General features: G+C 44.5%; 4 protein-coding genes and 1 pseudogene across 10 annotated transcripts in view; 1 reads left to right on the top strand and 4 right to left on the bottom strand.

Annotated features, from left to right (window-relative positions):
- Window positions 1-6,201: 6,201 nt before the first annotated feature.
- Window positions 6,202-15,616, bottom strand: CHCHD5 (coiled-coil-helix-coiled-coil-helix domain containing 5). Of its 4 annotated transcripts, none has more exons than XM_082743435.1 (4): window positions 15,378-15,573; window positions 14,198-14,338; window positions 13,911-14,109; window positions 6,202-6,420 (listed from the first exon to the last, which is right to left on the bottom strand). In XM_082743435.1, coding segments are annotated over exons 1-4 (348 nt in total). In that variant the 5' UTR covers window positions 15,380-15,573; the 3' UTR covers window positions 6,202-6,414. The 4 variants fall into 4 exon arrangements, with proteins under 4 accessions (XP_082599561.1, XP_082599563.1, XP_082599560.1 ...); XM_082743437.1 differs by having other exon boundaries at window positions 13,977-14,109; XM_082743434.1 differs by lacking the exon at window positions 6,202-6,420 and adding an exon at window positions 11,090-11,266 and having other exon boundaries at window positions 15,378-15,616.
- Window positions 15,617-23,645: 8,029 nt separating this feature from the next.
- POLR1B (RNA polymerase I subunit B) lies at window positions 23,646-54,436 on the bottom strand. The gene is made up of 15 exons (XM_082743415.1): window positions 54,138-54,436; window positions 49,349-49,516; window positions 48,957-49,103; window positions 47,092-47,224; window positions 45,639-45,775; window positions 44,535-44,758; window positions 43,362-43,533; window positions 40,345-40,516; window positions 38,883-39,164; window positions 37,889-38,022; window positions 32,782-32,952; window positions 31,676-31,832; window positions 27,080-27,276; window positions 26,023-26,276; window positions 23,646-24,966 (listed from the first exon to the last, which is right to left on the bottom strand). The coding sequence occupies exons 1-15, from the start codon at window positions 54,348-54,350 to the stop codon at window positions 24,084-24,086; spliced, it is 3,444 nt and encodes a 1,147-aa protein (XP_082599541.1). The 5' UTR covers window positions 54,351-54,436; the 3' UTR covers window positions 23,646-24,083.
- On the bottom strand, window positions 51,719-52,320 carry LOC309870864 (NADH dehydrogenase [ubiquinone] 1 beta subcomplex subunit 8, mitochondrial pseudogene; annotated as a pseudogene). Its single transcript has one exon. The product of its transcript is annotated as an NADH dehydrogenase [ubiquinone] 1 beta subcomplex subunit 8, mitochondrial pseudogene (transcript).
- Window positions 54,437-58,791: 4,355 nt separating the features above from the next.
- On the bottom strand, window positions 58,792-89,146 carry TTL (tubulin tyrosine ligase). Of its 3 annotated transcripts, none has more exons than XR_014315617.1 (7): window positions 88,794-89,136; window positions 86,144-86,222; window positions 77,041-77,273; window positions 70,407-70,542; window positions 69,188-69,457; window positions 64,703-64,922; window positions 58,792-62,343 (listed from the first exon to the last, which is right to left on the bottom strand). XR_014315617.1 is itself a non-coding variant. In XM_082745553.1 (7 exons), exons 1-7 carry the CDS (start codon window positions 88,948-88,950, stop codon window positions 62,229-62,231), a joined length of 1,134 nt encoding a protein of 377 aa, XP_082601679.1. In that variant the 5' UTR covers window positions 88,951-89,146; the 3' UTR covers window positions 58,792-62,228. The 3 variants fall into 3 exon arrangements, 2 of the variants coding, with proteins under 2 accessions (XP_082601679.1, XP_082601680.1); XM_082745553.1 differs by having other exon boundaries at window positions 64,779-64,922; window positions 88,794-89,146; XM_082745554.1 differs by lacking the exons at window positions 58,792-62,343; window positions 64,703-64,922 and adding an exon at window positions 65,416-65,665.
- A 9,194-nt stretch (window positions 89,147-98,340) lies between these two features.
- The window catches only part of LOC309870854 (uncharacterized protein), a 28,595-nt gene continuing 7,963 nt past the window's right edge, over window positions 98,341-118,972 (top strand). Inside the window, exons 1-4 of the mRNA XM_082743414.1 lie at window positions 98,341-98,503; window positions 99,602-99,817; window positions 111,273-111,456; window positions 112,888-116,145. Coding sequence (XP_082599540.1) covers window positions 99,612-99,817; window positions 111,273-111,456; window positions 112,888-116,145 — 3,648 coding nt within the window. The 5' untranslated portion in view covers window positions 98,341-98,503; window positions 99,602-99,611. The remainder of the gene's footprint in view (window positions 98,504-99,601; window positions 99,818-111,272; window positions 111,457-112,887; window positions 116,146-118,972) is intronic.

Raw genomic sequence — 118,972 nt, 5'->3', positions numbered from 1 at the left:
AGTTGTCCTTGCGCTGCACAGGCATTCATCATTCTAGCCTATTTTTGTACTTATTTTAAATTCTGTGTAATGAGGGGTGCCTGGGTGGCTCAGTAGATTAAGCATCCAACTCTTTTTTTTTTTTTTTTAAAGATTTTATTTATTTATTTGAAAGACGGAGATCACAAGTAGGCAGAGAGGCAGGCAGAGAGAGAGAGAGAGGGAAGCAGGCTTCCTGCGGAGCAGGGAGCCCGATGCGGGGCTCGATCCCAGGACCCTGAGATCATGACCCGAGCCAAAGGCAGCAGCCCAAACCACTGAGCCACCCAGGCGCCCCAGCATCCAACTCTTGATTTTAGCTCAGGTCATGATCTCCAGGTTGTGAGGTCAAGCCCCACATCAGGCTTCACACTGGGCTTGGACAGAGCTTAAGATTCTCTCTCCCCCTCTCCCTCTCCTCCTCCCCTGTCTAAAAAAGTAAAATAAATTATCTGTAATGAAAAATGTAATTAAATGAAGAGATCTAAGGAACCAGAATTCTGTGTAATCTTTCTTTTTCTATTTCTTTTTTTTTGAAAGAGGGGAGGGGCAAAGCAAGAGAAGGGTAAGAGATAATCTTCAAGCAGGCTCCACACCCAGCACAGAGCCAGACAAGCAGAGCTTGATCTCACAACGGTGAGATCAGGATCTGAGCCAAAGAACAAAATTCTGGGGCACCTGGGTGGCTCAGTCGTTAAGTGCCTGCCTTTGGCTCAGTTCACGATCTCAGGGTCCTAGGATAGACCCCAATATTGGGCTCCCTGCTCAGTGGGGAGCCTGCTTCTCCCTCTCCCACTTTTCCTGCTTGTGTTCTCTGTGTGTGTGTGTCTCTCTCTGTCAAATAAATAAATAAAATCTTTAAAAAAAAAAGGTTCCAACGCTTAATCAACTGTGCCCCCACCCCCCACCTTTTTAAAAAGATTTTATTTATTTATTTGATAGCCAGAGATCACAAGTAGACAGAGAGGCAGGCAGAGAGAGAGGAGGAAGCAGAGAGCCCGACTCAGGGCTCCATCCCAGGACCCTGGGATCATGACCTGAGCCGAAGGCAGAGGCTTTAACCCACTGAGTCACCCAGGCACCCTACTCCCCCCCATTTTTAAAAGAGTTAGAAGTTTATCAAATATACCACAAGGGAGCAGTGGGCAGGACAGCAGAGGAGAGGCTGTCAGCCTAGATATATATATATATTTTTTTTGAGATAGTGTGTTTGTGTGCATGGGACGTGAAGTGCAGAAGGAGAGGGAGAAAGAATCCCAAACAGACTCCATGCCAAGCACAGAGCCTGCCTGACACAGGGCTCAATCTCACGACCTAAACTGAAACCAAGAGTCGGACCACTTAACCGATTAAGCCACCCAGGTGCCCTTTGACTAACTAGAACTTAAATAACAACTTGAAACATTAAAAAACAAATTAATTAATTTTACAAAAAGAAAAAGCAGAAACAAAGGAAGAAACCCTGTGCTCATGAGCACTGACTCCCTGTTCCTCCCTCTCCCTAGTCCCTGACAACCCACGAATCCACTTTCTTGTCTCTGGATTTGTTAGTCCTGGCCATTTTATATAAAGGGAATCATAGAGCATATAGTCCTTTGTGACTGTCTCTTTTTACTCAACATAATGTTTTAAAGGTTCATCCATGCTGTAGCATATACAGTACGTCACCCCTTCTTACAGCTGAATAATATTCCATTGTATGGAGTTAGTACATCCTGTTCATTCCTCAGTTGATAAATATGATTTCTGCTGTTGGGCTATTCTGAATAATGTTGCTGTGAGCATTATTGTGAAAATTTTTGTGTGAATATGTGTTTTCAACTTTCTTGGGTGGAAGACACCTCGGAGGGGAATTACTGGGTCATATGGTAACTCCATGTTTAACTGGCACCATTTTACATTCCCACCAGAAATGTATGACATCATGAATACCACCGGTTCTTGCGTAATGACAAATTTCATATTTCACGGTAGTGAAAAGCACTCACTGAGCACCCACTTTCTTGCTTCTTCTCAAATTAAATAAAAATCTTGATTTTTAATAAGTGACTTTGTGGAAATAAAGCAACAAAATTTAATGTAATAAATATTTAGTAATTCTGAATTCTGCTTGTCTTTATTTTATTACTCACCCAACCATCACCAATTACCCAGACATGAGCAATAAATATTAAGTGTAGTCACCTTTAAAATGTTTTCAACTGGGGCACCTGGGTGGATCAGTGGGTTAAAGCCTCTGCCTTCAACTCAGGTCATGATCCCAGGTTCCTAGGATCGAGACCCATATTAGGCTCTCTGCTCTGTGGGGAGCTTGCTTCCTCTTCTCTCTCTGCCTGCCTCTCTGCCTACTTGTGATCATTGTCTGTCAAATAAATAAATAAAATCTTTAAAAAATAAAAATAAAATGTTTTCAACCTTCAGGTGCCTGGGTGGATTAGTTGGTTAAGCATCTGCGTTAATGATCCCAGGGTCCTGGGAGCGAGTCCCGCATCGTGCTCCCTGCTCAGCGGGGAGCCTGCTTCTCTCTCTGCCTATGCCCCTCCCCCCTGCTCAAGCACTCTTTTTCTCTCTCAATAAATAAATAAAATATTTTTTTAAATGTTGCCAAATTTTATCATCTCTAGCCATAGCTTTATACATTTTTTTTGTTTTGTTAATGTAAATATATATGTTTATCATGAGAGGAAGATAGAATAATGAATAATTTAGCATTTTGTCAGTTTGACTTTGTTAAAAGAAATTAGTATATGAATATTCTTTCTGAGATAATATTATAATTTGCATTTTGTTAGACACATATGACAATATAAGGAGAAAGAGCTTCATTTTCAGATCATTGTATGCATGCCATTTTATAGACAAACCATTACTTCCAACTGTTCATTATTCTAAACTCTACAGCAGGGTGTATCCTGTCGATTCCTGTCCATACATACGTTTCTGTAGCGTAAAAGCCAACAGAGGGAATGAGATTGTTCCACACTGCCTTCCGGAAAGGCTGTGCTAGGCCACACATCTCTACCCACAGCAGTGTTTGCCTGTTGCTCTGTGCATTTTACACTGGGTCTTCACCCCAAATTGTGCAAGATCTCTAGTGCGTCAGAGACGATGCCCTGCTCACTCACGTTTCCTCCGGAGCACACAGGTAGGCCCACATTTCCCGGCACCCTTTGCGCTTAGGTAGGGCTGAGTTGTGGCTGTTGGCAGTAGTGCCAAATACATTTGAGGGATCTGGCTGTCTTCCGCAGTTGGCGGATACTTGTATTCCCCATGAACCTTTCTCCCCAGACAGTGGTGCCACCTTCATCAGCCTGGCTAGAGCCTCTTAGTGGGGGAGGTAAGAGGAAGCAGCAGCCGACCCCTGGGCCTCTGACCTCAGCCCACCACTCACCATCATTCTGGGGACCCCGTACCTCAAGACAGCTACAGCCATACTTCCCAGGCTGTAACCTGAACGCGGCATGTGACCACCTCCGTCACTCCTTCTAAACTATTTACTGAGTACCTACTATGTACTAGACACTATTCTCAATGCATTGAATATATCAGGGAACAAATGAAACAAAAATCCTTGCCCCATTCTGGTGGGCGAGACAGATAATAAACAAAAAACCTGATAAATAAGTACCTTACATGAAAAGAAAGGATAGGGTAGGGAACAGGTCACCAGAAGTGAAAGGTAAGGAGTAGGTGGCTGTGCAAGGAAGGCGGAAAGAAGGTGGCCTTTGAGAAAAGACCTAGAGGTGACAGTCGCATGTTTATCTGGGAGAAGAAGTTTTCTAGCAAAACAGTTATGCAAAGGCCCTGAGGCAGGGCCAAGCCTGGGGCATTCAAAGGGCAGGAAGAAGGCCGTCTAGCTGGGAACGTGGAAGGAAATGAGGTCAGAGAAGTAGCAATGAGGAGGGTGTCCAGATCACACAGGGCTTCGGAGGGGACTTTGACTTTTGCTCTGAGTGAGATGATGTGCCCGTGCACAGTTTTAGACAGAGAAGTGACATGTGTTCTGACTTATGTATTACAAGGGATCCCTTTGGCTGTTGTACTGAGAACCCACCCAGGGGTAGGAGGGAAGTGGAAACCGGGAGATTGGGGAGTGACAGTGGCTTGTGCTGGATTTGGTGATAGGAGGTATGGATCTATTTTGAAGATGGAGCCAAAAGGATCTCCCAGTGCACCGGGTCCTGAGGAAACAGGGGTCTAGGAGGCTCCGAGGTCTTTGGGTGGAACAGTGGGAAGAATGGAACCATCTGAGTTAGGGAAGACTGAAGGTGGAGGGCGTGGTTCCGGGAGCAGGATCAGGGGCTCAGGTCTGAGCCTGGGAAGACTGAGACATTTCAAGACATCAAAATGGAGATGTTGGGTAGGCAGCTGATTGCAAGTCTGGAGTTTGGGAAAGAGGTCTGAGTGGAGATTAAACTTCCTGAAGTTGGGGTGCCTGGGTGGCTCAGTTGGTTAAGTGTCCGCCTTCTGCTCAGGTCATGATCCCAGGGTTCTGACATTGAGCCCTGCAATGGGCTCCCTGCTCAGCAGGGAGTCTGCTTCTCCCTCTGTCCCTTCCCCCCATGCTTGGTCGGTGCTCTCTCTCTGAAATAAATAGAATCTTAAAAAACAAAACAAAACAAAACAAAACAAAACCTTTCAGAAGTTGACTATCTTCTGTAGCTGATTTTGCTGTTCTGCTTCCCCACCCCTCCACCACCCGGGTCTACACTGTGTGATTCAGAATAATGAAACATGCCTGGCCACGTTATCCTGAATGATGTGACTTATGTGTGCCGCTTAAGAACATTGTAGTGTGTTAACAATCTGTCTTCGAATGTGGATTAACTGTTGTGCTCTGTAGGGAGACAATCCTAGTCTAATTTTTATAAAAGATTTATGTATTTGGGGGGTTGGGAAGGGGCAGGAGAGGGAGACAGAATCTGAAGCAGACTCTGAGCTGAGCATGGAGCCCATGGTGGGGCTTGATCCCACCACCCTGAGATCATTACCTGAGCAGAAATTAAGAGTCGGAGGCTTAACCAACTGCAGCACCCAGACGCTCCTCTAATTTTTAACATTGTGAGTATCATGACTATATTTTCTAGGCATCTGGATAACTCCAATGAGAATGGTTACAATGCCAGCATGACCCAGACTTCACTGGAAACACAGACTAAATGATCAATGTAGTTTCATCACATGGGAGGACACGTGTAACTGGAGTGCGGTAGTAACCGGAAGAGATCACACCGCACATTGCGCAGAAAGGAATGTCTGCTTGCACATGTGCAGAGAGGTACAGGCAAGCACACAGGGAGACGGAAGCTCACAAGTTCAAGATAAGACAGGCGAGTACTTCAATACTTCTAAATCTACCAATAATGCAGGGGGTTTTGTCTCCCTGAAAGACACCAATGTTCAGTAGAAACTAGCAGCCACTGAACTGGCTTGGGCGCACCACTTCAATACGCAGACCTCAGAGAGACATTCTTTCCTCTGTTCAGCTGACCCAACACTCCATGCATCCCATAATTTCTCGACCATCAAAGAAGGAAAGGATTCGAATTATTTGGGTCTGACCTTGTCTCAATGTCACCACCTCACTGGTAAATATTTATTGAGTTAAAAAAGATCTGTGAAACCGAGCACCTTCCATTTCCCGGTTGAGATACTGCAACTCAAATGTCCAGAGGGCTAACCGAAGGGGAAATCCTGATTACAGAAGGGTTGGCCCCTTAAGGCACAAACCCGATTCTATCAGATCTTCCTATAGTTATTCGTGCTAGTGTTCTTCATCCTGTAGTCAACTGCAGCAAGGCTGCAATGCGAAATGTGTCCCCTAGCTCTTAGGTACTTTGGTTTGAAAAATGGAGTTTCAATCATCTTAATTTCTATGACTGTAATGAAATCACAGAAAACATAAAAGATTGCTGATCTTTTATCCAAAGACAAACTATGTTTTTCTTATTTATTTGCATATTTGGCAGGCAGTGCAAATGTAAATTTCGGCCCATCCCGCTCAGTCTGTTTCTTACCAAGAAAAACGAAAAGATGTTACGTGTTAGGTGTCCTGGACATCTAACGTACAACCCTGCTAATACAGAGTTGTGATTTACTTACCTATGATACGGAGGCATTCATAATGTGCATTTTAGTCACGTTTCCATTTCCTCAAAATGTACAGGAGCATTTAATGAGATATTTTACTTGCTCTCTTTTATTTCATTACATAAAATTTGCTTTGACTTTCAGCTCAGCAAGCCAACATCTGATTCCTGGGGTCAGTCTGATGTGACGCCATCAAGCTCACTACCCTCTTGACAAAGTCATGGACCGTGGAAGAAAGGATTTTCAGTTTTACCACCACCTAAGAGAAGAGAAGGGCATCCTCAAGAATGCGGGCAGTTTGGAGAATTATTCCTGGAACAGGAAATAGAAAAAGCAAAACTCAGAATGCCTGGGTGGCTCCGTTGGTTAAGCATCTCATCTGCCTTCATTCAGTTCAGGTCATGATCCCAGGGTCCTGGGATCAAGTCCCATGTCAGGTTCCTTGCTCACCAGGGAACCTGCTTTTCCTTCTGCCTGCTGCTCCCCCTGCTTGTGCTCTCTCTCTGACAAATAAATAAATAAAATCCTTAAAAAAAAAAAAAAAGAAAAGAAAAAGAAAAACTCTTACTGTGTTAGACAGAAAAAGTAAGAAGTAAGTAGTTGTTTTTATTCAAAAGAGGTAATTTGCTTTTTAATTAGTACTCCTGGGTTTACATTCTGCTTTTTAAAAGTCTTACACTTATGTAGCTTAATATACATGCTTGCCTGGACCCAGTTCCCTGGGGCTGGTGCCCTGCTGGGGCTGGATGCCTTGGGGTCGTTCTGCTTCTTCATTTTTCTGATCTGCATGTCTCTCTTTTCTTCACCAGTCCCTTGTACTGCTGCACCACAGTCATGGTGTTATCCCCAGTGGCTTATCCTGGGAAGCATGAGATCTGCCCATCTGCCCACGCTCTGTAGCAAAGGCAGCTCCAGGGACCGTGTCCAGGCATCTGCCCTTGAGAACCTCGGGAGTGCAGGTCCTTTCGTTACACACACTTGTCTGTGTCCTTGGCAATTTTCCTGCTTCTTAATGCTTTTCAGAGAGACATTCTTTCCTTTGTTCAGCTGACCCAACACTCCATGCATCCCATAATTTCTCGACCATCAAAGAAGGAAAGCATTCGAATTATTTGGGTCTGACCTTGTCTCAATGTCACCACCTCACTGGTAAATGTTTATTGAGTTAAAAAAGAAATACTATTGTGACACACACCGACTCCCTGGACTCTGAAACCTCTGTTAACGTCACGAGCTTCAAAGTAGTTTCCAAAACTTTCAAACCTTAGTTCCAAGTGTGTTAATATTATAGAAGACAATCAAAATTGAGAAATTCCACTAGGACAGTGGTTCTCAGCCTTGTCTGCATACTGAAATAGATTTTTAAATCAGATATATATATATATATATATATATATATATATAGTTTATATATATATATAGTTTTTCAGATTTTAGATTTTTTTTTAAGATTTTATCTATTTATTTGACAGAGAGAGATCACAAGTAGGCAGAGAGGCAGGCAGAGAGAGAGGGAGAAGCAGTCTCCCTGCTGAGCAGAAAGCCCGATGTGGGGCTCGATCCCAGGACCCTGAGATCATGACCCTAGCTGAAGGCAGTGGCTTAACCCACTGAACCACCCAGATGCCCTAGATTTTAGATTTTAAAGTAAGCTCTGTACCCAACTTAGGGCTCGAACTCACAGCCATGAGATCAAGAGTCACATGCTCTACTCACTGAGCCAGCCATGTGCCCTGCCAGCTTATTTCAGGATAATGAATTTCCTTAGAGAATCTGGCTTCTGTTTGTATAGATTCTGTCCAAAAGATTTTCATAGCATAAACCAGGTGCTTACCTACTCAAGGGAGTGCTGTCTGAAATATTTAGCATCCTTATTCTGATTATCTTTATCAACAAAGTCAGTATATTCAATGGGAAGCACAAATTCTCAGTTCAACCACCACAGGTGAAATGGAGACTCTCGATGACATACTCTGCTTTCAGGTTAATATACCCTACCTCCTCACCTCTGCACTCCCTTGACAGGCATATTCTGCCTTCTCAGAATCCTGAGGGTCATCAGCTCACTCGATCACTTCAACATCTGCACACGTTCCCCCTACACTGAGCCCTGTCCCCTCCCCATACTGTTCTCAATACTCCCTCAGCCTTCATGCCCACCACTTCCAGTTGACCACTTTGGTTGAAGGCAGCCATCCTTTGTGAACAGAGCCAAGCATTTTGAAAGCACTTGTGTTATTGTAAAACCTCCACCAATGGTAGTTGTGGTGTGATGCAGGCATGGGAGGCAGCAGTGACGGGCACCAAAGGGATTTGAGATGATGGGAGCTACTGTGAGGCTGCCATGACAGGCTGCGACAATGGTGGTGGTGGTGGCCGTGGGTCACGTTGCAATGAATGGCCTCAGGGTGGCTACCACTGAGTGAACCACTCTGAAGCTGCTGCTCTTCTCTTTGCTGGAGTTTTCTCTCCACCAGAGCCCACTTTTGCCTGTGTGTCTGGCACACAGGAAGGAGCAGGGAAAATGACTGGTGGGGGTTAGTTAGATCCCCCTTGAGTGGGAAGTATATGTTCTCCACTGTTTCCCAGAGTTCCCCAAAGAGTTAAGCTGTTGGCCAGTGGTAACTTGCTTGATAATGCGGCCTTGATGTGCTGCTTTCCCTTCCTGTCTCACTTCCCTCTGCCCTACCAGTGCTTTCTGGGGCCATCTTCCAAAGCGCTGCCTCAAAATCTGTTTCTGGGGGAACCCGACCTAAGATAGTGCATCATGAACCTAGGATTAGGATTCAAGCGCAGATGGCACATTAACAAAAGCCAACCCTATGCCAAGCTGTGAAAGTCTCAACATATTTCTAAAGACTGAAACCACAGAAAATGTGTTCCTAGTCCAATTGCAATTAGGCAAGATAATGAGAAAAATCCCCATATGTTCAGAAATTTTAAAATACAGTTTTAAACTTCTAAATAATCTGGGGTCAATGAAAAATGCAAAATAGAAAGGCTTGCTTTGTGGGAAATTTAAGTGTGTACATTAGAAAAGAAAAAAGGCTAAGAATCATTGAGCTAAACACTCATTTCAAAAAGAAAAAAAAAAATAAATCCAAAAAGGTAAAAAAGATAAATTAAAAACAAATATGCAAAGAACACTAGTAAAGCCAAAAGTAAATTCTGTGAAAAGAGAGGCACCTGGGTGCTCAGCTGGTTGGGCGACTGCCTTCAGCTCAAGTCATGATCCTGGAATCCTGGGATCAAGTCCCGCGTTGGGCTCCCAGCTCCATGGAGTCTGCTTCTTTCACTGACCTCCTCCCTTCTCATGCTCTCTCTTACCCGCTCTCTCAAATAAATAAATAAAATCTTCCCCAAAAAATTCTGTGAAAAGATTAATCAACCTGTTTTGTTTGTTCTTATCACTTCTTTTCTTTTTTATTTAATTGAGAGAGAGAAGGGGGAGGGGCAGAGGGAGAGGGAGAGGGAGAATTTCAAGCAGAATCCCCACTGAACATTGAGCCTGGCATGGGGCTTGATCCCATGACCCAGATGATGATGACCTAAGCCAAACTCAAGGGTCTGGCGCTTAACCAACTGAGCCACCCAGGCGCCCCCTTGTTACCCTCCTTATAATTACATGGAGCAGAACCCTACTCAAGCAAAGTGGGTTTGGCTGAAAACATACAAAAAGTTCTGAGGACTCAATCCATAGCCCAAGGAAACTAAAGCTGGGGACAGAAAGCCATCAGGACCCAAGCAGCCCAATCAGGAACCACAAGAACAATCACATTCCCTTCTCTACCTGGGTTTTCTCTGGTTTGCACCACATGGCTTTTGGCAGCTCTGGCAACCCTGACTGCTCCCAAGCAAACTGATGACTTCGTCTTAAAGATCAAATCCCCAGGAGACACCCTGGCTCATTTTTCCAAGCCAGAGCACAAGCCTTGGGCTTCCAGTGGCCAATCTATCAGCACTGGCCAGTCACTTCTAATTTCTGGAAGTTTGGAGTCACCTCCAGGGGGAGGTGGCTTGTCTGAATGGTGAATCTGGGTGCAGGCACTGGGCACACTCAGCGGGGCACACTGGGCTCTCTCCCCCATCAGTCCTGTCTGCCCTCTGCCCTTTAGGACCTGCTCCCGCTGGGGAGCTCGTGTTCATCCAGCTGAGCTCACAGAACATGTACTTCTGAGGAGAAACTGAGAAGCTGCAGCAGCCCCTGTTGGTCCCTGCCCAGATCCACTCAGCCCTCTTCTGGGCGCTGAACGCTGCTCACTTGATTCCTGGTTACTCTCCACTCAGGGCCAGTTTGATGGCAGGGCACAGGACCACACAGGGCAGGAAGGAGTGCAAGACCATCAGTGCCCATGACACCTGCCCCCGATGACAGACGGGCAGTTGGTGATCTGTACCCCAATCCCCTTGCCCCTTAGGTTGAGTCCATTGTCCACTGTGGTAACTGGCTTGATAGCGCACCTTTTGTCGGCTGCCTTCTCTCCATCTCACCTCTCCACTCACCTCCAGATGTTTCTGGAATCACATTCTAAATATACTAACTGCACTCTAATTCTTAGGGTTGAATTCTGGAAGGACACAAACCAAGACAGAACAGAAGCCCAGGACAGCACACACTAAGCCATACCCCTTGGTTTCACTGTTCTCAATAATAAAGCCAGTATTTTCATTCCCACTGTGTAGTGCCCCTGTCTATCACACAATTGCTTCAAAACACAGGAGGAAAAGAAGTGTGATATTACTGCCTCCTAAACTTCAAGGAAATGCTCCATAAAGACTGGGTAAACACTGGAGTGGGTGGGAGAAGAGCCTTTCCCACATCTGTGCAGCAGAAGACTGGAAGTGGCTGTTGGCAGAGTTAACGAGGGAAGAGGGGTCATCTTAACTCTGGTGACCAGGCCCTTTCTTGGCACACGGTGCAAAGCTGGGGAACAGAGGAGCAGGGTTTCCCCCTCAGCTGCTGAAGGCAGAAGGCAAAGCCTGGTATACAGAGTCTTTATTTATTGTGAGTCCTGCTGTCCAGAGAAGCCAGACTCAGGTCCAGGCCCCTCAGGACTCCACCTGGCCACTCTTCAGGGCTGGGGGCATCAAGGAGCCAGTCACTCATGTCCAGTTTTTCCATGGTTCAGAGTCCTCAGGAGGCAGGAAGTGGCTTTGCCTGTGGAAAAAAGACATGACCATCTACTAGCACCTCTTTTGTGCCTGGTCCTGGGGCCACCACTGGGGAGATTATGTAGACACAGCAGAGGCTGCCTTTGCCAAGTCCAGCGTCTGGAGGGAGAAGGTATCAGGTGATGACCTTGGCCATCTGTCATGTGAACACATCTGACACTGAACTGTCACTGGGAGCAGAGAAGTCACCATTTGCTATATTTACTGAGCATCTGCTGTGTCCTGGCATTGTTACAGGGCAATAGAGGAAGCAGGTGTGGTAGTAATCACTCTGAGTGCACTCAGGAACCACACAGGCTGTAAAGGAAGAGATATGATCTCATTTCCATTTTTACAAGGTCCTCTGGCTGCCAGAGGAGAGCTGATTTAGGGGCAGGATGGCCAGAGGAAGACCAGGGAGAGGCTGATTGCTTAACCAGGACAGGAATGACGAACCATGCCTACTCTGCCTACTTGTGATCTCTCTCTCTCATTGTGTCAAATAAATAAATAAAATCTTTTTTTTTTTTTAGGATTTTATTTATTTATTTGACAGAGAGGTAGAGAGAGATCACAAGAAGGTAGAGAGGCAGGCAGAGAGAGAAGGGAAAACAGACTCCCTGCTGAGCAGAAAGCCCGATTCGGGGCTCAATCCCAGGACCCTGAGATCATGACCTGAGCCTAAGGAAGAGGCTTAACCCACTGAGCTAGCCAGGTACCCCAATAAATAAAATCTCAAAAAATAATTAAAAGTCTTTCCTGCTGGTGTCCACTCCTAGGGCCTGAACCTTTTACTTATTACTGCCTTATTAAAACAAAACAAGGACTACAGGGCCTGGTAGAAGGGCATCTCCCCCATATTTAGCCAAGAACCCCTCTGAGACAGCCAATGGTAATGAAGCAGAGGTTGGTTCAACTTCAAGGCAGTGAGATACAAGCCATGATGGAGGGAGCTCAGACACCCTGGGAGGCTGGAGATGGGGATGTGCCTGCTGGGGATGTTTTCAGAGGCAGCGTTATATAAGCCAGAATAGCAAGTAGCCAAGTGGCCCAGGAAGGACAGTCCAGGCAGAAGGAAATAGCTGGATAAAAGCCTGCCAGCAGGAGAGACATGCACCTGAGTAACTGCAGGCTCACTATGGCTGGAACAGAGTATGATGTAGAAAGTAGGGAGCGGGGTGGGGGGGGGGCCCTATAGGCTGTGCTGGAATTCAGATTTGACGGATGGAGGTGAGAAGCTACGAAAAGCTTTGTTTTTGTTTTAAAGATCTTATTTATTTGACAGAGAGAGAGCACACAAGCAGGGGGAGCAGCAGGCAGAGGGAGAAGCAGGCTCCTCACCCAGCAGGGACACTGACCTGGGGCTCAATCCCAGGATCCTGAGATTGGGCCCCTTGAGCTGAAAGCAGACACTTAACTGAAAGGTTTTCAAGTGAAACAGGACATGGGGTGTCTGGGTGGCTCAGTTGATCAAGCATGCACCAACTCTTGATTTGGGCTCAGGTCATGATCTCAGGGTTTTGAGAACGAGCCCCGAGTCAGTGTGGAGCCTGCTTAGGATTCCCTCTCTTTCGCTCTCTCTACCCGTCTCCCATTCGCACTTTCTCTCTCAAAAAAATAAAATAAAATAAAATATATAAGTGAAGCAGAATATGATCAGATTTCCTCTGGGACTGCTCTGGGACCATCACAGAGAATGGACTGAAAGCAGTAATACAGAACATAGAGGCTCAAATAAGAGAACGTTAAGAGGGAGTTGGTTCAAGATGTGACTTTTGCCTTAGGAGGGCACAGTCCAGTGAGGGGAGGTGGTTAACTTCTAAAGGGGCATTTCTCAATTTCATTTTTATTACAGCTCCCCAAGGGGTCTTTAATGACATCTTTTTTTTTTTAAAGATCTTATTTATTCATTCGTGACACACACACACACAGAGGCAGAGGGGGAAGCAGGCTCCCCACCGAGCAGGGAACCCAACGCGGGACTCGATCCCAGGGGATCATGACCAGAGCTGAAGGCAGATGCCCAAACATCTGAGCCATCACCCAGGCAGCCTCCCCAAGCAATCTTTTAAGACAGCTTTTAAAAATTGCAGCCATCCATGAAATCTTAATACCATCGTTATACTGCATATCTGTTTATGTACGTACACATCATTAAAGAGAGTAAGACTCATTTGCTCACTCCTCATCCCCTCACCGAGTACAGCAGAGGGGTAGTGAGAAAGGGAACAAGAGAGCAGGTAAGGAAGGAGGTGGATGAGGTCAGCCCGGGGAAGAACACAGAGAATCAGCAAGGACCTGGATTTTGTTCTCAGAGCGAATGGGAAGCTATTGAAGAGATCTAAGCAAATATGTACCAGGATGAGTTTTCAGTTTCTAAATGCTCTCTCTGGCCACTGTGGGGAGGGCAAGTGAGAGGGGATTCAGAGAGTCAGGGAAAAGGCTGGGGCAGGGATTCTGGAGGTGGAGAGGTCAGAGAGGGGTCTGAACTGAAGGGGCTATGGGAAGGGGCAAGAGGTGATCATGTTCTGTATCCCAGATGCTCACACAGGCCTATGGCAGGGCGGCTGAGGATAACTCCCAGGTCTTTATTTTGATCAACTACCAAGACAAAGGGGGTAAGTAGTGACAAGTCCCTGCTCCTGCCTCACCTCCACAGTTGAGGGTGATTGTGGCGGCTTCACCTCCACGGATGAGGGTGAGCGCGGTGGCTGCACCTGCTCAGCACACTGCAGGAAGCGGCGCATGTGCTCTGCACAGTTGCCCACAGCTGCCTCATTCTGTCGAAGGCACTCCTCAAAGGCCTCAAAAGGTTCAGCACAGGCCTGGCGGATATGACGGATGATTGGGCTGTGGAGGAAGGACATTTCAAGCATTCACACTTCCACTCCACTGCCCGCCCCCGCCCCCACCCCGTCCAATTCTTGCCCACACTCACTGGGAGGATGTGCATTGAGCAATACTCATCTTAAGGTGGTAACAGTCCCGCTGCCATGACTCAGGCTTGGCCGCCACACACTGGCCATACTGCTCCAGCTCCCGGCCACAGTAGCGAGCCGTGACCTCCAGGGCCGCCTGCCTGTGGGACATGGTGGGCTGAGGGTAATTTCAGGCAACAGACCAGGAAGGGAGTTCTGATCTCAGTAGGGGGATGGAGCGGGGAACAACACTAGGTATCCTGGGCAGATCTAGGAGTCTGAAGGTATCCTGGGATAGAGCCAGGGAGATGGACAGGGAAGGAAAGCATGAGCCCTGGGGATTGTGGAACAGGGTGGGGGCTTCTGGGAAGATGATGGAGAACTTTTCCAAAAAAAAAGTCTAATCATTCAAAGGCAAGCCTTGGGGTCCTTCAGGCATCCCTCGATAGGGCCTTAGAAGTAAGATCTTGAGTTCTAGGAGAAAATCTGGGAGCCATAAAGGGGTTCGGAAGTCCTAAAAAGAGGTTCAGAAGTCCAAGTGGTAAGGTCTTGGGTCCTGGGGAAGGGTCCATTGACCAGAGTCTTAACGATTAAGTCTGAGGACAGAGGTACTGGAGGTGAGACTTGAAGCTCTGGGGTGGGCCTCAGAGTTCTAGGGGCATGATGTGGAAGCACTGGGTGAGGCTGGAGCTCTGGGATAGACCTGGATGTTCCTACAAGTAAGCTCTTGAGAAAAAGATCTGGAAATCTAGAGCGGCACGGGTGGTCTGGGAACAAGTCTGTGGGCATTACAGTTGAGGTCTGCGATGATGCGCTGATCCAAAGGTTCAGAAGGTATAGTTTGGTGATCTAGGGGGATGAACCCGGAGCTCTAAGAACGGGTCTAAGAATCGCAGAGGTGCCGTGACAATTCTGCAGTCCTAGAGTTGCAAAGTGGTTGGACACGACTGGGTGGGTGTTAAGGGTGGACCCGACAAGTTCCCAGTTACCAGAAGTAGAGGGGCGGAGTCTAAACGCTCAGGGGGCGGGGCCTAGACACGCGGAGGGACGAGACTTGTAATGCACTGCGCTGAATCCTAAGGGTCGGATCTTCGAGGAACAAAGACGCCAACCCTTCCTCCCGGAGTGCTGGCCTAGGTCCAGATCACGGAAGAGAGGGGGTGCGGCGGCAGATCCAGGGTAGGCGCTCCCGCTACTCACATCTCCAGGCCGGTGCGGGTAGGAAATCAGTCCGGGAGGAGAGCTCCGCCTTTTCCGGTCAGGTTGTCATGGCGGCGCCCAACTCGGCTGTCCTTGCCTCGTTTTTTCCGGTCGCAGAGCCGGCAAGTGGCCCATTCTGTTCCCTTTAGGCCCAACCTGTCATGGCGGCGCTCTGTCTCTCCTTCCGGCCCCACCTGTATTGGCGGCGCCTGCGCAGCCGTCGCGGGCCGCTCTGCCGCTCGGTGGCTCTGCGCTTCCTACATCCGGCTGGCCGTGGCCGCGCCGGAAATACGGGAGAGGCCGCGTGCGCGTTCCTCTCCTAGCCACCCGCCGGGAGCTGGGCGCGAGCGGCTGCTCTGCCCACTCGATGTGGTGCTGTTGGTGGCCAGGTTGGGCTCCGTGGCTGCGGGCTCCTGGGCGCGGGGACCGGGACCCTGACGCCTACCGCCGCAGTGCCACCTTCCGTCTTGCGCAGGCGCTCCGGGTCCTCTCCGGATGCTGGTGCGCGCGCGGAGCCGCGGGAAGGGGGTCACCGCAAGAGTGGGACCAGCCGGCCTGGAGCTGCCATCGGCTCAGCCTGGGGGACTCAGACCAGGCCCCTTTCTTCTTGGCATAAGCCCTGGGTCCAGGCTGGACTTGAGTGTTAATATTGGCTCCATGCGATTATGGGCATGTGTAATTCTAAGTCCTCCTGGAGGGGTATCATTTCCACCTATTGGTCTGTCCTCCAGTGTGAGACCCGGGGGTACGTTTTCCCACCTGTGAGGGTGGGTGCGAGTATCCCGAGATCAGAGGGAGACTAAGCATCAGCGCAGCCATCAAATATGTGGATGTCTTCCCCAGACTCCAGCCAAAATGAACATAAAATGCTCTTCATCATAGTGTCGAGGAGCAAGAGCTATTTGTGAGCAAGTGACAGCTACTTGGGAGTATGGGTTTGCTCATCTGTAAATGGGGAGGATGACGGTGAGGTCCTTTACACAGGGCATAGTGCATGTGAACAGTTAGGGCAGAGCCTGGACCCTCAGAATTTCTGGATAAGTGAGCGCTGTTACTGGAGACTGTTACTGTGAGCTGCCCTGGTTGGCCCTGGACACATGATTGTCCCACTGACCATCCGAACCTGCCTTGGATGATAGGAGTAGGTTTGGAGCTGTGTGCACCGCAGGAAAGCTTTTTACCCAAGGCCTCCTATCCTTTCTTGCAAAAACTTCCAAGTGCATTTTTGATGGGAGAAGAGGGGAAGGAACACCCTCAGTGGCAGAGAACACTTTGGATGCAAATGTGGACTGAATCCTCATATTTTTCTCTCCTGGGAAAGTGAAATCTTAACCTGTCCCTTGCCACTTCATGAGTCTTACCTCAAAGTCCCTGTAACGTGCTCCTTCAAGGGAAGGGGTTCAAACATGTGAGCTCATTAGTAGGTATGATGAAGACCCCAAGAGGAGACACACACCCCCTCCCCTCGGGAAGTGTGACACTTGTGCTTCCAAGCTTCTAGGTTGTTTTTGGCCTGTAGCTCAAGAGTCTGACTAACTTCCTCTTAGGGATCAAAAGCAAGGTAGGCTTATGGAGTGAAGCCTACCTGGGCTTGAATCCGGGATCTTGGACAGAATCTGCTCTCTGGGTTTCAGTTTCCTCCATAACGGCTGCTTAAGGATGCCCTTGTGAGCAGAGACTGAAATGACACCTGCTGAGCACATGGTGTTGAGCACTGTGTACTTTCCCTTTCTAGCCTTATCAGAATTTGTTACTGTATTTTTTTGCATATGTTCTGCCTACTTCAAGACCCACAAGGGAAGGGGCCTTGTATCTGTCTCATATCACCGCTGGATCCCCTCCATAGCATGGGGTCTGGCAGAGTAATAATGGAATGAATAAACCCATCTGCTTGCAGGATTGCATGAGGATAAAATGAGCCACTCGTTGACTTGTATGATACTTATTAAGTGCTGTCTGTGTGCCAGGAACTGTTTCCCCAGCAGGTAGTAAAAGACCGAAATTCATTCTGCTAAAAAAGGGTATACATAGATATTGTGAAATGATTACCACAGTAATATCCGTCAGTTCACATAGTTAACATTTTTTTTAAAGATTTTATTTATTTATTTGACAGAGAGAAAGAGACCACAAGTAGGCAGAGCAGCAGGCAGAGAGAGGAAGGGAAGCAGGCTCCCTGCTGAGCAGAGAGCCCGATGCGGGCCTCCATCCCAGGACCCTGAGATCATGACCTGAGCCGAAGGCAGCGGCTTAACCCACTGAGCCACCCAGGCGCCCTCACATAGTTAACATTTTTAATGTGTGATGAGGACATTTGAGATCCAGTCTCTTAGCAAATGTCAAGTATACAATATGTTAGTATTAACTAATGCTATACATTAGGTCTCCAGAACTTACTTAATAGAGTTTATACCCTTTGACCAACATCTCCCCATTTCCCCCACACCCCAGGCCTGCCAACCACCATTCTGTTTCCACGAGTCCAGCTTAGATTCCACATATGTGAGGTCATGTGATATTTGTCCGTGTGCTTCACGGAGCATATAGTTTCCTCCAGGTGGGGCATGTCAGATCTGATGAAGGGCAGGGAGTGTGACGGGGCCGGGAGGGGGACGGGGGGTTGGGTGGGAGGGTGCACTTGTAGAATGGGATCCGGAGGGAGTCGTCCAGTGCTTCAATCCCTGGCCAGACTGAGAGCTGCCACAAATGGCAACACAAACACAACTTTGACCAGATGATTTGTGAGGTACAACATGAGTCCTGACCCTTGATCCCCTGAAGGAGCCCTGTGGCAGGAAGGGATGGTGCCTGGCTGTGTCGGTGATTTCCTAATGGTATTATGAGAAGAGCACTATTGACGAGGACAGGGTCTCCTGGAGTCCTGAGGGCTCCTCTCCCCTCAGGTGGCTTCATTGCCACCTTCATCTCCTGGGTTTTTCTTTTCTAGAAGTGCTCCCTCTTGGTCTTAAGTTTATAGGATATGATGGGTGGGAGGCAAATCCTGACAAGCTCAATACATATAAAATCTCCAAGCTGAGGACAGCAGTGAACATGCTTTTCCTGCCACATTCCATCTGTTGTCACTAGCCGGGGGCTAGTGATCTAGAGCTTCAGGACCACCCCTCCTCTGGAAACAGTGGCACAGAAAATTGTTAAGAGGAAAACATATACTGTAACTTGGAGGGGGTCTCCCAGCTCTTATTTGTTTCTCCTTATTAAGCTCCTTAGTTTAAAAAAAAAAAAAAAGACTGAGTAAAATGAACACTTTGCTCAAAGCTTAACTTCCATTTTCTCACTGGGGTCTCCTGGATCCTTTGCCTCCCAGATCTGTTCCCCAAGATCTCAAAGCCTTAGGATTCCTTGGGAACTGTAGTGCACCGTCCCTGCCTCCTGCTTCTGGATTCCAGCCGTTTGTTAGTCTAGGCAGGGGTGAGTGAGGCTTGGCAAAGGATCCACATGTTGGTTCCTGCCATGCTATCCACACAGGCCTGGATTAAGTGTGCTTCCCTATGGTGCTGGGCGTGGGAGGGCTTGGGAGGTCAAGGCCATGGCTCTGTCCTAGAGAAACTGACAAACACCAGCTTCACAATCTTCCTACGTGATGATGGGTGTGAGGCAGCAGAACCGAGGGTGTGCCCTTGTGGTGAGGTCTGCTCAGCTCTGTTCTGCCCCCTGGGAACGGGTCTTGGGCAAGACCTTGACCACTCACCCAGGGCAATTCCTTTCCTCCTCACTGGGCGGCTGCCTGGGGCTGGGGTTCCAGTGGGCCTGGCTACCTCCTCGGCACTGCACGTACCTTCCTCATCCACTCTAGGTTCACGGGATTTGAGGTGTAAGAGATGCAGATTCAGATGCTGCCGCTGATGAGCGGGTCCCAGTGCTGATCTCTTCCAGGTACTTGGAGGCTGCGGGCCACAGGCTGAAAGGGAGGTGTGCAGAAACTGGTCCCAGATAGAGGACAATGCCTCACTTCTTGGCTTTGCCTCCAAGAAGTGGTATTTGATGTTTCAGCTAGAATGCAGCTCTCCTTGAGAAGGAAAAGGAAGTGTGGGAAAGGTTAATTAAGTGGTTTGTTTCCCTTACAGCCAGTCTGGGCCTCCTCACCAATCTCAGTATTACTTTCTGTCCACACGGAGGCATCGCTCATTTAGAACCCACACAAGTATGTGTTCCGTAGGGAGCTGAGCCTCAGTGGGATTTGCTTCCTGAGGTTGCTGTAACAAACTGCCACAGGCTGGGTAGCTTAAAAGAACAGACATGCATTTTCACTGTTCAGGAAGCAGGAAGTCCAAAATCAAGGTGCTGGCAGCAGATTCCTGCTGGAGGCTCTGAAGGAGAATCCGTTCCATGCCTGTTCCCCAGCTTGCGGTGGTTACAGGCAGTCCTTGGCATTCCTTGGCTGGTAGACACATTACTCCTATCTCTGCCTCCACTCACATCACCTTCTCTGTGTGCTCTCCTCTTACAAGGACACCAACGCCAAAACTCCAGGGGACGCTTCTGCCTACATCCCTTTGCCCCAGGCTGTACCATACACCATCGTAACGCCTGCAGTTGAAAAGGCTTACTGGGACTAGCAGGTCAGAGGGGGAGGGCAGTGTGGACAGCCTGCAGGAAGCCTGCTCAGACCAGCTCTTCCATCAGTGCTGTAGGCTCTTCCCCACAGCCTGTGCTGTCTCCCTTACATGGCAGTGCGGGGCTGGGGTGCCTGCTGGGTCTCACAGAGGTACTCGGCCTGTTGGCACCATCCTCACTGTGGATCTGCCTCACTGTGGATCACTGTGGGAACACTTCTTCCCATCGAAAGAAGGACCACACATACTTGAAACATCTGTTCTTATAATACAGCTTGCAGTACCTGTTACAACCACTTGGGTGTATGGAGTGTCCATTAAATAAAACCGGTTCATTTCAAGGACCACAGTGGGGCAATTCATTTTCGTTGTATCAGCATTCTTAACAGAGACAACTTATTTATTCCATCTTGTGTATAGTTCTGTTCTTTCATTAGGAAACTCGCTTTTATAAATACAGAAGCTGACAGCTCTATTCTACTGCAGTTTTATATCTACCCATATGCTATTTGGATAATTAACCCATCATTCAATTTTGTATTTATTTCCTTAAAATATTAATGTTATCCAATATTCCATTCATAGACATAAGTAACATTCAGTTTTACATACAGCTCCATCCTTTCCTTGGAGACATTTGTTTCACAACAACAATTCCATTTGTATAAATATGTATCTTGTCTACACCTGTATCCATTTACTGCATACACTAATTTGTGTTATACCAACACAGCAAAGAGATACATAATATATCCAGTCCTCTGGCAAAAACAAAACAAAACAAACAAACAAACAAAAAAACAAGAGGAATATTGAGCTGAACCTCACACCTTATAGAAAAATTACTCAAGGGGCCCCTGGGTGGTTAAGTCAGTTGGTGGCATCCAACTCTTGATTTCGGCTCAGGTGGTGATCTCAGGGTTCTGCAACTGATTCCTGTGTTGTCGGGCTCCCCGCCAGCAAGATTCTGTCTGCCTGTCCCCACCCGCTCCACTCACACACTCTAATAAATGGGCAAATCTTAAAAAAAAAACTCAAAAGGGATACATGGATCCTAGATTTAAGTGTACAGCATAAAATTATAAACGCTTAGAATATATAAAATCTTTGGGCTTGAAGAGTTTTTTGTTTTTTTTTTTTTTTAAGATTTATTTATTTATTTGACAGACAGAGATCCCGAGTAGGCAGAGAGGCAGGCAGAGAGAGAGATGGGGAGGCAGGCTCCCTGCTGAGCAGAGAGCCCGATGTGGGGCTCAATACCAGGACCCTGAGATCATTATCTGAGCTGAAGGCTTTAGCCCACTGAACCACACAGGCGCCCCTGGGCTTGAGGAGTTCTTAAGACATGACACCAAAAGCATGATCTACCAAAAACCAAACCCAAATGATAAAGTAAAAACTGCACCCTCTCATGGAGTGCTGAGTGGAATAAGTTACTGACACATGCAAGAACCTGAGTGAATCTCAGGGGAACTGCAGAGTGGAAAAGGCCGATTTCAAAAGGTCACTACTATATGATTCCATTTATATAATATTCTTGAAATAACAAGATTATAGAGATGGAGAATAGATTAGTGGTTGCCAGGGGTTAAAGATGGGGGATAGGGTTGGGGACAGCTATGAAGGGAAAAAAGCATGGCTGAGCCTTGTGGTGTGGAATAGTTGTGTGTCTTTTTTTTTTTTTCCATATAAATTCAGTTAACATATGGTATATTATTACTTTCAGAGGCAGAGATCAGTGATTCATCAGTCTTATATAATACCTAGTGTTCATTGTATCACTTTTCCTCCTTAATGTCTATCACCCACTTACTCCATTCCCCTCCAGCAATCTCATGTTTGTTTCCTATGATAACATCACTTATGGTTTGTAGTCCTGTGTCTTGATTATGGTTGTTACATCAGTCTACACGTGGTATGACTGATCCGAACAATACACACACACACAAAGGAGTGCATGTAAAACCGGTGAAACAGGACTAAACTCTGGGAATTGTCCCAATGTCAATTTTGTGAATCTATAAATTTAAAAAAGATAAGCCAATAAGAGATAAGACATATGATGTCACTCTGTGGAATTTAAGAAATAAAACAGATCAACACAGCGAGGGAACAGGACGAAGAGAGGCAAACCATCAAAGACTCTTAACTCTAGAAAACAAACAGGATTGCTGGAAGGGAGGCAGCCAGGGGGGAGGGTAAGTGAGTGAAGGGGGTTAAGGAGGACACTGATGATGAGCACTGCATGGTATACGGAAGTGATGAATCTCTAAATTCTACTCCTAAAACTAGTATTACACTATATATTAACTGGAATTTAAATAAAAAACAAAAGATAAAACAAACTTTATTTGTTACCATTTTTAGTGCTCCTAAAAAAAATTGGGAGACTTGGAACCACAGACCTCAGCTATGGGCTTGTGAGAGAGACAGAGACTGGAATGGGGTGGTCAAGTTCATCTGGGAGTCTACTAACAGTAATGCAAGTATCAGCCAACAGATTTGAGGCATTTTTCCTTATTTCTTTTTCCCAACAGTTTAATGAAGCAAAGCCAGGATATACTAGTTTTCTCAGTCTAGCTCCATCTGCCTTATCATTACTAAGAGACACCTAAAGCCAGACTCAAGAATTATCTTAGTAAAGTTTAACATCAAAGAGCATGTATTCACAAGTGAATACAAGGTCATCTACTACCAGCACCATTTATAGTGCCCAAAGAATGAAACTGCCCAAATACGCCCCAGCAGGGAACAATACGTCCAAACAATGAAATACTGTACACAGAAAAACAGCCACTGGATTTTAGAGGTTAGTATGGAAAAAGAATGTAAACTATCTCCATAAATTATATTTATTACACGTGGAAATGGCATTTTGGCTTTATTACATTGAATAAAATATAGCATATGAACATTATTTCTAAGATATGGAAGCAACCTAAATCTCCATCAAGAGAGGAACAAAGAGGGGCGCCTGCATGGCTCAGTCAGCTGAGTGTCTGCCTTCAGGTCAGGTCATGATCCTGAGGTCCAGAATCGAGTCCCATATTGGGCTCCCTGTTTGGCAGAGAGCCTGCTTCTCCCCCACCCCCAACTCCCCATTGCTGGTGCTTTCTCTCACTCTCTCAAATAAATAAGTAAAATCTTAAAAAAAAGATGAATAAAGAAAACATGCCATACATACAATGGAATATTATTCAGCTCTAAAAAAGGAAATCCTGCCATGTGCAACATGGATAAACCTCAAGGCCATTACACTAAGTAAAATAAGCCTGTCACAGAACCACAAATACTGCATGATCCCACTTATATGAGGGATCTGAAAGAGTCAGACTAGAATGATGGCTACCAGGAGCTGGTGGGGGGGAAACAGGGAGTTGGTGTCGAGTGGGTGTACAGCTCCATCACTCCAAAATGAGTGAGCTCTGCCTCTAGTTAACAATATTCTACTGTACACCTAAACATGTGTTAAGAGGGTAGATGTCAAATTCAGTGTTTTTTAACCAAGCGTGCGCGCGCACACGTGCACCCACACACACACACAAACCCAAAGGGCACAAGGAATCTTTTGGAGGTGGGGTTTCTTACCTCGATTGCGGTGATCATTTCACAGGTGTATGCATATGCTCAAACCCGTCTAATTGTACACGTTAAACATGCACAGTTTTGTTTAACAATTACACTTCAATAGAAGTACCTTTGGTTTTTACTTTAATGTGGATATAAGCAAATACAAAATGAAATATATGGCTTGCAATAGTATTTGTATTGGGTTGCTTTGTTCTAGATGGAGAAACATTTGATGGTCACTGCCCAGAGAAAGTAGGGTACAGGGACTCTGGGGTTGGAAAGACTTCCCTGTATACCCTTCGACTTATCCGTGTATCATTTTTTTTTCCGTGTATCATTTTTAAAGATGCTTGTGGAACTTTTGAACAAATATACTGCAAATCAGCTTCAGTAGTTATCCTGATGAGACTCAGAAATCCTGAATTCTTAGTTGCCCGGTCTTAGTGGAAAACCCGAACACCCCTGAGAAAAACTCCCGAGGAACTGAGTCATCTCTTTACTGAACCCAAGTTAGAGTTTGTTTTAATCCGATCGTTCTCCTAACCCGAAAGGTGCCATCAAGTTAAATGACATCCAGTTTCACCTTAATGTTCATGGCTGCCAGTTCAGCTACAAAATACCGGAAAACGTAAGGCACAGAAACAGTGTCGATGGTGTCACTTCGATCACATAACGTACAGTTGTATTTTCTGTTGCGCGTGGCGGACCAGGAAGGGGGTGGCTTCTCCAGCAGCGGAGATAGTAAACTGCCACACTTAACACACACGTGTGCTACCGAGCGATCCGAACAGTTGAAGAGGCGGTCATGCAGGAGAAAAGATGTACCATGAGCTAAAAGAGCATCCCGCTCCATTTCCCCAAAACGGATTCCACCCTGGACATTCCTTCCCCCAATAGGCTGATTGGTGACTTTGTCTCTGGCTCCCGTGGTCCTAACCTGGAACTTGTCTGAGACCATGTGGCGCAAACGCTGGTAATAAACCACACCTATGAAAATGTCTGCTTCTAGTTCTAGTCCACTGATGCCGCTGTACAACCTCTCGGTGCCATAGAAGTTGTAGCCACCGGCTTTTAACAGCTCCCCGAAGTACTCCAAGGCCGAGTTCTCCTCTGAAAAGGTAAAGGGTGTCGCATCATGGCAGAGACCGTGCAGGGCAGCGGACTTCCCTGCCATACTTTCAATTAACATCCCGATGGTCATGCGGGATGGAAAACCGTGAGGATTGAACAGAATGTCTGGAACCATCCCACTCTCGGTGAACGGCATGTCCTCTACTGGCCACAGCCTGCTCAGGATGCCCTTCTGCCCGTGGCGACTGGCGAATTTGTCTCCAATTGTCGGGTTCCGAGGGACTCTCATCGTAATGCAGATACACTTGAACTTCCCATTGCCGGTGTCATTACTACACACTTTGATGTTATCCACGATGCAATTTTCTTTACTCCTGGGAAAAAAAGCAGACGGAAGTCTAACTATTCTCTTTACGCTGACAAAGACACCTCTAAGTTGTTTTTTTTTTTTTTTAAAGATTTTATTTATTTATTTGACAGAGATCACAAGTAGGCAGAGAGGCAGTCAGAGAGAGAGGAGGAAGCAGGCTCCCTGCTGAGCAGAGAGCCCGATGCGGGGCTCAATCCCAGGACCCTGGGATCATGACCTGAGTCGAAGGCAGAGGCTTTAACCCACTGAGCCACCCAGGCGCCCCAAGACACCTCTAAGTTTTAATTGACATAATTAGTGCTTCATAAAGGATATCTGCACAACTTATTCTCACATCTCTTCTCCAGCACAAAGAGAGCTGGTATCCCTAAAAACACTTGTGAACAGGGCTGCTGATTCCGTTCGCTACGGAACTCTGCTCACCCGAAAGAACAGCAACAGAGACTACCTACAAAGACCTACAGCTGAAACCATTTCATAGATGTAAAATAAGCTAAACATTTTTAATTTTAGCAAGAGGCATCATGAACTTGACATTTTTAGCTAGGAAAATCCCTAACTACATCCCGAGAGAGATGATTATGTTTGAATAGCCTATTTTTAAAAGAAGTCGCAGGCAACTTGTCAAATCCTAACACACTGGCAAGAGAAGCAGAAAAACAAAGGCCGAATAGCACACACCAAACTTTATCTCATTTAAGAAATGCCAATTCAGGGGCGCCTGGGTGGCTCAGTGGGTTAAAGCCTCTGCCTTTGGCTCAGTTCATGATCTCAGGGTCCTGGGATTGAGACCCGCATCAGGCTCTCTGCTCAGTGGAGAGCCTGCCTCCCCCTCCCCCTCTGCCTACTTGTGATCTCTCTCTCTCTCCCCCCGTCAAATAAATAAATAAATAAATCTTTAAAAAAAAAAAAAGAAAGAAAGAAAGAAAGAAAGAAAGAAAAGAAATGCCAATTCAGTTATCTTCTCCAAAATTCACCTCTTACAAGGTAAATTTCACTGACCTCAGCAACTTCAGGGAGAAACAGCCTTTTAAAAATAGCACTGGGTACCCAAACTTACTTATAGTACATCACAAAGCTTTCTCCGGTGTTGAGGTTCAGGTAGCCATAATACGGGTCTCCATACTGTAGCTGGGCTCCGATGAACGGCAAGCCATCGTCATCTAACTTTTGCAGAATCCGCGGGTCACCAGGTTTGACTCCAAACACCAGACTATCATCTCCTTGTTTAATTTTCTCAGATAGATCTATGAATTCAGACTTGTAGACACTTCCATGGGCAAAGCCTCGTTCCCAGGAGGCCTTATTCACGATCTATGAGATCAAAGAATTGTTAATTTAAGACACTGAGGCCAAATGGGGATTTTACAATAAAAATGGTTAGAATGAAAATACATGGTTTAGGATAACTGGCATTCTATTTAAAAAACTCCAGGGATGCCTGGGTGGCTCAATCAGTTAAGCGTCTGCTTTTGGCTCAGGTCATGATCCCAGGGTCCTGGGATCAAGTCCTGCATCAGGCTCCTTACTCAGTAGGGAGACTGCTTCTCTCTCTGCCTCTGCCTGCTACTCTGCCTGCTTGTGTGCTCTCTCTTTCTCTCTGACAAATAAATAAATATTAAAAAAATAAAATAAAATAAAAACTCCAGATTTTCTGGAACACCTATGTGGCTCAGTCAGTTAAGTATCTGCCTTCGGCTCAGGCGTGATCCCAGGGTCCTGGGATCAAGCCCCACATCGGGCAGGGAGCCTGCTTCTCCCTCTCCCTTTGCCCCTCCCCCTGCTTGTGCCCTCTCGCTCAAATAAATAAAATCTTAAACAAAACAAAACACATTTTCCAAGCCACCTACACTATGGCTTAAAACCTAATCATGCATAAATATAAAAGGTTGATATTCCCAAGACTATACTCATTCAACACCTTATACTATGTACTCAAATATGCACCATGCATGCATATCTGAATATTTAGTGAATATCCCTTAGGGCTTGCCACTTTCATGGAGACTAGCAATTCATCATTTAACAGAACACTCATGCACCAGGATGTAGAAACACAGTAAACAAAAAAGTTAAAAAATAAAAGGAATGGAATGACATCTCCTGGGAGAACTTACCATGGCATCTTCCATATCGTAGCCAGTGTAAGAAATAACAGCAACGATGGCATTTGTCCCAATTGGATAGTTATCCATGTCATAATAATCATACATGTATGGTCTCACTAAAGGGCTTTGTGGAGTCTGAAGACGATACAGTTTATTATCTGATCGAGCTTGGTAAGTGAGAAGTGGAAAGCCCATGGTTTGCTTCCCTACAAAGGGGGGGAAAAAACTTTAGCATCTTTTTTCCCCCTGATTATAAAGGTCATATATAAAATTAGAGGGGTGCCTGGGTGGCTCAGTCAGTTAAGCATCTGCCTTCAGCTCAGGTCATGATCTCGGGAATCCTGGGATCAAGCCCTGCGTCAGACTCTCTGCTCAGTGGGGTGTCTGCTTCTCTCTCTGCCTCTCACTCCACTCTTGTTCTCTGCCTCACTCTCTCGCTCAAACAAATAAAATATTTTAAAAAATAAAATAAAACAGGAAACAACAAAACATTCATCATGGGGGAATGAATAAATTAATCGTGGTGGTTCTGCTCACTATAGACTAACACACAGCATGAAAATGAAGCAGAACCACATGTAGCTGCATAACCAGACCATGAAGACAACACTGAGGGGGAAAAAGCACAGAATGACAGTTAATATTATAGGATTTATGTATATTTGTAACACATCCCAGACGATTCCATACCTAGTTTATGAATACATGTATGATGAAGAAAAGCATAAAAAGGGATAATAAAGGATATATATAATATAAGGTATTACTAGTGGGGGAAGAGAAGGGGTGAAAACGGTATAGTAACTTATCTGCTTTCTTACACAGAGCAAAATGTCAGTATTTGTTAATTATTTCATAATTATATTTTTAATTATAATTATAATTATTTATAATTACATTATAAGTCAGTATTTGTTAATTCCCAGGTAGGAAAGTAAGACTTCTTTCTACTTTATATTATAGAGAATCAATTTGAAACAATAAGATTTTTAAGACTATATGACACTTTCTCTGTCTCTCTCTCTCTTTGGAATTTTAAAATACAGAAAAGGAGACTTCTGGCTTCCAGTAATAGAAGGGTACTCCTACAAGACCACCCTCCACATATAAGATCCAGAACAATACAAAACAAAAACACCATACGGGCACACACACACACACACACACACACACACACACACAACCTGAAAGCACTGGAGAGTAACCAGAAGCAGTGAGGAACTGGAAAAGAATATACACTCGGATGAAAAAAATGGGACTGAGTAAACTACTAACGTTTTTCAGGTTTTAATGTTTTTGTTTTGGCCTGGCTGTCCAGTCACCAAAGCGGCTATAACCCAAAGAGAAACCTACCGTTTTACTGGCTTAAAGAGCCAAGGAATAGAGTTCAGAATACAATGGCAACTGGAAAGTCAGGGGGGAAGTTTTAGAAAGGGAAGAAACATAAAGGGAGGGCCTTAGACTCTATGTATAAACTGAGTCCAGATCTCAGTGGGCTGAGCTGTGCATGCATGGGACAGATCTAAGAAGCCCACCTAAGGCTAGAAGAACATACAACTGCTATGTTCAGCTATCTATCAGTTAAATCTAAAAACCAATCCTCTTCAAAGGAATGTAATAGAACCCAGTCTTTTTTTTTTCTTTTTTTTAAAGATTTTAACTACCTATTTGACAGACAGTGATCACAAGTAGGCAGAGAGGCAGGCAGAGAGAGAGGAAGAAGCAGGCTCCCGGCTGAGCAGAGGGCCCAATGTGGGGCTCGATCCTAGGACCCTGAGATCATGACCCGAGCCAAAGGCAGAGGCCTTAACCACTGAGCCACCAAGGCACCCCTAGAACCCATCATTTACAACATTCCCGATATGATCTGATAGTTCTAGAAATATAAAGAAACAGGAAAACAGAACCCATGGCTCAAGAAAAAAAAAAATGTAATCAATGGAGAGTGATCCCGAGGTGACCCAATGTTGGAATTAGCGGGGCACCTGGGTGGCTCTGGTCATGATCCCGAGGTCCTGGGATCGAGCCTCAATCAGGCTCCCTGCAGCAGGGCATCTGCTTCTCCCTCTCCCTAAAAAATACAATAATAAATCTTAAAAAGAAAAAAAAAAAGGATGTTGTAGTTAGCAGATAATGATTTTTAAAGACTTGTTACAACTATGCTCAAAAACAAAGGAAAACAATTCACAAAGAAAACAATCTCTGAGAAAACAGAAACTATAAAAAATAAATGGAAACAAAGGGCTGAAACATTAAATATCCGAAATAGAATAAAAAGTCAGTGAGGATAATGATAGATCAGTAAAAATGATCCAATCTGGGGGCGCCTGGGTTGCTCAGTTGGTTAAGCGTCTGTCTTTGGCTCAGGTCATGATCCCAGGGTCCTGGGATCAAGCCCCGCTTCGGGCTCCTTGCTCAACAGGGAGCCTGCTTCTAGCTCTCCCTCTGTTGTTCTCCCTGCTCGTATTCTCTCTCTGTCAAATAAATAAATAAAATCTTTAAAAAAAAAAAAAAAAATCCAGTCTGAAGATAAAGAAAAAAAAAAAGACTGGGGGAAAAAAAAAGAAAAGAACATGGGGCGCCTGAGTGGCTCAGCGGGTTGAAGCCTCTGCTTTCGGCTCAGGTCATGATCCCAGGGTCCTGGGATGGAGCCTCACATCGGGCTCTCTGCTCAGCAGGGAGCCTGCTTCCTCCTCTCTCTCTGCCTGCCTCGCTGTCTACTTGTGATCTCTGTCAAATAAATAAATAAATAAACTCTTTAAAAAAAAGAAAAGAACAGAGACCCCATGGCTTATAGGGCAATATCAAAAGGTTTAACATAGATGACACATATACTGAAATCTCAGAGGAGGTGTGAGAGAATAGGGCAGAAGCAGGGTTTCTAGAAATAATGGCAGAAAAGTACAAATTTGATGACATCTTTTATTTTTATTTTTTTTTTTTAAAGATTTTATTTATTTATTTGTCAGAGAGAGAGCAAGCGAGAGCGAGCACAGGCAGACAGAGTGGAAGGCAGAGTCAGAGGGAGAAGCAGGCTCCCTGCGGAGCAAGGAGCCCGATGTGGGACTCGATCCCAGGACGCTGGGATCATGACCTGAGCTGAAGGCAGCTACTTAACCAACTGAGCCACCCAGGCGTCCCTGATGACATCTTTTAAAACAGATTTTAGAAGACCAGTAAACCCCAAGCACAAAGACCATCATATATGGGCATATCACAATCAGCTACCAATGAGATATGAAGAGAAAATCTTACAGACAGGAGAAAAGAACACATTACATACAAGCAAACAATGACACGTACAACCACTGACTTCTAACACAAATGACAAAGACCAAGAAGAGACCCAGTAAAATCTCTTAAGTGCTGAAAAACTGTAACTGTTCAACCAGAATTGTACATCCAGTTCCAGGTAAAGATCAAATATAGACATTTCCAGAGGAACAAAAACTAAGAGGATTTGTAGCCAGCAACCTAACCTACAAAAATAAGCACTAAAGGACGGCTTCCAGGCTCAAGGGATACGACACTCAGTGGAAACCGGAATCACTGGGTGGGCAGGCAGGGCGTTGGCAGTGGTGAGATATGGGAAAAACGACGGCTTGGGTTCTTCAAAAATCCAATCACAGGATCTCAGACAAATCCAAATCGACAAACATTCCACAAAATGACCTTTCTGTTCAAAAACATCAGTGTCAGAGATGACAAAGGCTAAGGATCTAATTTAAATGACTAAAGAGGGGCGCCTGGGTGGCTCAGTTGGTTAAGCGACTGCCTTCGGCTCAGGTCATGATCCTGGAGTCCTGGGATCAAGTCCCACATCAGACTCCCTGCTCAGTAGGGAGTCTGCTTCTCCTGCTGATCTCTCTCCTCTCGTGCTTGCTCTCTCTCTCTCAAATAAATAAATAAATAATCATTTAAAAATAAATAAATAAATAAATGATTAAAGAGATTCAACAACTAGGGGGGTGCCTGGGTGGCTCAGTGGGTTAAAGCCCCTGCCTTTGGCTCAGGTCATGATCCCGGGGTCCTGGGATCGAGTCCCGCATCGGGCTCTCTGCTCAGCAGTAAGCCTGCTTCCTCCTCTCTCTCTGTGCCTGCCTCTCTGCCTGCTTGTGATCTCTCTCTGTCAACTAAATAAATAAAATCTTAAAAAAAATAAAAATAAAAAAAATTTAAAAAAAGAGATTCAACAACTAAATGCTACGTGTGATTGAGGACTAGTGCTACATAGAAAAAAATCTGCCATAAACCATGTTTTTGGGAAGATACGTCAAAATCTGAGTAAAGACTATAAAGCAGTATAATGACATCAATGGTACACTTCCTGATGTTAATCTTTGCCCCGTAATACGCAAGGGGACATCCTTACTGATAGGAAATGCACAATGAAATTCTTCAGAGTGAAGGGGCATCGGTCTGCAGCTTACCTCCAAATGGAAAACGGTACACATGGGACAACATGTTAACAGAATCTACATAAAGGGCTTATGGGAGTTCTTTGTGCCGTGCTTGCAACACTTCGCTGAGTTTGAAATGGTTTCACAATGAAAAAGTTACAAGCGCCTTTCTTTGTGAATACCACCACTCTCCACTCCATCTTACCCATCTGGCACTGGTACATGTTCCGGGGACTCTGGTTGTGATCGGAGAAAGGGATGAAGTTGGCGATCACACTCAGCAGGCTGTGGGGGAAGAGCTCCTGGTGAGTGGTAACACCCGCCAAAACCTCATCCTCAAAGATGGCAATGTTCATGAAGATCTGGAAAAGAGGAAGGACAAGGAAGTTCAAGGCAGAGTACCTGACGGCTAACCTATTAACTCTCCCTCTCTCTCAGAGTGTGGCACTCAAACACTGGAATCGAAAACCTTCCCCACTGAGCATCATGAACACTGATGGGATCCACTGGGAAGCATAGGGAAGCTTCGGGTCAGAAAAACTGTTTGCCTGACACTTTTCATTCTAAATCCGCCCTGGTCCAACTGTAAAGGAGGAGAACAAAGATACTTTGAAGCAGCACAAAGCTCACAGTTTTGCAACTGCAAAGGTGTAGGTAAATACTTTAAGTCTGATGGAATGTTCCCACCTCAGCACCTGAGGCAGAGCCAGGTGCCAAGGAGCGGGGCAGGATGGGCAGGCAGGTGATGTGACCACTAATCCTCTCTCACAATGAGAGGTCACAAAGGAGGCAGAAGGTAAGTTCTGGTTTTCTTGCAAATGCCCAATCATTACTAAACAATGACAGCACTTTATAAAAAGTTTTGTTTTTGTTGTTTTTTTTTTTGTTGTTGTTATTTTGAGAGAGAGAGAGAGAGCACACAAGCAGGGGGAGGGGCAGAGAGAGAGAGAATCTGAAGCTGACTTCCATTGAACATGGAAGCCTGACATAGGGGTCGATCCCAAGACCTGATCAAGAGTGGGACTGAGCCACCCAAGAGCCCTGATAACACTTTTAATAAAATAGTGGTTAGGGGCGCCTTCGCTCAGGTCATGATTTCATGGTCTTGAGATTGAGCCCCATGTCGGGCTCCCTGCTCAGTGGAAAGCCTGCTTCTCCCTCTCCCTCTGCTGCTCCCCATGCTTGTGTTCTCTCTCAAATAAATAAATAAAATCTTCATAAAAAATTAAAAAAAAAACACAGTGGTTATTGTTTCCTGAAGTTGTACACTACACGAGCACATACAGGTACCAATCACAATGTTCTACGTACCTGCTCCATAGTTCCAATTAGTTCTTCTTTGCCTAATTCCAAGTTCTGCACGGGACGCACCAGTCTACAAGGAGTGGTAAACAGGAACAATCCTGGGTACAGACTTGGTTTTCCTGTCATGGGGATAAGGGCCACTTCCATCCAGGGAGGAATTCTTTTTTCTCTCAACACCTGTTTTCAACAAAAACAAAGTTCAATTAAGGAGCGACGTGTTTTATACTATCTCCTGCCACCCAGGAGGTGGGCAGAATGGGGAATGAGGTCAAATATAAACAGCAGTATGAGGAAATTAGTTATGCCAGTAACTTCCTAGTGCCCTGCCAGTCTCATCACCGCACAGAATGCCACTCACCCAGTATCCAGAGCTGGCAAAAGCCCTACTTTCGGGGGTGGGGGTGGGGCGCAGCCTTACTATGTGACAAACTGGTAATGGGGAAGACTCAGGGAAAGGTAAACCAAGAAGGTGTGTGTGAACGAACACACTAAGCAAAAGTTTGTCCTCTGATGTCCAGAGTATAGTACGTTACTGGTTTTATTTTAAACCTGTTATTCAATGGGGGTGCCTGGGCGGCTCAGTCTCAGGGTCCTGGGATCAAGCCCTGCATCACGCTGCCTGCTCAGCGGGGAGCCTGCTTCTCCCTCTCCCACTCCCCTTGCCTTGTGTTCCCTCTCTCGCTGTATCTCTTTCTGTCAAATAAATAAAATCTTTAAAACAAAACAAAACAAAAACCTATAAACTGTACTCAATGAAAAGGCCCTTCTACCTGGAATTTAAAAAACAACAAAACTTTCACTGATCAACTCCTGGGTAAATATGAACCCACATTACAGAAATGTGAAAAAATAATGAAACCTATATATCAGAACTTAAGGGCGGTCACAGCTAATTAAGTCATCAAAAAAAAATAGATGGGTTAAAATCTTAATGCAAAAGCTAAAAAAAAAAGCCAACAGAGACACACAAAAACACACAAACTCCCTACAAGTTAACAAAGATAGAACCTGCAATTAATGAGGTATAGCATGAAAAAGATTCAAAACAACAAATCAAAATTCTTGGTTCTTAAAAAGAAAAAAAAAAAAAAACCCTCACTTAAACTAAACAAGAAGAAAAGGGGACACAAACACACAAATGTGCTGAGTAGGAAATATCAACAGGAAAAAAACATTAAAACTAAATTTTAAAATCATGGGTATACTCTGCATACCTATAAGAAATCAAGATGAAATGGATAAAATGCAATTTACCAAAACAGACCTCAAGAGAGGTAGAAAACCTTTTAAAAGATGATCAATTTCCATATTAGAAATAAAGGTATCCAGAAACTACCCCCAAAGAAAGCACTTGCCAGACGGTTTCAGAGGGGAATTCTAGCAGACTTAGACCCAGATAACCCAATGCTCCACAAACTGTTCCAGGGCACTGAAAACAAAGGAAAACTTTTTTTTTTTTTAAGATTTTATTTATTCATTTGACAGACAGAGATCACAAGTAGGCAGAGAGGCAGGCAGAGAGAGAGAGAGAGGAGGAAACAGGCTCCCTGCTGAGCAGAGAGCCCGATGCGGGACTCGATCCCAGGACCCTGAGATCATGACCCGAGCCGAAGGCAGCGGCTTAACCCACTGAGCTACCCAGGCGCCCCAAAGGAAAACTTTCTAATTCTTTTTATAAAGCAGATACTCATGTCAATGAAGAAAAAAATCCACCAAGACCAAGTGAGATTTATTCCAGGAATTTAGGATTCATTATTCATCACTATGACTAGAGAATGATGATTATTAGGGAATAAATTAATATAATACACCCAGTACACACCTAAGGGAAAATATTAGATTTGTCCCCAAACAGACCCAAGAACGAAGCACGGAATTACCGTATGATCCAATGGTTCCGATGGGAGGCAGACACCCAAAAGTTCTAAAAGCAAGGATTTGAAAAGGTACTTGGACACCCGGGTTCACAGCGGCTGTATTCACAACAGCCAAACAGTGGAAGCAACCCAAGCGTCCACCAATGAATGAATGGCTCAACAAAATGTGGTATATACAACGGGATACTCTTCTGTTTAAAAAAGGAATGTGGGGGTGCCTGGGTGGCTCAGTCATTAAGCTTCTGCCTTCGGCTCAGGTCAAGATCCTAGGATCCTGGGATTGAGCCTCACATCAGGCTCCCTGCTCATCGGGGAGACTGCTTCTCCCTCTCCCACTCCCCTTGCTTGTGCTCCCTCTCTCACTGTGTCTTCTCTATCAAATAAATAAATAAAATCTTAAAAAAAAAAAGAAAAGAAAAGGCTTAGAGAAGCTTCTACTTTAAAAAAAATAAATAAATAAAATAAAATAGGAATGCGATTCTGACCCATGCTACAACATGGATGAACTTGGAAAACATTATGCCAAGTGCAATAAGCCAGACACGAAGGGACAAATATTGTATGATTCCACTAACATGAGGTACCTAGTAAAGTCAAAGTTCACGAAGAAAAGTGGAAGAGCGGTCCCAGGAATCAGGGAAGGGGGAAATGGCGAGTTCCTGTGGAACGGACAGGGTTTCAGTCTGGGATGACGAAAACCTTCCGGAGATGGACAGGGTGATGGTTGCACAATAGTATGAATGTGCTTAATGGCACAGAACTTAAAATGGTTATAATGGTAAATTTTATTATGTAAATTTATAAACAAAACCAAAGGACAGGGACTTCTGGAGAGGGTGGAAACGGATCCAGTTTGAGCATCAAAATGAGCAGCAGCAATGGAATACTCATGAAATGAAACAAGCATCTTATAAATCAATGCTGATGTGAATAAATAAATAAATGGAGAAGGGAAAACTCTGCTTACAGAACAGCAACTCATAAATGCCGAAGGAACAATAGAGTTAAGAAACCATCTGGCAGCCATCACAGTAGTAACAAACTCAGCAAAGAATTCTCAATAGAAGAGTAGTTTTTTTGTTTTTTTGTTTTAAGATTTTATTCACTCACTTGACAGAGAGACAGCAAAAGAGGGAACACAAGCAGGGGGAGTGGGAGAGGAAGAAGCAGGTCCCTCGCGGAGCAGGGAGCCCGACATGGGGCTCGATCCCAGGACCCAGGGATCATAACCCAAGACGAAGGCAGACACTTAATTGACTGAGCCACCCAGATGCCCCAGAATAGTAATAATTCTGCAAAGAAGTCACCAGTTCGTGGGGGAGACTCTAATGAGGGCATGGGCTTTCATGTAGCTTCCAAATCTCTCTCCACAAGTTACTAATTACACAGAAACTGGTAACGATGCAGCGGGTCAACCTAGAGACTACAACCTGAGAGTGATCATAATTAACATAGCTTCGGGACAGGCCAGCCTCATGTGCCTCTTGAAAGCATATCCTGAATCACATCATCAGAAAGTTCCATGCCCACATAAATTAAAGAATATCGAATAACTGGCCTGTAGGTTTTGTTTTGTTTTTTTAAAGTTAAGACCTGAAATGCTGAGGGACTGTTCCAGAGTAAAGGAGATGAAAGCAACATGGTAACTATATGTAATACATGCTGCCCGGGGCCCAGCCCAGGATGGCGAAAACAACACCATAAAGGACCTGACTGAGACAACTGGGATCATCTGAGTTTCAGGGGCACATTCCACTACCCTGATGCTAAAAAGTGTACAGTGGGGCGCCTGGGCGGCTCAGTGGGCTTAGTGTCTGCCTTTGGCTCAGGTCATGATCTCAGGGTCCTGGGATCGAGCCCCGCGTTGGGCTCTCTGCTCAGTGCGGAGCCTGCTTCCCTCTCTCTGCCTGCCTCTCTCTGCCTCCTTGATCTCTCTGTCAAATAAATAAATAAAATCTTTTTTAAAAAATGCGTGCTATGATTAGTAAGGAGAGAAACTCCTTGTTCTGAGAAAGAATGCTCTGCAATTTTTGTGGAAAAGGCGTCTTATCTGTCTACCACCCTCAAATGGTTCAGAAGAAAAAACTATGTACCTGTTTATAAAGAGCGTACAAATGGATAAACCACGTAAAACATAACAACTGGTGGAACCAGGGAATGGGTACATGGGAGCTCTTCCTGCTGTTCAAACATCTTTACATTTACAATTATACCAAAGTAAAACAATTTTAAAAACTAAAAAACCAAAACTAAACCAAATAGACCAGAGCACAAACTACAACCCATTCTGTTGCCAAAGAACAATTCTTTAATGCTCATCATCTCGTAACAATACTCTCGTTAGGAACATTCCAAGTAAGTTAGTTAAAAGATGTCATTCTGGGACACCTGGTGGCTCAGTTGGTTAAGCAGCTGCCTTCGGCTCAGGTCATGATCCCAGCGTCCTGGGATCGAGTCCCACATCGGGCTCCTTGCTCAGCAGGGAGCCTGCTTCTCCCTCTGCCTCTGCCTGCCATTCTGTCTGCCTGTGCTCACTCTCTCCCTCTCTCTCTGTGATAAATAAATAAAATCTTTAAAAAAAAATATTAAAAAAAAAAAATAATAATAAAAAAAAAAAGATGTCATTCTATTTGATTTTTTAAAAATATACTTTCAAGATCCAGAAGCCAACAGGACATGACTTGTATCTTGCCTATCTTTAATATTACTTGAAATACAAAGAAGCTACTTTGAGGCCCCCTATAGGCCACTAGTATTTATAAAACAAGAAAAGTTAAAATTTGTTAGAGTAGGGCCTCAAGGAAACTACCAAAAAAAATGCTTTCAGGTCAAAGTATCTGTCACTGACCCCAACCTACGAGGCCAGCACAAGACAAGACTCTGTGACTACAGGGGATGTACGGGCACCTTTGTATCATTTTTTTTTTAAGATTTTTATTTATTTGTTTGACACAGAGAGAGAGAGATCACAAGTAGGCAGAAAGAGAGGGGAAGCAGGCTCCCCGCCGAGCAGAGAGCCCGATGCCGGACTCGATCCCAGGACCCTGAGATCATGACCATGACTGGAGCCTAAAGCAAAGGCTTAACCCACTGAGCCACCCAGGCATTTTAGGAATTAGCTTCTGATCTCCAGACCCTCTGACCACTCTGGACAGTCCTGCGGCTACCTCAACAATGAGAAAAAGACTGACAATGAAGATCAAGACATAGAATAATTCACCAAGAGGCAAGATCACCTTATAATGTCGGAGCGAATCTGCAATGCTAGGAGCGAGTTCCTTATCCACCCAGCCGAGCATGACGCCATCCAGCAGGACAGGGTAGCACTCGCTGTACGGTCGGTGTGGAGTTCCGTCAACTGGAGTGACCCCTGGTGAAACAAACACACAGAATGCTCACGTCAGAATGCTTTTTTCCTACAGCCAGAAGTCCCTCCAGGTGGGCTCAGCAACCGCTTCATCATTTTAGACAGCTAGTCATCTTGTCTCTAAACCACATTTTTTTATTGCTTTAGTGTTTCTAAGTCACTGCAGCAAGGACACATGAGCAGCTAGTGACTCTGTCTGGGGGGAGAGCAGCTGGGGGACAAGGGTGTATGTATACCTTCTATATTTTGAGCTGAACCATGGAAACAGATGAACTTTTCCCCCAAAGCCTAATTGACCCTCATTATTTGTGGATTCCACACTTGTGAATTTGTCTACTTGTTAAAATGTATTTGCTTTGTGGGCGTTCCAGGACATTCAGCCAAAGCAGAGAGAGCAGCCAGAGGATCCCCGGGAACAAAGACTATGTCTCTGATGGTACAGACTAGATTACTCCTTTTCAACTGTCTTCCTGAAAAATGACAGGGTTCCATACTTAGAGATGTAGTGGTCAAGAAATCAGATGCACAGAGAGTGACCCAAAACCTTATTTCTGATATTCAATACTGAATGCTGCTTTATTTCAAATGCTTTGACATCTTTTTTTGGTTGGGGGTTGGGGAGGGGTGTGTGTGTGTGTGTGTGTGTGTGTGAGAGAGAGAGAGAACAAAACCATATTTAATTCCTCCTTCACTCATTTAAAACAAAAAAAATGTACCTGTCCTACAAAGAGCCAAGAGATCAGACCAACTCCAGCATAGAAGAAGAAACAATTCTTACAGGAATTCTCTGCTCAGCCTCCAAAGAAGCAAACCTTAAAACCCACATACCCAAACGAGACGGCTTCTGGCCACACCCCACATACCCAAGCTGCACAGCAGAGCGGGAACAGATGCCGTATACGCAAACTGTGTAACGACCTCGCACACAGCAGTCAAGTGGTTCATGAGGCCGCAGGGCTCCCCGTCTGGGGTGTGCACAGGACACAGGAAGCCCCAGGACTCCGGCAGCAGCCTGCGTACCGTGGTGGTCCTCATCTTGGCAAAATCGGCCCCTCTGTGCACACAGCGGAAATGGGAGAGATAGCGTACGAAGTTCAGCTTATCAGCCACAACACAAAGGCCAGAATCTTGCAGGAAGCCAAGACCTTCATAAAACAAAAATCATTCAGAAACAGGCTCAACTTAAAAACACAAGTCTTGGGGCACCTGGGTGGCTCAGTGGGTTAAAAAGCCTCTGCCTTCAGCTCAGATCATGATCCCAGAGTCCTGGGTTCGAACCCCGCATCAGGCTCTCTGCTCAGTGGGGAGCCTGCTTCCTGCTTTCCTTCCTCTCTCTCTGCATGCCTCTCTGCCTACTTGTGATCTCTGTCTGTCAAATAAACAAAAAAACTAAAAAAGAAATTAAATTAAATTAAAATAAAATAAAAACACAAGTCTCTTTTGATTTGAGGCTCTGAGGACAAGCACCTCAGGGCACGGTATAAATTACACGGTGAGTTATTAGATAGTTTATTAGCTCTCCTGAATGGGAGGAGTTTACAAAAAAAGGCAGTAAAACCCCCCAGACTTCCAAATTATATCAGTCTCCTGGTTCTCTCTCTCCTCTATGACTACCTCCTTAGGGGGAAATGTTAAATGAATATGAAATAGCAAGTAACTAAATGGGACCCATCATTGAGGCCGGGAGAATGTGTAAGAAGTTGTTATCCTTAAGAACAATCTGCACTGGGGGTGCCTAGGTGGCTCAGTGGGTTAAAGCCTCTGCCTTCGGCTCAGGTCATGATCTCAGGGTCCTGGGATCGAGCCCCACATCAGGCTCTCTGCTCAGCGGGGACGCTGCTTCCCTCTTTCCCTCTGCCTGCCTCTCTGTCAAATAAATAAATAAAATCTTCAAAAAAAAAAAAAAAAACCTGCATTAGTAAAAAAAAACAACCCACAAAAAACAAAACCAGCATATTTCTGGGTTCTCAATGACCACATAAGTCTTCCAGACCTTTCTAAAGCACCTGGTTTAGGGACAGGAACACATCTACAACCCTCTCAGACTATCTGTCCTGGTGACTGCTCCTCACAGATCTACGCTGTCTTTAGTATTCTGGAAAGAGCCACAGAGATGCACGTTACAGCGAGAAGTAGATTTAAGCTTCACGGATGCCTTGTCTCAAGTCCTTCAGACCGAAACACATTTGTCAAATTTACAACATGAAATCGGTCTTTACTGAAAGGGACAAGATCACTTTCAAAAAGAACCTCTCTTAGCAATATATAAATCTACACTGAGCAAACGCAGTGCAACTAAAACAAAGCCAATCCATTTAGTTTTACCTGTTTTAGAACGCAGATTTCCAGTAGCAAGAAGATACTCAAACGGCTTTGTAAGGTCTGTTCCCAGATTAAAAATCTTCATCAAATTTTCAGTGTTTATGGACACATTTGTCTTCTGAGCCCTCTTGTCTAGAGCTATTTTAATAGATACTAACCAAGATTCCATTTTTTCCTGAAATAAAATTTAAGCCATTACATTCAAATTATTCACGTTTTTTATTTACTCCCATGTAATCTGTACGTTTGCAACAAAGGCCCACTAATTTATACATTTGGCATGGAAAATGGCCTATAAACCTGAAAACCATGCACTATTATAGGTCAGGCATTCTTTTTTTTTTTTTTTTTTAAGATTTTATATATTTATTTGACAGAGAGAGAGAAATCACAAGTAGGCAGAGAGGCAGGCAGAGAGAGAGGAGGAAGAAGGCTCTCTGATGAGCAGAGAGCCTGATGCAGGGGTTGATCGATCCCAGGACCCTGAGACCATGACCTGAGCTGAAGGCAGAGGCTTAACCCGCTGAGCCACCCAGGCGTCCCAGGTCAGGCATTATTAAGATAGAATCTACAAACGCCTGTAGATGAGAGTTTCTCCACCTCAGCACTACTGACATTTTGGCCGGATAGTTCTTCATGGTGAGGGGCCCAGCATGCGTGTAGGATGTCCAGCAGCGTCCCTGGCCCTAACCCACTGGAGGCCTGTAGCATCATCTCCCAAGCCGTGACAACCAAAACTGTCTCTGGGCATCGTAAAATGTCCCCTGGAGTGGGGCAAAACTGCCAGTCAACACTCTCGACACTAGTGGTTTGCTCTGGCGTTAGAGTGTTTTTATTAAGATGCTTTTATCGGGGGCGCCTGGGTGGCTCCGTCAAATAAATAAAATTTAAAAAAAAAAAAAAACTTTAAAAAAAAGAAAAAAAGATGCTCTTATCGGAGGCGCCTGGGTGACTCATTAAATGTCTGCCTTCAGCTCAGGTCATGATCCCAGGGTCCTGGGATCAAGCCCCACATCGGACTCCCTACTCAGCAGGAAGCTCCTTCTTCTCTCCCACTCCACTGTTTGTGTTCCCTCTCTCGCTGTGTCTCTGTCAAATAAGTAAATAAAATATTTAAACAACCAAAAAAAAGGGCTTTTATCAAGCGGTGAGAACAGCTTCGACAGGGAAAAACAGGCAACAAAAACAAAGCTTTAAGACCAAGTAGCAGCCTGTTGTCCTACCAATTAAAACAACTAAAAGGAGGTCAAAGTCTCCAAATGACACCCAAAATACAAGATGGCTGACAAACTAGTAGGAAAGACTGTTTCTTCTCCCAGAAATCTGAAACACAATGGAAAATAGAAAAGAAAGAAAAGAGAGGAGAAAGGCAAGCGAGGATCAAGAGACATGGGGAGCAGCTCTGCAACCCAAGACAGGAGGAGACGGGGGGAATGAGGAGCTAACCTCGCTCCCTAGTCACACATTTGCTTCCTGTCACTTTGTCGTTAACTTGCTAAGTGAGCAAGCAGCATTTCTTGGGCACGTACTGTATGCTGGCCCTTGGCATATTTACTTAAGCCTCACAACAAACTTTTCCTCAAGAAGCAGTGCATCACAAGACCACTTGGGCCAAACGTATTTCAGTATTAAGAATTTTCCAGACTCTAGGGCACCTGGGTGGCTCAGTGGGTTAAACCTCTGCCTTCGGCTCAGGTCATGATCTCAGGGTCCTGGGATCAAGCCCTGCATTGGGCTCTCTGCTCAGCAGGGAGCCTGCTTCCCTCTCTCTGTGCCTGCCTCTCTGCCCACTTATGATCTCTGTCAAACAAATAAATAAAATCTTAAAAAAAAAAAAAAAAAAAAAAGAATATTCCAGACTCTAGAAAGGTAGCAGGCGCACAAACCTAACACCTCTGATAAAGACTGAGGCACTGAATTGTAATCAAACACAGTTCTACAGTAAAGCATACAAACTGTCACACTAAGTAGAATCAGTAAAAATTATAAATAGCCCCCTGCACTGCAGGTCAGTTTTTCCTGCCAAATTGCATTCTTTTAGGTTCTCGCACTTTTTGGGACTAGGTGTGAGTCCCCAGCTGACTGGGGACTTATATGTAAAGGCTGCACACGACAGAGCAAGAGAAGGCCAGAGAGGCCTCTCGGGAGCCTTCCTCAGAGGTCCACCAGCCTTCCTGCTAAAAGGTTGAGGCGTATGAGGCTGAGCAGACGGTGCTAAGGGCAGGGAAGGGAGACATCACAGAAGGTGAGGCACGGCGCCCACCTGATCTGTTCTCAAGTTCAGCAAGGGCAGCCCGGCACTCGCTCTTGCTCCCTCACAGTTGAGAAGCCCTAGCCCTCAGAACCAAGCACAGAAATGACAGACACTTCAATCTCTGCAGCAACACTCAGTGAAATGGCCAATGCAAGACTGTGATTCAGATTAGGTCACTGTCCTGTACCTTCCTGAAGATTCTTATTGTGTCCCACGTTCAGAGGTTTAGAAGCTTAAAACAAAAATGATGCAAAAGGAAATGATACATGGTTAGGCCAGTCACTCGGGGTCATTAATGTTACAACCAAGATCTGCTACTGTCTTCACTTAGCCACTAAGAAACATGAAGGACTTTTTTTTTTTAAAGATTTTATTTATTTATTTGACACAGAGAGAGACAGATCACAAGCAGGCAGAGAGGCAGGCAGAAAAGGCAGAGAGAGAGCAAGGAAGCAGGCTCCCCGCCGAGCAGAGAGCCCGATGGGAGACTCGATCCCAGGACCCTGAGACTATGACCTGAGCCGAAGGCAGAGGACTAACCCACTGAGCCACCCAGGCGCCCCATGAAGGACATTTCTGAATTTGGTATAAACTAAGATCTTTGATCAAGTCCCTTACTGCTCAGTAAACACAGAAAAAGAAAAGGCAGACTATGTAACACACCCAAACTAGAAATCATAACCACGCAGGAAACAATACTGCCGGAAACTGCCACAGTATTCCACGAGAAGGGCAGCTGGCCGGGGCGAGAGCAGCAGGCACTTACCTTCAGAAACATGAGGAAGAGCTGACCGGGCGTCAGGACTTCCTGATTCACTAAACTATCCGGACTGTCCTCCATGCACTCTCCTTTGGCTAATGCAAAGAGCTTCCGGGTCATGAGACAAAGCATATAAAACTTTTCCGTATTGGATTTCAGGTGGATACAGACGCACTGGCTGTCAAAAGAGAAAGCAAAGCTTTTTAAAAAACCATTTTGTTACTACTTGTTCTTGATGATCTACTGACCAAGGGGCCTGATTCCTCTTTACCTAGAAGAGCTTACTCGTTTTCAAAAAATTGTTTTTCATCTTCACTGGCAACATAAGCAAAAGGACAGCACATCATCACAAGGTCCAGAGCTGTGCTGGACAACACGGTGTGTAAATGGCCACTGGCCATTTACATTTAAATTAATTAAAATTATTTTTTAAATGATTTTATTTATTTATTTGACAGAGATCACAAGTAGGCAGAGAGGCAGGAAGGGGCGGGGGGGAAGCAGACTCCTTGCTGAGCAGAGAGCCCAATGTGGGGCTCAATCCCAGGACCCTGAGATCATGACCTGAGCTGAAGGTAGAGGCTTTAACCCACTGAGCCACCCCTGTGCCCCAAATTAATTAAAATTATTAAATAAACTTAAGAATTCAGTTTCTCAGTTGCACTGGCCAATCAAGAGCTCCTGATGGGTCTTGTGGCTACATACTGGATGGTGCTAAGAACTAGACAGTGGTTACAGAACCCAGAGTCCCTGCCTTGGGGAAACAAAGGGACGTCCTGCCTACAACTTTCAAATGTTGCACAAAGGAACAGGTTTGTCACATGCAGAGAAATTACGAAAGCAAATGTAGTCAAAATGATACCAAATAGTGAATGGAAGTGTCCACCATACTATTTTTGCAGCGATTCCAGAAATCCCAAGTTGTTTCAAAGTAAAAGTGTAAAAGTACAATAAAATAAAATGAAACTACCATAAAAGAAAAGGTGAGGATGGCCATGGAAACACAGGGCTAGCCCCTACTTCCTTAGACCAGAATCCTACCTGCAGGTTCATTATGAGTCCCAGATGACGCACCAGCATTAACTACAACCAATAAAAAGAACCACTGACACCTTCTGCCCCACGGAAAAAAAAAAAAAAAAAAAAAAAAAAACGCAGTTTAAGCAAAACCACACATACTTAAACAGAAACTCTGCAGCTTGTTCATTTGGACACCAGTCAGGAAGACTGAGCTTGACTCTGAAGCGTTCACCTAGATAGTTAAGAACCTGCTTTTGTGTGGAACAACCCTCTTCCATGACGATCCTTAACATCTGAGAAACGGAGTTCCTAAAGAAAGAGTCCTCCTCTTTGCCTTTCATGAGCTCCTGAAAAATCTGGTAATCGGAAAAGCTGACAAGCGCCTAGAAAAAAAAAAAAAGAAAAAAAAGAAAAGTTTTCTTTTGAATTACTCATAATAACTAAACCATTTTACCCGTTTAGTAACAATTCTCTATTTTTCTAATATCCAAGAAAAATTAACACTCCACTATGGGTGAATGGAAATGAACTCTCCGAGATAAGATTTTAAGTTGTTTCGGCATTAAACAGAGATTGATAAGACATTCTGCATCAGTGACGCAAAAGAATAAATGCCTAGACATTGTGACTTGCTGAGATGCTGTTATTCTAGATACAGCAGATAGGGCTCTCATTAGAGGCTATATGATAAGACGGCAAGAGGGCCCCAGTGAGCCTCGCCTTCTGGTATTCACAGCCTTATGCAGCCTCCTCCCAAACTAAGTCAGCAGTGGCCCGTGGGACCAAGACAATACAGTGGAAAGGTGGATGTGTGACTCTTAAGGACAGGTAGTAGAAGGGACTGCAGGTATAGCCTTGCTAACTCAGCCAGTCCAAAGGCCCATGCGGAGGAACTGGGACCTCCCACCAATAGCCCATAATGATGGGCCAGCTGTGAGCCACCACCCTGGATGTGGACCCTTTGCTCCTAGTCAAGCCTTTTAAATGACCACAGCCCCTACATTTCACTGCAACCTCCTGACATCCCAAGGCAGACGTGTCCCCCAGTCCCAGCCACTTCCAAGCTCCCGGCCACAGAAATAGTAAGAGGGAAATGTTTACAGATGGTTTAAGCCACCAAATTTTGGAGAATTTGTTATTGAGCAGTGCACAGCTGGTACAGCATGAATACCGCTAAGGAGACCCTATCCATCCATTCTGCACAGAACGTGACCCCCCAGTGAAGGTCTTCATAGCAAAAGAAATATATTCATGAAGTCACACCTTAAGTGCAAATCCCAAAGGAAGAAAAAATAGTTCTTTCCGATAAATAAAGTTCAACATAACCGTGCCATTTTCCAAGTAGTGAAGGTTCATATTGACTGCAGAATGTTCCTCCCTCACACAGTGCATTGAGACTCCTATTGAAATAAAGCAAGAAGTCAAAAACTCAGTAATATTGTAACTGCTTCTGTCGTTTTTTCTTCTGAATAATGTTTACCCTCTTAAATAAAATTTTTTGAAGATTTTATTTATTTATTTATTTGAGAGAGAGAAAGAGACCACAAGTAGGCAGAGCAGCAGGCAGAGAGAGGAGGGAAAGCAGGTTCCCTACTGAGCAGAGAGCCCGATGTGGGGATCGATCCCGGGACCTTGAGATCATGATCTGAGCCAAAGGCAGAGGCTTAACCCACTGAGCCACCCAGGCGCCCCTATCTACCCTCTTAAAAATAGAGCCAAATCATGAAGGTTGGCAAAGACTGGCAACCAAAAACGTCTCCATTGCCGAATGTCCACTAGGGTGCAAAACCTCCCTGGTTGAAAACCTCTTAGTAACCGAAGCTACAGAAATTTAATCCAACTCCAAAGTTTCTTTCCAGAGCAGGGTCCGTGTCTTATAACACGTTGTATCACTGGCACCCTGTGAAGCCTGATCACATAGCACTTTATATCCCTTATACCCTGTGGAATCCAATCAAGAGATGATGGCTTGATCAAAGAGTTCAAATGGAGAAAAGCAGAATTTTAGATTTTAAGTTTGTTTGCGTTAAGCAAAGATCACTGAGACACTCTGCATCAGTGATGCAAAAGGATAAATGACTAGACATTGTGACTTGCAGAGCTGCTGTTATTCTAGACCCAGTACGTCGGGCTATCATTAGAGGCTGATTTTTAGCTCAATTATTTAACTGCAGGGCTGCCCAAGAATGTAAAATGTTGTCTTAGAAGCCAGGCCTGGTCACAGAGAGTGCTCAGAGTCCAGGTGGCTGTCTGCCAGGGACCCCAAGAGGAATGCCATGGCAGCCTGCTCCAGGAGACTTCTGAGACCCATACTAACCTCTGGTAAAGTCAGGCCAACCTCCATCTTTGTAAGCAATACCATAAATACATGTGCTCTTTCAATGTGAAAAAAAGAACACATAATAGAAAGTAGGGTTTTTCACTATAAATTCTTAGCACAGAAATGCATACTAGAAAAACAAAACTTCTCCTTTTTTTTTTTTTTTAAGATTTTATTTATTTAACAGAGAGAGAGATCACAAGTAGGCAGAGAGGCAGGTAGAGAGAGGAGGAAGCAGGCTCCCCACCAAGCAGAGAGCCTGATGTGGGGCTTGATCCCAGGACCCCAAGATCATGATCTGAGCCAAAGGCAGAGGCCCAACCCACTGAGCCACCCAGACGCCCCAGAAAAACAAAACTTTTCTAAAAGAACATTCCAAAAGTCACTACAACTTACCATACTGAGTATAGCCAGGCCCTCTGGTTTTCCATTTTGGTCTGATCATTGCAATGGGGAAATTCCTCCGAGGCATAATCAACATTCGGATGACTTTTTCAATGCCATTTATTATAAAATAGCCTCCCATTTCCTGCCGAAGAGATGAATTATAATTTGTTAAACAAAGATACATTAATCGTAATGGACACTGGGAAGGGTATGCCCTATAGTGAGAGCTGTGAGTTGTGTAAAACTGATGATTCACAGACCTGTACCCCTGAAACAAGTAATACATTTTATGTTAATTTAAAAAAATAAGATACATTAGTTATAAACATGAAACTACCTGCCAGATATAGTGCCAGGTACACATGGAGGCGAAAGGGTCTACAGATCCCTTGGAAACTGTATGGAATCTGTTAGTGTGTGAACCAACAGTCTTCTCAAGTACATTAAAAAAAGGTTCTGGGGGGGCGCCTGGGTGGCTCAGTGGGTTAAGCCGCTGCCTTCGGCTCAGGTCATGATCTCAGGGTCCTGGGATCGAGTCCCGCATCGGGCTTTCTGCTCGGCAGGGAGCCTGCTTCCCTCTCTCTCTCTCTGCCTGCTTCTCTGTCTGCTGTGATCTCTGTCTGTCAAATAAACAAATACAATCTTTAAAAAAAAAAAAAAAAGGTTCTGGGGACCTGGGAGAAAAGTACGGAAGAAAATCAGGGTACTTTCTTCCACTGGACAGGCTCGACCTAACTTGCCCTTTTGTCCCCTAAAATGATTTGTCTTCATATGATATTTAAAAAACAAAACAAAAACAAAAAAACCTTACTGTAAAGAGATGAAAACAATAGCCATTTGCTTCCAGGCAAATAAGGTTTCCCAAATAAGTTTAAAAAAAAAACTTTGTACAAAAACTCTGGATGGGGCACCTGGGTGGCTCAGTTAAGCCTCTGCCTTCAGCTCAGGTCATGATCCCAGGGTCCTGGGATGGAGCCCTGAGTGGGGCTCTCTGCTCAGCAGGGAGCCTGCTTCCTCCTCTCTCTCTGCCTGCCTCTCTGCCTACTTGTGATCTCTGTCTGTTAAGTAAATAAATGAAATCTTAAAAAAACAAAACCCTCTGGAAACCAGAAATTCAGATTAGCTAAAGAGGAAACTATTTTTTCACAGTTCTAGTATCTCATTTCTGTAAAACAAACAAACAAACAAACAAAAAAAACAAATACTACTATAGTGGCAGCCCCACTCTGAAGCAGGTGTAAGCATGCTAGGAGTTCTATGTTACCATCCCATTTAATCCTCGTAATAACAAGAGGCACAGTTGTTATGCCCAGCAGAGGGAATGGAGGCTCAGGAAGATGGAATGTGCCCAAACCCACATAAGTGGTTAAGTGGAGCATCTGTATGTCAAACCCAGATCTGACACCATCACGCTCATCCCAGCACGTTACATGTTACAGTCTCCCCACTCCAGGCAGAGTCTGTGCTCCTGATCACTCCAACTCAATACTGCAAAGCCACCTACCGTGGCTGACAGAGACGCCAAAGGGAAGGTAGGGGAAGCGTTTAATATGCTCACACAGTCTTACTGCTGGTAAAACAGAACATCTCTAAATGTGTATCCTCTGGAAAATTCGGGAAAAGCCTGTCAATTCTTCCCCCACAATAATAACGTTCTCTAACTGTATGGCCACTTCTCATACACTGTCTCTGAGCCTCATTCTGAGCCCAGCACAAGATGCACACAAGGGAGCCAGCCCCGTTTAACCTAACCAGAAACGGAAGCAGAGAAGGAAAACCTGATTCCCACTGATGAGTGTCGGATCTTCTCGCCCCCACCTCGGGCTTTCTCTAGCATCGCCCGGCCCTGCAGCATACCGGGCACCCGCAGTTACCTCTGCTTCCTCATGGTGCTCAATGAGGGCTTTGGGAGGAAGGCCGTGTAAGTTGCAAAGCTTAGACTTCACCATGATGGGAACGTAGCCAAGAAACTGTTTAATGATTCCTCTTGAGATTCCATTCACTGCCCAGCTGATATCAGCCTAAAGGAAAAGGAGAGAAAAAAATACTTAAGAAAAAGAAACTGTGTGCATCTACAAGAACAAGTATTTTAAGAGAGTAAGGAGGAAGGCCGGAAAGTAAATGAGCATATGCTTTCAATTTAGAAGATGGAATCTCTTGGACGACCATGCTAAGAAAGCAGAATTCTGGTATACGCTTTATGAGGCGTCAGCTGTAGTCTCACAGACGCACCATGTGAGGGTCGCATGCTGTCACTTGTACTGACCGTCAGCTTGCCCCGGTAGGTGCTCCTCCGGCCCCGGCATTCGGCTGGATAAATGTTGAGCTCTTTGCAGATGTTGCCTTTCGGAACCATGGGCGGGCTGATGACAGCGTCCACAATAGTAAGGGAGATGCGCTCATCTTTGAAAGCGAATTCAAAAGGAGGGATAGCCTGAAATACAATCCATACTATTAACTGCTTGCATTTCTCCAAGACCCTCTTTCTCTAGGGTTCTTCCAAACCCCACACATTCTACACGCACTGATGCCTACCATGCTGCAGGTGACCTATCTAGGAAGAGGGTTAAAGCTACATCCACTGTACTCACACCCCAAGTCCCTAAAACGAGGATGTACTACTTCAGATCATGACGGTCTACAAGTCACATTCGTAGCAGGCTCGAGGGACAGTTATGTACAGAACAAAGCTGTTCTCTGAACCAAGTGTCTGCCTTCTCTGTTATACTTGGTGTCTGCTAAGTATGTAGCCATACAAATGGGACTGCGCCTAACAGGCAAGGATATGGAAACACCTGCTGATTTAGGACCAGACACTCTAATGCCCTTCTTTCTGTACATTTCATTCCATGGTGGCCTCGTTCTGAAGCCAGAGCCTCAGGTGGGGGCCGTGGTTCTTCCTCTGCCACAACAGCTGCTTCTTTGCACTGCTCCCTGGGGGAAGCTCTGCTCTTCTGAGGAAAGGGCATCACTGAGCTCCCCTACAACCAATTATGAACCCCTAAGCCTTAGCGTTAGAACAAGAATGCCGAAAGTGGGGCCAAGAAAATAAAGATTCTCCTCCTCATGTCAGTTCAGTTGACCTTTTCTAAATTTTACAATTTTATCTAAAGCTGGCATTGCTTTAGAATTTAGTATTTTATTCTAAAACAAAATTTTAATCTGTCCTGTTTAAGGATTAAAATTAAGCATTAATTTTTAAAAGGGAGAAGATTCACTTTTTCAAGCCATAGCTGCACTATCTATATCTCAATACGATCTCATTACTTGAGATAGCTCTGGTCTATAAAGTTGAAACAAACACTGGATTAGTGAATACTGAACCACCGTTCTGAGGGGAAAGACAAAATTAGGTTCCTGTGGGTCCCCGACCACATTTCGTCAACTGATCAATACATAACCTTGTTTTAAGGATACTTTATTCAATATATATGTTGATTCATGAACACTGAACCCACATCCAACAGCACTAACTCATGACTGAACAAAGGTTATCTAACACAGATTTTCTAAGGGATACGTCACAGCCTTTCTGCACTTGGAACACTAGATAGCACAGTGCTTGAGGACCATCTTAAACAGTGAAATCACTAATAAAAAGCACCAGAATGAGAAAAACTGGACAGACTTCGAGAAGGATACTTATTTATAGTACAAGAGCTTGAAACAAGAAAGTGGAGCATCACCTTCTTGGACCTCAGTTGGGATGATGGCCGTTGGGCAATTCAAATTTTTCACCACTCTGCATGTGGTGAATATTTTAAGAGTTTATTTATTTATTTTACAAAGAGAGATCCCAAGTAGGCAGAGAGGGGGGAAGCAGGCTCCCTGCTGAGCAGAGAGCCCAAAGTGGGGCTTCATCCCAGGACCCTGAGATTATGACCTGAGCCAAAGGCAGAGGCTTAACCTAAACTGGGTCACTCAGGTGCCCCTGCACATGGTGAATATTGACTTGGGGGTTACAAATAAATTTTAGTGAGTAGGCAATTAATAAATACAAATTCCTGAAAAATGAGAATCGACTGTATTCTGAAAAGATGACTGTGATGTATTAATTTGGAATCCATCCCCCCCATCCCCAAATTGGGCAAAACTCTAAACAAACAAAAATATGACAAAGGTTATTCTTCCCTGGACTCTGTTAGTCACTTACTTTACTGTGTTTTCTGCAACAACATTTTCTCCTAGTCTCACGGTACCAGCTACGGTGCAGCATCATTATCTGGGCAGGTTACATTTTCTACATGTACTTTTAATTAAAACAACATATTGCAAGACATTGAATACAGAAGCAGAAATGGGAATCCACTGTCTTCTAATAAGCCAGACATTTTAAAAATATGCAAAAATATCATTTACCTTTAATTTTTTCTGCTTTAGAAAAAAAAAATTTTTTTTTAAAGATTTTATTTATTTATTTGACAGAGAGAGATCACAAGTAGGCAGAGAGGCAGGCAGAGAGAGAGAGAGAGAGGAGGAAGCAGGCTCCCTGCTGAGCAGAGAGCCTGATGCGGGACTCGATCCCAGGACCCTGAGATCATGACCTGAGCCGAAGGCAGCGGCTTAACCCACTGAGCCACCCAGGCGCCCCAGAAAAAAATGTTTTTTAAACCATAGCACTAAGTTTTATCAGGGATTTCATTAAAGTTAAATCTCTAGAAATAGGGGAGTCGCTTAGGGGGAACAAAGCTGATGGAGTCTCCTCAGATCTCATAAAGAACCACCAGCTTGGGCTCTTCAGTGGGATCACTGCCTCATTCCAGGTACAGATTATTATAAGGACACCGCTTTGGCCCCATGGGCTGGTAGGTGGCATAAGTTTCCCCACCCCGAAACATGAATACCATGAAGGCCACAAAGCCCAAGAGGTGCTTACACATGAGATTTCAGGAAACAGGCAAAGGAGATGTGTCCACAAGGCTCCCGATGGACATGTCAAGGTTCCAGTACATCTGTTCATCCCAGTTCAACCTCAGGCCTGGGCGGTCCCAGTCATACCATGGATCCCTCTCCTGCCAAGAGTGGTCAGGGAGCTTCTGGTAGTCGCTGCACCCCATGTTGTCTGTCATCTGCGTATGGCTGGTAGTCTTCCACCCCCGTATTATACTTCTTTGGCAGCAGTGGCCGGTTCTTCTGGGGTCTTGGGATAGGGTTCCTGGGATACAGCCCCAAGAGCAAGTCCTTGGTAATGTGGGAGGCTGTCTGTGTACCCAACAGCACCATGGTCCCAGCTGCCCTTTGCAGCCATCAGACTTCCAGGACCTACACCCTGGCAACCACCACCTTCATCCTTCCCCAAAATATTTTTAATAAAAATGTTAGTATCTAATTGGTTTATCTTTTAAATGAATTAGTGTTGTAAAAATTTCTCAACCTCAATTTCTAATAGAGTAAATACTGATAAAAGCTCTTTACGCTCCCTCAAGAATTTTTTTTTTTATTTCAAAGATTTTTATTCATTTATTTATTTATTTATTTATTTTATTATTTGACAGACGGAGATCACAAGCAGGCAGAGAAGCAGGCAGAAAGTGGAGGAAACAGGGGCACCCAGGTGCCCCTCCCTCAAGAGTTTTTGAGCAGGAGATTGTTCTGGGACCAAAAAGTTTGAGACCCGCCAGTCTATCTATGACTCCTCCTAAAAAGTCTTGTGTATACGTGCATTTTTATTTTAGAGCAAGTCTTCCTTGATCATCTGAATCCCGGGCTCTTTTTTCCGCTTTTTCAATAAACCCCAATGCTCATTAACCTTTAATTGGATATGGTTTTTCTCAGAGATACGACACAAATATTTTTCATCAGCCTTATCTGTTGCCAAAAGGTAAAGGAGTATTAATTAATCTTCAAAGAAACTTCAATGCTCTTGCATTATTTGGAGAGTTCAAGTATCAGAAACTGGCAAATCTACTACCCCTACTTCTCAGGACGCAGATCTACTACCCCTACTTCTCAGGACACAAATCCTACCCAATAAACCCACACGGTAGTGTCCCTTGATTTGTGCTCTTCCGCTTCCCCTGGAGGGAGGGCACTCTCCTCCCCCCTTCAATTCACCTGACCCTGCCTTGTCTCAAGCACCTGGATTAGCCTTGCCTCCTATGTGCTCCCCAAATACCCTACCATAGTGCTTGGCAGAGCAGCTCTCCAGAGTACAGGCACTGACTGCTTCCATGTGTCCCTCTCCTCCACTCCACTCGCAAATCGTGATACCAAGGCCTCAAAAGCAAGAACTGTGTCTCACACAGGACTGCCTCCTCCTGACCCTCAGAGCCTAGCACCTGGAGACAGTGGCTGTGCTGACTAAAGGAGACTCGACCTCCCACCACCACCTTCACTTGAATTCTCCTACCTTATCCTTTAGATCAATCACTTAACGCTGAGCAAATATTACGGCTACCCCATCTCGCTTCTATGCCTCATCTGTATCTTCCTCAACACCCACCTAATTCAGAACAGGTGTCCAGCAGTTTCTCCCTTTAAAGCTGTGAGCGAAGAAAACCGTGGAAGGACGACCTCCTACAGTACGGTCTTTGGGTGAATGGGCTCAGAACCTTTTCAGGGAAGTTTCTCGGAGAAGTGAAAACTCCCAGTGATATGAAAGCGCGTGCGTTGTGCATGGTTGTCACCGCACGCTGGACCTGTCCCACAAAACACTGCGGGTTCCAGTCACAGAGAAATCCAGCAGTGACAAACACATCTAGTATTCCCCTAGTCAAGTCGACTACAAATGCCAGGCCCCGCGCGGGGTGTGGCGCGATCGAGGGGTACAACTACTTGGGATTATATCGGGACCTCCAAGCCATCGATCCAGGACCCCTACCCGAGGCCGGTGCCCCACTCCACGCAGGCTCCACTCCCCTTCCCTCTCCCCGCCTACCCGGATCTCCCACTCCCCCGGAGCCACACACGCACCCTGCCACCCGCCTCCCTCCTCCAGGCCCGCGGGGCCCCAATCCTCTGCCCGCCTCGAGCTTCGCCCCGTCGCGGGACGCACAGGGGCAAGCGGCGCCAGGCAACGCAGAGCGGACAGGAGCCGGGGAGGACACCGGGCTCACCTGCACCGCGTGGCTGAGCCCCTCGCGCACAGCGTAGTTGAAGGACTCCACATGCGCCCGCGTCAGTTCCTGCAACGCTGGCTTTTGCTGCTCCCGCGGGATCCCATAAGACGGGTCAGTTAAGTGCTTTAGGCTAGGCCCGCTGGGCAGATTCTGCCACCGGCCGGCTGGTTCCATGCGTCCGTCAGGATCCATGCGTCCGCCAGGATCCATGCGTCCCTCAGCACACCCACAGCCAGAGACCGCTCTGCACGCGCCGGGAAGAAGGGCAGGCACGCCGGCGCCCACGGCCTGCTGGGAAATGTAGTTCCTCCGGTTCCGCCGGACTTTGGTCCTTCGATTTTACAGGGTCGACCTGAAACCTACACCACAGAGTGAATGGGCCGGGCTGGAACTATACGGAGCCGGAGCGCGGCGGTCCCACCTAGTCCCCGCTCCGCCGACGGATGGCCGAGGTCCGCTTCACGCCAGCTCTGCGCCCGGTTCGTCGAGTGATCTGTTTAGCGCTCATTCGCGCAGTGAATTAGGCCCGGAGGAGAGTGGTCTTCGGAGATTCCTTCCCCGCCTGTTAACCATGATCACTTTCCGAAGCTGATGCCTGATGCTGACCCTGACTTGTGGAAAAAAGCAGAAGTTGGGAACCAGACCGACTGCTGTCACCACCCAGCTGGGAAGTCGTGAAAGCTGCCCTGCGATGGTGAAGAAGTGGTCTGTCTTCGCTAGCCTGCCCCCTCCCCTTCCATCTAGACCGGATTCCTGAGGCTTCAGGAGGAGGAGACTTCCAGCCTTAAGATCCTTGGAGTTTGTGCGAGTCCTATGAATCGCTTCTCCCCCCAGGATATGGGTTTATCAAGGAATGTCGGCACATGTTTTTCAACTTCATCCTTTGGGTGTGTATTTAACAGTTGTATTCTGTATTGTGGCATAATTGGCTTGAAGTAAACCGCACGTTTAGAGTGTGCACGTGGATAGCTTTTGACCCATGTATATACCGGTGGAGCCATCACCATAATTAAGGTAATGAATTAATCCACCACTCCTAAAAGTGCCCTCCTGCCCCTTGGGAATCCATTCCTTCTGTCAGTCTTAGTCTACCTAAGTCAGCTGGTAGTTCTTACCCCTGTATCACTTTTACAAGTTATCTTCTGTTTCTATTCAATGCTGACACCGTTAAACCTAACGAGATGGGCGCGCCTGCACCCTAAATTCTTCCTCCTCCTGTTTTATCACGTCTCTGCTCCTTCGAAGGAAAATTCTTCCTTCGTCCTCCACCCCCCAAGTCAGGAACTCTTTGAAGGCAAGAGAATGAGGGGGTTATTGTTGGAACAACCATTTCCATCAGCTTACAAATTTGCTGGAAAATCTGTTAAACAGAACAATACAAAAACAACTCACTGATTCCTTGTCCCTCTTCAACTACCAAAAATCCTCTTCAGAGCACACGTTCTGAACGGATCATCCTCACTATCTCTCCACTGCGTTCAAGGTTCATCCATGCTACAGCAAGTTTCAGTACTTCTTTTCTTTCATGGCTGAAGAAAAATGCATTGTCTGGCTACATTACATTTTTAACATTTGGTAGAATTTAGCAGTGAAGCTATTAGATGCTGGGCTTTTCCCTATGAAAAGATTTTTTGGTCTTTACTTCAATCCACTTTTTATGTCTGTTCAGATTTTCTGTATCTTCTTGAGTCAGGTTCATCAATTTCGTGTCGTTCTAGGAATGTGCCCTTTTGGGGCAGGTTATCTAATTTGTTGGCATAAAATTGTTCATAGGATTCCCCTATAATCCTTTTTTTAAAAAGATTTTGAAAATTTATTTGACAGAGACCACAAGAAGGCAGAGAGGCAGGCAGAGAGAAGAAGAAGCAGGCTCCCTGCTGAGCAGAGAGCCTGATGCAGAGCTTGATCCCAGGACCCTGTGATCATGACCCAAGCCGAAGGCAGAGGCTTTAACCCACTGAGCCACCCAGGCACCCCGCCAAAATATTTTACTTTTTTGACAGAAAGAGAGGGAGAGAGATGGCACAAGTAGGGGGAGTGGCAGAGGGAGAAGCAGGCTCTAGGCTAAGCACAGAGCCCAACAACTTGCAGGGCTCAATCCCAGGACTCTGGGATCATGACCTGAGCCAAAGGCAGACTCTTAACTGAGCCACCTACACGCCCTCTACTGAATTTTTCATTTGCATTACTATACTTTTAAAAGCCAAAATTCTTACTTGGTTCTATTTTTATAGACATAGATATATAAATTATATAAACAATTTATATCTCTTTAATGATATTCTCTCTGGTGACACTGTTCTGATCATTCTTTTAGTTCTTTAAACATTTAAATAGCTGAATTAAAGTTTTTGTGCAATAAGACCAATGCCTGGGCTTCCTCAGGGATGGTTTCTTCTGATTGCCTTTTCCCTCCAAGGGCCATACTTTCTTTTTTCTTTGCATGTCCCATAATTTATGCTGAAAACTGGAAAAATATAATACTATGTTGGGGCAACTTTGGAAACCAGATACTCTATCCTCTCCAAGGTTTATTGTTGTCATTGATTAGACTATCCTGAAATAATTCTGTAAAGTTTATATTCTTTGATGTGTGTGGCCACTGAAGTCTCTGCTCTTAGCTTAGTGGTCAACTAATGACTGAACAGATTTCCTTAAACACTTGGACCATTAAGTCTCCCTGTCTTTGCCAAGGGTGTGTGTGTGTGTCTGCGCATGCGCCTTGGGCATGCCAGAGAGGCTTGTGTAGATCCTCCTGGTCATATAGAGGTAAAAAGTAAGGGAATTCAGGGTGCTGGGGTGGCTCAGTCTATTAAGTATCTGACTCTTGTTCTTAGTTCAGGCCTTGATCTCAGGGTTGTGAGTTCAAGCCCTGTCCTGGGCTCCTACTTAAAAAGAAAAAAAAAAAAAAAAAAAAGCTGCAGGAATTCAGGTCTCCCCAGGCCTGCACACAGCCCTATACATGTGTGTGGCCTTCTTTGTTCTTTAGAAACTTTTTAAAACTTCTGATGGCTATCTCATTCCCCATCTTTCCCTGAGTTTTTTTGGTCAGCTTGTTGTTCCGTCCAAATTTTACAGCCATCCCAGGAAGCTGATAAACAACTGCTGATTATTTTTAACAAACTCACGTAGGGAAAAGGTTGTTCACACCAGGCCCACTTTGAGAAGTGCTGAGACAAGCCCTGAGATGAGGACCTACATGAACAGCCAGACAGGTCAAATGACAATTCACTGGGAATGGGGCTTTTTGGAGGAGCTTCAACGCCTCTGTATCCTCCAATTGTTGCTAGACTCCAGGGTTTTACCATGATCGTGGGGCTTTTCATTTTCAAGGCTACTACGGAGCTAAGGAAAGGGGAATGAAAGTAGAGTGAATTAAAACATTCCAAAACTTGCTATTATTATCAAGGTAGAATGGTTTTTCTTTAATAAATGTTTCTGGATTGTTGCAAGCCTTTGGTTAATTTAGACAGTTTATGCCAGTGTTCCCATCCCTTTCAAGGAGAGAGGATTTTCAGAGGTTTTTCCCTGCTGTTCTTACTGATGTCCTTTCATGTGAATTTTGAAAAGGAATCGTGGCTTGCAGCAATCAACCTATGCAAAGGATTCCCTGGGACAGGAGCTCATTTCCCTTTGCCCTTAGGGATGTTTTGGGGGAGACATCTTTAAATTATCACTGAACCTCTGGGGCCATAGGTAACTTCAGGTTCTTTAAGGAGAAGGGGCAGCTCCAGACAGCAAGCAGGACCAGCTCATGAAGAGAGGTCCTCCAAAGGCTTTGAACCTGTCCACTCTCAGGATCCTAAGTAGTTTCCTGCTTGGGTTCCTGTCTGCTTGTCCCTGCACCCTGCCCATGCAATCTACACCGAGTCTGGTAGGTGTGTATCCTGTCAAATCAGAGACGGGTCTGGAGTGCTTAAGGCAGGGTTTCCATTTGTGGAAGGCCACAAATCTTTGTGCCAGATGTTTATGGAGTGAAAGAGGCCATACATAGGAAAGAAGCCCAAAGCATCCAGTCTCATCCCACAGGAAGTTACAAGTTAACTACAATTTATATAAATGACACTAAATGCCTGAGGCGGTGCCCACTTACAGATATTCCTATACGTGGCCTTAGTGAACTCTTAGAACTTCACGGTCTTCCCGCTGATTGTAGAATCATTTTATGAAGCCCCTCTACCTCCTCCCATGTCTGAAGCACACATAATGCTTTCTCACAACCATGGGTCTCACTTGACCATCTGTAGCATGATTCAGACAACACACAAGGTAGGGAAGAGATGGACTGGATTTTGGCAGCAGAAATTATTTCAATGCTTCACCTTGGAGGAGCACATTACAGTTTCAAAGGACAGTCTCTTGGCTTATGTATTGGGTAACATGCTGTGTCAGCAAGCAATGGCCACATCTGGCCTGTGTTTGTACCACCTGTCAACCAAGTTTGTTTGTTTGTTTTTAAGAGTTGGTTAAAAAAGAAGAAGAATATGCAATAAAGAACCTGTTTGGTTTGCAAAGCCTAGAATATTTACGACTCTGACCCTTTCTGGAAAAAGTCTGCCTACGTGAACAAAAGAACTGTGGATTCATATAACCAGTGATATCCTAGGACAATCAACCACCATGATGAGATGATAGAATCAAAGGGCACAAAGACGCTTGAAATATTACTTTAATGCTCTGGGCATTTTAAACATTCATAAAATCACCTTATTTCAGAAGTCATTTACTCTTAGGTACAGATTCTGCATCTAGGATCAGAGACAAGTGTATCACTGAATTTTCTCCACAGCACCCACATGCCGCAGGGGACTTACTCTGGCCCCTTGTCTTCCCCAGCAGAGTCCCCCACCCCCACAACAGGGCTGGATCCACACCTGCTTGACACAACCGTGGCTGTCAACAAAAACACACTCTAGCTTTGCTGCTGTTTGCAAATCCTGTGGATCCCATACATTTCTGACACTACCAGATATCCCGAGTCTGGGATAATTATCCTGAGGTGCTAGTGAAAGGGCGAGTGCGCAGGTAAGCATGCCAGCACCTGCTGCACTGAATCATACAGACACTGAGGCACTTCAATGTTCTGGGTAAAATCGAGTTTATGATTACCACAGGAGTTAATGAGGGAAGGGGCTTTTCTCTCAGTAACGAATACCCTTAACACATACTTAGCAGATGTATGAATTCCTGGCTGTTTACATTTGTTGTCAAGGCTTCACAAACTGTTTAAGGAAATGAAAGCATGTTTGAGTTTACAAATGCTGGACAAGAAGCAAAACGAGAACATGCTTAGACAGCAGTTGCTTATATCATGAATACGTAGGTCGACGCGTTGACCAACATGGTCATTCCTCAAGAAATGCCTGTCCTTCCTAAAGGAACTTTTTCAAAAAGTCCTAGGTCTTATTTTATTATTCTAAGGTAGCAGTGTGTTTGTCCTTCCTTCTTAAGCAGTGGTTCAAGGCATCTCAAAGCATACTGATGCCTCAGGTTCTGATTTCATTGGTCAGAGGTGGGAGAGAAAGGCAGGGTGTAGAAACCAACATTCTAAAAAAGCTCCCCAAGTGATTCCAGCATATAGTCAGCACTGAGAACCTTGGTACCACAGGTTCTTGAGTCTTCCTAACCTCACCTGTCCTCACTAGAAGTCCCTGAGGTAGTCTCCAGGTCAGGCAACAATCCCTTCCATGAGATAAGAAACTAAGGCACAGAGAAGTTAATGGGTTCATCTCACACTGTGCAGTCAAATGACAGTGCGAAGATTGGAATTAACATCTCCAAATAAAGAACACTCCTCCCCTAGCAACTGGCAACACATACGCACTCTGCATGTAGGAAGCCTGAGGGGCGAGGCATTACCATCTGTGCCAAAGGTATCATGGAAGGGTATGGAACAATTCTGAGCCAACCCGACCAAAACTGATCCCACCCGATCAAAAACTAATGCATGAAATAGATATTTATTTGAAACATTGTGAGGAATGAAGCATAGTTTTCTTTTTAAAGTTTTACGTCCCTCACATATATGCCAGTGATTGAGGTTTCTTAGTAATTATGTCAAGATCCATGGACTTGCACCATCTAAATTCTTAGCTCTGTCACTGTGAGAGTTAGGAAACTCTCAAATGTCCCTTTAATTTAGGTCCAAAAGATCATTACAGACCTATACTCACGTATGATAACACAACAAAAGCCTCCATGCTTCCCCTGTCACCAGTCCACAGAGACTTCCCAAGCTCACACTTTCTAGAAGGGTGTGCACCTTGTCATGATCTGCTCAAAGTCCCCAAACACTCATCGAATAGTGCTGGCCTTCCAAGACTGACTTTCCCTGCTGACTGTTTAATTTCACTCTGGATGCAAACCCTATTGTCTGTATTCTGGGTAACCAGAGTATTTTGTAATTCCAATTTGCAGAAGAGCCAAACCAGTTGGCCTTTCTCCTTCACCCCGACATAATGCTACCACGTCCTACAGCCACTGCTACGAAATACTCCTTATCCTTTCTTCACCGTGAGCTCCCACATCTCATCGTGTTTCAGGAGGCATTGCTCTTTTCCCTTTTTAGGAAAGTCTCCCTGACGGTATAACTGTTGTCTGGTACCACACAGAAAGAATAATGGGGCACACATATACACAAAGGAAGAACACAGCACGTACTGGACAGGAGGCCTGCTGTGGTTCCCAGTACATTCTAAGAAGGACCTGCTCATTCAGCTCACGTTGGAACACAAGTAGCATCTTGTTCTTCCCACTGCTAGTGATGTAGCCTCCTGAAAAGTCTACAGAATATTTGATCCAGTGAGTGGAAACTATACCTAACAGGACACATTTAGTGACTTACAAGATGCTGTGTAGAGCTCTGAAACCACGTCTTTCCCATTTTAGGAGATTCCCCCATTCAGGCCAGACAAACACTCATTTAGACCCTCGCCTGGCATGCAGAGGCACAAGCAGGCAGAGAATCTTCCCTGGAACCAAACGAGCCCTTCTAGCTCCTGCAGAAGGTGCTTTAAGGGCAAGAAAATGGGGGAGAGTTACCTGTGTCTAGGGCAGTGTCACTTGGTAGGGTGTGTGTGTGTGTGTGTGTGTGTGTGTATTTATGTGTGTAACTCTACTTCTACCCTCTAGAGGGGTTTTTACAGAAGTTAAAACAACAACAAAAAAAGTGAGCCAAAGGGAACTTTGCAAAAGTGCATGGAGAATTCTGGTTAAAACAAAGATAAGTGAGGATCATCATATTTCCAAAACCTACCACACCCAACTACTAAGTAAAGCAAGACATCGTATTTTGTTTTGTTTTGTTTTCTCTCTCATGCTTATTTGATGCTTATGGGTTTGTGGCAAACTTGCTGCTTGGTTTCTAAAACATGCACAGAGCAGATCGAGAGCAGCACTTGCTGTTTTGGTGCCTAGCCCACACTGGCCCTGACAGGTGACTGACCAAATGCCGTCAGGAACATGACGAGGAAAGCCCCCTTCGCTCGCTGTGAGGTGGCACCCAGCACGAACCCGAGCGCTGTTGGTGCATGCTTGTCCAGACTTCCACGGGCAGGTGCTGTGGAGAGAGATGGGCAGGGGACACACTGGCAACCTCCCAGACGCTATAATATCCAATCCGTGTCCCAGACAGAAGGGTTGCAGCTGGGCATGGAGCTAAGGCACTAAGGCTGCAGCAGGTGGAAAGACACCAACGAAAGGTCCAACAGTCTCAACCCCCAGGGAGGAGAGGCGCTGCTCACAATGCTGCCTTAGGATAAAAACTGGATTTTTTTTAAAGGATGAGAACATAAAATAATCAAATCCCTGTCTTTTCCCCTTAGAAGAGCATTTGGCTCCCCGCCTCTGAGCAACTGGCTTCCATTCTCACATCTCAACAGCAGCGCTGAGAGTGCCACCTGGGAACCCCTGAGCCACCGCTCTTTGGGGAAGCTGCCTTTTCTTCTGGTGTTCTCCCTTCTGTCGCGGCTTTGCCGGTTGCCTCTCTTTCTCCAGTCCTGGCTTGGTAGTGAGCCACCCTGACAGTCCACCTTCCCCTGGAGCAGGAGCTCATGCTTCTTCTGAGGCAGCTCTGAGCGCCTCCCTCGGTCACAGCTTGATGAACGCCGCTGGCTGGACGTGCTGCGGCTCCACGTCCGGGGGTGGGAAGACACTGGAAATGGCTATGTCCACGATGCCCTGGCACAGTTCTGCATAAAGCTTCCTGAAATGTGTTTTAAAAAATATCATTGTAGACGGTCATCAAAGTGCAAGTGGAAAGTCAATAGATATTTTTTCACTGGGACCTGCCCTAAGTGTTCCATCTCATGACCAAGTTCCTAAAACTGGTTTCCATGGTACATACACATGCTGCACGAGCATCAAGCAGCCCCTTACCAAGTACTTCGGGAAGATCTCGGGTGAAGAGACCAGTAACTCCTGCTCTCACTGGCAGGGAAGATGGGCAATCTCCATAGAGTCTAAGAGCCATCTTGCCTGCCTGTGGTGGGTATACTTGGAGGGAAAGCACCTTCTCAGTGTGGCTGAGGAGACCCTCGGAGAGACTCCCCAGGGGTGACAAATAGGTGACACCTAGGAAACGAGTGAGGTCAGACAGAGGATGACGGGGTAGAAAAGAGGAGGGAAAGGACAGATAGACCCAGAGAGAAAGAAAGGAGCGGGGAAGAAAAAAGAGAGGAGGAGAGAAAGAGTGTGTTTGTGAGGGGGAGAAGGAACGGTGCGCACTGAGAGTGGATTTTATTGGGGCAAGAGCAGAAGAGGAGATCCCCGTTGGAAGGCTCTCTGCAAAAGCGTCCACAGTGATGGAAGAGGGCCTGTGGGAGAGCTAGGACAGTGGGGGTGGAGAGCAGAGGACTGTCAAGGCTGGAGGCTGAGCGGACCAGCTCTGGAACTCTGGGCTGTGATGTAATCTGGTGGCTTTAAAATTATGAAGTTGAATAAGATCACGTTCAGGGAAAGCATAGTGGAGAGAGAAGACAGACACCCAGGGCTGAGGTACTGACTGGGGTCCACTGATGAGGAGCAAGAGGCCAATCCCGCCCACATCTCCTCAGCCAAAGCTTCCCACTACAGAGTGTGTCTGAAGCCACAACAGAAGAGTATCTCAGCATGGTGTCAGCAGCTCCCTCAGACGCTGCTGGGAGGTCCAGGATGTCCACATGGAAAGGGGCCGCTGGACTTGGCAATATGGACTTAGCTGGGGACCTTCAAAGAACATTTCTCTGGGGTGGAGGGGATGACATCCAGCCCAGGATGGACCACAGCACGGATGAGGACAGAGAAAGAGCAGACACTGCGTTCCAGAAGTCTGGCTACACAGGAGCAGGGAGGAGTCGCCAGAGCAGGACATGGCCTCGAGGGAGGGCTCTTTATAACTGCTGAGGAAATCTGCTGCTTATGCACACGATGATGGGAACCATACCCCGAAGCAGGTGGGGGGGGGGGCTGACACTGAATGAGGAAGGCAAAGGGACATGGGACAGGAAGCGGGGTGAGGAGGGCACAGGACACATGGGATGACTGAACCTTTATTGGAAGGAAAGGGGAACAGAGGCATGCCGCTGTTTTCCAGCAGTCCTGCTCACCTCTCCTTCCGACTCAGTGCCAAGCACCACCTCTCAACAGCAGCCCTCTGCTCAATGATACTACTTTAACATCCTTGATCAAGGATAAAGCATGTCCCAGTTTGTAATCTGTATTTGTCTGGTCCTTTGTCATGCCCAGTCTTTCCAAGGACAGGGCCTGTGTCTCAGCTCATGATTGGGACCCCCATACTGGGGCCTGGGAGGTTGGGGTTAGCTGAAGGGACTGCCGAACGAGATGAATCACACATGCCATGTCACAGCCACTGAGCAAGCGGCGAAGGCCTGGCTCCTAATGAAAGAGTGGCTTGTGTATCAACGATGCCCCTTGTAGTCCAGAACTTTCTCCTGAACGTGTGGACGATCACCTCAGTTCCTCTAAGATGCAGACGTGGGGAACCATAAAGTGTCCTGGCCTGATGAAAGTAAATCTTCAGAAGAACCAGCAGCCTTCGAGGATCATGTCCAGCTGCCCCTAAGTTCTAAGGCCTCCGTGACTTTCGCAGGCAGGTTCTGCTCATCTGTGCATCCCCCACAGAGCCAGGCACGGGGTGTGGTCCCACTGGATGCCATGTCTCCCTTCTGAAAGCTCTCCCCTCTGCTCCATGGTACATGCAACCCTCTTCTCTTACATCCCCATTCTAGCTCCACTGCGTCTACAGTGCCTTCTCAAAGTACTTCCTGCCTGGAGAACCCCCTCAATTTCTTGGTTATCAGCATCCCCCGCCCCGCCCTGCCAACTCACAGGACCCCATTCCCTGAACTGGTCACACAAGAGGGTCTCCTCTGACAGTTACTAGCTTTGTTTGAAACTCTCACAGCAACTACCACCCACCTAAGCACAGACTCCTGCTTAACACACGGGAGAATTGAGACGTACTGACTCAGCAGAGCCCCCTGCTGGCCAGGGTCCTGCCAGAGGCCATCCTCCCTCAGAGCAGTTAAAACAGCTTCCGCTTGGACACAGGTGAAGAGACTCACCACCTTGCCAAGACTGGCTATTCCAACTGTGGAACCAACTTCCCATTTATTAAAACACAGTGGTGTTCAGGCTTACTGAGCACAAGCCGGGGCGCCGTTGACCTCAATGAGCCACACCTTCAGGTCCTCATCCACCATGAAGTCGAAGCCAAAGAGCTGAAAGCTCTGGTAAGGGAGGTGCCTGGTGCTTATGGCAGGCTCCACGCTCATGAGGCAGCTTCTGCGGGGCAAAGGGGGAGAGCTCACTGAGAATGGGTTGGTTGAGGGAGAAGGAACACCGAAGATGTGCTTGGATGATTTTGTATCAAAAGTGATGATAAAATATCCACTTGGATTTAATTCTCTCTTTTACTTATTTTATTTTACTTTTTTTAATATGCTAGAAGCTCAAGATTAATAATTCACTTTAAATAATTTTTTTTCATCATCAGAGACTTTAGACAGTACATCTTTTTCCAGCAGGAGTGGGAAGGGAGGGGGAGGCTAGCTGGGGGGGATGGGGGGAAGAAAAATCATGAGAGTTGTTAGGGACATGTATAGCATCAAAGTAGCAACACTCTCTGAACTATACAGGACAATGGGTGGGGGTAATAAATATCCAATAAATTTTTGCCTAAAATAGGAAATCTTTATTCAGCATACTTGATTTATCTGGTATCAGAATTCTAAGCACCTACAATCCCTGAAGAAACAGGACTCTAGTTATTCTGCCAGACTTGATGTAAGAATACGTGAAGGAAGAGGCCTCGGTCATTGTGATAAGATGCTAATGACATGACAGATAATAGACCAACAGAAGAGAATGGAGATCCCTAACACAAATGGCCACCTGATTTATAACAAAAGCTCACCAAAATGCAGTGGGGAAAGGCCAGTCTTACGCACAAATGGTCCTGGGTCAACGGGATACCCCGTAGAAAAAACGTGAAACTTGACATATAAGAATTCAGGTAGATTAGAGATCTACAATGTAAAAGATAAAGACCAAGATGCCCATCAACTATAGAAGGGATGAACCACGTGATACTCACACCATGAAATATTACACAGCAGTATAAAAGGTAAATCACTGCTATATGCAACAATATAGATGAAACCCATGCCTACAATTGTGAAAGAAAGTTGAACATGAAACAGGAAATACAGTATAATTCCATTTACATAAAACATAGAGTAAACAAAAGGAATGGATGATGATAAAAGTCAGAAGAGTGGATATCTGTGGCATGAAGTATATATTTTGAGGGAGTCCAAGGGAGTATTGGGGGTGCTATAAAGGTTTTATATCCTCATTCATGGATGATTAGCTGAGTGTGTGCCTAATTAAAAGTTCACTACACTGTACACTTAACAATTTGTGGACTTTACCATATGCATGTTACACCTTAAAAACAACTATTGGATTTAGTAAACTATAATAAATGAATAACACTAAAAAATTATTTTCAGGCATATTAAGAAACAGGACCAAAAGGAAAAAAAAAAAAAAACAGACAATAGAAACAAGATCTATAAAAGTCAGGAGTTGGCAAACTTTTTCTTTTCTTTCTTTTTTTATTTTTTTAAAGATTTTATTTATTTATTTGACAGAGAGAGATCACAAGTAGACGGAAAGGCAGGCAGAGAGAGAGAGAGAGAGAAGCAGGCTCCCTGCTGAGCAGAGAGCCCGATGCAGGACTCCATCCCAGGACCCTGAGTTCATGACCTGAGCCGAAGGCAGCGGCTTAACCCACTGAGCCACCCAGGCGCCCCTGGCAAACTTTTTCTATAAAGAACCAGACAATAACTATTTTAGGTTTTGAAGACTACATATGGTCTCTGTTACATATTCTTTAATTTCTAAAAAAACATATTAAAAATGTAGAAACTTTTTAGCTCATGGCCTATTTGAAAACAAGTTTTAGGTTGGATTTGGCCCATAGAACAGAGTTTGCTAACCTTTACTACAGTAATTCAGATTTCAGACTAATCAAATAAAGATGTTAAAGAATTAACATTAACATGTTCAAGATATAATTATTAGACAAGTTGGGGATCTCACAAAAGAATTATAACCTAAAAAGAGTCAAATGGAAATTCTAGAACTGAAAAATATAATACCTAAAATCAAGAACTCAGCAGATGAGTTTAACAACAAATTTTAATGGCTTTTTCCTTTTTTTTTTTTTTTAAGACTTTATTTATTTATTTGACACACAGAGAGAGAGAGAGACAGTGAGAGAGGGAAGACAAGCAGGGGGAGTGGGAAAGGGAGAAGCGGGCCTCCTGCCGAGCAGAGAGCCGGATGTGGGGATCGATGTAGGAATCGATCCCAGGACACTGGGATCATGACCTGAGCCAAAGGCAGATGCTTAACAACTGAGCCACCCAGGCATCCCAGGTTTTTTCCTTTTTAAGCAGGTTTTAATTGCTGAAGAGAGAGATCAAATGATACACATGGGAGAAACAGAAGACAGTGAAAAAGACTGGCATCCATGTAATTAGAATCCCAGAGGAGAGAAGAATGGGACGAAAGCCCTCACTGAAAAGATAGTGGCCATGACTATCCCAAAACAAATAAAAGACTTGAAGCCACAGATTGGAGAAGCACTATGACACCTATGTAATAGAAGCCAGAAGACAATGGTAAGTCATCTTCAAAGTGCTTTAAAAAAAGGGAGGGGGGGTCTGCTGATCTAGAAATCTGTTTCCAAAGCAAATGTCTTTTTTTTAATTTTTAAAATTTTATTTATTTGAGAGAGAGAGGGAGAGAGACAATCTCAAGCAGACTCCCCACTGAGCAGAGAGCTTGATTTCACAACCCTGAGATCATGACCTGAACCAAAGACAGACACATAACCCACTGAGCTGCCCAGGTGCCCCCTTCTTTTTTTTTTTTTTTTTTCCAGACACTTGCTTTGGGGGCACCTGGGTAGCTCAGGTCAGATCTCAGGGTCGTGAGCTTAAGCCCTGCATCAGGCTCTGCACTCAGTGGGGAGTCTGCTTGGAATTCTTTCTCCCTCCTCCCACCCCCCCCCCAGCCCCTAAACAAGCTCTCTCTCTCAAAAAACAAAAAAAGGGAAACTGATCCTAGACAAAATTAAGAAAATACATGAAAGAAAAACAAACAATATAAATGGTAAAAATATATGGGGAAATATAAATAATGTTAACTATACAATATTAATGATAATAATGTCTTGTGAGTTTACAATATAGGTAGCATTAATGACCACCCATGTACCCACATCACAATTCCTTTAAGCCTCTTTCTTGGATCCCTCCTGCTTCCATTTCAGAGATAACCACTATCTTGAATGTTGTGTTTTTCATACCTTTAGTTCTCTGTTTTTACCATTACATGAATATTCTTCTAAATAACTTGTTTTACTTCTGCTTGTTTTTCAATTTATATGAACAGAATCAATCTGCATATATCTTGTAAATAGCTTATATATTTTGCAATTTTTGCTTGATATTATGTTTATGTAACACCAGTGAAAATATCTTTCAGGAATAAGGTGAGATAAAGACATTCTCAGATGACAGAAATTAAAAGGATTGATATGGGGCTTGATCTCAGGACCCTCAGATCATGACCTGAGCCGAAGGCAGGTGCCATGACACCCATGACACAATCTTTAACAAATTTTAAAGTGTTCTCTGACCAAAATGGAATTAAAATAAAAATCAGTAATAGAAAAATATCTGGAAAATTCCCAAATATTTGGAAATTAAGCAAAAACTTCTATATAACACAAGTCAAAGATGAAGTAACAAGGTAAATTAGAAAATATTTTTATAAAATGAAAATGAAAACATAACATAGGAAAGCCTGTGGGATGCAGCTAATGAGTACTTAGAGGGAAACGAACAGCATTAAATGCATTTAAAAAATGAATTCTTTCAAATCAATGATCTAAATTTTTGCCTTAAGGAAACTACAAAACAAATCCCTCAAAAAGGCAGAAGGAAGGGGTGTCTGGGTGGCTCAGAGGGTTAAGCCTCTGCCTTCAGCTCAGGTCATGGTCTCAGGGTCCTAGGATTGAGGCCGGCATAGGGCTCTCTGCTCAGCGGGGAGCCTGCTTCTCCCTCTCTCTCTGCCTGCCTCTCTGCCTACTTGTGATCTCTCTCTCTGTCAAATAAATAAATAAAATCTTAAAAAAAAAGGCAGAAGGAAGAAAATAATAAGAAACATAAGTCAAAGAAATAAAAACAACAGAGAAAAATCAATAAAACCAAAAAGTAATCTTTTGAAAGGATTAATAATACTGATATATCTCTAGCCATTCTGTCCAGGTAAAATAGAAGAAATAAGTTACCAATATATGGAATGCAAGTAGTGACATCATTACAGACCCTATAGATATTGAAAGGATAATGAAGGAATATTACAAATAATTTTTGTCCTTAAATTAGACAGCTTAAATAGAATAATTCCTTGAAAGGCACAAACTCCCAAAGCTTCTCCAAGACCCATAACTAAAAAAGATACAATTAAGTTACCTTATTATATGTTTAATTTGTAGTAAGATACTACTTTCCAGGGTAATGTTCAAAGCACTTATTAGGTACTGATTGAACTCCTCAAAGAACATTTCGTTCCCTTCTTCATACTTTCCATAATTCTTTGAGTACTCCTTTTGAATGCAGTGATTGGTCAAATGGCAGGTTTTGTCTTGGAAATTATCAACATGATATGGTTCTGAAGCAGTCCGAAGCACACCCTCCTTATAGAGGTAGATATTATACTGATGATCCACCAAGACCCAGCTTCTGCAAATCAATAAAAACAGTTTCACTCAAGTGATCCAAAGTTTCTTCATAGCTTATACATCATCACCACACCTTAACAGTTTTGGAGGGAAGCAGAGGAAGGAGACAGGTTCTAAAATTCTATGAGGCAAGCCATGACAATTAGCCAAGATACTGGATTATCACTGGAATGAGGCAATTAAAACATTTTATCAAAAATGGCAAGGAGCCTTTGATCTTCAAAAAGACAACATTTTGAAGAGATCTGGATAGGCTGGGTCCTAAGATTTATCCATGAAATTTCCATTTGCCATGTTTGCTCTATAGTAATCTTAAAAGGGAGAGTGTTCATCCTGAAGGTGATCTGACATAGGACTGGTTTTCAAGAAGCAGCAAGTTATTATGAAGACAACAAGAAGACCGAATCCTCATAGAGGAGATGTCAGCAAGACCACAGGAAAGCGGGGGAGAAGGCTGTTTAGCTTTAGAAGGCACAATATAAACTCTTATTCTATGCCAGAACTTTGCTCAGAAACTCTTATTCTATGCCAGAACTTTGCTCAGAAACTTTGAAATCCTTAAAAAATAGAGGACACAAATAATAAAGCAAGGACGTATTATGTCCTGTTTCTGAATTATGTGTTCTAGGTTTATCTCTCAGTTGCTTCCATAAGCAAGCCCCATACACTTAAACTCTCCTCTATGGACACACAAGTCATTCTGAGTAAAGAGAACATACCAAAAAAAGGAACACCCATAGTTTTAGTAATGTTTTCTAGAAAGAAAAGAGAAATACTGAAGGAAAAATAGAAAATTAAGTACAGAAGCTTGGTTCTATTCAGCTGTGCTCAATTTTGGCTATATGTTAAACATGGTCAAATACTTCCTCACATTCTGTGTTACCCTTATCACCCACCACCGCCATTTTCCTCAAGATTAGTAACAAAAACTCTGGACACAGATGCATTACCGAATGTCAAACTTGCGGTGACCTGGCTCCAGAAGCAGAGGGTGCTCAAGGTATTTCTGGATCACGTGCACCTGACCCTGGTTGTCAATGAAATCCAGAAGCTCTGTAGCCTCCGAAGAGATGAGGATGCCTTCACCTAACAGGGCAAAATTGTAAGAGAAATGAGTCCAGTTGATCCCAAGAGGAAAAGATCTCTACAAAGCCAAAAGGGGAATATTGATAGCAGGAGAAAACCGAGAGGAGGCTTCTATGGCCTGCTCACTTTCTTCCTCCATCCCATCACTTCCCCAATCTCTCACATTCTCCCCTCTGCCCACAAGAGCACCAGGGCCATCTAACTCTTTTCCCACATAGGACTTTAACACTACCTTGACAGGCTTCAAACATGAAATTTCATTTTCACAAACATCCAAAATATCCAAACATCCTAAATAAATGTCACTTTACTGTTGGCCACATGGCTACCCTGATAAAGACCTTAATAAACCTAGTTCTCATACTATAGCTTATAGAAATATCCAGAAAGTTAGGGTATAAAGACAATCATACAGATCAATTCTCTACAGTACTGTAATAGGAAAAACTGCATACATGTAAAGTATCCATCAACTTTAAATGATACAATGTCCTTTTCAACAGCTTTATTAAGATATGTTACATATCATAAGATTTTCCCCTTTAAAGTATACAATTCATTATATGTTTATAAAAAAATTTTTAAAAAAGTATACAATTCAATGGTTTTTCATATATCCAAGAGATTTGCAACAACCACTAACAATTTTAAAACATTTTCATCACTACCCTGCAAAAACCCGTATCATTAGCAGTAAACTCCCCATTCCTTCCTTATCCTATTCTGACAACCACTAATCTACTTTCTGGATTTGCTCAGTCTAAATGATTCATATAAATGGAATCACATAGTATGTGGCCTTTGTTTCTGGCTTCTTCATTTGGTATAATGTTCTCAAGGTTCATTCATGTTGTAGCATGTACCACTACATCATTCTCCCTTTCCATGACTAGATAATATTCCATTGTGTGGATATACTATTTTTGTTCATTCATTTATCAACTGATGGACATTTGAGTTTTTTCCACTATTGCTTGGCTCTTATGAATAATGCTGCTATGAAGACCTGCACAAAAGTTTTTGTGTGGACATATTTTCAATTCTTTTGTGAATATACCTAGGAGTGTAATAGTTGGGTCATATGGTAACTCTATGTTTAACTTTTTGAGAAAATGTCAAACTAATTTCCAAAATGTTCACGCCATTTTACCATTTTACACCCTCAACAGCAATATTTGAGTGTTCCAATTTTGCCACATTCTTGCCAACACTTACTATCTTCTTGATTATAGCCATCCTAGTGGGTGTGAATTGGTATCTCATTGTGGTTTTGATTTGCATTTCCCTAGTAACTAACAATGCGGAGCATGTTTTCATGTGCTTATTGGCTATTTGTATATTTTCTTTGGAGAAATAGCCACTTCCGTTCTTTGTTCTTTTCTTATTAGGTTGTCCTTTTTTTTTTTTTTTAAGATTTTATTTATTTATTTGTCAGAGTGAGCACAGGCAGACAGAGTGGCAGGCAGAAGCAGACGGAGAAGCAGGCTCCCGCCGAGCAAGGAGCCCAATGCGGGACTCGATCCCAGGATGCTGGAATCATGACCTGAGCCGAAGGCAGTGGCTCAACCAACTGAGCCACCCAGGCGTCCCAGGTTGTCCTTTTATTACTGAGTTATCAGACTTCTTTTTTTATCTTTTTAAAAAAGATTTTATTTATTTATTTGAGAGAGAATAAGAGAGAACGAGCATGAGAGGGGGACAGTCAGAGGGAGAAGCAGACCCCCTGCTGAGCAGGGAGCCCAAAGTGGGACTCAATACCAGAACTCCAGAATCATGACCCAAGCTGAAGGCAGTTGCTCAACTAACTGAGCCACCCAGGTCCCCGAGTTATCAGAGTTCTTTACACATTCTGGATACAGTGTCTGATAAGATACATGACTTGCAAATATATTCTCCTGTTTTGAACAGTTCCATTACCATGGATCCATCACAGTGTTGCTCTTTTAAAGCCACAACTACCTCCCTCCCCATAACACCCTCCTGACAACTGCTAATCTGTTCTCCATTTCCATAATTTTGTCCAAAATTTCAGGAATTTTATACAGATAGAATTATATAGTATGTGATCTTTGGGGCTTGGGTTCTTTCACTCAGCATGACTCTCTGGAGATGCATCTAAGTTGCCGTATGGATCAATACTTCATTCCCTTTCATTGCTGAGGAGCTGAGGACTGTTCCATGTTATCAATTCTCTACAGCTGGCTTAATCATTCAGCTTCTGAAGCAATCTGAGTTGTTTCCAGTTTGGTTCCAGCTATTACAAATAAAGCTGCTATGAACAATCACATGCAGGTTTTTGCATGGACATAAGTTTTCATTTTTCTGGGACAAAAGCCCTACTGTGTGCAATTACTAGGTTATATGGTAGTTATAGGTTTAGTGTTACAAAAAATTACTACACTTTGTTCCAGAGTGGCTGTAGCATTTTACATCCCAACCAACACTGTGTGAATGATCTAGTTTCTCCTGACCCTTGCGGCACTTGCTGTCATTACAGTTTCTTATTTTAGCCATTTTAATAGAAGTATTATGGTTTTAATCTGCATTTCCCTAATGGTTAATGATACTGAAAATCTCATTTGCTTATTTTTTATTGGTGGGCCCCCCCCTTTTTAAAAAGATTTTACTTATTTATTTGAGAGAGATAGTGAGTGAGAGAGAACACAAGCAGAGGCAGAAGGAGAGTGAGAAACAGATTACTCACTGAGCAGGGAGCCTGAAGTGGGACTCAATCCCAAGGCCCTGGGATCATGACCTGAGTCAAAGGCAGATGCTAAACTGACTGAGTCACCCAGGCATCCCTCTGTAGAGCCTTTCAATGGAATACATTCCTATGCCTTTGCTTATCTTCTAAATGGACTTTATCTCTTTTCTTTAACTGTTGAGTTTTGAAAGTTGTTTATTCTAGATATAGAGTCTTTTGTCAGATAGGTGGTTTGAAGTTATTTTCTCCAAGTCTATAGCTTGGATATTCAACCTCTTCAATAGAGTCTTTCATAGAGCAAAAAACCCCAAAAAACAAAAAAACCCACCTCATTTACTGAGATTTTGGCTTATGAGCTTTTATTTACTCTTATGGTCATATAAGTGACATTAAGTTTAAGAATTCTTTGCCTTGGGGCAAAGAATTATCCTAAGGGCCACCTTAGCGGCTCAGTTTAAGTGTCTGCCTTCAGCTCAGATCATGATCACAGGGTTCTGGGAGGAAGCGCCACATAAGACTTCCTGCTTCTCCCTCTCCCTCAGCCTGCCCCTCTCCCTGCCTGTGCTCTCTCTTGGCCAAATGAATAAATAAAATCTTTTAAAAAATAAATAGTTATCCTAAAATATCCCTTCCTACTAATGCTCTGGAACTGTACCACTTTTAATGCCTTGCTCTCCATATCTGCTCACATTCCCTCCTATTTGCTCCAACTTTGTTTCCCTTATGCTATTTTTTTCTACATACTATTTCTTATTGAAAATAAACCTAATGCTGATAGATGGGAAAAATAAATGGAAGAAGGTAGAAAGTTACATTTTGATAACTTTAAAAAACTATTATTATTGATAAAGAACATGGCATTCAAGTGAAATAGAAAATTTACCTGTAGTCTTATTTCCTAATATAGTTATTTTTATCTTTTAATATCACTTTGCTTTCCATAAGAAAAGATTGGCTCAGTCATAGTGAACTCACCTTATATCGTCAATTTTTTTCACTTTATATTGCTAGTATTTTGACTGTTTCTACATTAACATTACAATTATGTTAGCAGCTGAAGAAAATTACACGTTTACTGATTGCTGGACAGTGGGGTTGTTTCTAAATAAAATGTTGCTGTTACAGGTCACATGGTAGTAAATGTCTTTGCTATAGATCACTCTTGTTTCTTTTAAAATATTTCCCTGGAGTTACGTTTTCAGGAACGAGATTTGTAGGCCAAGGCCTATGTACTCTCTATGGCTCTTCCTTTGTATTATCCTATTGATTTTTCAAAAGGCAGCGCATCACAACTAAGAGGAAGCAGTTCATTACAAACCTTCAGCAACAGTATCACTGAAGGTCTCTCTTATTTTGTAGGTATAAAATGATACATAAAATCTATATATATTTTGTAAATTTTGAATACCAGTGTACCATGTTTCCATGGATTCGTTAACTGTATTTCTAATATTGCTTCTTTATATCCTCACTAACTAAACCTGGAGAAATAATGAGGAAACTCTGGAATTCTTTAAGGAGCTTCCAGGTAACAGTCTTTTTTTTTTGTTATTTGTGCCCATCTCAACTATTTATCTAGAAATATATGTATCCCTAGCGTCCATAAGAGCAAGAGATCATATCTATTTTATTTATGTCTGTATCTCCAAACACCCATTACTTCATCTATTCATTCACTCATCACTCAATATATATATCGAACTTTGGCTGGGTTCTGTGTGCTGCCCCAGCACCAGGGAGACAGCAGTGCACACAGATGTGACAGGGTCTGACTGTGCTTTAACATGATCTCTGACTGCTGTACTGCATGTGTATTCTGGAGAACGGCCAAGGGCAGGAGGACAAGGAACAACGCTCCAGGTGAGAGGTGAAGGTAGCTGAGGTCCAAGATCGGTGGTGGGGGTGGTGAAGAGGGGGTCTTCACACCAGATATAGTGTGGAGGTTGAGCTAACTATTCCCAGCATGTGGCAGGTACTAGAGACTTCTTTAACAAGAATAAAAGCCATTATACATCCTATTGGTTTCATTTTGTAGTTCCCAAACAAAACAAAAGCATACCACTTATCTCAACTCCCTAAGGCAAAATTTCCCCCTTGTTTGGCATTTTATTCTCTCTTTACCTCGCCCTGATGCTGACCACCAATCTATGACGTGTCTGGGTGAGGGTTCAGACACCACCCAGGTAGGATCACTGGCTCGACTTGACAAGGGCCTTGCCTCGCTCCTGATTCTCACTCCGGCTAAGACTCCATGATACAAGATGTCCTTACAATGGCCATCCTGACTCAAGCCCAAATCCACAGAAGGAATATGGAATTCTGTAAATGTCTATTTCCTCTTCCAATTCCCCCATTTATCATTATAACAAAACTAGGGGACATTACTTGAGAAGAGGTCACAAGAGGGGAGAGAGAAGTAGGTGAGGTACCTGGCTTGTGGCAAGAGTCCAACTCTCCCCCTTTCAGGAGATTCCAGGTGATGCCCTCCTGTCTCATGGTTGGTGGAAAAGAAGGTGAGGTCCACTGGACCGGGGACAGAAATGAGTACCAATGGCCAGATGGTCTTCCAAGGCAATAAAAGAAGAAGTAAGTTCAAAATAGAATGGTTTTAAAAGGAGCATATGATGGTAGCTATAGAGATAGACTGTGTTTATGTGTTCATTACATTGGGGACTGCCTATATTTTGAGCTTGAGTCAACATTATAAACCTCATTCCTTCTATGCATTCATCACACATTTACTGAGTGCCTCTGGGGAGGGTAGAGATGAACAAGACAGAAATTCTGTGTTTACAAGGAGCTTATGGTGTAAGAGAGGAGACGGGCGGATAAACAGATATGTAATAGACGTGCTGGAAGAGGTTAGTGCGGGGAGGGAAAACAAAGCAGGGCAAAGGACAGAGAGCAACGGGCATAAAGGCTATTTTAGAAAGGAAAAGGATTCTCTGACAAGGCATCATCTGAGCTGAAAGAAACAGAAAATAATCCAAAGGGACATCTGAGATATGCAGACGGATTTAGGATATTTTTATGGCTCTAGGCAGGCATGGCTATAGAACAGTGAGCAAGGTCAAGAACAGGATAGAGATAGGAGCAAATTTAAATAGTGTAGGCTCCATCAGCAACCCGAAGTTTATCTGACTGCATTGGGAAGCCAGCTGGTAAGACTTAAACAGGGAGTAACCTGATCAGGCTTACGTTTTTAGACATCGCTCTGTCTTAGAGACCTGGCCGTGAGCAGGCATTGCAATTATGCAGACTAGAGAGAATCGTAGTTTTGACTTCAAGTGATAGCAGCAGAAATGGCAAGAAAAAGAATAATTCATAAAATATTTTGAAGGTAGAGCTAGCAAGACTTGCTGATGCATTAGGTATGGACTGTAAAGAAAAGAGGAATCAAGGATGAAGCCTAGATTTTGGGCTTCGGAGACTGAGTGCAGAGTGGGATCACATACTATGGGATCACATACTATGAAGACTGAAAGAGGGGTAGGCTAGGGTGGGTTAAACTGGGCAGGAAATGAAAAGATCCATATCAGATATATTACATTTGAAATGCCTGCCAAACTGAATCTGGAGCTTAAAAGGAAATACTTTGGCTGGAGATATATATTTATAAGTCCTCAGTACCTAGATAAATACTTAAAACTATGTAACTAGACGTGGTCTCTACCCTTGAGCATTCAGATTATAATAGTCACTCATCTAAAGACATCATTGAATCTAACGCACAACTGAACAAACCATATGAGAACCTACAGCAGAGGCAGAAGGGAACAGCAATGCCAACTCACCTTTGGCACCAGCTGATGACTTTGCAATCCAAACATTGCCCTCTCCATCTTCTTTCTTTCTGTTATAAGAAGCCAGGAAGAATTCCCTTTCATCTGTCCTTGAGTTATGGATCGGTGGGTGAATTCCATTCTGTGCTGGAGCAACTGGGGTCTTGAGATTAGTTGGATAAATCACATAGGACTCTGGAAACCATGTGCAGGATTCAGCCAGGTCTGGGCTTGTCTTGATTAGCCTGACAGATGACAGAAGGTCAGTTTCCCTTCTTAGTGCACCCTGCCATTCCACTCAGAAAAGCCAGTGCTTTCCCCCAGAGCTTGTCAAAGAGGCAAGGCAATACCAGGGCCGGGAGCTGCTTTTGTTTTGTTTTGCTTTGCTTTAAAGATTTTATTTATTTAGGAGCTGGTCTTTTTATCCCACTCTTCATTCTTGGCCTCTTTGAGCTGACCTATAACACATTACTGGGCAGCACCCAGCTATGACATGCAACCCTAAAGGCATGCTCCAAGTAGTTAAAAAGGAGCTTAATATCCAGGACTTTAGCTCTTTTAAAAATGCACCTCTATGGAAAATTAACTTGAAGTAATTCTGAGACAATATTTTTTCAACATACATGTTGTGGTTGAGCTAGACCCATGCTAAAAAAAACAAAGTAGAGAACCTGGGAAACTATTTGGCTTACTAGAAAAAAAACTATCTTGGCCCAACTCTCTGGAGAGCAAAGACTACTGCTCAGTAGTCTTTGAAGAATTATCTGAAGACTTGTTTTAGTTCTTCATTTCTTGCTTTTAGCCCAGCCTGGATTCAATGACACATAAAGGAGGAACATTTCTAATAGGGCACACAACTACAGTGGTCATAACTAAACATAACTCTGGCCCCCAAAATAACATAACGCAACAGAGGATGAAGTCAGGCCATGGGCAAGGCACTTAATAAACAGAAGGGCTTATGAAGGGCTTCCCAGTGCATTTACTCTCAAATCAGACCCCCGGTGGGGGTACACTAGGATCTCATCTCACATATTAGCCACTGGGTCCCAGAGAAGTAAATTTCCCAAGATCATAAAGGTAGTAAGAAACAGCCATTACACAAGCCCCAAACTCCTGGTCCTCACTCAAAACTTACTCTTACTCCCCAAGAATTGGAGGCAGGAGGTAACTCACCCAAAGACATCTGCAGGCCTTCCCTAAGCTGTGCTTCCTCCTCTACCTAGAACAGAACTATTAATGTTAAGCCTGTGTTAAGATCTACTTGCAAAAACCACTCAATGAGCAAATGGCAGAAATTAAAAAAAAAAAATGGTTAAAGATTTTATTTATTTGACAGAGAGAGAGAAAGGAGAGAAAGAGCACAAGCAGGGGGAGTGGCAGGCAGAGGGAGAAGCAGGCTCCCCTCTGTGCAAGGAGCCCAAAGTAGAACTCAATCCCAGGACCCTGGAATCATGACCTGAGCCAAAGGCAGATGCTTAATGAACTAAGCCACCAAGGGTCCTGAAAGGAAATTTTTAACTAAGATTTAAAATAAAGTTATTTTAAGCCGAAGGCAATAGAATGCGACAATTACTTGAATTCAAAGGAACAAAACCAATAAATTTCTAACTCACCAAATACTCAATTCTATCTACATTGGCCAACTCTATCTACACAAGGCACACACACTAGCCACATGTGGCTTCTGAGAATTTCAAATATGGCCAATGTGACACAGAAACTGAATTTTAAACTTTGTTTAGTTTTAATGTAAAAACTGAAGTATTGTAAAATATCCTTCCATTATTCACAATTGTACTCTTTTGGTAGGATGACATTAACCACGGCATGACCTAAGATATTTTTGTGGTACGGCAGCGAGCATGTCAGGCGCATGTGTTTCTAGTCGCATGCATAAACACACCACTGTTCTACTCAGGGACAATAGGTTCATTCAGTTCAAGTGACTTTATCTTCCATGCACTGCTGATGAAACACTGTATCGTGTTTATTATGCAGACAGCAGGAGTTACAAGGATAGCTATGCATATCATAATTGGTAACTAACGTGAAATGTCACTACATATCTAGTTAAAAAATAAGCATGGACAAATTTTTAAATTTAAAGCAATGGAATACTATTGTTGCCAGATTTTTTTTTGGTCAAGTTAATGTGATAGCTTTATTCCCTTTGAGTTTGTATATTATCCTCAACTTCATTGCTAGAATTCCCTTACCAGCTCTGAAGCTAACAAAAAGTTCATGAACACATTTCTAGTATAGAGCAGACATCTGCCTTTAGCATGGCTTTGTTAGTGTCAGATATTTCTTCCTCTCTCAGGTTTTGATTCTTCTTCTTCTTCTTCTTCTTCTTTTTTTTTTTACGATTTTATTTATTTGACACAGAGAATGAGAAAGAAAGAGAGTATAAAAGGGGAGAGGGCCAGAGGGAACAGCAGGCTTCCCCCCTGAGCAGGGAGCCTGATTCAGGACTTGATCTCAGGACTCCAGGATCATGACCTGAGCTGAAGGCAGTCGCTTAACAGAGCTACCTCTTCTTTTTCTTTCTTTCTTTTTTTTTTTTTTAAGATTTTATTTATTTATTTGATAGAGAGAGAGAGATAGCAAGAAAGGGATCGCAACCAGGAGGAGTGGGAGAGGGAGAAGTAGGCTCCCTGCCAAGGGGAGCCCAAAACGGGGCTTGATCTCAGGACCCTGGGATCATGATCTGAGCTGAAGGGAGACACTTATCGACTGAGCCACCCAGGCACCCCTCCTTCTTATTTTTTAAATCAAAGATTGATCCAGAATTGAGTGAAGATGCCAAAGGGTAGAGCTATGACCAGAACTATAAAGGAGAAATAACAACAACAACAAAAAAGAACTGGTGGAAGGTATGTCAGAAACTTCATAATGAATGGCAACTGCAACTTGCTATCGCAGAGTAAAATGGAAAAAGTGTGTTTGCTGTACAAAGGAGGCATTTTCAGCAAATACACAGTAAATTTCATAAGCTGTTTCCTCTCAACAACCAAACCAAACCAAACCAAACCAAGCCAAACAAAAACAAAAAGAAAAAAAAAAAAAAATGAGAGAGGCAAACCAAGAAACAGACTCTTAATAAAGAGAACAAACTGATGGTTACCAGAGGAGAGTAGCGTGGCAGGAACAGATGACACAGGTGATGGGAATGAAGGAGTGCACTGCTGTGCTAAGCACCATGGGTTGGATGTAAGTGCTGAATCACTAACTCTACACCTTGAAACTAATATTACATCCTATGTTAACCAACTGGAATTTAAATAAAAAACTAAAAAAACAATCAGTGAAATCTGTGGCTGAAACCAGAATTAACCTGAGCCAAAACTAAGATTCAGACACTCAACTGCCTGAGCCACTCGGGTGGTCCAAAAGAAAACCATTTTAGTGGCTCCTGGGTGGCTCAGTTGGTTAAAGGTCTGCCTTTAGCTCAAGTCATGATCTCAGGGTCCTGGGGCTGAGCCCTGCATAAGGCTTCCTGCTCAGTGGGGAGTCTGCTTCTCCCTCTCCCTCTGCCCCCCATCCCTGCTCATGCTCTCCATCTCAAATAAGTAAGTAAAACCTTAAAGAAAAAAAAAGCAAACCATTTTAGATAGAAATACAGTTAGAAGAAATATTCTGAGGAAAAGAGCAAAAAAGGTATTTTACAAAAAGTGAACAATCTTTAACTAAATCATGAACATTGCCCAAGGAGCACTAAACCTTTCTAATAATATCAAAAACTGATTCAAAAGTAAAAAAATCAGAAATATTTTTCTTTAGTTTTAGTTGAGTTCTATGACACGAGATGTTGCCCAATTTAATACTTTGGGTATGTTCTGTCTCAAAGAATTTTCAAATACATGAAAAAGTATTTGTAGCCTCAAAACTATGAACCTCAGGGTGCCTGGGTGGCTCAGTGGGTTAAGCCTCTGCCTTCGGCTCAAGTCATGATCTTGGGGTCCTGTGATCGAGCCCCGAATCAGGCTCTCTGATCAGCAGGGAGCCTGCTTCCCCCTCTCTCTCTCTCTCTCTGCCTGCCTCTCTGCCTACTTGTGATCTCTCTCTCTCTCTCTCTCTCTGTCAAATAAATAATTTTTTTTAAAGATTTTATTTATTTATTTGGCAGACAGAGATCACAAGTAGACAGAGCAGCAGGCAGAGAGAGGGAGAAGCAGGCTCCCCGCTGAGCAGAGAGCCTGATGCGGGGCTCAATCCCAGGACCCTAGGATCATGACCTGAGCCGAAGGCAGACACTTAACCCACTGAGCCACCCAGGCGCCCCTAAAATCTTTAAAAAATGAAAACAAAAAACTATGAACCTTGTGATGTAGGTATTTTTTTAATCTTTTACATCTGTCAAAGAAGAATTTCACCTGTATGTGAAAACTTCTATGGTGACAGTACTTCAGCTAGGTTGGGTTGACATCTGACTTACTGGGATTTTAAGACTGATGCTTCTTTTATTGCTTCATTGTACTGTATGTTACATATCGGAAACACTTGCACTCAATTTTCTGAAGCCGGCTCTGTGAAAACTATCATGGATACAGTTGTTGAAATGCTTTAGTATATACTTGTAAATGCTACAATGATTCCCCAGTATGGAACTGTTGAAAGAAACAGAAGACAATGGATTTAATGATTCTGTGTTTTCTGCCAGTGTTCACTGATTGAGAGATAAAGGAGTCCTACAATTCACTGTATTGTCAACTCGAAATCAGATTTCCTTGCAATAAAAGAAAATGCTCCCCAAGTCAAGAAATAATTATTTCACTCAATAATCAAACATAAAAAATGGTAGTGGGATTGACATTTTCGCACTGATATCCACACCACATATGATCAAGCTAAATTTAAAGCTCCAAGGAAGGGAAAAGAAGATCATATTTATGACCTAGTCCGACGAATGTGAAAATTTTTGTTTCAACTTCATAATATAAGTCAACAATAATGAATTTTACATATTTTTAGAACATGACTCAACATGTAGATTTAAATTGAAACAGAATTATGTAAATTGACTGCAAAAGTTAAAAAGTTTGAAGAACACTTTGTTGATATTGTTAAATTTAAATTTTCTTTTCAATTTATTTAATACTTCTTTTGAATTTATGTTAATGTTAATAATATGGTTTTGACACAAGAGTTAGCAAATTTACTTAACCTGGGCATGGTTTTGAAAAGTCAAGTCAATTCTTCTAAAAATATGAACCAGTTTTGTCAATGTGCAAATGATTTTTCATTTGGTTACTGAAAAAGTTGATGTGGGGATAATCTAAGTATGTAAATCTACTTTTCCAACCATAAATTTTTATGAAATCTAACTAGAGGTAAAGGATTTCAGGTGAAAATTTAGTGTCTGAATTAAGATGTTCCAAAAATGTAAAATGCACATCAGATTTTGAAGACTCAGAATGAAAATATAATACATAAAACATCTCGTGAATTGTTTTTTCTATTAATAATACATCAAACTGATTATTTTAGATTTCTCTGGTCAAATAAAATATATTATTAAAGTAAATTGCACTTCTTTCTTGGCACTTAGTTTAACACGGCTATAAAAAATTTAAAATTACACACGTGGCTAGCATTCTATTTCTGCTGGACAGCAACCTTTGCAATTGCTGCATTTCCTCATAAACTCATTTGGAAAGAAATCACAATAGAAGACTTACATATATACACAAGGGAGAAAAATTCACCATAGGAAAAGAAAGCTTCTACCCTGGGTCAAAAGAAAAGCCACTTGGGGCTCTGAGAATACAGGCCCAGGGCCTTGATGAATTTCTGAAATGCCCTGAAATAACAAGAGGAAAGCACTTGCTGTAAAGGGTCCAGTGGAAAACCCTACTGCAGTTCTGGAAAGCCCTGTGAGGGATGCCCAGTCATACAGCCCACAGGTCCCATTTGTACAGATTAGAACCATCTAAGCTCAACATGGGCAAGATATGGCCATGGGCAACCGAGTTGTCCTCCCGGAGCTGCCATTTTGTCCCACATTAAAATGAGAATATTGTGTTTTTAACTCTCTGGAGCCCTTTCACACCATACAAAATTATGAGAGAGGGACAAAACAACAAAGGGACCATCAATTCCTGGAACTACTACAATCCCTTGAGGGACACCTGAAATAATGAAGAAAGCTTACACGGATGATGACAAGCCCCAGCCACCATTCACAAGGTGCCATCACAACAATGTCACATACCATAGAAGGACATAGAGCTAGGTATGATCACCACCATCCACGTTTACAGATGGGTCATCTTTTTTTTTTTTTTTTAAGATGCTCAACATCACTCATCATCAGGGAAATGTGAATTATTATTATCTTTTAAAGATTTTATTTATTTGTTTGACACAGAGAGAGAATACAAGCAAGGGAAGCAGCAGGCAGAGTGAGAAGCAGACTCCCCACAGAGCAGGGAGCCCCATTCAGGACCTGATCCCAGTACCCTGAGATCATGACCTGAGCTGAAGGCAGATTCTTAACCAACTGAGCATCCAAGATCCAGATACCTACTCAGACCCAATCAAGATTCCAGCCATCTACTGACTCCACTTCATTATAGCTGCTAACTATGCAAATATGTAGAATGTTATAGATATGTATTTTTTACAGCTTCCTCTGTACTTATACTCATAAAAGCTTATACTTAGGGGCGCCTGGGTGGCCTAGTGGGTCGGGCCTTTGCCTTCAGCTCAGGTCATGGTCTCAGGGTTCTGGGATCGAGTCCTGTGTCGGGCTCTCTGCTCAGTGGGGGGGCCTGCTTCCCCCTCTCTGTACCTGCCTCTCTGCCTACTTGTGATCTTTCTCTCTGTCAGGTGAATAAATAAAATCTTAAAAAAAAAAAAAGCTTATACTTTTTATACTAAAAGCTAAATTCTACCTTTATCTTCAGATTAAAAAATCATAGCAGAAAAAAGATTGAATAAACTTTTTTAAAAATTTTCTAAATGAATAATCTGGATAAACAACTATGCAGCCATCAAAAGAAATGAAATCTTGCCATTTGCGACAACATGGATGGAACTTGAGCGTATCATGCTTAGTGAAATAAGTCAAGCAGAGAAAGACAACTATCATATGATCTCCCTGATATGAGGAAGTGGTGATGCAACATGGAGGCTTAAGTGGGTAGGAGAAGTTAAATGAAACAAGATGGGATTGGGAGGGAGACAAACCATAAGTGACTCTTAATCTCACAAAACAAACTGAGGGTTGCTGGGGGGAGGGGGGTTGGGAGTAGGGGGGTGGGGTTATGGACATTGGGGAGGGTATGTGCTTTGGTGAATGCTGTGAAGTGTGTAAACCTGGTGATTCACAGACCTGTACCCCTGGGGATAAAAATATATGTTTATAAAAAATAAAAAATTTAAAAAAAAAAAAAACAATCATGTCCCACTTTTACTCTTATTTTTGGTGAAATAATCTTTTGCATTCTAAATACGTGAATATGTACTAACAAGGGGAGCCTGGGTGGCTCAGTCAGTTAAGCATCTGCCTTCAGCTCAGGTCATGATCTCAGGATCCTGGGATTGAGCCCCGCACTGGGCTCTCTGCTCCGTGGGGAGTCTGCTTCTCCCTCTCCCTCTGCCCCTCCCCTGCTTGCACACGTACTCTCCCTCTCTCCCTGACCAATAAACAAAATCTTTTAAAATAATGTAATAATAAGACTTCACAAAGCTTTGCTCACCTTTAGGGGTAGTGGTGAATCATGAAAATCCATCACAGAGAGAAGTGGATACATACATTACTGGGGCCAATGAGTATAAACAAAAAGGGGGAAATAATGCCATGAACACCCAACCTAGATGGAGCCCAAAGAGAAATGCAAGTGGGGAAAAGAGCATTTAAACTGAGTCATACCTTCCAGTGTCTTCTTCCCTAAGTGGTTTGTTTGGCTACACATACATGTTCATTGGTCATCATGGAAAGAATACTGGAAACCTGTTACAGCCGCAATTTTAAGGGCACTACCCAGTTTTTCCCTACTCAAATGAAAACAGTCATAGCAGTGACAGCCATAATAAGAGTAATAAAAGAGCCTATACTTATGTAGTGTGAACTATGAGACAGACATGACTCAAAGCCAATACACAAATCAATTCAATTAATTCTTACAACAACCCTAAGGCAGTTGCTACTACTATCCTCATTTTATTTACATAAAGGAAACTAATGCACAGAGTCTTACCATTGTGCTATATACTTTACATCGTCACCGTATTTAATCCTTGCAGCCACCTTATGAGGTAGATTCTAAGGCTCAGAGGGATGAGGAAATTTGCCCCAGCCAAGAAGAAGAAGACCTGGGATTAGAACCCAGGCTTCTCTGGAACTCTGAGATAAAAATAAAAAAAAAGAACCCAAGCTTCTGATCCTAGATCTTTATTACTGTATAATACTGGTCCCCTCCACCTTCCCGTACCATTCTTGTGACACCTTGCTATAACCGCACTGCTCAGAGATGGGTAGTGTAGCCAATAGTGTTATATCCTGCCCCGCTGTCCTTTCTGAGGGGACCCCTGGCTGCCGGAAGGTGGCTCCCAAGAGCTCATGCAAGCCTCTTCTCCAGGGTCCAGGCGCTGCTCAGAAATGTGGGAGGAGCTACATTTCCCACTTCCCCCACAGCCAGTGGCTGCCTGATACTAGAGCACAGGTCCTCTTGTCTCAATGCTGAGGTACCATGAACTCCTGAAGCGTCAGGGCGTCAAGCTGAGGAGAGACTTCTGTTGAAACCACATCTTTGCTTGGTTTCTCCTCCTGCTGTCTGGCCCCCGCTTGCTTCCAAGTGAGTTTCTCCCAGGAGCCTCCACCTCTTCCCCCGCCCCATCAATCACCCACACAAGAAACCTGGTTTCCCCTCTGCTTCTAGGGAGCCTCCTAGGAAACAGACAGGCTTTATCAAGCACAAAGAGCAAAGTTTAAAACTGCAATCAAAGTAGCACAGAGGATGCTCCAGAATTCATATTGCTGGCTTTTTAGATCAAAGTTATTTTTATCCTCTTAAAAAAAAAAAAAAAACCCTCACATTTTTGTTTAAGTGCTTCAGGATGAAAACGAAAAACATTTATGTATTGCATTGAAAGGATCTTAAACACTTACTTCACTAAAGAAGCTTTGCGACACAGTTTGTCAGCCCCTCTGTAGTAATTCACCAACTGCATCAGCCCAGGCTCGTGACCTATAAAGGAAAGAGGAGGTTCAGAAGGGAAAGAGGACAGGTGGGAAATGACCATGTCAGCACCAGCATGTAGGAGAGAGAACAGCTGTGTCATGCCCAGTTTTTCTTTCTTCCATTTCAGGACTGGTTGGTGGAAATGGAACTGTTCCACTGCCCTGCACATGTACTCCCCTTCCACAGCACGGCCCTGGAAACCCTCCCCAGCCCCACAGTGGGCATTAAGGTAACAACATCCTAGCTCTGCCAAAGACAGCTGCTGCTTTTGTTTTCTCTCCTTAGGGAAGAAGGGCATTTTCCATTTCACCTCTCTTTGATCCCCACCACACCCCACTCTTGGCTTAACACAGAAGGATTTAATAATCTTTGTACAATGCAACTGTAACAGTCATGCTCTGACACCCCAACCTTGCTTTTCTACAGCCATCAGGGTGGGCACTAGAACTATGATGTTGCTTTTCTCAAGCACGTCTACCTCTGCGACCTTCTAGAAGAGCCACAAGAGGCGAACGAAGGTAGTGGAGAAGCCAGGTCTATAAAATCAGAAGCCCTGAGAACCTTCTTCTGAGTATCTCCACAGAGAAACTCATCTTTAGTAAATCTTATTGGATTGTCCCCTCCTCTATAAAATAGAGCAGAAAGGATACAAACAAACACAAAGGCCTCCATTTTTGTTTAAAATCCTAACAAAATGCATTGAATTTCCAGCAACAACAAAAAAAGTAAAACCCAACAAAGGGAGAGTAGAAGATGCCAGAGGTAAGAAGAATACATCTGAGAACAGCATACAATTTAAAAGACTTAGGCACTAACTAGCTCTCACTGTCTCCCTGGGGTAGATGAACCTGCCTTATACCTCAGCTGTCTACTTTCTTATCTCCATGGTACCAACCTTCCTGAGCCTTTACCTGGCTCTATAAGCCACCTCCTTGGGTTTCACACTTTAAGCAAAAACTAAATATCCCTAACAGTGAAGACATATAACCAGATGGCTGATGGACGCTGTTTGCTTTTCCATAAAAAAACAAATATTTATCCTCTGTCGACTCTGTGGTACTTGTTTATGATTTGGGCCCTGTGAGTTTCTGCTCCTTCCTCCCTAGTCCTCCCTAGTCCACCATAGCAATGCCAACCACGTCCCTGCTTTGGCCCCGGCAGAGACTTTCCAGAGGAAAGTCAGGCGGTCAGGCAGGGAAATGCAAGAGCAAGAAGGAAATATATGTTCTCAAGTGTCAGTAGTTCTTCTTTCAGGGAAGGTATTCTATTTGCTAAGGGCTTCCTGGAGAGACAGGTTAACCAAAGGGAATCTGCAGGCACATTCCCTGTGGTCCCCAAATTTCTGGGGGTTGAAATTAGCCCCTCCATGGAGTCCCCCTCATACATACATCTTACATTTCTAGAACAATAAAAAGTTGTCCATGGTACCATTCCAAAGGAAAAATGTCCATAAGGCTATGCTAAACACCCTTCATTCCCAAAATCACTACAACTGTACAAGCCACCCCCCCCCCACCCAAAGGCTCTATGGAAGTTCACCAGTGGCCAGCTTTCAATCTGCCCATTCAACCTCTCCACCCTCTGACCACACCTATTTCTAAAAACTGTATCCTCTGCTGGACATCGAACACGGCTCTCTCTGAGCTGCCTTCCAAGGCAGAGATGACTTTTCCTCGTTACTGACTGGTCCCCACCCCAGGAGAATTTTGGCAAGGAACATGGATGGCTACTGTGGGAGAGGCTGCATCTCCGGGATGACTGCGCAGTGAGGAGAAGCCACGAGACCGTTCAGGTCAATGGGATGTAAGTTGAAGTGATCTGCACAACTTCTGGATTACGTCATCTAGAAAGGAGCTGCTGGTCCTCCCCTCCTCTCCTGTCCCCGGCCCCTCCCTACACGCGAGGATGCGGATATGGATGTAGATATGATGCCAAGCCAGCATCAACCATGTGAGTTACTCCCGAAGGTTACTCCCTCGGGATGAGCAGGTCAGAGCCCGCGCGTCCTGTAAAATCTGCATTCAACACACAGCTGTGGAAACACTAAGGAAAGGCCTAAGTCAGACACCCTCCGGCCATTCCCTGGCTTGGCTCATCTCTGCAGCTCCTGCTTTTGGAATCCAGAGGTCTTTTCCAAATCCCCGGTTCACCTGAGCCTTCGGGGAGCTGAGTCCTCAGGGTTTTCCACACATAAGGATCCCTCCCGCGCCAGCATCAGGCAGGGTGGAATCCTGAGTGCAGAAAAGAGGACTCGAGCCCGAGGTCGTGCGGCTGCTCTGCCGGGCCTGGCCCCGCCCCAGCTCAGCCCGGTGCGATTTGGGGGCGTCTGGCCCGGGCAGTGCGGAGCGCGCTGCCGACGCCCGCCGGGTTGCAGGGACCTGCCATTGTCCGGCAGCCGCGGCGGAATCCGATTTACGGGACGAGAAGGCATGCAAAGCGGAGCGTTTAGACCTTTACGGATCCATTTCCTCCCCGCCCGAGGAACGACGGAGAGGAAGATTGATGACCTTAAGACAAAAGCGCGGGTGCTAACGGGTCGTGGGAGGAGGGGGAGGGCGGGCACGGGGAAGGGCTCACCCAGTCTCCCGAAGGGCAGCCGGTTCCTCTCGCCCAGCATCAGGTTGAACCTGGGGTTGTCGCGCCTCAGCCTCTTCCAGTGGCCGGTGGCGAGCAGCAGCCGCGAGACCTCAGCGTAGACGCTGCTGTTCTCGTCGCGCACCACGAAGGTGTACATGGCGAAGGGCCGTGCCCTCGGGCCGCCCGGGCGCCGCCGCAGGGACCAGCCGGCCGAGGTGGCGGCTCAGCGCGGAACCCGCCCGGGCGCCCGTCGCCGCGCCGGCTCTCCGAATCACTAGGGTCCCGGTGGCGCCGCGCCCCGGCGCCCGCGCGTCAGCCCGGAGGCCGCGCCCCCTCCCCCTCCTTCAACTCCCGGCGCGGCCCCGCCTCCGCCCCGTGATGCCGCGCGGTCGCCCCCGCCCGGCCCGGGCTGGGTTGTGGGGGGCTCTTCGCTGTGGCTCCGCAGCGCGTCCTGGGCCCTGGCTGGGGTCCCCGGTGGCTGGAGGACGGCCGGGACGAACGCGGCTTTGACGCAGCGTTGGCAGTGTGCGACCGAGGGAGACTGGGCGCGTCCCCCTGCGTCCCGGGTCCCAGTCAGGGGGCGGTGCCGGCGGAGGATCCCCCACCCCCCGCTTCTGCGCGGCACGCTGCGGCTCTTCCACCCCCGCTGTTCCAAAGGGACGATTTGTGGATAAAAATGAAACGTTCCAACGCACAGTCCCACGACCGCGGAATGGAAATGGACAAGGCAATTCTAAAATTTATGCAGAAATGCGAAGGTCGAAGAATAACAAAAGCAATCTTGAAGAAGAAAGTTGGAAGACTTCACACTACCAGAAATGAAGACCTATAAAAGTTATAGTATTCAAATTCAAAGCTACAGTAATTAAGAAAGTATGGTTTGGGCACAGGAGAGACAAGTAGACCAAAGGAAAGATATCTATCGATTGATATAGTTGCTTGGTTCATAACAAAGGTGACGTTGCAGATCAGTGGGGAAAAGGACGGACTTTTCAATAAATGAAGTTGGCTCAGTAGATGGACATTTGGAAAACAAAAGTTATTTTGACCTCTATCACACACAACATCAGTTGCAGATTCATTGGGAGCTGATGCATCCAAATATGAAAGTAAAGCAATAAGACTTTTAACAGAAAACACGAGATAAAAATCTTTATGATCTTACACTAGATGAAGATCTTAAAGAGGGCACAAAAGTCTTCAGGAATAGAGGAAGAAACTGGTAAATTAGTAACCTAAAAAATAAGAACTCTTACTTATCAAAAGACACCATCCGAAGGAAAAAGAAAGCCACAGAATGGGATATAATGTCTGGTGTGTGTGTGTGTATGTATGTGTGTGTGTGTGTGTGTACATACATATCTGACAGAGGACCCATATTTAGGGCACATGAAGAATTATAAATGAATAATTCAAAAAATTGACAAGCCAATTAACAATAGAAGTGAGCTGGATATTTTAAGGGACAATCCAATAGGTAAGCTCTTAGCACAAGAAAAGATTGGGAGAAGAGTCATAGGAAGACACTAAATAAGGAATATGTTGAGCCAAAAAGCAAGGCCACATCTAATAGTTGGAGGACAGGAGTACAAATGGAAACCATATGTTTAAATGTCTACCATATGCCTAAATATTTTAAAGTTATAAACCATGCCCATAAGCTGCTAGATAAAGTGTCTGTTTCCCGCCTTGCAAATATATAATGATAAGGATGACCTCGAAGGCCAGAATTTTTAGAATTCTCATATTCATAGACGTTCAATGCCAGAAACTGGAAATACTGGAGGAGATGGCCCTGGCCTCTACCCCTGGCCGGACCCTGTTTCTTCCCTTCCTTGACTCCATCCTGCAGCATGAGGGGCCATGCATATGTGCATGGGGACAATACAGCCAGGAAATTCAAGCTCCATCTGCTCACCCGGCACTTCCCACAAACAGCTGCAGTTTGGTCACTGCCCAGACCTAGGGGTGTGCACACCAGCAATGTCATTGTGTGTGGGAGAATAGACCCTGGGAAGATGCCAGAGCAGGCTCAGGAAAAAGAGCTGGGCTATTTGGATGGTGAATTCTGGTTCTCAGGTACCTAGCATAGTCTAAAAGGGGGGCGGGCATATCCCTTTGCCCTCCCAAATATCTTATCCATAAGGAAGGACATGGCTAGAGTGGGTCAAACTGGGAAAAGCAAGGCTCTTTCTTACATGGGGCTAAGGGTCATACTCCTCAGAAACAAGCTTCAGAATCCTCTACTACCCTTTCCCCTCTGTCTGCTCTTTGTGTCCTATACTTGGACACAAAAACAACTAAAAATTCTTTTTCTCCCATCATCTCTAATGTTACCACAAGCACTTCATGCTTTGGATTTCACACCTGTCTTCTAGCTGCTCTTCTTACTTTAGCCCCTTTACCTCTCCGGTCTTCCCTGAACATCATTACCAAATTAATCTTCCTAAAACACAGCATTCGTCACATCTACCCATGTATCAAAGATTGCAATGGCTCATTGAAGCCAGCATCCTCAGTTTCAAAGTCATAGCCTTTTATTAAGTCTTTCCATTGTAACTTTCTTGCCACATTTACCACACTACTTCAGCCAGAGTCTTTGAAGTGCCCTGATCATCATCAAGGTCAAACGGAAGTGTGTTAGATGGAGTTTTAATGTTGAGTGTGTATTAACCCTTCCAAAACTGACGAACCATGTACCAGATGGATCATAAAGTCCCTATTAATCAAAACCTTTAATTAGCTAGCATTTTCTGTCTCACAATTGTGCTGAATAAAATAATACTGGCCATTTCTTTGGACCAAGGTCTTGGTTGCTCATATCACGTGGGGGGTAAGACTGTGTTCCCCTTCCACAGAGCCTTTTGACACCCCTCTCTGAAGAAGATGCCACTCACATGCTTCTACGCCCAGAAAACCTGCATTTAACAAGTCCTCGTTGCAGACCGTGTTCAAGGCATAGAGGACACAAGACGAAGTCCCTGTCCTCACAGAGCTCTGTTCCTGAGGAAGCTTACATTTTTCTGGATGCTACCTAGAGGAATTTAACTGGAGGAACAAATATCCCTACAGTTTCTGCTGCTACTGGAATTCTGGGTTGGAGTGACAATTGTGAGGACAGGAATACCTTCCAGAGACACTCACATCTGAACATGTAGGATGAAGCTGCTCAAGTCCATATGGCACCTGAGTCATTTTCTCCCCTATTTCCTGTTCTTCTGAGATGCAATAACTCCCACACAGAGATGAAGGAAAGTAGAAAAAATAGAAAAATAATTCAGTGAGTGGCACTCGAAGGACACTGTGAAACCTAGAGTTAAAAGGTGTCAGCGACTGCAAGGTGATGCCCACACCTCCTATCCAGAGACCAGCAATGGAGCCCATACTCTCTTTCTCCCTGGGCCATGTTGCTACAGCGTGGTGTGTGCTGAGAGTTTGCACACAGGATAACAGGCCTGGGAATGACCAACATAATTAGATATTGGTGGCATCTTTTTTTTTTTTTTTTTTTTTTACTGTGTTAATTATTTGAGAGAGAGGGAACATGGGCCGGCACATGGGTTGGTGAGGGAGGGGCAGAGGGAAAGGGGAAAGCAGATTCCCCGCTGATCAGGGAGCGCTGAGATCAGGATACAACCTGAAGGAAGATGCTTAACTGACTGAGCCACCTGGGTGCCCGGGTGACATCTTTTCAAATGAATAAAAATATTAATAAATATAAGATAGTTTTCCGCATCCCATAAATAACTAGTGGTGCTAAGGAGACAGGAATAGAAGAGGCATTTGAGAGGGGAGAATCATCAGGGAAAATTTCTTAGAAGAAACCAGTTTTGAAGCCAGTCTAGAACGGAAGGAAACTGAGTCCCATCTGTATTGGCCAAAGGAAAGGCTGAAGGCCACATCTTCCTCTACCCCCTTTATCCCTAAGGCTCATCTGGCTTTGGGTATCCCGAAGGATACATCAACAATTTAACATCAAGGTTTTACATAACTCCCGAGATTCTCTTCCCCTCAGATATTTCTGGGAGGCTGCTTCTCGGGCCAAGCCTCAGCAAGCCTGCTCTGGGGCTCACCAGCCCGCAGGGCTCCTCAGGGTGAATTCTACCCTTCTCTGGGCCATGCTGCGTGGTGTTCTCCCAAAGCTGGAAGGGCCATATGAATGTCCCCAGTGTCTCTACTGAAAGGGGAAGACTGCCTCTTCATAGAGCTCCCAGTCTTAGAGTAGAGCGAAGGAGTGACTCTTCTACTGTCTTCTCAGTGATCCTACTGCAATTCTCATTTCAGCTCCAAGCCTCCACTCCAAAAACCAGGCCCCCGCTCCTCGAGGCAGATCGCCTCTCAGCCTGTCTGGACTACTGGTTGCAGCCTAGCCTGCTCCATCTTGGGTAGATTCCTAAGAAGTGAATTGCTGCATCCTATGGTATATTTGTGTCTAATTTTTTAGGACGCTACCAAACCTTTTGCCAAAGTGGGTCTAGCATTTTACATTCCCACCAGCAATGCACAAGGGTCTTAATTTATCTGCATCCTTGATAATACTTGGTATTGTCTTTCAAATTTTTATTTATTGTAAAAAATATTTTATTTATTTATTTATTTAGTTAGTTAGTTACTTACCTAGAGAACAAATGAGCAGGGGGAGGGGCTGAGAGGGAGGGAGAGAATCTCACCCAGACTCCCCGCTGAGCAGGAAGCCTGGCTCCAGGCTCAGCTGAGGTCATGACCTGAGCTGAAACCATGAGTAGGTCACTGAACTGACTGAGCCACCCTGGTGCCCCAAGAATTCTTTATATATCTTGGATACAAGCCTCTTATAAGATATATGATCAGTAAATATTTTTCCCAGTTTGTGACTTATCTTTTCATTTTTTTTTAAAAGATTTTATTTATTTATTTGAGAGAGAGACAGTGAGAGAGAACATGAGTGAGGAGAAGGTCAGAGAGAGAAGCAGACTCCCCATGGAGCTGGGAGCCCGATGCGGGGCTCGATTCCAGGACTCCAGGATCATGACCTGAACCGAGGGCAGTCGTCCAACCAACTGAGCCACCCAGGCGTCCCTCTTTTCATTTTTAATGATGTCTTTTGTAGTGCAAATTTTTAAATTTCAATGAATTCTAATTTACTCATTTTTTTCCTTTTTATGGATTGAAAGCTATAAATTTCCCACTATAGCCTTAGCTATCTCCGATATATTTTGATCTGTTGTGCTTTCATGGTCATATGATTCAAAAAATTTTCTAAGTTCCCTTGTGATTTCTTCTTTGATCTATAGGCTATTTATTAATGTGTTGTTCAATTCTTAAATATTCAAGGGCTGCTCAAATTTCTTTCTGTTGTTGATTTTTTTTTAAAGACTTTATTTATTTATTTGACAGAGAGAGAGAGATCACAAGCAGGGGAGCAGCAGGCAGAGGGAGAGGAAGAAGCAGGCTTCCCGCCCAGCAGGGAGCCCAGTGCAGGGCTCCATACCAGGCCCCTGAGATCATGACCCAAGACGAAGGCATACGCTTAACCAACTGAGCCTCCCAGGTGCCCCTCTGCTGCTGATTTCTAATTTAAGTCTACAGTGGTCAGAGAATATACTTTACATAATTCTAATCCTTTTTATTTATTGAGACTTTCATAGCATAGAATGTGTTCTATCTTGGAACTATTCCATGAGTGCTTGAAAAGAATGTGTCTTCTCCAGTCATTGTGTGGAGTGTTCTGTATATGTTAATTAGGGTGCCTTGGTTGAGAGTACTGTTAAAGTTTTGCTAATTTTAACTAGTTGTTCTATTAATTATTTAAAATTGGATTTTGTATTTTTTAAGTAAACTCTATCCCTATTGTGGGGCTTGAACTCATACCCCAAGATTAAGAGTTGCATGTTCTACTGAATGAGCCATCCAGGAACCCCAAAACTGGGTTTTGAAATCTACAACTATACGTGTATATTTCTCCTTTTAATTCTTTTGATTTTATTTTCATGTATTTTGTAAGGTCCACTTACAGTTGTTATATTTTATGACATAGATGTAAGGGCCTGGTTGGCCAGAGGGAGTCATTTTGTGTTTATGCAGTAAACTTAGATTGACCCTATGCAGTAAACTTAGATTGACCCTGCCCCTCCCAGAGGAACTTACTTGCAAAGCCTAGATACAAGGGCGGGTCAGGCCAGGTGAAGACATCCAATCAGTGGAGCGCGCATATATCTACTAGGGTAAGTTGAAATTCAATTGGCCACCCGTGTATTACCTAGCAGTTTTTTCTGTGTGTGGCAGACCTAGCATGACTGTGCAGTTTTCTCTGTGTATTGCAATCTCATTGGCCACCTGTGTATAGCCCGGCTAAACTATCTCTATAAAAGTAAGTCTGTGAGGCTGGGAGGGGTCGCCCCTTTGAAAGAGACAGCCCTGACCGGTCAGTTTCATTCTCGATGCTTGGCGGGAAATAAAGCTTTGCTTGACCTTTGCTTTGTATCAGTCTCGCTCCTTTGATTACGGACCCAAACAATAGAGACCCTTTTTATCATTTGAAAGGTCTCTTTTTGTCTAACAATATTTTTGTCTTAAAGACTACTTTAAGATAGTAACAGAGGTGTGTATATTCAAATTTTTTTAAGGCTGCTAACAAAATGGGTGGCTTAAAACAACAGAAACTGATTCTCTCACAGTTCTGAAGCTAGAAGTCTGAAATTAAAGTATCATCAGGCCATGCTTTCTCTCAAGGCTCTAGGAAGGAATCCTTCTCTGTCTAATCCTGGCATCTGGTAATCGTTAGCTGTCCCTGGTGCTCTCGGCTTATCTCTTTCCAATTTCTGCCTCCACCATCCCATGGCATTCTGTCTCTCTGTCCTAATTTCTTTCCTCTTCTAAGAACATCAGTTATTGAATTAGGGCCTACTCTAATCTAGGATGACCTTATCTTAACTTGATTACATTTTTCAAAGATCTTGTTTTTAAATAAAGATGCTTTTGTAGGTTCTGGGTAGAGACGAATTTTGGAAGGACACTGTTCAAACCAATAAAGCACTTACTCTCTTTTGGTTCCTGTCTGCGAGGGATAGCTTAAACCCATCACTTTACTTCCCACCCATTTGTGTTTTTGAATCAAGTCTGTGTCTCTTGTAGATATAATTGGGTCTTGCCTTTTTTTTTTTTTAAGGTTTATTTATTTATTTCAGAGAGAGAGAGAGAGCACAAGTGTGAGTGGCAGAGAGAGAGAGGGAGAGAGACTCTCAAGCTGATTCCCCTCTGAGCGTGGAGCCCAAGGTGGGGCTGGATCTCACAACCCTGAGGTGATGACCTGAACTGAAATCAAGAGTCAGTTACTTAACTGACTGAGCCACCCAGGTGCCCCTGGATGTTGCTTTTTTATGCTGTCAATCTCTGTGTTTAGATCAGGGTATGTAGAGAATTCAGATTTAATATAATTATTGATATTAGCTATACATTTGTCATTTTTCTATTTGTTTTCTATCTTCTCCTTGCTTGCCTTCTTTTATGTAAAATAAATGTTTTTAGTATGCTATTTTATTTTACTTTTTAAATTAAGCTCTCTATCCAACGTAAGGCTTGAACTCATGACCGTGAGTAGACATGCTTCTCTGCCTGAGCTAGTCAGGTGCCCCTAGTGTGCAATTTTAATTAATTTTTGGTTAACTTTACTGTTTTTAAAAATATTTTATTTTGGGGGGAGTGCCTGGGTGGCTCAGTCAGTTAAGTGTCCAACTCTTGGTTCTGGCTCAAGTCTTGATCTCAGGGTTGTGAGATCAAGCCCCGTGTCAGGTTCTTACTCTCTACACTCAAGGTGGGGCTTGAACCTACAACTCCAAGATCAAGAGTTACATGCTCCACCACCTGAGCTAGCCAGGTGCCCCTTTTATTGTTTTTTCAGTTATCTTCTTGGTGTTTGCAATTGGGATTATAATGTGCATGTTAACTTTGAAAAAAAAATCTGCTGCAAGTTAATACTATTTTAATTCTGGTAAAATAATGAAAATTTGCTTTAATGTAATTCTATTCTCTCTCTCTCCTCCTTCATGCTCTTTTTCTTGTAAATCCAACAATACAGTGTTATAGTTATTTTACATAATCTTATATTTTTAAATCTGTTAAGAGAAAAATGTGTGTATGGTTTTGATAATAACTTATGTAAGTAACTTTATAGGACTTCTTCATTGCTTTCTGTTGGTTTGAGTTAACATCCAGTGCCATTGCCCTATAGGCTGCAGGATAGTTTGACTTGTGATAAACATAGACTCTCCTGCCTCGGGGAAGTCGCTTTCAATGGTAGTGATCCTGGGTGTCATCATCCACCGCTCCAAACTGAGGGAATCCCTTTCAATGGCAAGAGAGAAGCTACTGGTTCTTCTGGACCTCCCTCTCTAGCTGAACCCCTTGTTGATGGCTTAGATGGAATCAGCCCCAGACTGGAATGCCATAGAGCTCCACAATGTCCAGCAAATGCTCATGCATAACCACTCCTCAGATTGTTTTTTTGCCTTTTGTCAACTTCCACAGTGCTGAAATGGTTGTTTTAGGGCCATTTCGTCCATCTTTGGAGTTGCTTCTGGGGAAGAGGATTTGACCGTCTCCTTAATCAGCTGTTACCAGAAGTCCTGCCTCAGTCACCATCCTTCCCAGTGCTGTTGTCATTAATTCCTTGAACCAAATTCCCTCTATTTTAAATACCTAAAGTGGTTTCTGTTTTCCTGACCAGACACAACTCAAACATAGTAATTTCTAGGAACTTACTAAAAGTCCAGTAATTTGAATAGGAAATAATTCTCAGAAACTTGGTACTATTCTTATGCCCCAGTCTTCAGTTTCTTCACTCATAAAGTGAACTTAATAATACTTACCTAGGGCGCCTGGGTGGCTCAGTGGATTAAGCCGCTGCCTTTGGCTCAGGTCATGATCTCAGGGTCCTGGGATCGAGTCCCGCATCGGGCTCTCTGCTCAGCAGGGAGCCTGCTTCCTTCTCTCTCTCTCTGCCTGCCTCTCAGTGTACTTGTAATTTCTCTCTGTCAAATAAATAAATAAAATCTTTAAAAAAAAATAATACTTACCTCATTAAATTATTCTATGGAATAAGTGAACTGATATGTGGAAAACACCTGGGACACAATACAAATTAATATAAAGTCTATTTTTCCTCTAGTTTAAGCCCCAATTCCTTTTTTGTTCCAAGAAATAGCCAGAATATTCCCTCAGCAAATTCTTGTGAAAATCCACACAAAGGAACTAGAAAGAAGCCAAGTTAATTCAACTGCTCAGTGATTCATCATCTGCCTTTTATTAGCACTAGTGCCAAATTTCCTTTTTGTTGCCCACAACAAAACTGTCCAAAGACTCATAGTTGAGTTTTATTTTTATGACTGGATTGACTAAAACAAGTTAGCTTTTTTCTCATACTTGAACCTTGTTCTTATTCTTGTGGATAAGCAGGACTTTTAATACTGCAGAAACAGCAGACCCTCTATAGCTGCATGCATAAATTATGATGTTTGCTTCTTAGCAATCCTGCCTGTGACGTCAGTGGCAGAGTCAGCTAACAGTTGCTGGGCAATGCCACAGTCTTGAACTGTACTGTGGATGTAAATAGATTCCTGTTGCTGAATTTAAAAAAAAAAAAAAAAAAGGACTCAAACTGGGTTTCTTACATTTAGAGTGAATTCGGGGGTCTTCTCTTTGGCTTAGAGAGTGGAAAGTATCTTCTCATCAAGGTAAGCAAAAATGTCCATGTTTTTCTCCCTTGTTGGCTCCCTATGCATGGCTACACTCTTGTAATTATTGATCAAAAACATTTCAGTACTGGAATTTGTCCATTTGCCCACACGATGCTTGAAATTTCTATATACTATCCTCAAGTTGTCATTCAGCCTTGTATAATGCCAGGGAAAGGAAGTTTATTTACCTCCAAGTAATAGGACTCATAGGGTCTTTGAGAATTTTTATTTGAGATGTCCATTCAATCTAAGTGAGAACTTTCTCTTGCCATATGACTTTCATCCCTTGTTCTGAGAAGCTCCATAGAATAAAAGTCAGGCAAAATTTCTTTCTTTGAGGGATCCCTGGGTGGCTTAATCAGTTGGGTGTCTGTCTTTGGCTTGGGTTGTGATCCCAAGGTCCTGGGATTGAGTCCTGAGTTGGGTACTTTGCTCAGCGGGGAGGCTGCTTCTCCCTCTGCCTGCAACTCCCTCTGCTTGTGCTCTCTTTCTCCAAAAAGTAAATAAAAATCTTTAAAAATTTTTTTTCTTCTATTGTATGTAGTTCTCCAAATAATGAAGACCTCGGTCATGTCTTCTTAATCAGATTAACCACTGCTTAAACTGGTCTTTTTGCCATACAGTTTGCATGAGTGACTCCGTTTTCCTTCCTATTTGCTCTGAACCTGTCTCAGGTGTCCTTCTTTTACTTTTTTTTAGCATGTTGCTGCTAAGCTACAATATATTCTATACTTGTAGGGTCCTGAAAATTACCTCCACTTAGCCCTTTAATACTTTGTAAATTTCTTTCCCAGTGTAGAGGTAAAATTAGATGAACATGGGGCACCTGGGTGGCTCAGTGGGTTAGGCCTCTGCCTTCGGCTCAGGTCATGATCCCAGGGTCCTGGGATCGAGCCCCACATCGGGCTCTCTGCTCTGCAGGGAGCCCTCTTCCTCCTCTCTCTCTGCTTGCCTCTCTGCCTACTTGTGATCTCTGTCAGATTAAAAAAAAAAATTCCTTTGGAAACTTCCTAAATTAGATGAACATCAAGTCGGAGAAATATTTATACATGTCAGTCAGCATGGGCTCAGATCACGTCATACTTCTGTTCACAGACTGGAAGAGATGGAATCTTTCCTCTTGGAAGACATTGGCTCCATGATACAGAACAGGGCCATTGAGAGAATCATCTCCCCAATGACTGTCCAACTTTGCCATCTGATCATTTCGATGGAGAGGAAAGATATGGAAAATGAAGTATTCGCCTCTTTGGAGAAGATGGCAGAGGAATTGGCTCAAGCTAGTGAAGACTTTGTGCAAGTTGCCAAAAGGTAATAATTTCAAAGAACTCCAGCCTTTTTCCCTGACAGGATTGCCAAAGTAGAGGAGTGTTAACTAGAGCCTGTTATAGTCTCATTAAATGCTTTGGAAAGAAGTCAGTTGGGAAAATAAATCAGTATAACATAAAGCAAACCTAGTTAATATATTGTTACTTATTAGTTGGGGTATACTTTTAAAAAAAATTATTTATTTGAGAGAGAAAAGGGAGGGACAGAGAAAGAGGGAGAGAGAGAACCTCAGGATGGAGCCTGATGCCGGGCTCGATCACATGACCCTGAGGTCATGGCCTGAGCCAAAACCAAGAGTCAGACACTTAACTGACTGAGCCACCCAGGCATTCTGGGGGATACTTTCAATATACAGTCATTTCAGGATTAGTTCCGTTTTGCACTAAGAAGCCATTGTATGTTCCATCAAGAGGTTTCTTGATTCTTCCTTTTTTACAGGTTATTCTGTATGATAGAGATAAGAATTTTCAGAGTTGTCTAAACAGGATTTTCATTATCTATTGTTTATTATCTGCCTGATTATTAGCAAACCTGAATGCAAATTATTTCCATATTAAATTTAGTTCCAGGGTCCACATAAAAAGAGCCAGTTGTAACAGCAAAACTAAATTCTATAAATGAAACAGAGGTAAACACTGCAACAAAAGATTTACATTTCACTGTCCCAATCAACATACGCACAGCAGCTAGACTGCCTGTGTTTGAATGCCAGCCCCAACCTCTTGCTCCTTGTCTAGCCGTGGTTAACGTCTGAAATCTCTGGGTGCCTCATCTGGGTAGGTAGAGGAAATAACCAAATCTCCCTTACAGGACTGTCATCAGTGTACGAGAGTGGACTGTCCAAGTCACTGAGCACAGTTCCCAACATATGGTGGCTGATGACCAATTGCTTCATGTAGATCTTTACAATAAAAAGAGGCATCATAAATATTTCTCTCTCTCTCTCTCTTTTAAGATTTTATTTATTTATTTAAAAGAGAGAGAGAGTGGGTAAGAGAGGGAGACAAAGAGAGAGAATCCCAAGCAGGCTCCCAGGCATGGGGCTGGACGCCACAACCCTGAGATCATGATCTGAGCAAAAACCAAGAGTCGGTCACTTAACTGACTAAGCCACTCGGGTGTCCCAGTATTCTTCTCCCTCATCCAGTAAGTATTTATTCACCACGTGGGAAGGAGGCAGGTCCTATCCTAAGTGCTGAAATGAGTAAGTGAATAGGACGTTCACAGTTCCTGCCTTCAGGAGCAGGGGAGCAAACAGAAAAGAAAAACATACAAACACATAACTAGGGGCGCCTGGGTAGCTCAGTTAGTTAAGCGTCTGCCTTCAGCTCAGGTCATGATCCCGAGGTCCTGGGATCAGACCCTGCATCGGGCTTCCAGCTTGGCGAGAAGCCTGCTTTTCCCTCTCCCCCTCACCCCCCCGCTTGTGTTCCCTCTCTTGCTGTCTATCTCTCTCTCTGTCTCGCTCTCTCTCTCTCTCTGTCAAATAAATAAATAAAATCTTTTACTTTACTTTTTTTTCTTTGAAAGATTTTATTTATTTATTTGACAGAGATCGCAAGTAGGCAGAGAGAAGGAAGCAGGCTCCCTGCTGAGCAGAGAGCCCAATGCAGGGCTAGATCCCAGGGCCCTGGGATCATGACCTGAGCCGAAGGCAGAGGCTTTAACCCACTGAGCCACCCAGGCACCCCAAATAAAATCTTTTTGAAAAAGCACATCACTACATCAAGAAGGAAAGAACAAATACATAAATAGAAAAATGGGAAAAAGATATTTCACTGAAGAAGAAATTAAAATGAATTTTTTAAATGAAAAATATATTCAATCTTAGACTCAGTAATTCTATTTATTTATTTATTTATTTTGAGAGAAAAAGAGAGAGATAGAAAGAGAATCTTAAGCAGGCTCCATGCCCAGCACAGAACCCAACATGGAGCTTGATCTCGTGACCCTGAGATCATGACCTGGGCTGAAACCAAGAGTCACGCTGAGCCACGCAGGTGCCCCAGACTCAGTAATTCTTTTACCAAACAGTTTAGCAAACAACAAAATGCAAATTACAATGGTAAGATACTATTTCTCTGACTCCACATAATTAAAAACTGTGACCAAGCAGAAACAAGCTAAATGCCCTTGTCCAGTTTATGATGAAACCTAAAACACAAAACAGATGCTAAAATTGTTAATGAACATTAGCTAATTAGGGGCAATCCGTAGCATTGCTTTATGTGGAGAAGCTGGCTACCAAAGAAAAAATGTTAAGCTAATAGAACTAGAATTGATACTGACAGAGCGTGCAACTGTCATAACAACTCTTCCTGGCAAGGATCACCTGCGGATGTTGATTGGTGGGCAAAGGTTTAAGAGGAGCAAGATATGTTTATTGTCTCAAGATGTCTTCTGGCAAAGGCTTTTATTAACTACAAAGGGGACAGTAGTGGTTTTAAGGAAGAGAAGCCTGGCAGGTGTAATCAAAGTTAACATCACTATATTGGGAGAAAAACACAGTGTACCTGCTGATGTGGTGCCCGGCACCATTGTTTGGAATCACTTCCCAAATTGTATAATGAGAATCTATTCATGAAACAGACAATAACTACGAATAACTGGCTTGTACTCGTCATAAAATGTCAGGAGTCAAGACAGAAAGCCTCAGGAACTGTTCCAGAGTAAAGGAGACTGAGGGGACCTGAATTAGTTTCCTGCGGGGTTCTCACAAGGGACCACCAGCTTAGGGACCTAAAACAACACCAATGTGTTGTCTCACAGTTTTGCAGGTTGGAAATCGGTGGGCTTGGCTGGTTCCTCTGTTTGGGGTCTCACAAGCCAAAATTGAGGACTCTTATGTAGAGGCTCTGGGAAGAATCCACTTCCAGGCTATTCAGGGCATTGGCCAAAGCCAGTTGCTTGTGGTGATGGGAGTGAGGAATTCATTTCCTTGCTGGCTGTCAGCCCGAAGCTGACAGTCTTTGCCCTTCAAGTCTGCCTACATTCCATGTGTCCCCTCCAGTGATGGCAGGTCAAGTTCCTCTCATACTTCAAACTTCTCTGACTTCTCCATCTGCCTTCTTCTATTTTTAAGGGCTCATGCGAATACACTGGACCCACCTGGGTAGTTCAGGATACTCTCCCTGTTTTGAGTTCAGGTGGTTATTAACATTATTACTTTCCCAAAGCCCCTTCACAGCAGTACCAGATTAACACATGATTGACTAGCTGGGGGATGGGAATTTGGGGGTGGGGGAGTGCATTTAGAATTGCCCACCACAGGGGGCGCATGGGGGGCTCACTGGGTGGCTCCGCTCAGCAGGGAGCCTGCTTCCTCCTCTCTCTCTGCCTGCCTCTCCGCCTACTTGTGATCTCTGTCAAATAAATAAATAAAATCTTAAAAAAAAAAAAAAAAAAGAATTGCCCACCGCAGGACTTGATGGTTAAATTTCATGCATGTTCTCAGACTGGGGACAACTAGCAAAATTTGAATATTGATTTTGGATTAGATAAGAACATTGTACCAATGTTTAATTTCCTGATTTTGATGATAGTTTTGAAAGTTAATGTCCTTGTTCTTAGGGAACACGCATTGAATCATTTTGGGCTAAAGGAGCATGGTATCTGGAACTTTCTCTACACACATGCACACATGCACACAGACACAAAGAGAAGAGAGAATGATAAATGTGGCAAAATGAGAACAGTGAGTGAATCTGGTTGAAGGAAATATTAGAGTTCATCATATAATTTTTGCAACTTTTTTGGAAGTTTGAAACTATATAAAAATAAAAAATTACAAAAATATTGTTGAAAAATGTCCATGTTCAAAAGTCAACTGAGGGACGCCTGGGTGGCTCAGTGGGTTAAGCCGCTGCTTTCGGCTCGGGTCATGATCTCAGGGTCCTGGGATCGAGTCCCACGTCGGGCTCTCTGCTCAGCGGGGAGCCTGCTTCCTCCTCTCTCTCTCTGCCTGCCTCTCTGCCTACTTGTAATCTCTCTCTGTCAAATAAATAAATAAAATCTTTAAAAAAAAAAAAGTCAACTGAATTAGAAACAAAGAGGATTCAAAATGGTACATGAGCCCTCAATAAATTAAAAAGGGAATTACCATGTGGTCTAGCAACTCCACTTCAGGGTATATATGCAAAAGAATTGAAATAGCTAACAGATATTTGTACACCTGTGTTCATACTAGCATTTTTTTTTTAAGATTTTATTTATTTATTACACAGAGAAAGAGCATGAGAGGGTCAGGAGGAGAAGCAGACTCCCCGCTGAGCAGGGAGCCTGATGTGGGACTCGATCCCAGGACCCTATGATCGTGACCTGAGCTGAAGGCAGACACTTAACCAACTGAGCCACCCAGGCGCCCTAGCATGATTTTCAATAGCCAACAGGTGGAAGCAACCCACGTGTCCATCAACGGATGAAAGCATAAACAAAATGTGGTGTACATATCCAGCGGAATATTATTCATCTTACAAAGGAAGGAAATTCTGACAGCTGGGATGAACCTTGAGGACTTTATGATAAGTGACATAAGCCGTTCACAAAAAGACAAATACTGTGTGATTCCACTAAGATGAGCCACCCACAGTAGTCACATTCACTGAGACAGAAAGAATGATGGTTGCCAGGGAAATAAGCAAGAATAGGGGGAATGGGGAGTTAGTGTTGAATGGGTACAGAGTTTCAGTTTGGGAAGATGAAAAAAGTTCTGGAGAAGGTTGGTGGGGATGTTTGCACAGCAATGTGAATGTACTTAATGTCACTCTAATGGTACACTTAAAAATGGGTAAGCTGGTGAATTTTGTTAAATTTGTTATATATTTATATACATTTGTCATATGTATTTCAAATGGATACATATATTATATATATTTTAACACACATATACAAAAAATACAGAGCCGAAGACTGCATATATGGGATTGGACTCCAAATACGTAAAAAGAAAAACATTCACAGAAAGAAACTTGCTGGAATATTTATAACAATGTACCTAAGTGTTTTATAGTAATTTAGTACTCTTTGGTACATTTCAAGTTTTTTTTTTTTTTTTAATGCAATGCATTTATAATTTCCCCAAAAAAGCACACAAAATTTTGGGAGTAGGTAAGCTTTTTTGTCTGTTTCAGTATGAATGTCTTTGTTGTATGGTCTGTTTTGAGCAAATAAATTATTTATAAAGAGAATTATCCATGCTCATGACCATGGGAAATGGTCCAGCTCACCCATCAGGACAGTACTGCAAATAATTCATATTCTGACTTGGGTTTGGCTCTATTGGCTTTCAGGGCAGCTCCTTAAGCACTTCTCAAGATAGGCCAAAAGGAGACAATCAGCACAAAACGTGGTTAAGTGTTTGGCTGGCAAGTTCCTCTGTCTCTGTCTGCCAGGTAAGCTCTCAGGAAGCCAAAAGAACTTGCCACATCAGTGGACTAGTGTTGGCAGGAAGCTAGGGCTTCAGAGAAGACCCCACAAGAAGAGGTCAATATAAGTATATGTTTCCTTTTGCTTAAAAATGTATCTTATGATGAATATTTAGAAAATATGAGTGCAATGAGGAAAAAAGTAATTGCCCATAAGCCTCCTGCCCAAAGATACCCACTGAGAACATCTTGGTACATATTGTTTACAGGGAGTTTCCCTTTCTCTCTCTCCTTTGCACTTCCTCTTCCCATCCTGTTTTCTTTCCCCATCTCTCCCTCATCCTGTGTAAGTCAGTCTGTCTGTCTGACTATCTATCTCATACTCATATGAGATATAAGACAGATATGAATCCTGACTCCCTGTCTCCACAATATGTCCACTTACCTGTTCAACCCAGGAGTACTCCTATGTAACCATAGGAGAAATAAACTGACTAACTAGAGAGCAGTATTCCAGTTCTTACTGTCTTTAACCTGCCCCTAGCCAGGAAAAATACTGTTCTCCAAAGTTGCTTAGGTTAGTTCTTTCCCTTCCCTCTTGGAGTTGTTATGTTACCCATCTGTATTCATATTAGTTTTGTACTGTTGCATTACAAATTGCCACAGTCCAGGGGTGCCTGGGTGGCTGGGTGGGTTAAAGCCTCTGCCTTCGGCTCAGGTCATGATCTCAGGGTCCTGGGATCAAGCCCCGCATCGGGTTCTCTGCTCAGCGGGGAGCCTGCTTCCCCCCCTCTCTCTGCCTGCCTCTCTGCCTGCTTGTGATCTCTCTGTCAAATAAATAAAATCTTTTTTTAAAAATTGCCACAGTCTAAAACAGCACATACCTATTATCTCCCAGTGTCTGTGGGTCAGGATTTGGTCCACTGCTTTGAGTCTCAGCAGATGGGGTGAGCTGTGTGATGGAGGTGGTGGCTGGGGCTGCAGTACCTGGGGCTTAGATCCCTTTTCTAAGCTCACTGGTTTTTGATAGAATTGTTCCTTAGGGCTGCAAAACGGAGGCCCTGACAGATGGTCCTCTCCACAATGTGGCAGTTTGTTTCTTCAAGGCCAACTGGAGAGTGTTCTTGCTGCTTCAAATCTATCTCTTCAAGAAGGACCTGCACACCCTCTTTTGAACGCTCACCTGATTTGGTCAGGCCCACATAAGATATTCCCCTTTTGATTAACCAAAGCGAACTGATTAGAGGCCCTAATTACACCCCCCCCCAAATTCTCCTTTTCCATATAGCATAACTTGATCATAGAATAACATCCCATCCTATTTTTAAGTCCCACCCACATGTAAGGGGAGGCCATTATACAGGTGTGTGCACCATGGGATTAGAATTTTGGGGCCATCTTAGAATTCTGACAACTTTATTAATAGTTAGATTCCTTTTCATATTTCATTTTGGGGTTTCCCCCCACATGCCAGTTAATTTTAACACGTGTATTTTCTCAGGGGCTCATGGGTGGCTCATTCAGTCATCCAACTTTTGTTCTCAGCTCAGGTCTTGATCTCAGGGTTGTGAGTTCAAGCCCCATGTTGGGCTCCACACTGGGAACAAAAGGTAGCATACTGTAGACATTGTTTGTACTCTAATTATTTTTTTTAAGATTTTATTTATTTATTTGACAGACAGAGATCAGAAGTAGGCAGAAGGCAGGCAGAGAGGATGGGAAACAGGATCCCTGCCGAGCAGAGAGCCCGACGAGGGGCTTGATCCCAATCATGACCCAAGCCAAAGACAGAGGCTTTAACCCACTGAGCCACCCAGGCACCCCTCTAATTATTTTACTTAAGAATATATCGTGGAGATCACACATATCACTTCATAGAAATTTTCTTTGCTTTTTTATATAATAGCATACCACTCTGTTGTGTGTATGAGTATACCATAATTTATTTAACCACTTTCCTATGAATGGGCATTTAGGTTCCCAATATTTGAAGTTACAAACAATGTGGCAACAAATAACTTTGTGCATATTTACTTTCATATTGTTGGAGGTGGTAGTTTCCTGGTAGTGACATTGCTGGATTAAAATATATCACATATTATATATTGAATATATTGAAATCTATAATATGGGTTTTAAAAAATTATTTATTTATTTACCAGAGAGAGAGAGCACAAGCAGGGAGAGCAACAGGTAGAGGGAGAAGCAGGGTCCCCACTGAGCAAGGAACCAGATGTGGGACTTGATCCCAGGACCCTGGGATCATGACCTGAGCCAAAGGCAGACACTTAACCAACTGACCATCCAGGCATCCCTATATAATAGGTTTTTGTAACATATTTTGGGACTGTATTATTAACCCAATACTCACATACAGTATTAAGTGGTAAAAGCAAAGTGTACAATGCAAAGTTATATTACCAGGTTTATAAACATTGGTTATATTATATATTCTAAAGCTATTACTGTCATATATACCGAAAATATCTTTTCCTGGCTTGCCATGTCATTTGACTTAAAAAAATTATTTTGCTATGCAAATTAAAAAAATTTATGTAGTTAAATTTATCAACTAATTTTTATTGCCTTTGAATTTTTGAATCATAGTAACAAAGGTGCCCTATACCAAGATTAAAGAGGCATTCATTGGTGTTTTCTTCTAGTACTTGTATGGTTTTGACTTTACATTAGATTCCTTAAACCACTCAGAGTTCAATCTTGAATGTATATATATTTTAAAAGATTTTATTTATTTATTTGACAGACAAAGATCACAAGTAGGCAGAGAGGCAGGCAGAGAGAGAGGAGGAAGCAGGCTCCATGCCTAGCAGAGTGCTCGATGTGGGGCTCGATCCCAGGACCCTGGGATCATGACCTGAGCTGAAGGCAGAGGCTTTAACCCACTGAGCCACCCATGATGCGCCCCTTGAATGTATCTTAAAATAACAATCTGACTATGTTTTTCTGATGGCTATTTAGTTTTCCCACTATTTATTATAAATTTATTTTCCCACTATTTATTATAAAGTCTATGTTCACCCAAATAACTTGAGCCACCTTTATTTTTTGATGTGGGGGATAATTTTGAAAAATTAGCTACAGTACATTATGAATGAAAAATTTTAGCTCTTCTTTGAAGTATTGTCTCCTTCTAGAGAAAGTTCAATTTATTCTGGTGGGCAATTAACATAGGGAAATGTCACACCCAGTCAAAGCCTTGAGACGATTCAGAACTAATTTCACTCTTTGTACGAAGATAATTATTTCTGACTTGTTCTTATTCCCAAGGTGTAGCCTTTTGGGGTCTCAGCTAAAATCCTGGGGGTGTTCATCAGGTTCCCTTCACAACAACAAGACCCAAACTCAAATTTTTGTTTTCTCAGAATTGTGTTACAGCTGCCATTTTGTAATGGCTTTTCTGTTTTTTGGCCTGTGTTACTCAGGGATAAGTCCTGGTTATCTTGGCTGTTCTCTGGGTTTAGTATACTGTTTTATTCATCTTTTATAACTGTTCTTGATGAGCAGGTTACTCTGATACTCTCATGACTTGACACAGAAACTTGAGAATGTTTATAGTTATCCCTCTAATCATGATCTGAAGGATTGCCAATAATACAATTCAAACCAGAGAGCAAAAGCAGAAAGATAGAAATCATGCATGAAGAAACAGTAGAACTGGAGGACAGATCCAGGAGACCCAGCTTGCATTAATGGGGCTTCTAGAAAGAGAAAAATGAAGACATTGAGGAGAAGCAGAACTTCAATAATAGAAGAAAATTTCTCTGAGCCTGTTAATGACCCAAATCTGTCCACAGAAACTGCTCCCTCGGTTCTCAGTGAGACTGTGGAGAAAACATATATCTAAAGCATAGGTAGTAAAATTCCTGAACTCTAAGTACATTCAGACACAGGAAAAAAGAATTACTCACAAAGGAGAATCAACTAGACTGGTATCATATAGACTGGCCTCAGATTTTTGACCTGTACCTCTAGAGGCCAGAAGGTGCTGGAATCGGGTCTATGGGCTGCTTGGAGGAAAGGACCACCACAAAGAATGGTCACGTATCATTATATTTCCTGCACCCCCCACCCCCAGTGCAAGAAGGACATAAACAGTGCAGATGTGCAAAGACGTGGTGACTATTACCACCATGTACTCCAATTCCAGAAACCATGAAAATCAAGAAAAATAATGATTAACAACACTACACAGAAACCCACAAACAGAAACCACAAACAGAGACTTCAAGGTAAGGGAAGATGAAAAAGCCAAGAACTTTGTACAGGACAGTAGGATCGTATCTTGGAATGCCTTGATGATCAAAATTCTTGGAAGAGAAAATGCAATGCTAAGCGAAATTCCAACTGTAGCTTCAAATGAATAACATTAAACTATCTCAGCCGGATCTGAAAGTAGGGATAGGAGTTCGGGCTGAGGGGAAGAGAGGAGCATGTTCCCCAGGTCTCAAGGAAAAGGGAGGAGCGCAGGGAAATCTGACAGGTCATGACAGGTGTCTACTGACCTCTGTGTGAAGCACTTTGGACTCAAGCTTATATTGGGATATAGCCATTGAAATTTCCTTAACACAGTGCTCCACAGCCTCAATTAACATTGACAGGCTTGATGTTTGATAGCTTTGTTTCTCTCCTCTCCTTTTGACATTGGGAAGTGAGAAATGCCAGGAGGCCAGGCTGCATTGGGGAAGGTCCCAGCTCTGCAACTGAACAGCTGACAGGATGTGGCGAGTCCTATTTACGGGCTGAGCGGACTGCATGTCAAGTGCAGCTGAGGAGTATGTTCTCCAAAAGGAGTGAAAAGTAAAGTAAGGGAAGGAGACGGCTGTCACACATTCCTCGCCCCTAACGTTTCAGCATTTCGACATGCTGGGTTGTTTGGCTTATCCCAGTCTGCACGAGGGGAACTCAAGGGTTGCTGGGATGTTTGGAACAGGCTGGGATGAAGGGGCTTTGAAATCGGCTGCCACTATGTAAGGGACCAAAAGCAGAGAGGAGATTCTCAGTGACTACCCCAGCTGGCACTCCTGTGTTCTCTCAGCCTACAATTCCAAAGGCACAGAGCTCAGCTTCATTTACAAAGAATAATCACAAGGGGGCCAGAGGACTTGTTCTGCTCTGTGTAATCAGGGATTACTGTTGAAAGGGAAATGTTTGCATCACATGAAAACAGTTGCTGTGGACATCTGTGTTCATGGAAATTGATTTTTGTTATGTAAAACCTTTCCTCTTGATAACATGGATTGAAATGAGATTCTAGAGATTCTTTCTTACAAAAAGAGGCTTTGGGTTTTTGTGTAATTATACATGTTCAGTGCAGAGAAAATGAGGACAATTCAAAAAGGAATGAAGCATATTTTTTTTTTAGATTTTATTTATTTATTTGACAGAGAGAGAGATCACAAATAGGCAGAGAGACAGACAGAGAGAGAGATGAGGAGAAGCAGGCTCCCTGCTGAGCAGAGAGCCCAATGCGGGACTCGATCCCAGGCCCCTGGGATCATGACCTGAGCCGAAGGCAGAGGCTTAACCCACTGAGCCACCCAGGCGCCCTGAAGCATATTTTTATTTTAAAGATTTTATTAATTTATTTGTCGGATAGAGAGAGAGAGGGGGCACAAGCTGGGGAAGAGGCAGGCAGAGGGAGAAGCAGGCTCCCAGCTGAGCAGGGAGCTTGATGCGAGACTGGATCTCAGAACCCTGGGATCATGACCTGAGCCAAAGGCAGACGCTCAACTGGCTGAGACACCCAGGCATCCCAATGCCACAGTTTGATGATTATCCATCTAGATAGATAGTTCTTTATGTAGATATGTACATAACTGAAAACTCATGAGATCTTGCCATACATGCTATTTTATAATTTGGCTTTATTTACTTAACAATATGTCTTGGAGAGGCTTTTATCACCATTAATATACACCTACCTTACCATTTTAAGAGCTCCATAGTACTCTGTAAATTCTATGTATCATAATCTGCTTATGGGTATGTTTCTTTTTTGTATCATTCCATTCATGGACATGTCTATATTGCTGCCTGAAAATGTGTCTGTCCAGGCTGGCAGAAGACCCTGAAGAGGAGTGGCTCTGGGAGGAAATGGGGCCTACTGCTGAGTCTCTGAACCTGTCTGGGAGGACCATCATGCTGGTAGCTCAGAAGCTCCATCTTCAGCCCGAATGTCACAGCCACCAGGAGGAGCTAGTGACTACAGCTCAGCAGATCTTGGTGGATACTACCAAGGTGAGGCTGATATCAGACCTGGTTAGCTGGTTAGTGGGACATAGCTCATTGCAATGAACCATGGGTTGGGCACTTCATTCCCACAGTGGATGACCTTTGCAGAGAAATCCCCTACCCAAGCTTCCAGTAAGATCACAGCACGACTTCATTACCAATTTAATAAAAGCTAAATGTGGGAGATGCCATAGAGAGCCAGTAGACCTACTAAATTAGGGTCTATGGTCTTTTTTTTTTTTTTTAAGATTTATTTATTTATTTGACAGAGAGAGACACAGTGAGAGAGGGAATACAAGCAGGGGGAGTGGGAGACGGAGGTGCAGGCTTCCCACTGAGCAGGGAGCCCAATATGGGGCTTAATCCCAGAACGCTGGGATAATGACCTGAACTGAAGGCATACAGTTAACAACTGAGCCACCCAGACATCCTGGGGTCTATGGTCTTAAACGCATATGTACCTCCTTACCCCCCACACTTGGTTTATCAACCTCTAATAAAAAGGTGTCACTGAGGGGTTCATTTTTCACCTGGCTCATGGCCAGGAGCTCTGCGGAGAGAGCCTGCTGAAACCTCTGTGAGTCTTAACCTATTTGGCAAATGTGGCTCCAAAATGAAAGCTTTCCTGGAAGGATCTTGAAGGCGGAGGGCAGGATAACCTCTTGGCTTCCAAATACTCCCCATTTTCCTGACATTCTACTGTATGGCACAACTCTTGTAAGTTGGGGCATTGTTCCTGAGTAGGATCTCTATGTCTTAAACATTACAATATTAACATTCATCGTTAAACCTTTAATGATGGGGGTAATTCCTTGGGGACAGCATTGGCAACTTAACACACCCTCATTAAAGTGAGACTGGACATGGGGCGATGTGAGAGGCAAAGCCATAAGGCTTTTGGGCACCTGCTGATGGGAGGAGCAGAGGGGAAGAAGGGCAGTCTGTTGGAAGTGTTTGGGTACCTGCTCTGTCACTTCCTAGACAGGCCCTTTCTCCAGCCCCCCATCATCCTCATCCAAATAGTAAGTCTCTCCTATAGTCCCTCTTATAGTCCTCCCAACAGTAGGTCCCTCCTAAACACTTTCCCCTTAGTTAGGTGTCAGTTACCACATAGACAGTTGACTGCTCCTCTTCTAACCTAGAGATGCCCACTCCAAACCCAAGTTTGACCTCCCATTAAATGGAGCTCAAATTTAGGAAGCCTCACATTTTCAGCCAAGTCAAGTATTTACTTTAAAGGTCACTCCTAGATACCTCGCGTTGTTTTGTTTTGGCCCTGAGATTCTATACTCTGCAGCCTTGGGAGGTTGGGGGGAACGTCTATTCGTAAAACTGGGGCGGGGTGGGGGTAGGGAAGCAGCTGCCGCTGTCTGCTGTCGCTCCTGGAACGTGCCAGCGTTTTTAAGCCCCCCCCCCCCCATACATCTGTCCGAACAGGTCCTGCTCCTTGAAGACGCGGTGATGGCGAGGAAGATGGTGCAGGCGGCGGGGTGGTGCCTGACCTGCCTGGATGCGCTGGAGTACGGGGAGGACGCGGCCTCGCTGCGCGGCCCCTTCGCGGACCTGGCCTCGGCGCTGCTCCGCCTGGGCGGCCTGACAGCGCGCCGGCTTGGGGAGCACCTGGGCCGCGCTGGCCACCTGCTGCGAGGCTGTGTCCTCGCGCTGCTTGAGGCCGCCCGCGGCCACCTGCAGCGTCCGCGCGACCCGCAGCTGGCCGCTTCCCAGCGTCACACTTTGGCCCAGACCAGGAAGATCCTCGGCGAGCTCCTGGCGCAGCTGGAGCCCCGAGCCGCGGCCCCAGCGGCGGGTGCGCTCACCTGGCGCCTGCGGCAACTGCGCGAGCTCTTGGCGGCGCCCGCGCCGGAGCGCATGCGCGGCGGCCCAGTGGACGCGCTGCTGGCCGCGGTGTTGTGGCACTGCATGCGCCTGGCCGCCTGCTCAGCGCCACCAGAGAGGCTGCGCCTGGTGGCCCCCTGCGGCCAGCTGCTGGAGCTGCTGGGCGCCCGGCGCCTGGGTCGGATCCAGGGGCCTCCCGGGAACCCGGAGCCAGGGCGGGAGTGCGCGGTGCTGCAGGCCGCGACCGAGGCCCTTGCCCAGGGAGTCCGGGCTGGGCTGCTGCACCAGATCCTGGACACGTTCACTGACACGCGAAGTGCCCTTCAAAGACTGGTCCAGACCGCCTTGGCTGCTCGTCCATTCGGATCCCCGTTCCATGCTGAGGCCTTGTCGAAGAAACTCCAGCTTTTCCATGTTGCTTTCCATGACCAGGCCAAGCAGATGCTCAGAGTGGCTCACTTGGTTTTGGTTTGCTGCCCCCGACAACAAACCAGCAAAGACATGGAGGTCGCCATGGCAGGACTTTGGGGGCTTGTGGTCAGAGCACAACAACTTTTTTCACAAAGCCCCCAAGGGTCTGGTCTGGACTGGAGCCCTGATGCCTTGCAGGCCCTGCTTCATGCATGGACCAAGGCCTCCGAAGGCCTGTTGGCATGTTTCGATGACGTTCTCCATATTCCTGAGTTCCTGAGTGTGTCCATTCAGGAAATGACCAACCACTTGGACTTGTTTACATGGGCTTTGAGGAGTGGAGATTCCAAAGAGTTTCCCGGCCTTGTGGCATATTTACAGGGTCGAGCCACACATATAGTGCAGGTGATGAGCAGGTATGTGGACCAACATCGAGATCCCATTTTCCGGAATGGCCTGAGAGTCCTGATCCAGCAGCTGGAGCAGTCTTCCCTGTTCTTGAGTGCAGCTGCTGAGTGCTGTTCAGGTGCGCACAACGCTCAGAGCACAGATGCATTTCTAACCATGGCAAAACATCTGATCTCTTCAGCCCAGAACATCCAAGAGGGGCTGGATGGGACTAACCACCCAGATATCCTCAGCCCTCTCCGGGACCAGGTCCAAAGGTTTGACCCCACTAAGAAACGACCTTACTTTTTTCTCCCCAGCCTTCAGGACTCTACAGATCCTGCACCCAAGCACCAGGAGGAACCTCGGTTGGAGAAAAGCAACTCAGGCACTTCCTATCCACCTAGGGACAATCTTTCTTGCTCCCTGATTCCTGACACCCATCCACAGAGGAGGGAGTCTCTGTTACCAGCCATCAGCAAACTCATCCTTCATGTAGAGAGCCAGGGCCACCAGGCAGTGACCTCAGCTAGCACCAGCTTGCAGAAGCAGGAGGCAGCTGTGGAGGTACCTCAAGAGGCCCTGGCTGGGGAGGGACCAGTGAGGTCAGAGATGATGCTTGGATTCCAAGAAACCCCAACACTAGCACCTTCTGTTACTGACCTAGCAAGGGAGCTAGCACACTGCACAACTGCTAGAAGTGATGGGCTTCCGGAAGTGGCTCTCCAGCTGTCTGGGAGACCCAGGGAAACTGGGCAGGATTTGGTGGCCAGGGCTGGTGACTGGTACCTTCTGTGTCAACAGCTACTTTGTCGCAACCCAGCAGCTGATCTTCCAGGGAACATGGCAGTGTTCATGGAGCTTCAGCAGAATTTAGCCTCAATGGTTCAACTAGCAGCCAAAAGTGGGCCTGTGGGCTTGAAGAAGAAGGACCATGCCTCGAATGGGCATCCAGAAACACTTTTACAAATGCAAGGCAGATTCGAGGAGGTAGAGACCCAAGCTAAACAGCTGTTGGACAAGATTCTGGCTTCTGATGGTCTTCAGACCCCTAAGTCATGCAAGGAGAGCATGGACGATAGGTGCCTTCTATGGTCAGTGGCTGTCCAAGACCTACTCCAATGCATGGAGAGACTCAGCAGGAGACAAGGCCTGTTCTTACTGCCCCTGAGACAGGCCATGGAGGACCAGCAGGGACTGCAGGAAGGGTTGGCCCAGGCAGTAGATGGTTCTCAGAGGCTACAAGAGGCTGCCAGGCTGTCTAGCCTCCTGTGTGGGGATGTGCATGTAAAAAGTGAGGTCTCCTTTTTGCTCAGGGAAATTCACGTGCTCACAGATGCTGTGCTGGATGTGGCCGAGATCCTGGCCTCCTCCCCCAAACCATCTCCCAGCCTGTCCACACGCTTTGAACTTCTCTGCTTGGAGCTATCCTTTCAAGCCAAGGCCCTGACAGGCCACCTCAGCATCATCAATGCCGACTATGAACATGCCTTCCAAGATGCCGTCTGTCCAAGCCTCCCTATCTGTGAAGAACCTCAGACCAGACCAGAAAGCTCCCTGGAAAGAATGGTGTCTGCTATCCAAGCTGCACAGGGAATCGTGGCAGGAAGTCAGGAGTCTGGGCCCGGCCAGGAAGATCTTTTTATGGCTCTGGAGAGCATTCTCATCCTTACCAAGGAGGTGGCCCAGAGGGTCCCAGTACTCCAAGAACTCCCAGAAGAGTGGAGAATACACACCCTGGACTGGCTTCAGTGGGAGTGGGCAGCCAAGGCCCATTGTGCTGTAGCCCAGCTCCAGGCCTGGAAGGGTGGTCACACGGAGGCCTGGAGACTCCTGGCCCAGTGCCTGAAACCCATTGAGGAGACAACAGTGATGAAACCCAGGGATGAACAGGACGCTGCCCAGCCCCAGCTCCGCTGTGATGAGGGTGCATCAGGAGCTGTTGCAGTGGGTAGTGTGGATTCTCAGGGTGCTGCCCCCCAAAATACCCCAGGGATATCAGCAGGGACCTGGGCTGCCGATCCAGCCATCCCTGGGACAACCGCGGCAGAGCCGGAAAAGGTAGGGTAGTCAGCATCTTTCTTTCTCCCCCACCACAGCCCTCCTTCTAGTAACCACAGACCACTGCCAGGTTCCAGAAAAAGCTGTCTTGGTGCCCACTTGTGTAATTCACATCTGGCAGGCAGTACAGAGTAGCGCAGCCTTTGGAATCTGAGATCAGGAGTCTCACTGCCCGGGGCTCTGCCTGCCTCCAGCATTTCGTAGCTCTGAGACCTCACCGAAGCTTCTGAGCTGGGATGGGAACATTGATGTTCTTCTGGCAGAGGGTTAACGAGAGCTTCCACGTAAAATCCTCACACTTGCCTGGAGGGACATAGAAAGTGTCCTTCCTCTACGTGGCGGCTGTGATTGTGGACCTCTGTGAAGCTTTTCCCCATTGCCCCGACTGGAAGTGGTTCCCCTCGCTGTGACCGACAGCACCCCTCCTGTGGGTCAGACTGCCTTGTGCCGCCTTGGCCTCTGTGATCTTACCTCCCCGCCCCAGTCGAGGTTCTTCTGTTGGCAAATGCTAGGGACGCAGCTTGAAGCAGTCTAGGCAGAAAGTTTGTCGGAAGGGTGCTGGGTCTGTTGGACACCTTCCACACGGAGACATTTCCTTCTAGGGCACCAGACAGGACATTCAGCTACTGGGGAGCCCAGATGTTTGATTTACTTAGACCTGCTGTGACCAGAGTCAGTGGTAGGTACAGTAAGTAGGTTGGTGATGGCCAAAAAATCCCCTAGCAGGTGTGCTCAGCCCGGCGTTTTATGCACAACTTGATCCATCCCCTTCATGACCTTATGCTTAGCTGCGTGGGGCCTTCCAAGCCCTTCCCGGGGCCTTCTCTCAAGGCAAAGCTGACCAGATCATGTGCCTCCACCCCCTTCCTCTTTAATTCCTTTCTCTCCCTGAAGGGTCATTACCATGAGAGGGGACCCTCTTCCCAAAGTAGCTGGGAAGAGAGCAGGCACAGTGCCTTTTCCTCTACCGCCTAAGGTCTCTCACCTCGGATTCCAGCTGTCTTTTAGGCCTACCTTGCTCCATAGCTGTTTGTCTCATGAAATCAGTAGCCTGCAGTCTCCTCCTTACCTGTTTCTGCATATGGTCTTTCTGACACTTACTTGTTGCCACTGGCTTCAAGAACATTCTGTTTCTCTCCATTCCCCTGATGCATCCCCTTTTGGTCAAAACCTCCTGTCAGGAGCCTTTTGCACAATTGCAGCAGGGCAGGTGAGGCCTGCCGCCCAGGTCTGACGCCCCCTGGTGAAGAGAACCGTTCAGCCTTCATCACCATTCCTCCATGAAGGTGCGTCATCTTTCCTGTTGGAGGCTGGTTTCCCCCGTGCGAGGAGCAAGGCCTCATGTTCCAAGGTTCCTATCCCAGAGGAAGCACGGTCCTACACACATCACTCCAATAGGGACAGTGGCTCTGCCTTTAGCGCCCCCCCCCCCCGCCCCACCATGCGAGAGCCTGCAGAAAAGGGAGAATCACCATGCATAGTATCTGTCTGGGCCACTGTCCCACTCCCGGGGGGGGGGGGGCAGAGACACACCCGCTGTCTAGCCCAGATCAACACCTCAAACACTGAGCCCGAGAGAACCTGCTGAGGAAGGACGTGGGTTTGGGAAGCGGTTCTGTGTCTTCTGGGCACTTGGAAGTCACAAGTAGAAATTCCTCATTCCAGGTAAGGGGATCTTACACACAGTGCTAGGCCTTTTCCCTTATTGCAGAGCCTGGAGACTCTTCAAAGCCAGACATCTGGCTTTGGGTGCTTAAAGTCCCTGGCAGTTGAATATGAGACACGAGTTGAAAAGAATTCTTTTCTGCTTTCTTAACCTTTGACTCAAGGACCACAGATCGCACATTTGCCATTTTTGCCCTTGTTTGCAGTCACTGTGGTTGAGTCTTGGTCTAGGGTGGATTCTCTCCCTTCCTCTCTCTTCTTTTTACCTACTCCAGGGCCCCATCTGGGTAAGCTGAGGACCTCAGTGTAATTTGGTCCTTCTCCAGAAAAGCTCACACCTCCCAGCATTCAGGGGACATCCCAGTCTGTCTAAAAGAAGGCTGACAAACAGTTTTCAGAAGGCAGGGGACTTTTTAACTGAAGAAGCAGCATGAAACAATAACGAACCAGATGATTCCTCCATGTGCACAGACACAGAAGACCTCAGATAGATCTGTTACTAGCGTTCAGGCCTCAGTCTTACTCCTTCAGATCCTTCAAAGCAAGCACAGATGCTGCTGCTTTGCAGGGCCCACTAAGTGATTTTACCTCTTTGCAAGGATGCTAAAGACAGACTACAAGTGTAGAAAGGGCTCAAGTTCAGGGCAAAGTGGTCATGGAAGGAATGAAACAGAAGTTCTAGAGGTCTCCTAAGAGGAAGGCAGTCTCCAGTTGAGTTTCAGAGGAAGCAGGGGATCTGTCTTGTTGCAAGAGTGGCGAGGACTCTCCAAGCAATAAAAGCTCTAAGGTGAGCTTGTAGCCGGAGGGCCTCCCAGTGCCTGTGCTGAGATGTGCTCCTGGTGTGAAAGGGAATACTTGATGGCTGGAGAGAAAAGCAGCTTGAACCTAAGTCTTCACTACGGAACTCTGTACCACCATCAGCCACGCGGCTGGCTGGTTGCTGTTTTCCTCACCTGGACAGCTTCTGAGTCGAGCCTGAATTGAGATATTAGGATGCTTCCCACAGCCTTAACAGCTGTTACTTCTGCTTCCTCCTGGGCCAAGCTTGGGGCCAAATGCACAGCTTTGGAACACCCAGATCCCAGGGCGGTTCCCCTGGATCTTGTCCTCTGCGGTCCCCTGGCCACAGACTCATGCCCCCTCGTCTGTCGCAGGGCAACTT

The sequence above is a fragment of the Mustela nivalis genome, assembly GCF_964662115.1.
Source record: "Mustela nivalis genome assembly, chromosome: 8".
In the NCBI taxonomy this organism is placed as follows: domain Eukaryota; kingdom Metazoa; phylum Chordata; class Mammalia; order Carnivora; family Mustelidae; genus Mustela; species Mustela nivalis.
Note: the sequence above shows the minus strand (reverse complement) of the source record. Positions and strands in the feature narration are given on the sequence as shown.

Coding starts and splice junctions, on each gene's coding strand:
- CHCHD5 (XM_082743434.1), bottom strand. Junction 14,110..14,197: donor GCTCAATGCACATCCTCCCA/GTGAGTGTGGGC, acceptor CTTCCTCCACAG/CCCAATCATCCGTCATATCC. Junction 11,267..13,910: donor AATCACCCTCAACTGTGGAG/GTGAGGCAGGAG, acceptor TTTTTTCCACAG/GCAAAGCCACTTCCTGCCTC.
- POLR1B (XM_082743415.1), bottom strand. CDS start 54,350: ATGGATCCTGGCGGACGCATGGATCCTGACGGACGCATGGAACCAGCC. Junction 31,833..32,781: donor TAATTGGAACTATGGAGCAG/GTACGTAGAACA, acceptor CCTCTTTTCCAG/ATCTTCATGAACATTGCCAT. Junction 26,277..27,079: donor ACGATATGGAAGATGCCATG/GTAAGTTCTCCC, acceptor TTGATCTCATAG/ATCGTGAATAAGGCCTCCTG.
- TTL (XM_082745553.1), bottom strand. CDS start 88,950: ATGTACACCTTCGTGGTGCGCGACGAGAACAGCAGCGTCTACGCTGAG. Junction 86,223..88,793: donor GCTGCCCTTCGGGAGACTGG/GTGAGCCCTTCC, acceptor TTTCCTTTATAG/GTCACGAGCCTGGGCTGATG. Junction 69,458..70,406: donor CACCGCAAGTTTGACATTCG/GTAATGCATCTG, acceptor ATTGATTTGCAG/AAGCTGGGTCTTGGTGGATC.